Source organism: Spermophilus citellus, assembly GCF_964194105.1.
Source record: "Spermophilus citellus genome assembly, chromosome: 2".
Taxonomy (NCBI): Eukaryota; Metazoa; Chordata; class Mammalia; order Rodentia; family Sciuridae; genus Spermophilus; species Spermophilus citellus.
In genome coordinates this window covers 32,244,766-32,388,944 of record NC_138183.1, presented here as the reverse complement: position 1 = coordinate 32,388,944, position 144,179 = coordinate 32,244,766, and the positions used below count along the sequence as shown (strand labels likewise).

At 38.2% G+C, this 144,179-nt stretch overlaps 3 protein-coding genes across 3 annotated transcripts in view; all 3 read left to right on the top strand.

Moving 5' to 3' along the window:
• The window catches only part of MSANTD3 (Myb/SANT DNA binding domain containing 3), a 25,115-nt gene extending 12,064 nt beyond the window's left edge, over nucleotides 1–13,051 (top strand). Inside the window, exons 2-3 of the mRNA XM_081278464.1 lie at nucleotides 696–1,146; nucleotides 8,011–13,051. Of these exons, the coding sequence (XP_081134590.1) occupies nucleotides 729–1,146; nucleotides 8,011–8,420 (828 nt within the window). The 5' untranslated portion in view covers nucleotides 696–728 and the 3' untranslated portion in view covers nucleotides 8,421–13,051. The remainder of the gene's footprint in view (nucleotides 1–695; nucleotides 1,147–8,010) is intronic.
• Nucleotides 13,052–29,715: 16,664 nt separating this feature from the next.
• Nucleotides 29,716–124,057, top strand: LOC308640264 (tomoregulin-1). Its single transcript, XM_081278462.1, has 10 exons — nucleotides 29,716–30,356; nucleotides 52,808–52,917; nucleotides 62,881–63,010; nucleotides 74,967–74,993; nucleotides 78,245–78,341; nucleotides 97,820–97,968; nucleotides 99,741–99,806; nucleotides 110,240–110,363; nucleotides 118,874–119,032; nucleotides 122,929–124,057. Exons 1-10 carry the CDS (start codon nucleotides 30,161–30,163, stop codon nucleotides 123,011–123,013), a joined length of 1,143 nt encoding a protein of 380 aa, XP_081134588.1. The 5' UTR covers nucleotides 29,716–30,160; the 3' UTR covers nucleotides 123,014–124,057.
• Nucleotides 124,058–124,443: 386 nt separating this feature from the next.
• On the top strand, nucleotides 124,444–133,453 carry CAVIN4 (caveolae associated protein 4). The gene is made up of 2 exons (XM_081278463.1): nucleotides 124,444–124,967; nucleotides 131,005–133,453. The coding sequence occupies exons 1-2, from the start codon at nucleotides 124,560–124,562 to the stop codon at nucleotides 131,665–131,667; spliced, it is 1,071 nt and encodes a 356-aa protein (XP_081134589.1). The 5' UTR covers nucleotides 124,444–124,559; the 3' UTR covers nucleotides 131,668–133,453.
• Nucleotides 133,454–144,179: the final 10,726 nt, after the last annotated feature.

The following is a 144,179-nucleotide window of genomic DNA, read 5'->3' as shown; positions in this document are numbered from 1 at the left end:
GTTGATACAGGATCTTGCTAAGTTGCTTAGGGCCTTGCTAAATTGCTGAGGCTGGCTTTGAACTTGGAATCCTCCTGTCTCAGCCTCCCAAGTTGCTGGGATTACAGGTGTGCACCACTGCCCAGCTCCACCCCCTTATTTAAAAGATGAATCTCAGGTTGCTCTGGGAGCATGACCTAAGGTCACAGATATAGTGATGGAAATATCAGATCTTTGGAGTAATTTCTTTACGATTCTGAAATCTTCATAGTGTTTACATCTTCCCTTCTGTTTGATTGCACAGTGACTTCTCTTATATTCATCTGTGACAAAAACTTGAAAAAGCTATTTAGTACCAAAGCTGTCTGACATTAAAATTTGAGGGGAATAATCAATTCCCTCACATTAAGCAGAAATAAATTAAGAAATCAAAGTGCCACATAGTTGTTCAACTTTACTCTTCTTTTTTTCTGTTACAAAATATTCATAGTATGACTAAGACAAAGCACCTACTAGAAAATCTTGGAACATCTAAAATCCAGTTCCTAGTAAATTTCTGAATATTCTCCTGTGAATCTCGTTATTCAGCATTAATGGAAAAGAAAGTACTGATCCTCTTCCAAACAAGAGAATCAAGTCAGGAATTAAGCTTAAGTGATTTGCCAGCACTTTTATTGCCGGAGTTGGTAATTTTTGCTTCAAACTTCCCTTTACAGGATAGCTAACGGCCCAGAGAAACAGAGTGGAAAATGCAAAACAACGAAATTATAAAACCTGCCAAATACTTCTCAGAGTTGGAAAAGAGCATCTTGCTTGCTTTGGTAGAAAAGTACAAATATGTGCTGGAGTGCAAGAAAAGCGATGCCCGAACTATCGCCCTCAAGCAGCGGACCTGGCAAGCGCTTGCCCACGAATACAACTCTCAGCCGAGCGTGTCGCTGCGGGATTTCAAACAGCTCAAGAAGTGCTGGGAGAACATCAAGGCTCGGACCAAAAAAATTATGGCCCACGAAAGGAGAGAGAAAGTGAAGCGAAGCGTCAGCCCACTGCTGAGCACCCACGTCCTGGGGAAGGAGAAGATCGCCAGCATGCTGCCCGAGCAGCTGTACTTTCTGCAGAGCCCGCCCGAGGAGGAGCCCGAGTACCATCCTGATGCCGCAGCCCCAGGTACTGCTTGTAATTGAAAACTGGAGGAATGTGTTGACATGCAAGTCATATAGTGCATAAAACAAAAGTACTTGTTTAAATCCTTCTGCCATCTGTCTTAGAGATTTTATTATCACTTAAACATAAGGAAAAATTAGGGACTACATTAATAGAGCTGTTATTAATGAGAAATATCAGTTGCTTATGTCAACCCATTTCCAATATATTAAAGAGAATTTGATGAGGATTTATTCATTCACTCACTATTATCTCAAACAGTATATTTTGAGGACCTGTTATGAACAAACCAGTGTGGTAAGCCTCTCAATTCTGACTTAAAAGACAAAGTACAGAGATTAATATAATATAGCAAACATCCATTTGGCATTCATCCAAATTAAAATCCCATGTTTCTATCCACTATAATATTGTGATCTAAAGTTCTAATTTGTAGCACTTTAGGGATTTTGAAAAAACATTTTTATTTTAATATGCTTCTGTTGACAAAAGCAAATATGTCATACATAATTCCAGTAAAGGAAAATAATACAATTGAAGATTATATATGAATTGACCCGTTCACTGCAATTTGCAAAAGTCACTATGAAGCAGAGGAATGTTTCTGGGTGTTACTCATAAGGTATTCCAAGGACCCAGCAAGTACTTGCCCCAGAAAATCTGGTTCTTGGCTTGCAGGATCAGAAATTCACTTGTCAGTGTCCCCAGAGTAGATTGAGCTCTGAGGGACTGACTTCTGTTAATTAAAAGTTACCAGAAACTATCTGAAACCAAGAATGTTATCTGTGTAGAGTGAAAAAAGTAATTACCAAGTGAACCAAATACATGCTTTTGATTAGCACTTCTTTTTTTTTTTTTTTTCCCTCTCCTGTAGGCAGATCACACTGGGAAGCTAAACTATGATCAAAAGTTTGCTTGTGAACATTTGGCTGAGGTTAAGTTCAGGGAGCCAGTTAGGTAACCACAGTGGTTAATGTAATGGCCCTCTTGCATCATTTTCCACTGCAGGCGCCTAGTGCCTCGGTTTTGATTCTTGGGTTCCCAAGCCAGGCTGGCTCCTTAGCAGACAGTGTTTTCATAGACTCTACTAACTCTCTTTTCCCTCCCTGCTGTTTCTTTGGGCCTGCTGAACGACAGGGTTCTTGCTTTGTAGACGCTTCTGTCTTCAGCTGATCTCTCTCCCTCTTGCTGGCCTCAAAGCTGTTTAGCCTCTGCAAGGCAGCATAGGAAGTAGTGCTGAGGTGGTGGAGAAAGCGAATCAGCTTAAGTGATTTTCTGGCTTTCCACATTGCTTGTGTCCCCTGGGCTCTGTTGCTGAGGAAGATGCTGGGGTGAACTGCCTTCAGTTTATTTTGCAAATCTGTATTCTAGATTCTGGTGTATTGATTTTATAGGGTCATCCTTAGGGGACAGTCTTAGGTCCACATTTTCAGAATCTGGGATAGGATCTAGAAAGTTCATCCACAATTTTTTTTCCTTTTTAAAAAAAAAAAAAACATTTATTTATTTATGTATCTTTATTTTAGGCAGACACATTATTTTGTTTTTATGTGGTGCTGAGGCTCGAACCCAGTGCTTCTCGCATGCTAGGTGAGCACCCTACCACTGAGCCCCAGCCCCAGCCCCTCCTTTTTTTTTTTTAGAAGAAATTATGTAATTCATTTACTCATAATGCACTCTATAAATTTTCAGCAAGAAGAAAATGAATATTGGTTCTTAATGTCCTTCCTGTCGTGATGTTTGCTAGAGATCACTTGTAAAATAAAATTATTTTAAATTAGATGCTTATACCTATATAACAATGGAGACTTTTCTTTGCTCCTGCTTTTTTTCCACCCAGTACTGGGGATTGAATCCAGGAGGGCTCCATTACTGAGCTACATCTCCAGCCCTTTTTAATTTTAAGACAGGGTCTCACAAAATTGTGCAGGGTGGACTTCAATTTGTGATCCCTCTGACTCAGCCTCCTGAGTTGCGGGGATTACAGGTCTGTACCACGGCACCTGGGTCACTGGTTCCATGGCGCCCAGCCAAATCCTGTCTACTCCTGTTTCCACAGTGGAGAACCTTAGTGGTTAGTCCGTTGGGAAGTGTCCCCAAAGTCATCTCTTAGTACTATTAATTAAGGTGTTAGAATTCTTTCTACACATTAAAACAGCTGTGAGGTTATTCCACCCATTTGTGTTTCTATTTATTTTCAAGAAAGAAAGAACAAAAAATAAAAGATTAGAATTGTCAATCATCCCTTCTGGGACTTGGTGGAGAAAAGGTTGAAAATCTGCTATATATGGTTATGGCCCTCCTGGCCTCCTGTGTGTTTTGACACATGGACTATGTGTGTGTGTTTGTTTTACCTGTGTTATCTCTAACACTGCACTGTCCAGTACAGTAGCCACAAGCTGCATGAGGCTCATAAGCACCTGATGAGTTGGTAGACCAAACTCAGATGTGCCATAATAGTACACACATTTTTAAAACAGTACTACAAAAAGAATGTTGAATATCTCATTAAATTTTAGATTGGTGACATATTTAAATGATAATATTTTAGATACATTGAATTAATATTACAGAAATTAGAATTGAAAATTAATTTAAAATCAATTATGTAACATATTCTATTTCTATTGACACTTCTATTATAACATCTTACAGAGTGCCTCTTAATAGAATTAGGGGCTCAGAGACTTGCTGGAATTTATTATAAAAATGTGAGGCAGGATGGAGCGTAGCAGTATTCCACTAGGGGCCTCCCTCCAACTGTGTTTCAATATGAGACAGTATGAACTGTGTCATCTTGATCACTGTCCCCTGGATATTCTTAGCTCTGCCAAGGACTTTCTTAAAATGTACAAATTATACAAAATGTCCAAATTGTACAAAATGTCCAACTGCAGTTTGAACACAGTAACTTTAAATTTAAGAAAAATAGGAATTTAAAAAAAGAAAAAGAAAAAGAAAAAGTATTTTTTTCCATAACATATTAAACAGTTAACACCCTGCACATTTTGTGATCTGTGATAGTATGGCCTTGAAACGTATTTTCCATTATCTTTGGGGATCAGATGTGGAGAACAAACGTAAGGGAGCCATCAAAATTTGCTAGGAGTGACTGGGAAGTAAGATGATAGTCCAATACATTTAAGGAAACTAAGCCTCTGAGGTATCTTGGCATAATTTATATTTAATTACATATGTATTTATTTTCTCTATTATAATTAAATAAAGAGAATATTTTTAAATAAATTCAATTATCATCATCACTGTTTAATCCAATCCCATTTTTTTGGGGTGGGAACTCAGGTACAGAGGGCTGAGTTTCATTTCCAATTGTGGCACAACTACATTATTGGTCTGTGAAAACCCCCTCTTTTGTATTAGTTATGTGTTCATCCCCTTTTCATCCCTATTCCCTACTTTCATTCTCTTCTCCTATACCCAAATTAGTCTAGTCTGCTTGAGTATTATTTCACATGTGTTTTGTGTGCATATATTTTTAACCTACATAGATGAAAAATTGTAGATATCTCTGCTTTTGCATTTTCCACTTAGGATAATGTTTTTACGAGCTATTCTCATTGTATATGAATTGAATCATTTCTTTTAGTTATGGCATTATCTCTCATAATATGCATCCATCCTATCTCATTTATCCATTTCTCCATAATCTGGTTTCCTTTGTTCTGTTGAGAATTGCAGATTGGCCCGTACACAGTTTCCTCATAGCCTTTCACTGCTGTGTAGGCTTTTCCAGCTAATGCTAAATTTACTCAAAGCCCAAGTGAAAGAACACCCTCTTGGCTGTGTTCTCAGTCCCAGAAAAGCTTTTCTAACCTTTTTGCATAAAATTGAGTTGTTTTCTACTTTGGTTGGTTTGGTTTTACTTGGGAAAGAGATTATTATGTGGTGTGTGTTTGTAGCAGGTTGCTATTCCCAGGCTAGCCTTTTTCCAATTAGGGGAATATTCTTCCTATCTGAACATAGCTTTTATTAATTGGAGCCAACATGTTTGAAAGTTGGGTTTCCTACTTTAATTCCTATCTATGCTAGCCTTCTCAAGAGGCCTATCTTTCTTGAAAATATGTTTGTTAGTGCTCATTTTAAAGAATAGTCTTAAAGTAGTTATTTGTTTGCCTCCAGATATGAATATACTGTTTGAATGTTCAGAAAGAACTTTTGGAGATCAAAATTTGGAATACATACTGATATTCTTAGTAATAGATGGCTTTGTAATGGATACAACTTTGGGGCTGTATTTTACAGTATGTAAGTGATCAACTGAGCAAGCAGAGTCGTGGGAGGCTGAGTTGAAGAGGTTGAGCTTAGATTTTGGAGTCATGTAGCTTTGCATTAGGATCCTGGCTCTTTCAATTAGCCAAATGACCTTGGAAATTGTATTTGATTTTCTATAATAATACCTCCCTGCTAGTGGTGTTGTAAGGATTAGATAAGGAAATGTTGTAAAACACTACTCCATATTTGTTTCACCATTCAGAAAATGGTAGTTGTCCTCCCCCTCCTCTTCCTTCTCCCCTTCCTCCTCATGTCCCCAAAGCCTAGAATTCCTGAGATGAAAGTGAGCATTTAGAAATTGGTAGCAACAGCAGCATTGTGAGAGGATGAACTTTAAGGACTCAAAGGAATATCTAGAACTGTCCTCTGGAATGAAATTTAGAAGCCACAAGGGTAGAGATATCAGAAAATGCCTAATGTGTCCAGTCTTCAAAAAAATATTTTCAGATTGAAGACTAGAAGGGAAATGGGTGAGGTAAGACTTTGTGGTTAATGCTTGTACCCCAGGTCCTCTGTCCTCCCTGTCAGCCCTCTCCCATTCCTTTGTCCTGTGCTTCAGTCACCCGCTCTGGAGTACTGTTCTTTCTCCATAGTTGTGTTGCGGGGAGGGACATGATCTGCTGCAGCCAGTTCACCCCACATGCATTTCTTACATGTCCAGCACTGTCCCAGACTCTGTGCTGGGTTCTCCCTGAGTAATAGGCTCAGAGTATTCAGAAACCTGAAGGACAGGTTGCTAAACCACCTCTGGGTCAGAGGAGGGCCCAGAAGGCAGTGGAAACATAAAGGAAGGGGATTGAATTGAGGCCAGAGCTGTTGGAGTTGGAAAAGAGTCCTAGGGAGACCTTTCATTATCTCTGGCACAGAAGTTCTCTCTCTCATTTTTAAAACTAATCTTCCAAAAGTAAGATTTTTAACCTGTTTTTAATCTTAATTAGGAACTAGTTATAGTTGTTACCTTACCCCTTGGAGTGAAATAATCTAAACAGTATCCATTTTACTTTTATTAACAGAGTATCACGAATTAGGTTTCCCCCAGTAGCCATTAACATTCCCAGCATCCTGTCTTCCAGAATAATGGAGTGGATGTAATAATGTAATCAACTCTTAATAAATTGGTATTACTTTTCTCTAAGGAGAAGATTCTCATTATTGGAAATGTAAAGCTTCTCAAGAAAGCCTTGGCGTCACAGCTAGACAACTCCATGGGTTAGTGGAATTAGTGGTTTCCCCTATTGAAATTCTCTAATTGACACTAATGTCATTATCCTATAAAAATATCAGTGCAAACATGGCACCTACCAAAAGTGGCATCCTTTGCATCCATGTGCTCTTTTCCTTTTGTATTCAAGGGTTCATCACAATAAACATTACTAGGCATCTACTGTGTACTGGAAAGTAATTTATGCCCAATGATAAAAGAGATGACTAAAGCCTGGTGCATGTTGAGTGCTATAGGAGGAGTACCTATAAAGAAAGGAAAGAGCTGAGGTTTCACAGAGCAAGCAGCATTGGTCCTGAATGAGTAGGAATTAGCAGGAGTTGAAAAAGGAATGGGGCAGGGGGTGGGCAGTGAGCCCAACGGAGGGAATAGTGAGACAGAATTATGAAAAGCAGCATGACTTTTTCAAGAATGTGAGTTTTTGGTAGGGTTAAAGGGTGCACAAAGTATTTTGAAGAGTAAAGCAAGAACGATAAAAGGAGGTTGGAACCAGATTTTGAGATGGAGAAGAAAATCAGAGATGGGAACCTTAGGGGAATATGAAATGGTAACAGATGGGTGGAGAGGAGTCTCAGTACATCCAGGAGACTTGAGAGCAGCAATTGGAGAGGAAGGAGACTATAAAGATGCCAGGGAGAGAGCGGTGCTCCAGAAGCCAGTTTCAAGGATTGTCGAGTACCAAGGAAGAGGCTAAGTAAGGGGGACATTGACAAGTGTCCTTGGGATCTGAATATTGGCCCCATATAGCAGTGCAGTGGTAACAGTCAGGTGCAGGAGATGGAAGAGAAATGGTGTGGGAGGGAGCTAAGCCAGGGAATACAGACTCTTCTTTCTAGGAAGAGCATTCGTAAGATGTCCATGAGGGCTAATGCCTGTGAACAGGAAGTAGCAACCAGCAACCATGCTTTTGAGGAGATGTAGCAGAAGTGTTGTAGCTGAATGAGAAACTGGCAAAAGGTGATCAGACTGATAGAGAACTTCATCTGAAGACCCACATGGTTGGCCCTGTACTGTGGTCTCCTCCTCAGAGTTGTGCACATTTCAGTTTAGGATTTGTATCATCATCACAAGCTCTCTGATTCTTGATAAGTACATTGTCGACCACTGTGCCCACAGTTTGCAGTTCTAGGAATAACATAACAAAACCCTTTATCATTATTAAGGGGAAATTGCTTTTGATTCCTGGGGTTTTTAAAAAGTCAGGTGTGGCCAGGTTGCCTATAGACATGAAAGCCAAAGTAGGCACTATTTTAGACCCATCCTGTAATGAGGCACCCTATCATTTGAGCTAGGATTGACTTTTTTCTCTGCCTGTAAAATCTTTGAACATGTTTTCTGCTACTGTTTTTCAGAATCATTTGCTGTTTCAAATAGAGAACTGTGCGATGATGAGAAAGAGTTCATACATTTTCCAGTATGTGAGGGGACCTCTCAACCTGAACCCTCGTGTTCAGCTGTCAGAATAACAGCCAATAAAAACTACAGGAGCAAAACCTCTCAGGAAGGTGCTTTAAAAAAGATGCATGAGGAAGAACACCATCAACAAATGTCCATCTTACAACTGCAGCTGATACAAATGAATGAGGTGCATGTGGCCAAAATCCAGCAGATAGAGCGAGAGTGTGAGATGGCAGAGGAGGAACACAGGATAAAAATGGAAGTTCTCAATAAAAAGAAGATGTATTGGGAAAGAAAACTACAAACTTTTACCAAGGAATGGCCTGTTTCTTCATTTAACCGGCCCTTTCCCAATTCACCCTAAGACTTTGGGGGTGGCTCCCTTGTAATTAATCTGTGTTGGCAAAGGAAATCTGGAACATGAACTTGCGGTCAGTAACCTGTAACAGAGCTACAACTAGGAAAATTAGAGTGGTAGTAGTCACTTATTTAAGAATACATTCAGGTAAACAGCTGCACCCTATGTACCCCTTAAGTGGCAACGAAGCTGTTATAGTTTCTGAAAATTATCTCTGAGTGCTATAATTCTGAATGTATTGTCTCTTAATTAGAATTCATATAAGAACCATGTGTGAGTGTTGTATCTTTTTTTAATCAAATGCAAGTGTGACTATAAAGGAGTGTGGCTGATTTTTTTCTTTTTTTAAGCAGACAACAGAATTTTTCTATCAAATGAATGCTCTCCCCATTGAAAGTGGCTGTCCAGGGTGCCCACACATTTCTCCAGTGGCTGTGTTATTACTCAGAACTTGCTCGAGGTCTTTAAGGAATTTCTGCAAGAGCTGCAGCACCTCTTTCATTTTTTCCAGTGTCATCCTCTGAGTATGGATTTTCTGTTTCCAAAAAGCCCAGCATTTGAAAGGATAGTTTCTAATGTGGTTCATAAACTGCCTTTTAAGGCTCTTCCCAAAAGAGGAATTCCAAATACTGTCTCCAATAGTAGAGAGTTTTGTTGGGAACTAAGGATGTAACAACTTTGAGGGAGAAATGTTTATTTAGGTTTCTACACTGTTATGTTTGTTTTATTAAAAAAAGACTTGGAATTTTATAGTCACACTGTGTATGTTTTTTAAAGGTGCTACCTTCTCAACTGAGCCCCTGTTTTTTGTCCTGTCTCTCTCCTTCCTCCCAACTTTGTGCTACTGAGTTCCTGGTCACCTTGCTTTCAGTCTCCCAAGAAAAAGCTCTTCCCTCCCCATGCTCATGGTGCTAGAGAATAGTAATGCTGTGGAGTTGCCATTACATGGTTAACCTTGCCTTTCTAAGATTCCATTATCAACATATGTAGAAGTAGGAATTGATAAATGGATATTTTGATTGAGTTGTGTGCAGCTGCTCCTGTAACCTAGTAGTAAAAACAGTCCTAAGAGGAGTAGGGGGAGCAGTCCTAAAGGCACAAAGTGACACTTCAGTGCGGAGCAGATCAGTTATCTCTGATAATGAAATTTCAAGGCCTTGTGGTGGGGAAGGAGGAGTAGATGCAGCAGGGGCTTTATAAGGTAGGGTAGGGCTAGGAGTAGGGGGTCTAAGTTCCAAGCATGGCTCCGCCTTAAGCTGCTACTTGACCTTAAGTTCCTGGTGTGGCGTTTCCTGTCCACAGAACAAGGGAGCTGAGCTAGACAGTGTTTGGAGTCTGCTTCAACTCCTTGGCCATGATTTGGTTTGTGTAATTTGGATGAGTATCAGCCTACATCACGATTGCCTGGAAAGCTTGGTTCAGTGGGGAACAGTCGTCTCCTACAATGGCTAAGCTGCTGTCCTTGATAATTTTTTAAAATTTGAGTCCTGGGGACTATAAGTTCTGTAAGGTACATCTGGACTGTGATTTGTGCTCTGGATGGAAGGTAAATGGGTATCAATTTACTTTATACAATGCATCATATTTTAAATATCTTAGAAGAATTGGTTAATTATTTTAGATCCTATAATGAAAGATTAGAAGATTAAAAGAGGAAGGATACTTTTATAAGGATTTCTGTCCTTAATTAATCAAATGGACCCTTTAGAGAATGAAGTATCCTAAAGTCTCAAGCTTAAGTGGTCTGTGAAAGACCTTCTCCACATCCTCCTCCACATCCATGCCTTCAGGATTAGGATAGGGAACAGCAGGTCCTAAACACAGATAGGAACTGAGAAAAGATTGCCTTTGTTTCACCTATTAATTCATCTTGTTAGTATGCACATTCTGGAGTGAGGACTGAGATTCTGCATTTTTAACAGGCTCCCAGGTTATACCAGTTCTGCTTGACTGGTTAACACACTTCTGAGTAGCAAGGGTGTAGAAGACCCTATGAAGTTTTAATTTATCAACCTTAAAAAAAAAGGAGGTGGGGGGCAGTACAGTGGTGGGCTGGTTATTGTGCTTGCTGTCAGAACTTATGACTTAGGCACACAAACAACAATGTAGAACAACACACAAAATGTTGGCATACAGTAGTATATTTTAATTGAACTATAAAAGCACTGAGCTAATTTCTAACTGAACAAATAAAGGATAATTAAGCCAGCAGCCTAAAGCACCTTGCTCTACTGTTAATGGTATTTATGACTTTATAACAGTAGTTTGCAATGTTGACTATGCATTAGAAGCAGTATTTTATAAATAATTAATCCCACTGGGTCCCACTTCCAGAGGATTCTTATTCAGTTCACCTGGGTTGGGGCCTGGTACTCTGTAGTTTTGGGGAGCCTTATAGGTGTTTATGGTGCATAATTGGGATTGAGAACCACTTGTGTAGAGTTCACAAATGTGTCTCATTTGATTCTTAATCCTGTGAAATCCTGCAAAAGAAAATGATGCCCTGAGAACAACCTGGCACCAAGCCTACAGCTAGTAAGTGCAAAGCAGAGCCTCAGCCCCAGGTCTCTCAAATCCCACCTGCCTGCCCTCAGCCCTTCCCTTGGAGCTACATCATGGATTTGTTTTATCCCGAGTCAGATCACATTAGGATACTTCTTATAGCATTCATTTATGAACAAGTACAGAACATCCCAACTCATTTCATTTTTGAGCTGTTCATTACCTGATATGGAAATGCAATAACCATTTCTTTGCAGGCATTGTAGGGAATAGACAGATAAATGTTAAGACACAGTTCACTATCCCCTACTAGGGCAAATCATGGGCACAGCCCAGTTAGGAGGTAAGGCTTATAGAGAGCTCTCATGTAGTTGGTCAGTGTATGTCTTCAAGCACACTTGTAAGTGAGAGCAGGGATCTAAGAAGCTTGAAGGAAGACCTCGTGAAGGAGGTGGCATTTGCAATAAGTCTTTAGGGTTGTCATTTTGGCAGGTGGAAAAGCATAGGAATTTCACTAGATGCAAGATCCAGTTGAAGATTCAAGATGAGACACATAAATAGGAGGCAATGAAGGCATAGGAATTTCCAAGTTGGGCAGTACCGTGATCAGAACTGAACTCCAGGAGGAAGATTAGAAGATGAAACTGTGAGAGAAGACTGGAGTCGGGGATATCAGGTAGGAGGGTTTGGTCCTGGTTAGGATGAGATGAGAGGAGGACCCAGAAAAGGGTGTAATAAAACCTAGAGAGACCAATGTGAAGGGTATTGCTGAAGTGGAATCAGTAAGCCTTGGTGGTTGTAATTGCTTTTTGGGGTAATGAAGGGCAAGGTGTTAAAGCTAGATGCCTGAAAAAATGATGCTGTGATTGAAATACAGGGAGGAATGGTATTTGGGCTCTGACCTAGGAAAGGCCTAGACAAACTAATGCTACTGCTGGCCTCTCAGCCAGGACCTCCTCCCATATTTTCTTGGGCTATCCAATCTTTGCTCTGATGTTTGCCTCTCCACCTGCGTGTGTTGTGTTGCCACTTTCCACCTGTTCATATGACACTAGCCCCTCCCTGCTGGGTCCTGGGTCACCCCTCTCATTTAACACTGCCTCTGCCATCAATACTTCCATTGCAGCTGGTGGTATACCATTCACCATCTCTTAGACTGGCTCCATGCTAGAACAATCAGAAAAGGTACCAAGGAGCATTGGCTGGGAGGGGTTGGTATTCCTGTGTATGCTTCTCACAGCCTCTTTACAAAAATCTAACATGGAATCCTACACTATGATGCATCAAAGATTTAGGAAATATCTTAGGATTTTGCATGGAGAATCTTAAGATGTGTTTTCATTTTGTTTCAGAAGAGACTAGCAGAGCAGAGGAAGAGAGGTGGCATGGTGGGAGAGTGCATTTGAGTTGTCAACAGTTTCTGCAGTGTCAGGTCAATTATATCAGCACTTGGTCTGGACCAGAGGAAAGGAATGATTTTGCCTCCTGGGAATGTCAGAACGACCTGATAATTATATTTGGTAAAGCCACGAGGAATGGCTCTGTAATGTCATTGCTAAGAATGACCCTTTTAATAGCATTTCTGGATGCCTGAGCTTTTCAGACGAATGACACTTCATTTCTACTGTGGCTTTCCTTTCTGTTGGACTGGTTCCCAGTTGGTCCTATTGTTCTTCTCCCTTGCTTTGACATCAGTCTGGGTTTTCTCGTCTGTCTTACTTCCCCACCCTGTTTCTTTAGCCCCTTCTGTACTTAGAGCATCTCCCCCTCTCCCATTTGGAGGTGGAAGCATGTGAGAATGTGTGGGGAATGCTTGCCAAAGGACAGCATGGTCAGCATCCAGTATCAACAAGGTAACTTTCAGCCTTAGCTAGCCAAATCATGGATGACTCATTTCCATGCTCCACCTGATACTTTTGTGTTAGTGGGACTCAGAACGTGGGAAAGGTCATCAGTGACCTGTGACTGCAACAGATTCTTTCTCCAGTTGTGCCATATGTTATGCCTTTCAATACAATCTACTAATCTCTGTCTCAGTTTCTCCATCTGTGAAAGTGTTGTAATACTTATCTACCTCCCTTGAATGTTGTGAAGATTAGTATATGTTGGTAAAGAACTTTTAAAATAAAAAATGATGCCAAGCATTTTAACATTATTGTTGTCATTGGGATAGGGTTGCCCCCTGCAGGGGAAGTACTCCAGATGTTCCATGGTTTAGGAATACCCAGTGTGTAAAACTTCCATAACAAATACGAGAGTGCAGTGATTTTCTTTATGAAAGATTTTCAACATTCCTTAATGTTGGCATTTCTTTAAATAGTACATTGGTGCATTTACAATGAGATTCAATTTATAGAAGTGTGATTTATGCAAAATTTTAAAAGAACACATCTCGTGAACCTCTATTATTCAATATAATTGTTGGGCTTACAAGCTGATTATTAACCTAATGGTGCACTTTATCATCATTAGGTGGAAAACTTTTGTATCTTCATTATCCAGATGCCCTGAAAGTGCGTGAAGTTTCCCTCACTGTTGACACTGATTGAGATGGACAAAAGGGTGATCCTGCTACTTGTGAATGAGAGGATCCAAGACTCTAGTCTTGTAGAATGTCCTTATATCACTGCTGGTATAGGGAGAAAGGACTAATCATGTATATTCTCTAGAGGGCTGAGAGAGTAAGGAGGTCTCTAGCTGGTATCATGGTCCTACTTTCTAAATTCCTGGTGACTAAGAGATTTTATTAAGTTCTGTTCTTAGTTTTCTCTTCTGTGTGTTTGCTGGGGTAAAAATTCTAAATCCTGTTACTTAACAGTTTGGTTCTTTTAAATTAAAAGAATACTTGTTGCAGTGAAAATACTGTGAGTAGCAGTAGAAGGTTACAGTTCCTTTTCTGTTTAATCATCTGGTTCATTTTGCAGCAGCTTAGGTCAGAGCAGGTGCTCTGCTGGTAAGGTACACATGGATCTAGACTCTTTTTGTGTGTGTGTGTGCTGGGATGGAACTCAGGGCTTTATATATGTTTGGTACACACTCTACTACTGAGCTACTTTCCCATTCTCCTATCCACAGTCTACAAAAATTTCTTGGAATGGGCTAGTATTACACTTTCTGTAGGACTGGAGGCACTCAGCCATTGGAACATTTGGTGGCTGGAGCAGATCTGTAGTCACTCTGAATCCCAGGCTAAAGGAGCTGTAGCTCTCCTGAGGAAGCTCTTCTTAGGGAAGAAGAAAAAGAGAGAAAATCCAATTGTAGGACATTTCAAGTTTGTTTATCTGCTAAACCTCCTTGACCAAAGCAATTCACATGGCTGAACCTGACGTCCAGGGAGGGGAAGTAGACTCCTCCTACGAGGGAGAGAAGAGAAAGTGAATGTTTTTGAAAAATAATTTAATCTAAGACAATATTACAGGGAGTAAGTGAGCTAGTGGGATACCAAGGAGTTGAGATTACCTTATAAATTAAGGAACAGGGAATCTAGGGGAGAAACACCTTTCTCATTTTCTCCTTAGACACATCTTCCTTCTTTCCTTCCTTTAAATTTTCAGCAGGTAGAAGGGATTTAAAATGGTGATAATAATAGAATATGCTTCTTTGGGTTGTTGAAATAAATGAATAGTATAGATTTGCCAATATGTACAATGGGGTCTCATCCTGATAAACTTATAGTAAGTTGGAAATATCATCAAAAATGCATTTAATACACTATAGAACATGATAGCAACACTGCATTGTAGAGTAGAGGTTACTTGACAAGATGACTGCCAAGGTGGCTGCCAGGGGACTGCCTGGGAGCTGCAGCTGTCTGTCCTGCCCATCATCACAAGAGAGTATCCTACTGTTCCTTGTTAGACTGGGAAAATATCAAAAGTCAAAGTACAGTTTCTACTGGATGCTTATAATGTTTGCATCATCACAGAGTCAAAAATTATTAGTCAAACCATTGTAAGTCAGGGATGGCCTGCATGTGTATTTAGAACAGTGCCTGGCACATAATAAACACTGCAAATTTTAGTCCCTTTATTTTCTCAAAGTCATACGGGCTCTATACGGAAATGGAAAGGTTTGAATCTAAGGGATCTGGCTCCAGAGTTCATGTTTTTAAGAATCATAACACAGACTTTCTATGTGTATGTGGGGGGTCTCTCTTAAATCTTGGCTTTGCAAAGAACGTTGACTTCCTGTGTATTAGATTATCATCTGCAAAATATCAACTTTTCATGATTGCTATAGTGATCACATGAGAATATAAATATGGAAGAGCCTTGTAAATTGTGAAATCAAAAACAAGAATTTCCTAGATCTTTTGGCCTTTTGTGTTACAAGAGAGTTTGAGAAGATCTCTCCTTTCATCACAAAGCCTCGTCTTAATTTCTCTTCCTAGTCTCCCCTCTTTATGATTCTCCCTGGACACAATCACTGAGTCGCTCAGTTGAATAGCCAGGCTCTGTGAAATCACTTCTGTTGAGCCCTTACCTGGCAGGCTCTCCACCCTCTATGGTCCCTTCATGTAACCTATGCTGCTGCAGTGTTGCCCATCTCTCAAGGTCCAGTGAATACCAGGACACCCTCCTGGAACCTGGGCTTTGGTCCCAGCTTTGCTGGTAACTCATCATGTGATTGTGGGCAACTTATTAGATCTTTCCGGATATTCATCTCCTTGTATATAAAATAAGTGTGTTAGAAAAGAAGATCTCTAAATTCCCTTCCTGTATTCTAATTAGTCTCATTCTGAAGTTAAACTAATCTTTTCAGTTTACTACATGTAACCCAAGTTTGCAATTTAGCATTCTCCTTAAAAGATAATGTGTACATTAATGGAATTCAAATACTATATCCAAGTGGATAAGCCCCAAGGTTGAAAGCAATATTTGTGAATGTTATTGATATTAGGATAATGATTGTACTTAAACTGTTAATAACATAATCTAAATATAGACCATACAAGAATTTCTATATAGTGGGAACACAAGGGTTGGTGCTTCCCAAAATGTAATTTTCCCAGCAAAATGTAATTGGCTGCTGTTTAAGTGTTTCAAATTGTCCAATTCTATAGCTTATAGGATACTTCTATTTTACAGATTTCAGTGTTCTAAGGCAATAATGTGCCCAGAACATGTAGATTTTGTATACTTTTAAAAATTCTTTTCAGTGGACTTCTAAAGGCAATATCTCTTGTAAAAGAGAGCTGTCTGAAAACCTACTTTAAATGGAAGGAAGGTTTTCATTATTTATTGAATATCTATGGGCTCTAGACATATTCATATATTATTTCATTTAATGCTTCAAATATTTTGCAGGTATAGATAAAATTACCCATAGATAAGGAAATGTAGCTTTAAGAGGTTGATTTTTCAAAATCATGTGCTAAAAGTTCTGGAGATGGATAGTGGTGATGATGACACAATTGTGTGAATGTACTTTGTACCACTGAACCATATGCTTAAAAATGGTTAAAATGGAAAATTTTATATTTCACTCCAATTAAAAAAAAAAAAAGAAAAAACACATACTTAAGAAGTAAGTTAATTAGATTTAGATGCCAAGTCAGTATGCTTTGGTCAGTGTGTTCATGGCACAGGAGCATGGCATTCGATGGGCTGGTTTTATTTATCAAAGATCTGCCAGGACAATGAAGAGCCAGAAACAAAGAAAAGCAGAGAGAAGAGCTAAATGAGGTTAAAGGTGTCAGCAACAGCCAGGGTGACAGGCCCCAATTCTGTCTTAAAGCAAGCTGAGAATCAGTGATCGAGCCAAAAAAGAGAGGTTTCTAATCAGTGCTGCCATTTTTATTGTGTTTCTTAGACATGAATACACACAGGAAACACCTGACAGCTTGTTAAAATGCATGTTTTGACTCAGGAAGACTGGTGTGGGGTCAGATTTTGTATTCCTGATAAGCTCCTAAGTGATGGGGATTGTTTCTGGTCCATGGACCAAACCTATTAAGTAGCAAGGACTTAGATCACAATAACCTCCTCCAAGGTGGCTCACCAGGTGTGGGTTTCAGACCACGTATGGGCCTTATCCCAGACCTACTGAGTCATGATCTCTGAGGATGGAATTGAAATCCCACACATTTAACAGGCTTCCCAGTAGCTTGTTATGTATAACATTTGAGAACCACAGCTAATAAGATATCATCATGTGGCACTAAATAAAAATCATTTGCTTTTCCATTTCCAGTTTAGAAAGGGCTTTCGTGTATTCTTTCGTACCTATACATCAGGTTGACAGAGATGATTGTTAGCCCCACTTGGCAGATGAGGAAACTGATATCTGCATCATTATGTTCTGGACCAAAGGTTTTCTGGCCCCAAAGAAAGCATTCTTTTTATTATTTTGTGGCTTGCTCTCCCACTTTACCATATCTTTACTTATAGTCCTACACAAATTAGAAGTTCTTTTATGTCTAAAAAGCTTTGCAGAGCAGTTTTCTTGCTGTGATGCCTTTAAAGATTTCAATCTAATTTAGCACATTAAGCAGCACAGTTTATGCTTATGAGCATAAAGCTATCCAAGGTCATGACAAAAAGAAAATGTTTGGTGAAGTAATTAAGAAATAGACTGCCTTGAGATTTTTTAATCTTTGTTTTTTCACCTTTCACCTAGACTTACCGATTGATTTTCATTGTCTTTCTTTCAATCATTTGCCAGAAAGTTTCAGACATCATGAAACTTCATCCCTAAGTACTTCAGCATGCATGTTATAAGCATAAGAATATTCTCCAATGTTACCACAATCACATTACCACACCTAAGAAAATCAACATTAATTTGGTAATATCTAATATGAAGTCTGTGATTTAAATTTCTCCAGTAATCCTAATGTCTTTTATTGCTGTCTTCTCAAATCCAGTCAAGGTTTACTGCATTTGGTTGTTCTGTCTCTATATAATCTAGAACAAAGCTTTCTTCTTCTTCTTCTTTTTTTTTTTTCATGACATTAATTTCTTTTAAAATCCAGGCCTTGTAAAGTGCCCCACATTCTGGATCGATGTGATTCCATCCTTGTGATTAGATTTAGGTTAAATATTTTCCGTATGACTATCACATAGATAAATGTCGCATATCTCTCATTGCCATCCTCACAGGAGGCACATCTTGGTGAATTGTCTCATCACTGATGATACTAAATTTGATCACCTGTTGAAGGTTGATATTATTTGCAAAATCTCACCATTATAAATTATTTTGCTCATATTAAGTTATCTGTGGGGTGATCCTTTAAGACTCTGTGAATATCCCCTCATAATCTTTCACCCAGTGGTTTTTAGCATCCACTGATGACTCTTACCAGAATCTGTTATTTCACTGAGGATTGCAAAATGGTGATTACATTAGCCTTGCAATTTGTCAGCATTCATGTGGATAAAGGTGTGCTGGGTTTGACAAAACTCTACTTTAGGTCACCTCAAGTCACACCGGCTACTCACTTTTCTTCATCTTTTTTTAAGAGGGCGTCTCCCTTAGAATTCCTTTGCTGGATGTAGGGAATACTAGGGATAGATCTCCCCCCAATGCCAGCAAATGCCCACCTAAGAGAAAAGGCTCCCAACTTCCTTCTTTTGAGCAGGATATCCTGGCTCCAGATTGCCTCCCTGGTGTCTGCCTGGCATGATCCATCTCTCCTGCACTCTGCTGGAGAAAATCATATGCTTTCTCTCCCATTATCTTCAATGGCCACTTCAATTTTTTCCCCACCCTTTCCAAATCTGACCCAGAATATCTGTGTGGCATGGACTGGGGCAGCTATCTGATTGGAAGGGAGAGACCAGGGTGCTTGTCTTGGAGTGGTGTCTATTATATAGACTGTATATCATAGATCAGGTTTTTTAAAAAGTAAGATTTTACATAAGATTGAGAAAATGCAATTGCTCACATCAAAGATGGTGATGAAGACTGGGGTGCAGAGGCTGAGAGAGAGCTGTTGGAGAGCTTGGTGGAACTATAGCTGCCTTCCACTACCTTTTTTTTTAAATTTTTTAATTTATTTTTTAGTTTTTTCCATCTTTGTTTGTATGTGGTGCTGAGGATCGAACCCGGGCCGCACGCATGCCAGGCGAGCGCGCTACCACTTGAGCCACATCTCCAGCCCCTTCCACTACCTTTTGATGCAGCCACTCCCCTCAACCCTTATCCCCATTCTGCCCTGCCCCCTCTTCCCCTTCAGAGAGCACAGAAGCCATGCTCCAGGCATTTCCTCAGAGTCTCAATACCTTGTCTACAAGCCCAGTTGCCTCAGCCTCCATTCTCTCCTTCCTCCTCATTACAAAGAAAATATCTGCTCTCAAAAGCCATTCCTTCCCGCTGTGCTTTGAATTTCATTCTTCTGTCTTCTCAAGAACCTTACACAACTGAATATCCTTTTCTCTGTCTTGTCTATTCAGGTCTCCCTTTCTCCCTTTACTGGACCTTTATCACCATCATTTAGATGTTCTATGGTCTCATCTTAAAAAGTCCTTCTTTGGGCTGGGGATGTGGCTCAAACGGTAGCGCGCTCGCCTGGCATGTGTGAGGTCCGGGTCTGATCCTCAGCACCACATACAAACAAAGATGTTGTGTCCCCCGAGAACTAAAAAATAAATATTAAAAATTTTTTTCTCTCTCTCGCTCTCTCTCTTAAAAAAAAAAAAAAAAAGTCCTTCCCCTACCTGTAGGCACATCCTGCCTGTTTCTCTTCTTCCCTTCACAGCCCAGCTGTCTAAATGTTCTGTCTCCTCTTCCTATTTCTTACTCATGTCTCATTAAACTCTAATCTGGATTTTTCCCCTACCAATTTACCAAGTAGCCCTTGCTAAGATTACTGGTGGCTTCAAGTGGCTGTACCCATTGGACACTATTCAATACTAATCTTGATTGACCTCTCAGCAGCATTTGACCAGTTGGCCACATCCTGCTCTGGAAACACATTTGTTACTTGGTCATTGTTCTTTCCTGGTTTTCCTCTTAATTTTCTAACAGTTCCTACTCAGTTCCCTCCATTGGAGTTCCTTAGCTCCAGTGTGGGCCCCTCTTCTCTTGTACTTTTATCTCATTAAGTCCTCAGACTCACTTCTATGACTTTTTAAATCCTCTGATGCCCAGTGTAAACCTCTCTTATGAGCACCAGACTTATAAATCCAACTACTACTGGAGGCTTCCATGCTGATACCTCACTGCACCTCAAACTCAGTGTACCTACCACTGAATTCAATTTTCCTCTCTTCAAACCTGCTTTTCCTCAAGAGTGGGTCATTTTATAAATGCTACTGAACTGGGGATAACTGTCACTTGACATTTTCTCTCTCTTACCTCCCACATCTATTCATGATTTTATCTGCTAAATCTGTCCAGTCTATATACTTGTCCCCATCTTAATTTTTTTTAGTTGTAAAGGGACACAATACCTTTATTTTACTTATTTATATTTATGTGGTGCCGAGGATTGAACCCAGTGCCTCACATGTACTAGGCAAGTGCTCTATACTGAGCCACAACCCCAGCCCTACTTTTGTCCCCATCTTACCTGGTCCAAGTCACCATCATCACTTACTTGGACCATCATAAAGAATACACTATATCATTAAGTACAGTGACCATCGTGTTTAATAGATGGTTTTCTTTGCGTACATTTTGTCATTTCACTCCATGCTGCACTCTGCAGCCCACATGATTTCTGGTTTAACAGATTCATTGAATTTTTTCTTTTCTTTTGTGAAGTGCTGGGTGTTGAATCCAGGGCCTCATGCATGCCAGGCAAGCATTTTCTGCCACTGAATTGTATCCCCAGCTGAACTGAGATGTTAGCAGAACTGAGATGTTAGTACAGTTCACCCTTTAACCAAGTGATCTTTTTCAAACACAAATCTAAGCAGGTTATTCCCTGCTTATAAACTTAAATTCAAATCTGAATCCTTATTCCGGCTTAATAGGTCTACATGATTTGCTGCCCCCTTGCTCCCTGACATCTCCAACTTTATTCTATGTCATTCACTCTCCAGACTGTTTCTTAAAAAAACAAAAACAAAAACAGAAAAACAACAAACCAGGCAGATAAAGTTATATGTATTTATGGTGCACAACATGATGTTTTAAATTATATATACAGAATGATTACAACTAGCTAAATAACAAATGGATCTCCTCACACATAGTTATCATCTTTATGGTGAAAATATTTTACATCCACTTGTTTTGCATTTTTTTCAAGAAAACAGTATATGGTAGCACATGTGCTTAGCATGTGCAGAGCCCTGAGTTCAATGCACAGCACACATGCAAAGAAATATATCCATGAAACAGTGACCATACTGTTTAACAGATCTCTTGATCTATTGTATCATATAATAGATCATATATATTCCCTATATTTTTTACCTTTATTTTATTTTTTATGTGGTGCCAGGGATCGAACCCAGTGCCCCACGCATGCTAGGCAAGCGCTATACCACTGAGCCACAACCCTGGCCCTCTTCTATTTTTTTTTTTTTTTTTTTGAGAGGGGGCAGTACTGAGGGTTGAATTCAGTGTTTAACCACGTTGCCATTCCCAGCCCTTTTTATTATTTTTATTTTGAGACAGAATCTTGCTAAGTTGTTGAGGCTGGCTTTGAACCTGTGGTTCTCTTGCTTCAGATTCCCATGTTGCTGGGATTACAAGGGTGCCACTATGCTTGGCTTATTCCTTTTATCTAACTGTAATTATGTATCCTTTGACCAAATTCCCCACTTCTAAATTCCTGAGTCTTGGAACCACTATTCTACTCTCTATTTATCTGAGATCAACTTTTTTTGGATTCTGCATAAGAGATCATGTGGTATTTGCTTTTGTTTCTTGAATTTGCCATATCTTTTATTTCGTTTTTAATGATGTGGTTTCTTTATAGAATACTCTTCCCTCTTACTTTCTTCTAATTCTTCTTTGTCATCCAGCTTCAGCCTGAATGGCACTTCTGGAAAGCTTTCCTTGATACCTCCAGCTCCTGGTACATCAGGGGCTGGATGCTTTCTCGAGCCTTTGCAAACCCTTCATAGTTGTGGTTGTTTAAAGTCTGACATCCCTACCACACTACAGGAGAGGGACTGTGCCTGTCTTGTTCATCTCAGTGTCCTCACTGCCTTACACAGTTGCCTGGCACATAATAGCAATCTCTAAATACTGCTGAATGAATGGGGCTATTGTCACTGTGCTCCCTGACCTGCCCTACCCCCTGCTCTCATCGTTGTTGAGGTCACCACTGCCAAAGTTGCCTTATGTCTTAGCACTATTGTTCTGTGCTGAGAGAAACAGCCTCAGAATGTGATCTTGCTGTTTTACCTTGGCAACTCAGCTGGGAATCCAGACTAAGTGCTGAGTCCAACTATATTGACCCCAATGCAAAGCTGCCAAGCCATTAGATTTTAAGGAATAATTTTCAACTCTGAAAAAAGGAAGAAGAATTAAAAAATTATGGACTCAATTCAAGTTCACATGTACATATACAGTTGAGTTGATACATACAGTAATATATGCTTGAGTATACACATGTAAATGTACATGTATAAACACAGGGCCTGGCTGTCACTCTCAAGTATACATGCATGCACACTCTCACAGAGGTAACCTGATATATATTCATTCCTTACATATGTACACAGGGAGTAAAATGGCATATGCTTGGCACTTATGCATATGTACAGAGGCAAGCTGATATACTCATTACATATGTATACACACAGGCAAATGACATATGCTCAGTACATATGTATACATACAGAGACAAGCTGACATACTTAAACACATTCAGTGATAAGATATAATTATTTAGTTCCTTTGAATCTCTCTAATTCCTCCATGTGCCTAGCTCCTTGCTTTGTCTCTCATGATTCTAGCTCAGCGGATGCCATTCTCAAGTTCCTGGGCTCTTGGCTGTAACCTCTTGTCTTTCCCTTTGACCCACCTGGCTATTTGTCCAACTTTTCCCCGCAGCAGTTGGCTGCCCCTCCAGTCACCAGGTTTCCCTTCTGCAGGTTTCTTCAATAGGCAGCCAGCCCAAAGGACCTTTTTTGATTGTTGAATTTAACCCTTTGGGTTTTGATCTGGAGTACTAATTGTGACATTACATAGACCTGGTCTCAGCCTTGTTGCCCACTGACTATGTAACCTTGGGAAAAATGACTTAACCTTGTTAAACCTGTTTTCTAATCTAGAGAATGAAGATAATATTAACATCTTTTATGTTTTTAGTAGTATATATTGGGTAATACATATGGAACTTTCATCCTAGTGTATAAGTGTACTCGACAACTGTCACTGAAAATAAGTAACATTTGCTGATGATGTGGCACATGCCTGTAGTCCCAGTTTGATGAGATGCTGAGGCAGGAGAATTGCAAGCTCAAGGCCTGTCTGAACAACTTAGAGACACCTTGTCTCAAAATTTTAAAAAAAGGGGTGGGGATTGTTGGATATATAGCTCAGTAGCAGACCCCCTGAATCTAATCCAGTACTGCAAAAACAAACAAGTCCCACAAAAACCAAAGATAATAACATTTATCACATGCTTACTAAGCCACTACTACCTTTAGCTAATTATTTATTGAATACTTGTGATGTACTAAATTTGGTTCTGAGTACTTTAAATATATGTCCCCTCCCCTTTTCTTTGCAACCCAGGGTCTCTTGCATGCTAGTGTGCATGCTACCACTAAGTTATACCCCCAACCCTCTAAGGACCTATTAATCCTTACAACAAACGCTATGAAGTAGATAAAAATGGAACTGAGTAGATCATGGAACTGAAGCATAGAGAAATAACTTGCCTAGGGTCATAGAACCAGCAAGTGACAGAGCTAAGACACAAACCCAGATGGTTTGGTTCCAGAGCTTACACTCTTGATTATTCTGTTCTACCTCCTACTTCCATTTATGTGTGATTGTCTTTGTCAGGAAAGCTATTTCTTTGGTACAATCCTTTATGAGTTAAAACCCTTGGAGAAATTTTTGAATTGCAGCTGAAATTTTCCATTTGCTGAAAGATCAAGAAAAATCTTAATTCTGTATTCAGAGCAGTGCTAAACAATTGTATGATAAAAAGACCTGCAGGAAAAACCCAGAGATGCCTCCTCACTTTCTCTGCCCACTCACAGGGACTGTTTGGGTGAGAAGACTTTCAAACTGACAAAATTATAGTGGGGAGGCTGTTCTCTGGGTTTCCATTGCATGTTTTGTTCAGATATCTATAAATGCCTCCTTGCCTTCTGCCCACCATGCACATTATGGGAATGTGGGTAGGAATAATAGTACCTTCAACCAGAGTCCTTGACAATGTACTCACAAGAATCCCTGCATCATTATCATAAGAAGCCCCAACAAAATCTTCTGACACTCTTGCAGGTGCTCAGGATGCCTTGTGCATACTCTCAGCAGCTGCAGATTTTTTTTTTTTTGGTGCTGGAGATTGAACAGGGCCTCCACTATACTAAGTATGTGCTCTACTACTGAACTACATCCCCCAGCCCTTGACTGTGGTCAGTTTTTCAGTTAATATTAATTGTACATATGGGGTGCAGTGTGGTATTTTTATACTTGCAAACAGTATGCATCGATCATATCTAACCATCCCTCTCTACCCTCTCCTTGCCCCTACTCCAGCTCCTTCCAAATTCCTAGTAATTAGTTTTCTACTTTTCAGGTTGACTTTTTTTGGCATCCACATGCACTACTAATCTTTCTGTTTGACTTATGTTACTTGGTATAATGTCCTCTAATTCCATCCATTTTTGCTGCAAATGATGGGATCCATTCTTCTTTATGGTTGAATAATGCCCCATTGTATATATAGATCACATTTTCTTTATCCATTCACCTGTTGGTGGGCACCTAGGTTGATTCTGTATCTTGGTTATTGTAAGTAGTCTGGCTGCAGTCATGACAGTTCCAATCTTTGCTCAATCTTGTATCTGATGTTCCTCCATCTTCTCAAATGCTTGTGATGCAGAGGGCTTTTGGATCAGAGTGAACCAGATGACTCCAACTTCCCAGCATTTGTAGGCTTAGTACTTAATTTCATTAGGCCTTTGTTTCCTAATTCATAAAATGGAAACAATACCTTCCAACAAGGGGGGGGGTAGGAAGATTACTGATAACAAATATAGTGTCTGACATTACCTTGGAGTCCTCAGTGAATTAACCCAGCATGTCCTCAGAGAATTTTAAGTTATTATTAATTCATGTGATCCAACAAGTATTCTCTCCCATCAACAACATCTCCTTTACTAGAGTTTAAGCTCTATGAAAAACAGGGACTTGCTTTGTTCATTGCTGTTTCTGTGTATCTACAACAGTGCCTAGATCATAGTGGATGTCCATTAAATCAGTGAAGTTGTTGAATCAGTGAAGTTCTAAACAATTGGACCTTGCTGTCTTGGGTCCTTCCTATTCTGGCTGGCATTCAGACTCTTACCTTGGCTTGCTTGGAGTGCTCCCCTGTCTCCTGGTTAAGTCCCATTTATCCTCTAATCTTAGCACAAGCATCACATCTTCAGAGAAACCTCTGAAGTTCATCTTTGTAACATTTAAAAATGTTGCAATTTTATTTTTATTTGTATAACTTTGATTAGTATTTGACCTTAAACTTTGTAAGAACAGACATCAGGTCTGTTGGACACACCACTGAATTCTCATGGACTAGGAATAGACCCTCATTATCAATGTGCTGAATGAATGACTTTATCCACTCTCCTATTTTTTTTTTAAAGATCCCTCTCTCGGTGGGGCTGGGGTTGTGGCTCAGTGGTAGAGTGATTGCCTAGCAAGTGTGAAGTACTGGGTTCGATCCCCGGCACCCCATAAAAATAAGCAAATAAAGATATTGTGTCCATCTGCAATATATATATATATATATATATATATATATATATATATATATATGGATATATATATATACATATATATATATATATATATATATATATATATATATATATATATGTATATATATATATATATATAAATCCCTCTTTCTAGGAAGTGGGGTCAGTCCCAGGCTTGTGCCAGTGCTACACCATAAATCAACCCTTTCTCCTGTTTCTGGATGGAGCATTCTGACTCTCCCCCAGGCGGGGTAATTTGTCAGCCCCCAGGTGTCTTATTACTGCTTCTCAGGACTTCATTATGCAGCTAGTCCATCCAGCAGGAGTTCCAGAAAAGCCAGGATTTTGGCAGGGCTGGGAGTATGGGATGGGATCTGCCATTTACTCCTACCCTACCCTCGGTCTATTTATATTTAGTATTTATCACACTGTGTTGTAACTGTTAATTTTCAGATGTCTCACCATCCCCACACAGCTAGGGCAGGATTACTCTTGCCACCAGAGGCTACTGTAATGCCTAGCATGCAACAAATGCTCATAAAAAGTTTCTTGAAGGAATGCAATGTTTTTCATGAGTGAAGCTTTAATGAGGACAAGAACCAATTCATAGGAAAGGGCGCAGTGTCTCTGGCATTTTTCTTTTTAAGCCAAGAAATACCTTTATATTTAGGTTAATTCTAATTTCAGTTTTTTGTTCTCAGAACTGAAAACATTCTTGAAAACAGCAATAACTAATAGTATCCAAGTATAGGATCTCTGATAAGATTTTTGTACAAAAATATTCACTCCTCTCACTTACCTCCTTAAGAATAGACTTCTAATCTCTTGTCTTTGGGCTCAACCCCAGGAGTAGTTTTAGCCTGCGGGATGTTAGCAGACATGTATAAATGGCAGTGTAGAAAGTGCTTGCATGGTTGGGCCTGTCCCTGTGCAACACTGCCACATCCCTAATAGTTCCTTCTGGTAGTTGCTGCCACTTCAGCCAGGGTCTCAGAATGAATACTGGTGGAATAAACCAGAACTCAGTCTGCGCACTGGACCCAAGCCCAGTTGGATCTGAGAACTATACAGCCAGGCCTCGCCTTGACCAGTCAAGTCCCAGACAACCCCTATGAGACCCAAGAGAAATGATTATTATTTCATGCTGCTGATAATTTATGGTTGTTATGGAGCAATAGCTGACTGATCAAGATGAGGTCAGAGGTTTCCAAATATGACAGGACATTGAGTTATCTAGAGAACTTTAAAAGCAATGAGATACTTGAGCTTCACCCAGCCTGGAATGATGTTCAGAATTTACATTTCTTTTAAACTCTCAGAGTGGATTTTATGAACCAAGTCCCATATCATTTTGTTATCTGGTATTTTGGAGACACATAATATTAGAGTGTGATGGGGGTTTTATTAGATAACTTAGATCCTCTTTTTCTGAGATTGTATGGTGAAAGTCAGAGAAATCATCTTTCTGAATTAGAGTCCTTTTCAATTTGAAAACTTTTTTTTTTTTTTTTTTTGTACCAGGGATATTGAACTCAGGATACTTAACTACTAAGCCACATCCCCAACCCTTTATTGTATTTAGAGACAGGGTCTCACTGAGTTGCTGAGGGCCTTGCTAAATTGCTGAGGCTAGCTTTGAACTTATGTTCCTCCTGCCTCAGCCTCCTGGGCTGCTGGGATTACAGGTGTGCACCCTGCACCCGGCTCACTCTGAAAACTTTTCAGAAATGTGTGTTGAATTTTTCTTACCTAATTTGGAGAAAGACACAGATGTAAATTAAATTATGATTTAGGAACCCAGGGTTGTTTCCTTTTTATTTAAGTATTATCTACTCTTACTATTTCTGCCTGGGCTATGGATATCAGTCAATGAATAAAAATTTAAGGCAGAATACTGGGGTTGGGAGTGCCAGGGAAGTAGCACAGGTAAAGTCAAGATTCAAAGAGCTGCTGAAGGAGTGCTCTGAGAATGAGCATTCCTCTGTGGCTTAGCAGTCAGGTACCTGGGATCACACCTAATTCAGGAAAGTCTGAAGTTCAGTTGTAGTTGTAACAACTGCCATGACACTGCTGACAGTTTAGAGGTTTGAGGCAAATCTTAATGTTAAAAACTGCAAATTTATTTATGTGAATAGCAGAGTGAAGACATAATTTAAAAGGAAATAATTTTTAAAAATTTTAACAATAAGAAATTTTCACTGAAAAAATTCAGATCATAGCCAGGTGCAATGGCCCACACCTGTAATCCCAGCAGCTCAGGAGGCTGAGGCAGGAGGACTGCAAGTTTGAGGACAGCCTCAGCGATTTGGCCAAGCTCTAAGCAACTAAGTGAGACCCTGTCTCAAAATATCAAAGGGCTGAAGAGGTTGCTCAGTGGTAGAGTACCCTGAGTTTAAAACCCTGCTTCCAAAAAAAAGTTCAGATCATACAGAAAAACATAAAGGACAAGGAACTATTTCTCATAAGCTATTTCTCAGAGATAACCATTGCTGTATAGTCATCTTGACTTTTTTTCCTATGGATGTGTACACATGTACATTTTAGAAAAATAGGATTTTCTTATACACCCTCATTACTGCTTTTTTCCAGGTCAGTAAATATTAACCTAATTGTCATTGCTGTTAAAGCTGTATTATAGGCCAACATACTGAGATGTATCATACTTTATATTTAACTAGTCCCCACTGGTGGACAGTTAGGTTATATTTTACTATTGTAAAAAGGCTCTGGTAAACATCCTTATTTATATATTTTTCTGATTTCTGTACGATAAATTCCAATAAGTGGGACTGCTAGATTAAAGGGTAAATGCATTTTAAAGGTTTTTCATTCATGGTCAGATTGCCCTCCCAAAGAGTATAAATTAAAAGTTGGAGGATTTGTCACTTCTTGTTAATCATCCTGGGGTGGGGACAGAATTTTATCTTATCTTCTATTACTAATGGCTTTAATTCTCTTTTCACATATTTATTGTCTACACTTTTTTTTTGTGAATAAGCCAGTCAGCTTTTTATTATCTGTTTATGTAAGTATTTTGTCTCATTTTTACATTGAGGGCATTTTTCCTGATGTGGCTTTCTTTGTGGTTTTCCCACACATTTCTTAATTTTACGAGTTAAACTGGTGAGTTTTTCAAAGAGACTTAAAAATTCCTTCTGAGATAGGAGACAGTATAATGGAATGAAGAGGGCAGAGACTTTCCAAGAATTCAGTCCAGGATCTTATGTCTGGGTTATCACCTAGCAAGATGTGGCCTGAAGAACAGTGGTCTGAGAGGCAGATCATGAAGTCTCTGGGTCCCAACTTCCTCATCTGTAGATGAGAATGAAAACTCCCGTGTAAGGCTGTAAAGAAGAACTGGAGAGAAACGCTTGCAGAGAGCTTCCTCCAGGCCTCGGACCCAGCAAGTCCTCTCTAAATCTTGGCTGTTATTAGGGGGAGAGAGCAATACAGACTTTCCAAAGTATTTTAAATTCAGTCGGTGTGGCGCATCTGGGAACCCGGTGGGGGTGAGGTCCTAGAGATTCAGCCATTCACGTAGCATCTCATCTCTGTGAAACTGCGCGGCTGGAGTCGGAACTTGGGTTCCAATCCCGATCCTGCCCATTTTTTGGTGTGTGACCTTGGACAAGTCACCTTTTCCTCTCCGCGGTCGTTTCTTCACCTGGAGAACAGAGGGTAGCCCATCTGCCCCTCTTTTCCAGCGTTTCAAAACGTTTGACGGAAACGCTTCAAAAACGCTCACAAAGGGCGGCGACGATGTCTGTTAGGGAAACCCGGCCGGCTGGGTCACCTCTGCACCGCGAAGCCCACCCGGCGGCGGAGAGGTGCGCGCCCCCCGCCCGGCCCCCGCCCCGCCGCAGGAACAATAGCAGCCCCGGAGGCGTTGCCGGCCGCGGGCGGGGGCGGAGCTGTCGGCGCGGGCGCTGGGGGTGTGCGCGGGGCGGGGTCGCAGCCACCCCTCCCGCCGGCGGCTCCGTCACGCGCCCCTCACCGGGCGGGCCGGGGTCTTTGTGACGCGGTGGCGACGGCCGCGGACACAAAGGGAAGGGAGCCGATGAGCGAGGGGCTGGGCCTGCCCCCGCCCCGCGACCCCCGCCCACCGCGCGCGCGCCCGCTCGCGCCCCTGGTCTCGATCTCCCCCACGCGGGCTCGCACCCTCGCGCGCTCCCTCGCGCGCCCGCGACCCTCGCACGCGCTGGGACCCACCGACTTCGTCTGGAGCGCTGCGGGCCGGGGCCTGGCGGGCGCTGCGTGTGGGGCGGGGATGCCGAGGGGCTGCTCCCGGGTGCAGCGGCGCGGCTGCTAGGAGGCAGAGAGAGGCGGCGGCGGGGCTCTGGGCGCGCGGCTGGATGCCCCCGGCCTGCAGCTCCCTGCACTTCCCGCCGTCCAGGGGCGCCAGCCATGGGCGCCGCGGCCGCTGAGGGGCCGCTCCGGCTGGCTGCCGCGCCCCCGCTCGCCTTCTGCTGCTACACGTCGGTGCTTCTGCTCTTCGCCTTCTCCCTGCCCGGCAGCCGCGCGTCCAACCAGCCCCCGGGTGGCGGCAGCGGCGGCGGCGGGGACTGTCCCGGTGGCAAAGGCAAGAGCATCAACTGCTCAGGTAGGACCGGCCGGAGCCCGCCCCGGGGCCCCTCCCTCCGCCGTCGCCCCGTTCCGGGTTCTCGCGGCGGGGCTGGGAAAGACCCTGGCGCGAGGGCGGAGGGCAGGGCGCGAGCGTGCGGTGCTGGCTTGGGGACCGGCGTGGGGACCGGCGTTGGGGACCGGCGTTGGGGACCGGCGTTGGGGACCGGCGTTGGGGACCGGGAGTGGCCTGCGTGCGTCCGTGGATGTCGGGTGGCTGGGCGAGGGCGGCCCCGCTCCTGGCGAGCCGGCGGGGCTGGACCCCGCGGGGCGGGCGGCCGGGGCTCCCGGCGTGGTCGTGGGTGTGCTCGCGGGAGCGCGTGTTTGTGTTGTGAAGGCTCCCGGGAGGGCGGCCGGCCCCAGGCTGGCGTCTGTGGGAGAGCGCTGTGGTGGAGATGGTGAGGGGCTGGGGGCGAGGCGCAGGGGCAGAGGAGTGCCCCGAGGTCTCCGGCTCATTGTAGGAAATGGAACGGGTGGCCCTAGGGCGCGGGTGGCGGTAGAGAGAGGATGTGAGAGACCCTCGGGTTCAGAGGTGGGATGGGGTCTTGAAGTGTCCCCAGGTCTTTGGATGTGGGGAAAGACCCAGGGCTCAGAAAGTGACCCGTGTTTTTGTGTGTTGTGTGTGGATGAAGCCTGGGGCTCAGGTAGTCTCCGTGGCGTTTGCATTGAGGAGGAGGGATAGGAGTCCTGGAGTGAACCCTGTTTACAGAGGGAGGGGGCCAGGGAGTCATCTTGTGTGGGGTTGGGGTATAGAAACAGGTAATTTAGGCCTCAGAGAGTGCCCCCTGTGAAGCAAAGCGTAACCCTGGGTTATTAAGATGGTTGTGCAAAGAGGAGAGGGTGATGTGCCTGTGTCTCTGTGTTTTGCCAGAGGGAGAGTCCAGAGATTGGCAGCCAGGGGAGCTAGGGAATGACCTCTCCCCTCTCTCCAAGGCCGACTGCCCTCCCACAGCTGTTGGAAACAAAGAGCTTGCTGGGGCTTTAATGGGGAGAAGGGTACCAGGCATTTAAGTTTCCTCTTCCTTTCTAAAGGAGTCCCAGAGGAACCCAAGGATTCAGGCCTGGGGCAAGGAAAGGCATCCAGGTCTCTTCCGGGGTGGGGGTGGGTGGGTTGGTCCTGAGGCTGGCCTAGTAGATGCTACTAATTATAAGATAATCCTTACTAACTTGTCCTTTTATCAGTTCTCAATCCACCACTAGTCTTTAAACCCAGGGAAAGGGGGAAGAGGGATGGACTGGAGGCCACCAGGAATCTGCTGGCCGGCCTGCCAGACAACCTTTGTACCTTCTGGCTCTGAAGAGGCATTGTTTTGGGGTAGAGGGGAGGGCTGATGAAGGAGCAAGAGAGGGGTCTCAGCCCAGGGCTAAGATTTTGGCCTGCTGTTTGTTTGAAGGCCTAAAACCTTTTAATAATTTCACATGGTATGTTTTATGGGGTGGGGGGAGGGGGTTTGACAACAGTTAACAATGGCATGTCCATTAAAAGCCTTTCCATCCATGAAATAACTTTTTCTAATGGTAAGTGGGATATGAGATAGGGCTTCAATAAGTAAGCATACTTTATTTAAGAATAAAAGCAATTTGTATATTAGAGTGCCTTTTTAGAAAAAACAAATATTGGTTATCAAACTTGCAAGTGATCACACATGTCAAAATATTTTACAGACTAATATGCTATGGTTATTTGTTTTTGCTAAGCAAAGTTGTCTTTAACAAAATATGGTGTGTATTGGTTGGTTTTCTTTTTTTTTTCTGTATGCCTTCTAACTCTTTAATGCAGAGGTTGTTTTTAAAAAGGAAATAGAGAACTGGAAACCCACATGATGTGGGGAAAGGGCATGGGATCTAGGAGTCATGGCCATTGGTAAAAAGCAGTTGGGTAACTTGGGGCAGGTTATTTAATTTTTTTGTTTTTGGTTTCTTCTTTTATTATAAGAGAGACTTCGATTTAATAATATCAGAGCCTTCTTTCAAGGAATATTTGTGACTGATAAAAATGTCAATAAATTAGACTGATCAAATAAAACGTTTTCTAGTCCTAAGAGACACTTGAATGACTCTAGGTCTGAAGCTAACGTATTAACTAAATGACATTTATAGATTCTTTTTGTAACTGTTAAAGGATGAAGACTGGGGAAAATTCATATGGAAATACGTGTGTTTTTTAATTGATGCACTTGAGAACTATTTGAGACAGCCTGGATATAAGCATCTGTTAATGCAATTGAAGATTGTGTGTAGGTCTTTTAATGATGTTATATACTTATTCATGTATTTGAGTTTTAAAATCTAAATGCTGGTCCTGACTTCTATGGACTTTCATTTTTGCTTTTGGATCACTACTTCAGCCCACCATGACTCTTCTGGAGCCTTATTCTGTCTGTGTATGTTGGGCCACTAAGCTTTGAGGCATGTACAAAGTGAAGAGCAGGTCTATGACTTTATTAATTTTTTAATTAAATTAACAGAAGTTATGTAGATTGTGGAAAAGGGTGGAACCCTGTGATATTTACTGGAGATTTCCTATAAAGTTGGTTGATGTTGATACATGAGTCACTGAGATGTTCAACCAGCTATAAATCCTCTTGGTTGAGTTTAACAGATTTTCCAGCTACCACTGTTCAACATTATCCATTTTGTTTATCATACATTCATTAAAAGATTTGGTCAGATTGTTTGTTAGAATCAGTTGTGTAAATGTCTGTATCATCTTTTTTTTTTTCCATTTTAGTAATCCCATCAAAAAGCAAAGGTGTGGAGCTTGCCTTAGTAAAGGTCCCCGTGGTGGCTTTCTATAAACTGTATCCAAAGACTTGTTATTTACTCATTCTAGAATTTTTCAGCTAATATGTGGCAAGAAAACCCAGAGATGCTTTTCTGGATTTTCATGTCCCCTTTTTTGAAGATTGAGGATGCATTCTTTTCATTTCTGACTCCTGCTGCCTTGTCAAGGTAGCTTAAATAACTACTGGTTAGAGTAATTTTTTTTTTTGTCAGATGTGAAAGTTTTTTAAGTATTGTGCAGTGTTATATTTGATCAGAAAGTAGATACTTTTGAACTAGTTTTATATTCCGTTTCTGTCCACTATCCAAGCTACTCATCTTAGATGTTGTCTCCCTTTTGTTAAAATTCTAACCTTCCCAGTTTGAAGATCAGGCTCCTTCATGAAGACAAGCAAAGAAGCTGAATGGGTCTGCATTGTCCTTTCATCTTTTGATATTACAACATCTTCCCTAAGCAGTGGGTCCTTTGTTTATGTCTTCTTGCTCTAAATAGCCCTTTTTTGTTGTTTTCTTGCCTCAGTGTGCCACTCATTCTGGACAGGGTTATTGGTTATTACCTTTGATTTTTTTAATCTTTTTATTTTCCTTTCAAATTCTAACATATGAGAAAGTACTTTATTCATTCAAAGAAAAAAAGTTTGGCACCACATGACATTTATGAAGAAAGGTGGACTTTGAGCTCAGGAGACCAGGTAACCCAAAATGTGTGATTTTTTTTTTTTCCACTTCTAACATGAATAAGTGATTTTTTAATTTAGAATTTTTTTTTCTTTAGGGTGTTTGAGATGAACAAATGGGGCGAAACATATGAGGCATTTCTATCTTAGGGAATATGCTAAAGCGGCAGAAGAACACATGAAGAGCCCAATAAGTAGCATTTGGTGATAGATATAAGGTAGAGAATTTGAACTAGGTTTTAAAAAATGTCACAGAAGTGGAGCTGGGGTTGTGGCTCAGTGGTAGAGTGCTTGCCTAGCACGAGTGAGGCACTGGGTTTGATCCTCAGCACCGCATAAAAAAGTTTTTGTATTCATCTACAAATAAAAAATATTTCAAAAAAAATGTTACAGCAGTTAAACATGGGCCCTCTGGATTGTTATATGATGGTAAGAATGGCTTGTGGTATATGGATAGAATAAATGTCAGATTAAGAGAAGTGCCATTTTAGTGGGAATTTAGAATTTTGGGGGATAAAAAAGTGAGTTTTTCTAATTATTATGGAATGTAGATCAGGACACTTTTCTTCTAGATTCCTGGATATTAATTAATTTAGTGAACTTTGATTTACTATGATATACTAGATGTTAAGGTAAATATATGTGAGGCATCTCTGTCCTCCAGGGCCAGAGTCTGACAGAGGTAGTTGGCTTCTAACAAATGTGTTCTAGTGGAAATGTCTGCTTAGTAGTGTACATCTGGGCCTGCCTTCTCTCCACTAACAATCATTTATTGAACACTAGTAGCATTTAAATTTCTTTAAAGGTGTACAGTTTAGTGGTTTTTAGTATATTCACAAAGTTAGACACTAATTCCATAACATTTTCTTCACCCCCAAAAGAATCCCAATGCCTGTCAACAGTCACTCTACATTTCTACTTTTCTCTGTCCTCTGGCTGCTACTAATTTACCTTGTGTTTCTATGGATTTTCCTATTCTGGATAAAGACAATGTGTTGTCTTTTGTGTCTATTTCTTTCACTTACCATAATGTTTTTAGTGTTCATCCATATGGTAGCGTGTATTAGAACTTCATTTCTTTTTATAATAATAATATTCTGCTGTATGGCTGTACCATATTTTGTGTATCCATTGCTCCATTAATGGATATTTGAGTTGTTTTTACTTTTTAATTATGAATAATGCTGCTGTAACATTTATATACAAGTTTTGTGTAGACTTATGTTTTCAGTTCTCTTAGGTGTACAAGAGTAGAATTGATGGGTCACATGGTAACTCTGTTTAACATTTTTGAGTAATTGCCAAAGCATTTTATGCTTCCCATTATTAATGTCTGAGGGTTCCGTTTCTTCACATTCTATGCTTGCTTGCTTTTTTTTTTTTTTGGTATAGCCATTCTAGTGGGTATGAAGTTGTGTACTACTGTGATTTTGATTTGCATTTCCTTAGTGACTAATGATGTTAAGCAAATATTCATGTGCTTATTGGCCTTTGTATATCTTGTTTGAAGAAGTATCTATTCAAATCCTTTGTTGGGTTTGATTTGACATCTTGGTTTAATCATTTCCTTGGTAAATCATATTAGGCAATACCCACAACTATTATACAGACGCTCAAATTGGTAGGTTTGCTGTAGTTGGCATGTGTATCATTTGATTTTTCTGTTCTCTAAGAGTTAGTTGTATATATTCAAACTTATGTATGCTACTGGTACTTGTGAGTATAATTTAATAAATATTACACAAATCAAGAAATATGGATACAAAGTTATTTTTATGAAATGCTTTGGAAAGACTTGATGAAGGCATGGTGCTGAAAGAACTGCCTTTGAGTGAATTGCATTTGTGATCAAGAAAACTTAAACTGTGAGAGAGCTCTGTCAGTTTTTAAATGAATTAACCAGAAAACATTTCAATTATTTCTAAGTCCCTGTTTTACTTAAAGGCAAGGGACAACATAGACAATGGATTATCAGAGTAGTTTATCTACATACTCATGCTCAAAGAAAAGGTATATATTTGAAGTAAAAATGGTTAAAATATGTATTGTTTGTGAATAATTTTCTGCTTTAACTGATTTTTTGATTGATCAGTGATCATTCTTTATGTACAAGGTGCCCGAAGGAAGGAACAGATACAGTGTTGGGGAAATGAATAATTCTGATTCTAGAAATTAAAAGTAGTTTCCCAGAGTAAGTGGCACTTGAATTGGGTTTTAAGACAGAGTTGAATGATAGCTTGAAACACTTTTGCCTCTGAGGCCTTTGTTGTTGATATTCCTTTTGCCTGGGACTTTCTTGTTCCAGTTATTTATCCCTTCATCTTCAGTCTTTGCACCTTCAAAATGATGCCTTAAAATTGCAATTTTTGGGGGACTGAGGTTGTGGCTCAGTGGTAGAGCACTTGCCCAGCACATGCAGGGCCCTGGGTTTTGATCCTTAGTACCATATAAAAATAAATAAAAGGATTGTGTCCAACTATAACTAAAAAATAAAAAAAGCAATAAAAAATGCAACTTTTTGCACCTCTCATCCCGTCTTCTCCTCTCCCATCTTAATCTTCCTTCATGCTTTTTTCTTAACATCAAAGTACCTTTTCCTGTGTGACTTACTACACATTTTACTTATTATCTGTTTCCTTTATATAGCTCCTTGAAGGTGGGGATTTTTGCCTCTTTGGTGTAGTGTTGTATAGACAGTGTGTGGCATAGTGTCTGGCACAGTTAATTGCCCATTGGATATTTATTTGTGGGATGGATTAAAGACAGAATGAACATAGCAACTGAGAAGAGTTGGGAAGGGTATTCTAGGCCGAGGAAATGGCTAGTCTTGAAGGTGGGAAAGTGAAGACAGTGTTTTGGGAATATTGCCCTGGGGCGAGGGGGCAGGAATGAAGGCAGGAGATGCTGTACAAGTTGCTACCATTAGTGGAAGGGCTTTTAAGGCTAATGAAAGTTTGGCATTTGTTCTCAAGAGCAAGGTAGGCTTTTAAAGGGTTGGACATTGTGATTTTAGAAATAGTCTGTAATTGGGGAAGATGGAATTGTGAAGGAACTGGAAGCATGGTGAAAAATAATAACGGACGTGGGGAAAATTAAGAGAACTGTTGGCCTAGGCAGTGTTTGAAAAAGTTGCATTGGTTGTTAACCATTAAAAATCTACAGAACTGGGGCTCCTGTAATCCCAGCGATTAAGGAGGTTAAGACAGGAGGGTTGCAAGTTCTGGGACAGCCTCAGCAATTTAGTGAGGTCCTAAGCAACTTAGGGAAACCCTGTCTCAAAAAATAAAAAGGGCCTGGGGATATGGCTCAGTGGTAAAGTACCTCTGGGTTCAATCCCCAGTACCAAAAAGAAAAGAAAAAGAAAAAAAAAATAGAGGTTTCACTTTAAAGACTGGATTTCTGCTTTCTCTTGTAAACTTGGACTTTCCAGAAACTTTAGGTGCTCTTTCCACATAGCCAGAATGAACTAGAGTCACCACTTCTTTACTCTGATGGCCCTCATCCAACTGATCTGTTTCCTTCACTTTTTTTCTGCCTTAGCCTCTGCTGCTGTATAGGTTGGGTGAACTGTGATGCTCTTAATTTGGAATGGAGAGCCTGTTTGGAGTAAATGAACATTCCTTCTCTCATTCCTGTTATTCATAGTTGCCAAGTTCATACAAATCCTTATTTCTGTAGTGCCTTGTCCTACCTGTCTGAACTCCTTTCCTGCCTATGTTTGTAACTTCCATTGTACTCTGTTCTTTTTCTGAATAATAATCCATTGTGTGGATAATATCGCATTTTATTTCATTTGCATTGTTGCACTTTTTGGCTATTATAGATGGTGCTGCTCTGAACAGTTATATGCAAATTTTTGTATGGACATATGTTTTCAGTTCTCTTGGGTATGTATATACCTGAAACCAAGAAAAAGTCCAATTTGGCTGCTGCTTGATAAGGCCAGTGACTCCAGAGAGTGACAAGTGAGAGGAGAAGAAAGAGCTTTATTCAGTAGTAGTCAAAGAATGGAGAAGCAATAGTGCTTGCAAAACAGCTTCTCAACTCTAGGGAGTTAAGGAGTTACAGATATGGGGTAATTAGAGAGAGAAGAGGGGAGGGGAGGGGAGGGGGGTTAGTAGAGGATAGGAAAGGCAGCAGAATACAACAGACACTAGTATGGCAATATGTAAATCAATGGAAGTATAACTGATGTGATTCTGCAATCTGTATACGGGGTAAAAATGGGAGTTCATAACCCACTTGAATCAAAGTGTGAAATATGATATGTCAAGAACTATGTAATGTTTTGAACAACCAACAACAACAACAAAAAAAGATATGGGGTAAGAATAACCAGGATGGAGATAGGCTAATAAAGGGGAGGATTATTTATGCCTGTTTTAGGAATAGTTATCCTCTAGGAACTCAGGTGCCACCTGTTTTCACTTCTTTTATGGTCTTCTGTTTCTGGTCATGGTGGCTGTAGGCGTCTAAAACCTGGGCCACAAAGGAGACAGACACAGTATGAAGACAGAAATGCCATGCCTGTTTCTCTTGTCTAGTCATCCTGTTAGATGTCTGCAGGCCCAAATGAAGAGGTAGCGTCTTCAGCAAAAGCAGCCTTGATGTCCCTGGGAAGTAGCCTAGGCAACCATTGTCATCATAACCTACATGCAGAGGTGTTATCTAAAGCAAAGCTCATGGGAGAGTAATAATATATTGCTCAGCTGTGTGACCTCCAAAAATGATTTTTAAGTCAACTAAGAGCAAATAAAGCTAGAAGGTTTGTTTATTTTATTTTTTCTTGGGTAATACACCTTGGAGTAGAATTTCTGGGTCACATGGTAACTTGAGCATTTTGCAGAACTGCCTGATTGTTTTTCAGGATGGTGGCACCATATATTTTCACCAGTCATGTATGTGTGGTCTCTCTTCTATAGCCTCACCAACATTTGCTAGTGTCTTCCAAAATTATAACCAACCACTTTTATTTAAATTCATATTTGCTATTAATTTTCCTTATTTTTTGGGGGTACTGCATTTTTGGGGGGTTTGAGGTACTGGAGATTTAACCAGTTTGCTGCTTAACCACTGAGCTACATCCCCAGCCCTTGTATTTTTACTTTTGGTACCAGGGATTGAACCCAGGGGTGCTTAAACACTGAACCACATCTCCAACCCTTTTAATATTTTGTTTAGAGACTGTCTCGCTAAGTTGCTAAGGCTGGTTTTGAACTTGCAATCGTCCTGCCTCAGCCTCCCAAGCCACTGAGATTACAGGTGTGCTCTACTGCCAGGCTCCTTTTTATTTTTAATTTTGAGACAGGGCCTCACTAAGTTGCTGAGGCTGGCCCTGAACTTGTGGTTCTTCTGCCTCAGCCTCCTGAGTTGTTGGGATTGCAGGCAAACACCACCATAGCTGGCTCTTCTGTGGTTCTTTAATGGAATTTAAATCTCGATTTCTTTTAAACTGGGTTAGGTCACTTCAAGCATTTATTCTTCCTCCCTCCTTTTTCACATCGTTAGAAACATTGTTTTAACAGAACTATTTTCATTATTCCTTTATTAATTCTATTATTAGCTTCTCTCATGGGAGAAATGAGGTATGAGGAACTTGGCATACTTTTCATGTATTTTAAAATTCTGTTTAAATCTTAAAATCCTCCTAGTGTATACTTTTATTAGGTGACTTCATTTATTGTAAATCCTTTGTTACTATTCAAGTCCATTTATTTTTAAAAAGTGTCATATATTTTCCATGGCTCAGTTGCCCCATCATTTTTTCAAAAGTCAGTTAAGGTTGTCAAGCTCTTAACATTCTATTCTGCCTTCAGAAACTTTGGGAAGGTATTATATTTTCAACCACAACTCCATTTCTCTCACTTTTTATGCAAATATTCATTCTTCTCTGTGGTTGAAAAAAAGTGTGTGTGGGGGAACATACACTTTCTTCTTCTTCTTCTTCTTTTTTTTATTAAAAGACCAGTATATAATCTATGTAGAAAAATTGAGGAATATGGAAAAATATAAAACAATCTATAATTGCCATTTTCTTCTGTAATGTGTCTCTTTCTCTTTCTTTTGTGGTACTAGGGATTGAATCCTTTGGTATGCTACCACTGAGCTGCATCCTGAGCTCTTTTTATTTTTTATTTTGAGACAGAGTTGCTAAAGGATCTAGCCAGGGTGGCCTTGAACTTGTGATCCTTCAGCCCTCAGTTTCCCAAGTGGCTCAGATTATTATTCTGTAATCTCTTAATGTTTATGCTGAAATTCATTTGATAACAGAAAAATTTTGCTTTCTTAAAAAAACATTAGTTGTTTGCTTTGATTTTTTTTTTTTTCTACTTGTACTGGACCTACTGTTAGAGGTTACATCATCTTTTGAGATTTTGAAGTTCAGTTTATTTTGCTGTATCAGTTTTCATCTAATATTGTTTGCAAGTGAAACTAAACTGCTGATGTTCCTGTTAATAATTTTGTTGTTCACAGCCTAATTGATATCTTTAGATTCTCTTTTGTTCACAAGTCAGCTCAGTCTTACATCTGTCCATTTATTTATTTATTTTTAGTGTCTGTTCATTTTTCATAGCTTCTCTACTGCCTACCTCTTTAAAGTGGTTTGAGAGAATTTTTGGATAGTACTGATGATGGTATTACCTTTTATTATTTGCTTCTTAAGTTTAAGCATAAGCACTTCCTAAATTACGATTTAATTAAATCTAGGCATTTTTTCTTTCTTTTTTAACTCTACTACTACAGTTTGCTGGGGCTTAAGGTTGTACTAATGTCTTTTTAAGTTTGATTTTTGGTAGTTTCAGCCAAGGAGGAAGAAATATCTTTTACGGTTTCTCAATGCTATTTTGTATGAGCGTCATTTAATTTATGTGGTCTGATGAGAGATTATTACACCAATTTTTACTCTAGGAAAAGGTTCTCCAGTGCCAATTTGCCAGTTGTTTTATGGTCTTTTGTTTCTGTGGGTGAGTTCCTTGAGTTCTGGCCCTGTTCTATTAGTCTTGCAGACACTAAGGAAAAGTGGTTAGAAATAGAAGGCATTCTTTTTTTTTTTTTTTTAAATAGCTGTAGATGGATAGCATGCTTTGCTTTATTTATTTTTATGTTGTGGTAAGGGTTGAACCCAGTGCCTTACATGTGCTTAGGCAAGTGCTCTGCCACTGAGCTACAGCCCCAGCCCTTTTTTTCTTTTTAAAAAAATTAAAAAAAAATGTTTAGTGCATTATAGTTACATATAATAGAGTAGTTTATTTTGACATATTCATAAAATGCATACAGCATAGTTTTCTCTATTCCAATTCCCAGTACAATCCCATTCCTTCTCTTCTTTCCTCCCTAAAAGGCATTCGTCTTTTGTTTAGGTACATTTATTAATTTTTAAAAGTGGTTAATTAAGGAAGCCTGTTGAATGTACTTGCAAAATCCTAAAATATATATGTAAACATGTATGTATAGTTTAATAACCTTTTGTTCACTTTCACAGTGGGTCTTAGTCTTCTCTCCATTTCATATCCCTACATGTATTTCTACACTTTAATATCTGTGTAGTATTTTATCAATAATTTGTTTAATTACTTCCTAACACATGGACACTTAGGTTGGTTTCCTGTTTTTCCTTTGCTGTTATGAAAAGTGTTCATGTTAACAGTCTTGTGTATATTTTTTGGTATTTTTTCCTTTTATCTTCATCATCATTTCTTAGAAATAGAACAGTTGGGTAAAAGGATAAAGATAACTAAAATTGCAATACATATGGTCACATGAGAGGTTTGCCAATATGTATACTCACAGTGGGTTCAAGTGCTCGTTTTTCCACACCTTTTCCCTACATTGATGCTTAAAAAAAAAAAAAAACAGTAGCCAACACTTATTTTAGCACTTATTATGTGTCACACGCTGCTCTAAATACCTTTATATTTTCATTTGATCCTCTATTAGCATTATGAGAGAAGTATTGTTACTATGGGCCCAGAAGTGGCAATTATTAAGGTTACACAGATGGTAAATGAGAGAACCAGGGTAGCCTCTTCAACACAAAATTATAAAGCTTCTTTATTTGTTGTTAAATTTTACCTAAATATAAATAGTGTGATTGTTTTGTCTGATTTTTTTAAAAAAATTATTTTTAGTTGAGATAATTCACATAGGTAAAATTCATCATTTTAAAGTATAATTCATTGATTTTGGTACATTCATTCTCTTGCACAACCGTCATCACTATGTGCTATCTAATTACAGAACATTTCCATCACTCCAGAAAGAATCTCTTGTCACTACTAACCATCAGTCCTACCCCTCTTCCCTATCCCCTGGAAATCATGTAGAGACTGCTGTCTAAAGCTTTACCTCTTCTGGGTGTTTTATATAAATAGAATCAGAAAATGTGTGGACTTTTTGTGCCTGACTTCTTTCCTTAGCATAGTACTTTGAAGCTTCTTACATGCTACAGCATGTAATTGTTTATCTAATTTTAAAAGTACTACAAGATCATCATAAAAATGAATTCAGAAAAATAAGAATAATGAAGAAAAGTTCAAATTATTATTATCATTTGCAGTACTGGGGAAAAGTACTGCAAATGATAATAATGAAACGAAACCAGGGCCTTAACCATGCTTGGCAAAGGCTCTACCACTGAGCTACATTCCCTGTGAGATATCTATCCATCTATTTATCTTTCAGATTTTTTATGGGCATTAAAAAGTTTGTGTTGTATATTATAAAAAATACTGCCTTTTAAAAATCTCAATGTATCATATCAGAAAATGGATTTTTTGTGATTATTTTTAATAACATAAGAGATTCAGTATTGATCTACTGAGAAGGAAACATGTTACAGGTTTGCTAAGCTAGTGTTAGAACCTGAGATTCCGAACCAGAGGGAGGGAAGGAGAGATGATCACTGTTTCCTGGGGCTTTCCCTAGGATTGGTCTGAGACGTCTGGAACCATCCTGGCACTTTAATACTCCATCTGGGATCCAGGTCTGTTCTTGCATCTGATCCTGCAGTAGCTGTCCTCTCTGTCACCTTGCCTGAAGCATCCTGACAAGGCATTTAGAATTGAAGTGTAGGCAGCAGGGAAAGCAGGTGTGGGGGTGGAGGATTGACAGGATCAAAGTGTTGTTTAACAAAGGGTAGTTTGGCAGTAGCAGGTAGAATGGAATAAAAAATATTGGAGTCACATAATTGTGTGGTGTATGTAAAATTTCTTTCCTTAAATATAGCTGAGAATTTTTACTTACCACTGCTGTTGATGCTTTTAATATTAATGTAAACTGCTTTTGATTTTGTATCATGAAATATTAAATAAAGTTTATTTTCTCCCTCACATCTTTATAGAAGGTAAATACTATAATATGGTTAATTTAATCAACAAGTTAAAGAAAATTTAATTTGTGTGTGCTGGGAATTGAACCCAGAGCCTCATGCATCTGAGTTATACTCCAGCTCAAGAAAATTTAATTTTTAATTCTTTGATTTGCTGGAACTTGAAGCCAATATTTATAACATCTATTGCTTAATTTTACCCCAAATTATATTTTCAGTGATTCTTGTCCTTAAAGCTTCTCTTCAGATTGGTTGGGAGTTGTAGTCATAAATGAGGAAAAGAAAGTGATTCTTTGTTATGCATCATACATATTCTAAGTACATTATATCCTTAAAACATCATAATACTAAGGGAAAGTGATTACCTAAAAGGTGAAGACCTAGCATGTGTTACATAACAGACTGTCTCAGCAGTAATTTGAAATCACACCCCCTCCATTAAAAATAATAACCAACATATAAACTTGAAAAGAGGAAAAAAATCACCTGCTGTTCAACTGGTATTAATACAGTTGCTGTTTCCATTTTTGTTTTTTCGGGGCTGGATTTTCTTACATGTGTTTTTTATGTCTAATTACAGGTATGTATATAGTTTTATGTTTTTGTCTTTATTTTTAACATTGATATCTTCATAATATTATATGTCATGATACATATCTTTAACTTGCTGTATAATATTCCATGGCTATACCACACCATTTCCTGGTGAGGGATATTGTAAATGTTTAAATATTTAAAATATTTCTGCTGTTTTTAGTATAGAGATCATAGAATTGGTTTGTCTGATTGGATACAAGTTCAGGAATGAGCTGGGCTTGTTTTGGGTGTGGAATCATTCAGCATTGGTCCTGTTGGATTAGATTGGTGTCCTTTTCTGAAAAGGGGATGGTTCCCCAGAAATTTTTAATATCTAGACAGTGAGTATAAACTCATTGAAATTTTGTATTTAAGAACAAAGTAAAGTGTGTCTTATGTGGAGACAGTAAGAAGTCAACTAGAGGTGATTTCCACATTAGAGAGTATTAATTTATAGGACTTTCCCTAGCAGTGCCCTGAAGACTAGAAACAGCACTGGCAAAAGCAGATGACATGGCTTTAATAAGAGTGGGGAAGCCAGGTTAAACACTTGAAGTAGTGAGTGAATGAGAATATGGTGAGAGCACCAAGATGGGTTGATGGCATGATGGGCAGCTGAGGGCAGAACATTTTATGTACAGTAGGAGCACTCTTGTCATGGTTCCATAAGATTATTTTTTTTCTGTGGGGAGGTGGTTATTGGGGATTGAACTCAGGGGCACTCGCCCTCTGAGCCACATCCCCAGCCCTATTTTGTATTTTATTTTGAATCAGGGTCTTGACAAGTTGCTCAGGACCTCACTAAGTTGCTGAGGGTGACTTTGAACTCGCAATCCTCCTGCCTCGGCCTCCCAAGCCTCTGGGATTATAGGTGTGTGCCACCATGCCTGGCCCTTAAGATTCTTGATAGTTGGTTGAGAAAGTTAAGTGGGGAGTCACAAAAATGATTTATAAATGCATGTGGCATTTTATTTTGATTTAAAAATAAACTTTTTTTTTTTTTTTTTGGGTACCTGGAATTGAACCCAGAGGCGCTTAACTACACTGGCCACATCTCTAGCCCTTTTTCACACTTTATTTAGAGATAGGCTTAGGGCCTTGATAAATTGCTGAGATTGGCTTTGAACTCTTAATCCTTCTGCAACAGCCTCCAGAGCAGCTGGGATTATAGGTGTGCACCACTGTGCCAGGCATAAGTAGTTATCTAATAAATTATATTTTGAAAGAGGGCGCAGAATTATTTCTTGAATTGTTTCCTCTTTTTTGAACAAAATGTACATATACATATATTTTCCTCCTAGTAATGAGGATCAAACCCAGGGCCTTATGCATGCTAGCAAGCACTCTTCCACTGAGCCATATTCACAGCCCTTAAAACACATTTTTAAAAAAAAAAAAATTTTTTTAGTTGTAGTAGATGGACACAATACCTTTATTTTATTTATTTATTTTTATGTGGTGTTGAGGATCAAACCCAATGCTTCACACGTGCTAGGCAAGTGCTCTACCACTGAGCTAAAACACATTTGGCATTGATTTACAAATTCCAGTTTTGATCTTTTAAAAAAATGAACTTGAAGACTTCTAAATGAAGATTTCTAAATGTAACTGCAGTTTTCTTTAAAGCAGCTCACCTTTTCCAAGTCTTCAGTTTTAGTTTTCATAGAAACAATTTATTTTCACTCTTTATGAAATGTTGACATCATGTAATTATGGCAACAGATACAGTGTGTATAACTAGGCTGTATGACTTAGATTGAAGCTCAAGAACAGTTACCCTGGTTGGAGTTAAAGTGCTCATGGTAGTTCTAGAGAGTGAGGATTCCTTGTGCTGGAAACATTTGTCTGTGGGTAGCACACTTTGGTTAATCTCAAGATTTGCTTAAACAGGGCTGGGGATGTGGCTCAAGTGGAAGCTCGCTTGCCTAGCATGCATGAGGCACTGGGTTCGATTCTCAGCACCACATAAAAATAAAATAAGATATTGTGTCCACCTAAAACTAAAAAAAAAAAAAAAAGTTGCTTAAACTGGAGACAACCTCTAAACCTCTAAGAGTTTTTTAGCCAGGGACTGGACCAGTAGGAGAGGAAAAAGGAATGAGCCAACAAGAAGTCAGAGTGTGTGTGTGTGTTGGGGGGGCGTATTATTGAATGTCTTATACTATAGAAAGAGCAAGAAGAAAGTTGGAAAATGTATAAAAGGAAAAGTTTGAAGACTTAAAAAAGTGTTGGACCTTTAGAATAGGAGGTCCTTGGACCATGAGGTCTTGATAGGAAGAGAGAGAGGAAGCCAGGCTTATTTGCAGTTAAGGCATCATTATAGCTGGGGCCTCTACTTTGAACCTTGGCTTGACATAAACTTGAAGTCAGTATATTTAGATTCCACCACTGAAATGGAAAATAGCTGTAGAAATATGCTGAGATTTTGCAAATTGCTTCTTATTTGACTCTTTCCTTGTAATGATTGTCTTAGGGCATCAATTGTCTTTGGTTTCAGTTTTTGCAATGGTTCTCAACTGGAGGTGATCCAGTTGGTAATGTAATGTCTGGAGACATTTTTGTTTGTCACAGCTGGTGTGGTCCTACTGTGTTAGCTAGTGGGTAGAGGCCAGGGTATAGGCCAGGGATGTTCAGAATTCTCTAGTGCACAAAGAGAATACCTGCGACAAAGAATTATCTGACCCCAAATGTCTGTGGTGCTCAGATTGAGAAGCCCTGCATTCTCTTGTAACATCTTATGTCTTTTCTCTTTTGGCTCTGAGTTAGTGTCAGCTAAACAGAACCACCTTCTGTGTACTGGAAAGGTGGTAGAAAGTCATACCATGATGGAGGGCTGCTGGGTGTTAGTTTGAACGGCATCCTGAACCCAGTGAGTGGTGCCAAACCTTGGGAATTTTGGCAGCTCAGGTTCAGTCAGCAGGGTTCCTTCCCCTAGTGTGCATTGTTTCCCAGCTTTAAAATGTTAATTAAATTTGAGACAAATTTTGCATTTTGAGAATTGCTTGATGGACAGATTTTGCAACCAGAGCAAAATATTTTTGTTTTGAGCCACTCTTCTGGGTGCTTCTTTGTGTAAAATATTTCTATTTGGAGAATTGACTTTTGAGGGTCTTAGAAATGGCTTGTCCATTTTGCTGGATTTCTGTTTTTGGCTGTAGAAGACAGGTATGTAATCGTCATCATGGACAGATAGCAGAGTGCCCTCTGGATGCCTGGTATTGTACAGAATACTTGAAACATTCAGAAGACAATCCCTGAATAGATTAGATTTCTTCTGTAGTGAGTTTGAGCTAAGGTATTGGTTCTCACAGTTGTTGGGAGGCAGAGTACCAGGAAGTCTCTTGATGAATTCATAAATGTGGATTTCAATGTAGCATAAATTCTGTCAACTCTTGCTTAGAAATGTTTGTCTTAATTAAATCTCTGTGTGATTATTATAAGTGGATTGTGTTTCACTGCATCAGGGCAGCCTGACCAACAGTGGCTTATACGATGATGGCTTTATTGTTTTATGTTATCATTCATTTATTTCCTACAACAATAATTTTGGAGGATTGAGTCCACAGTAGGTATGGTGATTCCATGATTCTTCTCCTACCCTCTTGCTCCTGTCTTTCTGAACTGTCATCTTGATCTCTAGCTTCCATCTATTCCAATCTTAGCATTGTAGGTATGTTCTGTCAGGAAAAAAAATGAAGAATGAAAGAGGATGGGACACTGCTTATATATGAGCTGTGGCACAGAGTTAGTGAGGCTGAGAAGTACAGATTAGTTAGCTGGGTTTCCTTACTCAGAAAGATGGGGAGGATAGATTCAAGGGAGGTGAATAGTGGGGTGTGGTGGTGCATGCCTGTAATCCTGGCTCACAATAGGAGGATCACAAGTTGAAGTTTATCCTCAGCAATTTATCGAAGCCCTAAGCAACTTGATGAGACCTTGTGTCAAATTAAAAAACAAAAAGTGCTGGGGATATAGCTCAGTGGTGAAGTGCTCCTGGGTTAAATCTCCAGAACCAAAAAAAAAAAAAAAGAGGAAGGTAATTAGTGGTGGCCACAAGTATAAAACAACTTAAGAATTTAAGATGTATATTCATGACCTTGTTCTTATAAAACTGTTGGAATTTTTCTGAAATATTCTTTATTTGTTGAACATTTTATTGATAGCTGGTAAAGAGGTATTATCAGCTATTGAAGGTTTAAGAAATAAAAGTGAAATAAAAATGCCGCAGTCTGGCTGGGCACAAAATCACCAGCCACTCACACCTTGTAGATTCAAACAGCAACTTTTTATTCCCGAACTCACACTGGCACTCTACACACGTTGGGGAAATCCACATTCTGAATCCCAAATACTCTCTGAATCCCGTGAGAACTCAATAGGAACTCAAGGAGCGGGCGTGCCTGAGGCAGCAGGATATGTCCTATTCCCAGCAGGGTACACCTTAAACCTGGAACCACCCTAAACCCAAGGAGCAGGATACTCCCTAAAACCTGATCCGCCCTAAACCCAGATCCACCCTGGTCCTTGAGCAAGGTCACCTTACTCAAGCATACATGCAATGTCACTGCAAATGACCTGGGTCCAAGGCAAGCCCATTTCCACAATGGAGAGTCCTTCCTCTAAGCAACATGGAGTAGGCTGACAAAGAAATTGCCATGCGTCATTCCTACTTGGCAATCGCTCTCAGCATAAAAACTTCCTTGAAATGAGACCATTTTTTTCCAATGCTTTAAAAAAATCAATTTATTTGTTCTTTTTAGTTATACATGACAGCAGAGTGTATTTTGATATATTATACATACATGGAGCATAACTTCCCATTCTTGTGGTTGTACATTACGTGGAGCTATACTGGATGTGTATTCATATATAATCCATTGCTTTTTTCTTATTGCAAATGAGCAAATAAAACTCTTGATTTTAATGAAGTTTATATCCTAGTCTAGGACAACAGTTTTCCCAAGGAACATGGTTTGAGAACCACAGCATTAATACTATTTTTTGCATACTATTAAATTACTTTGTCTCTACTTTCACTTACATAATTTTTGTACATTAAAAAATTCTCTTTTCTATCTTAATATTACATGTTGTGGGCAATTAAGATGATTTTCTTTTTAAACATCTTTTCTAAGTTCTTTATAATTATCTATGTTTTATTATCAGAAAAAAAAAACCTTATTAAAATTTCAAGGTCAATGCAAGTTCTCGCCTTTTCTGTCTCTGCACCCTATGCTTCAAATCCCTTTTTATCCTCAACTTCTTGAAACTCCTAGAGCAATTATAGACAGTACTACCCATTTATCCCCTTAATTATTCACTATATTGAAATCATCACTAATTGTTCCATATGGTAGCAGGATCATAAGCCTCCTGTTATGTATTTTCCTGTGTATTCCAAATTCTTAGCATAGTAATTAGGTACATCGTAGATGCTTAATAAATTCTTTCTGATCAATTAATCATATTTAACACATGAACACATGAAAATAACAGTATTTGATTGCAAGATAGACATAAAATAAGATATAACTAGTAGCCAGAGTAATCAGAATTTCATAACTTTTACCCTTATTGATTATAGTATCTTGTCTTAGTCCATTTCTGTTGCTATATCAGAATACCTGAGATTGTGTATATTTATAAAGAAAATGTTTATTTTGGCTCATGGTTCTAAAGGCTGAGAAATCTGGCTGTTTCATTTGGTGAGGGCCTTGTACTACCTCATGGTAGAAAGCAGACAGGCATGTGAGCATGTGCAGAAAAAAGAAAAGGGATTTAATTTCTGACATAGCTAGTCCATTTATTTCAGAAAGGCATTATTCATTCATGTGGCTCCCTCCCCATGAGTCAGACACCTCCCACTAGACTGACTGCCCTGAGGAATTAGGTTCCAACGCATGTGCTGTTGGGGGACACATTCAAACCATAGCAGATCTCTAGCTCCCTCATAAATGTCTCCCTTCTTTAGTGTCACCGAAGGGTGTTTCCGTGGGCCTCTGTCACATTGCAACTGTCCTTTCCTTCCTGTGATGTTTGCTGCTCCTACATTGGCATGTCCTTCCAGCTATCAGCACTGGAACTCTTGGCCTGACACTACTTTTCTTCTTGGCCTTGTGTTTTGCCACCTATGCTGTAGATACTCAGGCTCGGTTGTGGGTCCCAGCCCCTTGTGTCTCACTTCTGTTATAACTTGTCATGTAAGCATCAAAGCAGAGGTCTTTATGTCTTGTCACTTCAGACAAGACATTCTTTAATTTGTTATTGTAGCCCATCTGTCTATGTCATGATGAGCTCTTGGGTCTGATCTGGGCGAGCAGTCTAAGTGATAGATGCCACATTGTGCTTCAGGTCCCTGCCTCTGTTCAAGACTTTGTTTACTGGACCAAGCTTTTCTGCTTCACTTTGGTGAGGAAGATCATTCTCCTAAAATATTCCTTAGTCCTTCAGGCAAACATTTGCCTGGCCATCTTGAGAGGTCACTAAATGTGTGAATCTTAGTGGCAGGGATGGTTTGGGTCCTCTCTAGCATGCAATCCACTATACTATGAAATAAAAGCATGAAGAACATATTATAACTCAAAAGAATCTTAAGCTAAGGTAGCAACGTATGATTCAGCTCAATCTTGACTCAGAGACAATATTAAAAATTTCAGTTATTCTTGTTTTTTCTTTTATATCTAATTGTGTTATAGATTGTAATTGAACCCAGTGTGAATTTTAGGCCTCTAAAGGAAGGAAAGAAGAGTTAATACACTAAGTTTTATTTGTTAAATTGTGCAATTGTTATTTCTGTGGCCTCTGAACTTGGTTAAATCTGTAGTTGAGCAAAGATATTATGCACTTTTATGCTCTTTTCTAGGGTAGATCTTTAATTAATATTTAGTTACTTTCCTTGAGTCTGAAGCTGTTTATTTGATAGTGTTTGGAACTGGATCTTGTATAAATTCCTAGCAGGAGTGTGAGTAGATAGGAAAAAACCCCTATGCTTAGGATGGAGCCTCAGGAGCCTCAATAGCTAAAGCATATGGTCAAGAGGGAAACAGGACAATGAGCAAGTATTGGGAGAGGAGGACCAAGGGCCTAACACTTTCATAGCCAGAACCAGAAGAAATTAAGAGAGCATCTCCTGTACCTAGAATGGTTTGTGAAACAGAATAACAAAATAGCTGTATAAGCTAGCTCTTGTTTTAAGTGCAGATGCTTGAATTTAGAGTAATCCAATTCTGTGCACTTGAGATCCATTTAAGAAAAAGAAAGAAAACAAAACAAAAAAACCCTCGCAACCCACAGTTAGGTAAATTGTGCTTACTCTAGTGTAGTGCTTGGTTCAGGGTGGTTGGTTCACACATGACTATGGTTGCCGGTCAATTCCTTGTGTATTTAGGTACTTGACTGTCAGTTCCTAGGAGTGGCAGACCCAAGACGCCATTGCAGAGCAGTGAGAACCAATGAATCAGTGAGGTCAATGAAATGTCACTAGGGTAGATGTCCCTAGACACTGGACTCTACTTGACCCATTCCTTGAGTCCTACTTTGAAATATAGAAATAGAAAATAACCATGGATGGGGGATATCTTGGGGGTACTCTGAAATGTTTGCCAGACCTTCATGAAGACCTAGTGCTGAGGGCCATTACCAAGTAGGAAATTTCCTTGCCAGCGTACCCCATGTTAATTTCGCTGTTGACATTGCATGTTAGGTGACCCTGCCCAAGGACGAGGGTGGATCCAGGATTAGGGTGTATCCTGCAGTTTGAGGAAGTATCCCAATCCTTGGGTTTAGGGCGTTCCCGGTTTAAGACAAGTTTAAGGCGTTCCCAGTTTAAGACCTTGGATTTTAGGGAAGTTCGATGTTGAGGATTATTGCTGCTGGAATTAGGGCGTTCCTGCTGCCTAAGCTCCTGTTGAGTTCTCGTGAGATTCAGAGAGCATTTTGGGAAAGAAGCCTCGTGGAGTAGGTGATTTGGGTGGCAGGAGAACTGGGATTGCCCCAGAACGTGTGTGGAGGCCGGTGTGAGTTCGGGAATAAAGAATTGCTGTTTGAATCTACAAAGCTGTGTGGTGGCTCGTGATTCTGTGCCCAGCCAAGACTGCGGCAACCTAGAATGCAGGAGACCTTGTACTTTTCTGAGTTACTCAGCTGCTGACCAGTAGTCTCAGGTGAACTTGGGCTTCCCTGCTCCCAGATCCATGTTATCACAACTGTGTGGGATTTAGAACAACAACAGCAACAACAAAATCATTTGTTTTTTCTTTGCATAAGTGCATTTGTTGTTGTGGCTCAAATTCCTAATAGGAAGATATGAAAATGGCATTGTAGAGATTTTCACCCCATTCCATGTGATTGGCAGCTTAGCACTAACCCTGAAGCAATTTATTTGCTTTCAGAGAAAGCTTAATATGATGCTTTCAGTGCAGGACTGACAGTATTGGAGCAGGAATAAAATCATCATAGAGTGATGTATGATTTTGATTTGACTTGCTTCCTGTGGTAAAGCAAATTTAAATCAGGCATTTAAGTTTTAAGTATATGAAGATTTTTAATCTCTTCTGTGTACATAAATGTTCTCTATATATACATATTACAAAATCCAAGTTCACTTCATAATTCATAGTTAAAATTGTTAATTTGTCTGGAATGATCATTTAAATTTATTTTCACTACCAAGAGAAGATTGTTTCTAATTGTTTTTATTTGTTATCCTTTAAAATAAGTTACTCACTAGAAAAATAATCTAAAATATTAAAACAATAGTAAGAAGATTATTGTAAGGAGTTGGCAGCCAAAATAGAAATATTCCATAGATTTACCTTTGGGGATTATGTTAAATCCTGAAATTTCAAGTTTGGGGTGGGTGTCTTTTTGACATGTCATTAAGCTTCTCTGGGGTGTACTGAACATTTTGCATTCTATAGAACTTGCTTTTTGTATATTGTCTAATTGTTATACTTGTGAATGGGATGCCCAACACATTTTAAGGCTTTGCTCTTTTGTTTATGAACATCTGGATTTAAAAAAAAAGCCAAATATATACATATAAAACAATTTTTTTCTTTCTTGCAGAATTAAATGTGAGGGAGTCTGATGTAAGAGTTTGTGATGAATCATCGTGTAAATATGGAGGAGTCTGTAAAGAAGATGGAGATGGTTTGAAATGTGCATGCCAATTTCAGGTAAGGAAATCAAACTTAAAAATTTTTTATGTTTGTCATATTTTATAATTATACATTTTACAAATTAGAAAGCTTATAACATGTTGACCCCCTGAGAAGATTGAGTTCTTAGCCTACCAGTACTTCATTGTCAAACGAAGCCCTGTTATTTGTACCTTTCATGCTTCTTTTTTGGAATGAAAGAGGACAGACTGGCAATAATAGATATGAAAATGCTTTGAAAAACTTTTAAAGTCCTATTCAAATTTAAGATATAATTGTCACTGAAGGGAAATAAGGTGCAGGTTGCAATAGAACCTCTTTCTAACATGTAGGCATCTTTTTTTTCTTTTCTTCTGTTAGTATATCTCTTTCCCTTCCCATTCTCATTTTTTGCTGTCTCATTATTTTAGGCCAAAGAATTTGATTGACTTGGAACCTCAGGGTAAGTCAGGGATAGAGAGGGACTAGGAAGTGGAACCTCAAATTAAGTGTTGTGATTCTAGTGTCTGAAAAAGTAAAAGAAAGGAAATGAAGTGTGCTGCTTTCAAGCCTTTCTTTTTGTATCTATTCTGTAATTAAATTGCAGGGTTTCTGAATGTTTTTCATAAGATGGTTTCTGATTCAGGATTTGAGATGAGACAAAGAAGGAACTAGTATTTTCTTTTCACTTATAGTCTAATTCTAAATGTACTTAACCATTTTGGATTTTGAGGGGGAGGTAAAGATTTGGAAATTAGGAATAGAAGCATAGGAGTATTAGTATTTCCAGTAACCTCATGACCTCAGATAAATTTGCCTGATCTTAGGTAATTTCCTTCACATCAATTGAAAATTCCACTTGAAAAGAGAAGGCACATTTCCTGTCTTTCTTACGATATTGTAATAAGAATCTTTAAATTGGTAAGAATTGTGTATGACCTCTCTTCAGAAAGTAAACTATCATGTTTATTTTCTTTTTGGTACCAGGATTGAACTCAGGGGCACCCAACCACTGAGCCACATTCCCAGCATTATTTTGTATTTTATTTAGAGACAGGGTCTCACTGAGTTTGCTTAGTGCCTTGCTTTTGCTGAATCTGGCTTTGAAGTTGTGATCCTCCTGCCTCAGTCTCCAGAGCTGCTGGAATTACAGGTCATGTTTGTTTTCATTAAAGGACTTAGAGAGTTTAAGGAAAGGGGAAGAAGGATAGGTGGGTGTACTGTCCAACAGGTTCTTCATGGTCAAAATAGACTTCACATTCAGTTTTGCAGAGTGTTAAGAGGGTATTTTTGCAATAGACACCTTCTTCCAAGCTTATGGTAGCTGTGTCTGGCTTCAGATCCTTGTTTGCCTGCCTGTTGGCCAGAGATGCTGGTTCTTTGTCCTGGGCTCCTCAACGTGGAAGCTGGCTTTTTCTAGAACCAGGCAAGATATCAATGGTAAATCAAACCATTCTCTCCCTATAGGTAATATTTTACCTTCAACATTTTATCTCTAGGTTTTTTATCCGTTTGAGTATGAAGTGCTTAGGTTTGTTTTCCTTTTAATTTATCTTGCTTGGAGTTGGCTGAGTTTCTGAAATGTTTAAATTTATGTTATTCATTAACTTTGGGAAGTATTTGGTCATTACTCTTAAAATACTTTTTTTCTGTCCATTCTGTCTTCTAATCTGGGATTTTATTGATTTACGTTAGACTTTTTGGTTCTGTCTCAAGGCCCCAGAGGCACTCTGTTTATCTTATTTCCCAGTTTTTTGCTTTCTGTTTTTCACGCTGGATAATTTTTATGAATCTGTCTTCAGGTTCCATAACGCTTGATTTTGTTATCTCTACTCTTGCTGTATGGTGAATTTTTAATTCCAGACTTTTAAATTCTAGAATGTATAGTTTTTCTTTATCTGCTGGGATTTCCGATCTTTTCATTCATTACAGACATTTTACTTGAGTCTAGATGTTACAGGCTGCTTTAAATTTTTTTTCCTGCTAAAATCAATATCAAGGACATCTTATGTATTATCTCTCTAGATTTTTTCCTTCTTTTTCATTTAACAATGGATAGTGTTTTGCTGTGTCTTCGTGTTAGACTACTTTAAAATTTATTCTACACATTACAAATGATATAATTTAGATGTCTCAATTCTGTTTTGTTTTTTTTTTTGAGAATTTTTTAATATATTTACTTATTTATTTTTTGCCTTACTGGGGATTGAACCTAGGGCCTTATATATGCTGCGTGAGCTGTACTCTACCAGTGAGTTACATCCCAGTCTTAGTATTGTTATTTTTGAAGTAGTTGACTTGGTTGACCTCCAACTGCAGATTCCGTCCTTCCTGTGGTAGGTAGCAATACAAACTATCATTTCTTTTAGCATTAGTGGAACTACATAGCAGTTTGTCTGTTTATGGTTCAGTGTTGGCCAAGCTCTGAGTTGGTAAACTCTGAGTTTATGCAGAGAATCTGAGACTTCCTGGGATCTCCCTTTTATTTTCTAGTAGCTTTGGCTACCCCAAACTCTATTCTCTGGTTTGTGAAACCAAAAAAATTTCAGGTATTTTTGTTGCAGTTTTAGCTATTTTACATTGCTAAAGACTGGGGCTATTCCTCTTACTTGTCTTTTTTTTTTTTTTTTTTTGTAATATTTTATTTTTTAGTTGGGCACAACACCTTTATTTTATTTATTTATTATTACGTGGTGCTGAGGATCAAACCCAGGGCCTCTCATGTGCTAGGTGAGTGCTCTACCGCTGAGCCACAACCCCAGCCCCCCTCTTACTTGTCTTAAGTATTTACTTGGGTTAAATTTGGTATGGATCTAATGGACCAGTGGGATGTTCATGAGAGGATTAACATTCTCACCAATTAGCAATATATGAGTTCCTGTCTCCCCCTCAGCTGCTGCTGCTTCTTTTTTAAAAAAATTAATTTATTTTACAATAGCATGCATTTGGACATATTGTACACAAATGGAGCACAACTTCTCATTCTTCTAGCTGTCCATGGTGCAAAGTCACTCCAGTAGTGTAATCATGCATGTGAATAGGGTAATAACGTCTGTCTCTTTCTTCTGTCCTTCCCACCTCCATAGCCCCCTCCCCTCTCCTCACTCCCCTCCACAGAAACCAAAGTTCCTTCATTCTCCCCTCAGCTTCTTGATTTTTGTCAATCCTTTTAAATTTTGTAAATCTGAAAGCCCCTCCTGAGCCTCCTGCCAATTTTTTATTTGCATTTGTCTATGAGAGAAGTTGAAAACGTGCCACTTATTTATTGACCATTTTTTCTGTGAATTAATGTTTCATATTCTTTGCTTATTTTTTATTTTTATTTTTTGGGACCGGGGATTGAACTCAGGGGCACCCAACCACTGAGCCACATTCCCAGCATTATTTTGTATTTTATTTAGAGACAGGATCTCACTGAGTTACTGAGCGCCTCGCCATTGCTGAGGCTGGCTTTGAACTCTTGATCCTCTTGCCTCAGCCTCCCGAGCTGCTGGGATTACAGGTATGCATCACTGTACCCGGCTTTCTTTGCTTATTTTTTGTAATATTTTCTTTTTCCCTTGTGTAATTGTAAAAACATAATGTATATATGTGTGAATGTACGTGTACATGCTATACAAAATACAGTATTTAAATACTTCTATATTGCTTACTGTGCTTGAGCATTTTATATCCATTAATTCAGAAACCCTCATGAGAACCAACCAACTGTTTTGATGTGTTTTTAAAAAGAGTTATATTACCCATAGTAAACAACGTGAACAATATAAGAAGATAGATAATGGAAAAAAAAGTCTCCATTCTAGAGTATCAGTTTCTCTTCTTAGAGGTAACATTGGCTGCTATCTTTTTGTGTTTATACAAACATGTGATTTTAGTTCCCCTTTTAAGTATGTAAGTTACTGAATAGTATTTACCTTAGAGACTGTTCCAGTACAGTTTATTTAGGTTGTTAAAAAAAAAAAGATTCCATATTTTAAAGAAGTTATCCTAGTTTTATTTTCTGCTTTTTTCTTTTTAAAAATGATTTACTTTTAGCTGACAAATAATAATTGTTTTATTTTTATCTTGTTTACTTTTTTGACATAAAGAAGTATAAATTTTTCTGTGAAAATTATATTTATCTATGTGTTTTTGTCTTTATGGTTCTGATTTTCTTCATTCTTTGAAAGTCTTTCTCTGAAACTTCTTTTTTTTTTTTTTTTCTTTTCTTTTTTGTACTGGGGATTGAACCCAAGGTGCTCTACCACCAAGCTCCATCCCTAACCCTTTTTATATTTTTTGAGACAAGGTCTTGCTAAGTTGCAGAGGCTGGCTCAAACTTTAGGTCCTCCTGCCTTAGCCTTCTGAGTACTGGGATTATAGGCTTGCACCATTGTGCCTGGCTGAAAGTTTTAAGATTAATAAAGAAATAGCCTTTTTTTTAAAAAAACAAATTTGAATAGAGAAAATCCTCCCAGAAACTGTTCGAATCATTTTTTTTTAAAAAGAGAGAGAGAGAGAGAGAGAGGGAGGGAGGGAGGGAGGGAATTTTTTAATATTTATTTTTTAGTTTTCGGTGGACATAACATCTTTATTTGTATGTGGTGCTGAGGATTGAACCCAGTGCCGCGTCATGCCAGGCGAGCGCGCTACCGCTTAAGCCACATCCCCAGCCCATGTTTGAATCATTTGCATTCTTGTGGCAGAGCAGGAAAGGGAAATATAAGTTAGGAGCTGGGATCAGTGGGTGTTTATTGAATATTTACTTTATTCTGGGTCCTAGACTAGATGTAAAGATGTTTAAAGGCAGGTTCTTGGTTGTAGGAGCACACTGCCTCAGGGCTTACATATCCATAGTTTGATCTTGCTGAGAAAGCCTTCTTTTGGCCACAGTGCCTTCCCATAGTTTATAAATCTGTTCAAGCTAGACTTTAGGTATTGCCAGCTTCAAAACAATGACTTAGTGTGCACATTAAACATTTCTCTTTGCTGAGTACTTTCAACTCATGACTTAGCATGCTTTTGGTGCTGATAAAAACTTTCTGGGACAGGATTGAAATACATTTTAACAGGTAATGACAAAATTGTATGTAAAAGTCTAAAATTGTTTTCAGTCTGCTAATAACAGCTGTTATCTTACCACATACCTAAACAAAGCCATGTTTAGTCACTTTTATACAAAGAAAAATGATCAATACTGCATCTTTTCCTGAAAACTTATCACCTATGACTTTCTTCTTTGTTCTTCTATACACAGTTCTCTGGACTATGTGTCTTTCTTCCTGAATTTATCAGTGTCTGTTCTTGCTGAGAGCCATGTCCTCTTTTTAGACCTTTGTATTAGCTGGAGTTTATGTGCATGCGCACACACACGAGAAATGTGAGAGACAGTGAGAAAAAGAGACTACAAGGATCTGTTTTATTTGATCATGGAGGTTGAAGTTATACAATTTGTCATCTGCACATTGCAGACCCAGAAAATCCAATGATATAAATCCCTGTCTGAGACTGAAGGCCTGACTGAGAACCAGAAGACCAATGTTCTTAGCTTAAGCAGCCAGGCAGAGAGAATTCTCCCTTTCTCTGCCACTTTGTTCTCTTTGGGTCCTCAACAGATTGGATAATACTTACCCATAATGCAGTCTGCTTTATTTGGTGCACTGATTCAAATGGTAATAATATCTGAAAGTACCTTCACAGTTGCATCAGAAATAATTTTGAATCTGGGCACCCTGAGTCCCAGTCAAGTTGACGTATGAAAGTACCTGTCACCATCTATGATTTTATTTATTCATTTTTTTGTGGTCCTTGTGGAGAATCAAACCAGGGGCCTCACACATGCTAGGCAAGCACTCTACCACTGAACTATATCTGCAACCCATTTTTTTTTTTTTTTTGGTGATGCTATGGATCAAACCCAGGGCATGGTGTATGTGAGGCAAGCACTCTATCAACTGAGCTATATCCCTAGCCCCACCAACCCACTTTTAAATTTTAATTTGAGACAGGGTCTCTTAAAGTTGTCAATGCTGGCCTTGAACTTACAGTACTCCGAATAACTAAGATTACAGGCATGAGCCACTGTGCCCAGATAATCTAGTTATTATGTTTTGATTACTTGCAGCATAATTCCATCCCATAGTAGGTACACAATAAATGCTTGAATGACTTGATTCTGTAGACTTGGGTACTGCTGCATCTTTCTAAACTACTTTACATAGCTGGAAGTATCATCATGCTCTTCTGGCTAAAGAGAAGTGATGGAGGAGGGTTCTTTCCCCCAACAAGGAGGAACCTAGAGATAGGTTCCAACACCTGTGCAGAAATCAGAAGTTCCCAGATATCTTCTCATTTGTTTACAAGTATACTGAGAGATCACCAAGAATGACTCCTAGAAACTAGAATGACCCAGGAATAGCAGGTCTGCTTCTGCCATCTCGGGCTCACCCTAAGGATATGCTTGTGAAGTTATATTTCAGGGACATTAAGTCCCTTGCTCATTATCTCCAAGAGCTCTGTGGTGAGATCTCGCTGGCTAACTTGAGTATGTAATGGTTAAAGTATATGAGTTATGAGGAATTGTGGCTCTTTCACTTATTAGCTGTGACCCTGGGCAAATACTTAAAGACTCTGAAATAATAATAATAAATAACTTTTAATAAAAGTTGATGTAGGATTCTGCTGATATTGAATGTGTACAAAATCAACTTGGTTTTAAAATATTTTATTAGTTAGAAATTGTTTTTACCAGTGCTTGACCTGTGATATAGTTAATGTTTATTGGGAATTTACTGTGGCCAGATATAAATCCTACTGGTAGATTTCTCTTATTTAATCCTCAAAACCACCTTATTTAGGTAGGGACTATTATAATTACCCTTGTACAGATGGGAAGTGGTTCTGGTACTAGCTCATAGTCACATGGATGGTGGGCAGGATTTGGACACAGGTACTTTTGACTACAGAGCCCTAGCTCTATGTGTTAAGCTATGTGTTTCACATGGTTATTGGGATACTTAAGTTAGATAGTACGTTTAAAGTTGTAGTTCAGTGCTTGTTCTAGATAAGTACTATTTAATAATTGTGAAGATTGTCAGCCCTATCAGATTTAATGCTCTTTTTTAGTAATCAAAATTTTGTTTTGGGGCTGAGGTTTTGGTTCAGTGGTAGAGTGCTTGCCTTGCACATGTGAGACGCTGGATTCCATCTTCAGCACCACAAAAAAAAAAAAAAAAAAAAGAATAAAAATAAAGGTATTGTGTCCAACTCCAATTAAAAAATTTGTTTAATTTCTTTATTACCCTTAAATATAATGTAACCTTCATAAACATGATTAAAGAATTGAATATGATACCTAATTCCAATATAAGAGAAAAATGAAAATAATTTGTAATAATATAAATATTTTACAGTGTAAATGCTTGCAGATGATTATACCAGATGACAGCACAGCAGTCAGATACTTCTATCTGCTTTGATAAATGTTTGGATTAAAAGAATCTGAAGCAGTTTCCTACCAGGTGTACATGAAAGTAAAGATGTAGAAGTATGGTTGGATGCTAGAATAAAAATCATTATTGGGATAAAGTATGACAGACCAGACTTATTTGTATATGATATTACTGTATTTTCTACACGAAATTTCCTGAAGTAAAAATTTAATTTTAATAAAAGTTTTTTTTTTTTTTTAAAGAGAGAGAGAGGAGAGAGAGAGAGAGAGAGAGAGAGAGAGAGAGAGAGAGAGAGAATTTTTTTTAATATTTATTTTTTAGTTCTCGGCGGACACAACATCTTTGTTGGTATGTGGTGCTGAGGATCGAACCCGGGCCGCATGCATGCCAGGCGAGCGCGCTACCGCTTGAGCCACATCCCCAGCCCTAATAAAAGTTGATGTAGGATTCTGCTGATATTGAATGTGTACAAAATCAACTTAATTTTATTAGTTAGAAATTATTTTTACCAGTGCTTGACCTGTGATATTATGCTGTATTTATGTTTCATAAATAAATCTCTGATAAATTAAAAAAATAGTAAATCTTAATTGCAGAAAAATTGAGAAATAAAACATAAAGACATAATGTGAAAAAATTGTTGTTGATATTTTCTTTCAGAATTTATTTTAAACATTCATCTTTTCTAAATTGAAAGATATGTGATTTAGTTTCTTGCTATATTCTATTTTATATTAGTATATTATTTTTAGAATTTTGCACTTAGTTTCACAGATAGATAATACTTTTAAAAATGGCACAGAATTCCCAGAAGTTATATATATGTTTTTCACCTAGCCTGATATTAGCTTTTTCTATCACACAGTATTTTTTAAAAGTTAAATCTTCATAACTGCAGTATTCTTGAACAAATACAATGTTTTAATTAAACATTGCTCTATTCGACACTTAGGTTGGATAGTACAAATTTCTGTTTGAAAAAACTGTAATAAATATTTGTCTACAAGTTTCGTTCAGATAGATTCTTTTTTTTTTTTTTAAACACAATGCCTTTATTTTTATGTGGTGCTGAGGATCGAACCCAGGTCCCGCCCGTGCTAGGCGAGCGCTCTACCGCTGAGCCACAATCCCAGCCCCTAGATAGATTCTTTTTTTTTAAATTTATTTTTTGGTTTTAGGTGGACACAATATCTTTATTTTATTTTTATGTGGTGTTGAGGATCGAACCCAGTGCCCTGCGCATGCCAAGCAAGCGCGCTACTGCTTGAACCACATCCCCAACCCTAGATAGATTCTTAAATGTGTAATTCTGGAACAAAAACTGCATTCCCATTTTAGAACTTTTGAAACATATTGTTAAATGTTGTTCCCCCAAAGTTGAACCAATTTAGATGACTATAATTGGTGTATTGGAATGCTCACATAGTTGAAAAATTTTTAAATAGTATTAAAGACATTAAGTTAAAAATAATGTTTCACTTTTAGTATATACCTCTGATTGCAAGTGAATGTTAGTGCTTTTTTTGTACATTAACTGGCTATTTTGTATTTTTTTCTATAAATTTTACTTCATTTCTCTGGTCTGTTGCTTTATTAATTTGTATTTTCTCTCTTTTTTTAAGTAATTAAAACTTGCATCATATTTTTCCCTCAGATTTTCAAACCCTTCATTTAGACTTTATTTTTGTGTGTGTGTGTGTGTGTGTGTGTGTGTTTAGTTTTTATGCGTTGCTGAGGACTGAACCCAGTGTCTCACACGTGCAAGGCAGGCGCTCTACTACTGAGCTACAACCCCAGCCCGTCCTTTTTCTTTTAATCTTTCTTATTTCTACCCATCCTTCAAGGCCCAGTTCACATTTCACTTTCTCTGAGGAGGTTTTTTTTTTTTGAGTACTCTAGCTTACAACACTAGGCAAACATGTAAATGAATGCAGATGATTATACTAGAAGAAAGCACAGCAGTCAGATACTTCTATTTGCTTATAATAAATGTTTGGATTAAAAGAATCTGAAGTAGTTTCCTACTAGGTATACATGAGAATAAAGATGTATATTCTATTTGTATATCCTATTAATTTGGATTATGATTTAGCTATGCAGCATTTTCTCTCATATTTTTATGACTCTATTGAGTATAAGGTCTCTGGGAACAGAAATCATGTTATAGTTCTTTGTGTCTTCTGTAGCATTTAGTTTGGAACTTCCCTACTATAGAAGTATTAAAGAAATGAATTTTGGTAATACTAAAATGACATTACCTAACCTATCGCTCTTTACAAACATTGTCAAGAATTTCCTCTTATTATCTCAGTGGCTTTTCATGGCAAGTTAATGAAGTAGATAGCATAAGGATTTTCAGTCTCATTTTTACAGATAGTTGGTATTTTCATTATGAATGTGAAAAAGGAATGAAGAAGTAGCATAATTTTTCTTTTTTAAAAAACCCAAGTAAAAGAACAAACTATTCAGTAGTAGACTGTCATAATACTATGGTATTGCATTCATGAATGTGAAATAAACTATTAATATTCATGCCTATTCTGAGTGTTTATTTTTGTTTCATTTGCAGTGCCATACAAATTATATTCCTGTCTGTGGATCAAATGGGGACACTTACCAAAATGAATGCTTTCTCAGAAGGGCTGCTTGTAAGCACCAGAAAGAGATAACAGTAGTAGCAAGAGGACCATGTTATTCTGGTATGTATGACATTCTTCTGAGTAAATGTTAGAACTGGTTCCATTATATTTGCCAAAAGGAAAATTCCTTCCAGAGAGAGATTCCTAAAATTGCGGGGAGCTCTTTTTCACCCCCATTCACATCATTGCTTTTAACCTTAGTGTGTTTATGTCTTAGTGTTTTTATGTCTTGAGGTTTTTTTTTTTTTTTTTTTTTGTGAAGACTTTGCACATCTTTTGCCCTAGGGTTTGAACCTTAGACAGACGACAGACATGAAATGTATGTTGTTGATGGGCTTTTTAAAATTTTCATTTTTGTGGGGGTGAGGAGTAACTGTAAAAAACCATGAGAAACATTTTAGGTTTAGGTTGTATGTCTTTTCAAGCTCTTCCTTTTGTCTTTGCCACCCATTGCTGCTAAGCTGTGTATATTTACTTCCTCTTTCTGGAATTGGTGTAGTTGATTTTGGGAAGTATTAATGTTAGCTTCTCTCTGCTGTTTTTATTGAGGGTAGGGATGCAGGGGAGGTATTGTTATTAAAATTATAATGTGAAATGACTGGGAAGGGTGGAGACTAATGTTATCCCCATTTACTTTCTTTTCCTAGTATGTTAAAGTTCTCCCTTTTACTAAAGGTAAAGATTTTTAGGGCCAACTAAGACCCAGACCCCAATCCTACTCTCACTTTCGACACCAAATTCAAGAGGTTTCCCAGACTACCCTCAGGCTCAGTTATTTGCTAGAACTTACCAAGAGTCATTATACTCATGGTTATGATTTATTGAAGGCAAGAAGGCATATGAAAATCAGTCAAAGGAAGAGATGCACAGGGCAGACTCGGGAGTGTTCCAAACATGGGGCTTGTGGCTGTACTCTCTCCATGGAGTCTTGAACTGTTTTAACTATTGGCCTCACTGTGTGATACTATGTGTGGAATATGTCAACCAGGAAAGCTTGCCAAGCCTCAGTGTTTGGTTTTTATTGAGGCTCCATTAAGCAAGTGTCATTGATTGTTCATGTGTTTTATCTGAGACTAAGTTTGCTAATACCATGTGACCCAAATCCCCTACACTAAATTGTATGGCTGGTCTTTCTAGTGTAGACAGCCACACTCAAGACTACTAGATGTGTCTGGCCCCACACTGAGTCCTGATGTGCCACCTTCCCCTAGAAGAGAGATAGATTGGAAGGCAAAGGTAAAGGCCAGACCTCTCTTTGGACAAGGCCATAGTTTTTCACTAATTAGTTACTTAAAGAAATTATTATGATCTTAGGCTAGGAGACTACCATTTGGTGTAGTTTTTATATACTTCACTTAACTATGTTTTTTTTTTAATAGATTTAGTCTAGAAACTAAGGAGGATTATGGAGTTCTTTCTAATCCCAAATTAGTTGTGCATCATTTATGAGGAGCATGTGCATAAGACACCAAGTGCTTTGAATGGGTAGTGAATGTTAAATATTAGGAGCCACAGTGATAGATTGGATAGAGCACTGAACTAAGTTAAAAGACCTGACTTTAAAGTTACCCCAACTCTTATTTTTCATATAACCTTACCTTTTCTAAGCCCCAATTTCTTAAATTGTTAAATAGATATCATCTCCTGGGATTGTTAAGTAATGATTGAACGAACTAACTATGAGGTGCTATATTGATTTTGTTATTTGCTGAGTGAGCCAGTGTTTTATCATTTGGTTTTTAACAGGTCCTATTTCAGGAGTGTGAATTATCATTCTCCTTTCCTTACTTGAAAAATCTTTTTCTTATGCTCTAAGATTGGACTTAAGCCTTTTCTTTTTTTAAAAAAAATTTATTTTATTATGTATTACAACAGAATGCATTACAATTCATATTACCCATATATAGCACACTTTTTTATATCTCTGGTTGTACACAAGTAGAGTCACATCCTTTGTGTCTTCATAAATGTACTTGCAGTAATGATGACCATCTCATTCCACTGTCTTTCCTACCCCAAGCCCCCTCCATTCCCTTCTTCCCCTTTTCCCCTTTGCCCTATAGAGTTCATTTAATTCTCCCATCCCGCCTGCCCCCCTACAGCATATTATGGATCAGCATCCTTAAATCAGAGAAATCATTTGGCATTTGGTTTTTGGGGATTGGCTAATTTTACTTAGCATTATATTCTCCTGCTCCATCCATTTACCTGCAAATGCCATGATTTTATTCTCTTTTAATGCTGAATAATAATCCATTGTGTGTGTGTGTGTGTGTGTGTGTGTGTGTGTATATATATATATATATATATATATATATATATATATATAAAATCACATTTTCTTTATCCATTCATCTACTGAAGGGCATCTAGGTTGGTTCCACAGTTTAGCTATTGTGAATTATGCTGCTATAAACATTGATATGGCTGTGTCCCTTTAGTATGCTGCTTTTTTAAAAAAAATCTATTTTTTAGGTGTAGATGGACACAGCACAATGCCTTTATTTTTATGTGGTGCTGAGGATCGAACCCAGGTCCCGCCTGTGCTAAGCGAGCGCTCTACTGCTGAGCCATAATCCCAGCCCCTAGTATGCTGTTTTTAAGTCCTTTGGGTATAGATCAAGGAGTGGGATAGTTGGGTTAAATGGTTGTTCCATTCCCAGTTTTCCAAGGATTCTCCATACTGCTTTCCATATTGGCTGTACCAATTTGCTGTCCCACCAGCAGGTGTATGAGTGTGCCTTTTCCCCCACATCCTCGCCAACACTTATTGTTGTTTGTATTCTTAATAGCTGCCATTCTGACTGGAATGAGATGAAATTTTGAGTAGTTTTGATTCGGATTTCTCTAATTGCTAGAGATGTTGAACATTTTTTCGTATATTTGTTGATTGATTATATATCCTCTGAGAAGTGTGTGTTCAGTTCCTTGGCCCATTTATTGATTGGGTTATTTGTTTTTTTGGTGTTAATATTTTTGAGTTCTTTTTTTGCCATACGATTTATTTTTATTTTTATTTATTTATTTATTTTAGTCATACATGACAGCAGAATGTATTTTGACATATAATACATACATGGAAGATTTTTGAGTTCTTTATATATTAGAGATTAATGCTCTATCTGACATGCGTGTGGTAAGAATTTGTTCCCAATTAGTAGGTTCTCTATTCACCTCACTGATTGTTTCTATGCTGAGAAGAAGCTTTTTAGTTTGAATCCATCCCATTTATTGATTCTTGATATTAATTCTTATGCTATAGGAGTCTTATTAAGGAAGTTGACGTGATGGAGATTTGGGCTTACTTTATTCTTCTAACAGATGTAGTGTTTCTGGTTTAATTCCTAGGTCCTTGATCCACTTTGAATTGAGTTTTGTGCAGGTGAGAGATAGGGGCTTAATTTCATTTTGTTGCATATGGATTTCCAGTTTTCCTAGCACCATTTGTTGAAGAGACTGTCTTTCTCCAATGGTATGGTTTTGGCGCCTTTGTCAAATATACGATAACTGTAATTATGCGGGATAGTCTCTGTCGTATTCTGTACCATTGGTCTACAAGTCTGTTTTGGTGCCAATACCATGCTGTTTTTGTTACTGTTGCTCTGTAGTATAGTTTAAGGTCTGGTGTGGTGATGCTACCTGCTTCGCTTTTCTTACTAAGGTTTGCTTTAGCTATTCTGGATCTCTCTTTTTTCCAGATGAATTTCATGACTGCTTTTTCTATTTCTATGGAATGTCATTGGGATTTTGATTGGAATTGCATTAAATCTGTAGAGTGCTTTTGGTAGTATGGTCATTTTGACAATATTAATTCTGTCTATCCAAGAACCAGGTAGAGCTTTCCATCTTCTAAGGTCTTCTTTAATTTCTTTCTTTAGCATTCTGTAGTTTTCATTGTAGAGGTCTTTTACGGCTTTTGTTGATTCCCAAGTATTTTATCTATTTATTTATTTTAAAATAATAAATAAATAAATAAATTTAATAATAAATAAATATTATTTATTATATGTGGTTTTAAGGATCGAACCCAGGGCCTCACACATGCTAGGTGAGTGCTCTACTGCTGAGTCACAGTCACAGCCCCTATTTTTTGATGCTATTATAAATGAGGTAGTTTTCCTCATTTCCCTTTCAGAGCATTTGTCACAGATATACAGAAATGCCTTTGTTTTATGGGTATTGATTTTGTATCCTGCTACTTGCTGAATTCATTTATTAGTTCTAGAAGTTTTCTGGTGGGATTTTTTGGGTCTTCTAGGTAGAGAATCATATTGTCAGGAAATAGTGCCAATTTGAGTTCTTCTTTAATATCTTTAATATTAATCCCTTTAATATCTTTCATTTGTATAATTGCTTTGGCCAGTGTTTCAAGAACTGTGTTAAATAGTAGTGGTGAAAGAGGGTAATCCCTGTCTTGTTCCAGTTTTTAGAGGGAATGTTTTCAATTTTTCTCTATTTTAGAGTGATGTTGGTCTGGGGCTTAGCATAAATAACTTTTATGATGTTGAAATATGTTCCTGTTATCCCTAGTTTTTCTAGTGTTTTGAATATGAAAGGTTATTATATTTTGTCAAGTGCTTTTTATGTATCTGTTAAAGATGATCATATGGTTCTTTAAGTCTATTGATATGAATTATATCTTTTGATTTCCGTATGTTGAACCAACCTTGCATCCCTGGATGAATGAACCCCACTTGATCGTGGTGTACTATGTTTTTGATACGTTTTTGTATATGATTTGCCAGAATCTTATTGAGAATTTTTGCATCAATGTTCATTAAAGATATTGGTCTGAAGTTTTCTTTTTTTGATGTGTCTTTGCCTGATTTTGGAATCAGGGTGGTATTGGCTTCATAGAATGAATTTGGAAGTCTTTTTTCTATTTTCTTTTTTTTTTAAATTTAATTTAATTTTAATTTTTTTTTATTGTTGGTCGTTCAAAACATTACATAGTTCTTAATATATCATATTTCACAGTTTGATTCAAGTGGGTTATGAACTCCCATTTTTACCCCGTATACAGATTGCTGTATCACATCAGTTACACTTCCATTGATTTACATATTGCCATTCTAGTGTCTGATGTATTCTGCTGTCTATCCTATTCTCTACTATCCCCCTTCCCCTCCCCTCCCCTCCCCTCCCCTTTTCTCTCTCTACCCCCTCTACTGTAAATCATTTCTTCCACTTGTATTATTCCTCTCTTACCCCTCCTTTCCTCTTATATGTAATTTTGTATAACCCTGAGGATCACCTTCCATTTCCATGCGATTTCCCTTCTCACTCCCTTTCCCTCCCACCTTTCATCCCTGTTTAATGTTAATCTTCTTCTCAAGCTCTTCCGTCCCTACCCTGTCCTTGGTTACTCCCCTTATATCAAAGAAGTCATTTGGCATTTGTTTTTTAAGGATTGGCTAGCTTCACTTAGCATAATCTGCTCTAATGCCATCCATTTCCCTCCGAATTCTATGATTTTGTCATTTTTTTAATGCAGAGTAATACTCCATTGTGTATAAATGCCACATTTTTTTTTATCCATTCATCTATTGAAGGGCATCTAGGTTGGTTCCACAATCTTGCTATCGTGAATTGTGCTGCTATGAACATCGATGTAGCAGTGTCCCTGTAGCATGCTCTTATTAGGTCTTTAGGGAATAGACCGAGAAGGGGAATAGCTGGGTCAAATGGTGGTTCCATTCCCAGCTTTCCAAGAAATCTCCATACTGCTTTCCAAATTGGCTGCACCAATTTGCAGTCCCACCAACAATGAACAAGTGTACCCTTTTCCCCACATCCTCTCCAGCACTTGTTGTTGTTTGACTTCATAATGGCTGCCAATCTTACTGGAGTGAGATGGTATCTTAGGGTGGTTTTGATTTGCATTTCTCTGACTGCTAGCGATGGTGAAAGACTTATACAATGAAAACTACAGAACCCTAAAGAGAGATATAGAAGAAGACCTCAGAAGATGGAAAAATATACCCTGTTCATGGATAGGCAGAACTAACATCATCAAAATGGCGATATTACCAAAAGTTCTCTATAAGTTCAATGCAATGCCAATCAAAATCCCAACAGCATTTCTTGTAGAAATAGATAAAACAATCATGAAATTCATATGGAATAATAAAAGACCCAGAATAGCAAAAACAATGCTAAGCAGGAAGTGTGAATCAGGCGGTATAGCAATACCAGACTTCAAACTATACTACAGAGCAATAGTAACAAAAACAGCATGGTACTGGTACCAAAACAGGCGGGTGGACCAATTGTACAGAATAGAGGACACAGTAACCAATCCACAAAACTACAACTATCTTATATTTGATAAAGGGGCTAAAAGCATGCAATGGAGGAAGGATAGCATCTTCAACAAATGGTGCTGGGAAAACTGGAAATCCATTTGCATCAAAATGAAACGGAATCCCTTTCTCTCGCCATGCACAAAAGTTAACTCAAAATGGATCAAGGAGCTTGATATCAAATCAGAGACACGGCGTCTGATAGAAGAAAAAGTTGGCTATGATCTACATACTGTGGGGTCGGGCTCCAAGTTCCTCAATAGGACACCCATAGCGCAAGAGTTAACAACTAGAATCAACAAATGGGACTTACTCAAACTAAAAAGTTTTTTCTCAGCAAAAGAAACAATAAGAGAGATAAACAGGGAGCCTACATCCTGGGAACAAATCTTTACTCCACACATTTCAGATAGAGCCCTAATATCCAGAGTATACAAAGAACTCAAAAAATTAGACAATAAGATAATGAATAACCCAATCAACAAATGGGCCAAGGACCTGAACAGACACTTCTCAGAGGAGGACATACAATCAATCAATAAGTCTATTTTCTGAAATAAATTGAAGAGTATTGGCATTAGTTCTTCTTTAAAGGTTTTGTAGAACTTGGCTATGTATCCATCTGGTCTGGGCTTTTCTTGATTGGTAGGCTTCTGATGGTGTCTTCTATTTCATCACTTGAAGTTGATCTGTTTAAATTTGTGTATCTCATCCTGATTCAGTTTGGGCAAAATATGACTCTAGAAATTTGTCGATGCCTTCAGTGTTTTCTTTTATATTGGAGTACAAGTTTTCAAAATAATTTCTGATTATCTTCTTTATTTTTGTAGAGTCTGTTTTGATATTTCCTTTTTCATCATGTATGTTAATGATTTGTTTTCTCTCTTTCTCTTTGTTAACATAGCTAAGGGTCTGTAAATTTTATGTATTTTTTTCAATGAACCAACTTTTTGTTTCGTCAAATTTTTCAATTTTTTTGTTTCAATTTCATTGATTTTAAGTTTGATTTTAATTATTTTCTATCTTCTGCTTTTGATGTTGATTTGTTTTTCTTTTTCTAGGGCTTTGAGATGTAATGTTAAGTCATTTATTTGTTGACTTTTTCTCCTTTTAAGGAATGAACTCCATGCAATGAACTTTCCTTTTAGAACTGCCTTCATAGTGTCCCAGAGATTTAGATATGTTTTATCTGTGTTCTCATTCACCTCTAAAAATTTTTTGGTCTCCTCCTTGATGCCTTCTTGCAACCCACTGTTCATTCAGTAGCATATTATTTAGTCTCCAGGTGTTGGAGTAGCTTTTATTTCTTATTTTATCATTGATTTCTAATTTCAATCCATTATGATCTGATAAAACCCAGGGTAGTATCTCTACTTTTTTATATTTGCTAAGAGTTGCTTTGTGGCATAATATATGGTCTATTTTAGAGAAGGATCCATGTGCTGCTTAGAAGAAAGTGTATTTGCTTGTTGAAGGATTAAATAGTCTATATATGTCAGTTAAGTCTAAGTTATTGATGTATTAGTGAGTTCTGTAGTTACTTTGTTCAGCTTTTGTTTGGAAGATCTCTCCAGTGGTGAAAGAAGTGTGTTAAAGTCACCCAGAATTATTGTGTTGTGGTCTGTTTGACTCTTGAATTTGAAAAGTGTTTGTTGAATGTAGATGCTCCATTGTTTGGGGCATATATATTCATAATTGTTAAGTCTTGTTGGGGTATGGCTCCCTTGAGCAGTATGTAGTATCCTTCTTTATTCCTTTAGATTAACTTTAGCTACTTTATTTGAAGTCTACTTTATTTGATATGATGATGGAAACCCCTGCTTACTTTCGCATTCCATGTGAGTGGTATGATTTTTCCCAACCTTTCATCTTCAGTCTGTTGATGTGTTTTCTTATGAGATGAGTCTCTTGGAGGCAGCATATTTTGGGTCTTTTTAAAAATCCAATCTGCTAATCTGTGTCTTTTGATTGGTGAATTTAGGTTATTAACATTCAGGGTTATTATTGAGACATGATTTGTACTCCCAGCCATTTTTATTTATTTTTGATATTTAAGGTGACTTGGTTTCTCCTCTGATTAGATTTTCCTTTAGTGTAATCCCTTCCTCTGCTGATTTTTATCATTGTTTTTTATTTCCTCTTCTTGGAATATTTTGCTGAGGATGTTCTGTAGTGCAGGCTTTCTAGTTGTAAATTCTTTTAACTTTTGTTTATCATGGAAAGTTTTTATTTCATCATCAAATCTAAAGCTTAATTTTGCTGGATATAAGATTCTTGGTTGGCATCCATTTTCTTTCAGAGCTTGGTATATGTTGTCCATGATTTCCTGGTTTTGAGTGTCTTGGTTGAAAAATCTGTTGATAAGAATTGTTCTTCCTCTATGTATAATCTGATTCCTCTCTCCTGCAGCTTGTAAGATTCTATCCTTATTCTGAATATTCCGAACTAGGCATTTTCATTATAATGTGCCTTGGTATAGATCTGTTGTAATTTTGTACATTTGGTGTCCTGTAACCCTCTTGTATTTGGTTTTCCAATTCATTCTTCATGTTTTGGAAATTTTCTGATATTATTTCATTGATGAGATTATGCATTCCTTTGGTTTGAAACTCTGCGCCTTCCTGTATCCCAATAACTCTTAGATTTGGTCTTTTGATGCTGTCCCATAATTCTTGGATGTTCTGTTCATGTTTCCTTACCATCTTTCCTTACCATCTTGTGTGGTCAACTTTATTTTCCAGATTGTATACTTTGTCTTTATTATCTGATGTTCTGTCTTCCAGGTGATCTAATCTGTTGTTTATGCTTTCTATTGAGTTTTTTTAAATTTGGTTTATTGTCTACTTCATTTCAAGGATTGCTGATTTTTCTTTTTCTTTTTCTTTTTTTTTTTTTTTAGAATCCCATCCCTTTCTTGAAGAGTAATCTTTTGCTACCTATATTTGCTCCCTTATCTCTTTGTTGGTGTGCTCAATGGATGCCTGTATTTGCTCCCTTATCTGTTTATTGGTGTTATCAATGATTGCCTGTATTTGCTGTCTTATCTCTTTGTTGGAGTGATCAATTTTTGCCTGTATTTGCTCATTTAGGTCATTCTTTAATTCAGAGATCATTTTAATTATGAATATTCTGAACTCCTTTTCTGGCATTTTATCAACTTCTCTGTGCTTGGGTTCTGTTATTGTAGTATCCTGGTTTGTTTGGGGGCACTTTCCTCCCCTTTTTTTTTTTAATGTAGTCTACATGTTTTCCTTTTTTGCAATGAGGATCTGAGATATTTCAGTTTCTACTCTATATTCTTTAGTGTCTGTGCAGATTGTCTACACCTCACCTTAATTTTAGGCTTCCACACCCTGCTGGTGTCCATCAGTGTGTGCTACTGCAACTAAAGGTGGCGGTGGCAGTAGCCAAGGTTACTTGAGATAATAGTGGAGGTGCCCCAAGATGGATGCAATGTTTTACACAGATGGGGCTGAAAGGGTGGGCCTTACACTGTCTTTGGGATGCCTGCTCTGAGATGCAGCTGCTTCTATCTAGGCCCTCTCTGTTGTAAAAAAGTAGAGGCTACTGCATGGGGATGGCTATGGTGATGTGTGCAGTGTCCCAAGATGGAAGTGGGTTAGGCTTGGGCTCCCAGGTAGAGGTGGGGGTGGCAGACTTGGACCCACTGTGGGCCTGGGTCTATGTTCTTGTGGGCGGATCTGGGCTGAGTCTGAGCTCTCACAGTGGTTTGCTGGTTGGAAGAGGTGGTCCTGTGCTGCAGGTCCATTGGGTGTCTGCAGGTGGCGGGATGGACCTGGGCCTACTCTAAGACTGGGTCCAGCGCAGATTAGTGTGGCCAGCTTAAGCCTTTTCTCTGAAATCTTTCTTCTGTGACATCTCTAGTCTGTTTGTTCACACTTTATATATATATCTACACATATAACATACTGTATTTTATTGATCTTACATGTCTGCTTCCAGCCAGAACAGTGATTTCTCAACCTCAGGATACTATTGTCCTGCCTAGGGAGTTATAACATAATCTCAGGGTTAGGATGGAGTGATGTGGGCTGGAGAAGGTGTGTGTATTGACTACAGATATAATCTAGAATTATTCTACTTCATTATGAGTAGTCATAGTGTTTATTTAGAAATTTGAAGTGACCAAGGAAGGCATGATATTTTTATATTTATTAAAATTAGACATGGGTTGAAAAAGAGGTTGGGAGTAAGTATCTCATGCACTGGGAACATGTCTTATTTATCATTTTATTCCTAGCATGTGTCATGGTGTCTGGGACTGAATATGCACCAGTTGGTGGATATGGAATAGAAGGAATAAGGAAGTGTTTTCCTAAGAAAATTTTGTCTAAGAACAATGTTCAATTAATTCCCTTCCTTTTTTTTTTTTCCTATTGCTTTACTCTTTCTTTTCCTCATCACTTAGGGAAGATGTCATTTTATGGCTAATTAATCAAAATTGAACTCAACTGAAGACATGTCCACAAAAGCCCATGAAAATTTTGCAATCAGTACTGCATACAATCTATGTTTTTCTCATTTTTCCTGTTTTTACCATATCTGGGAATTTGTTGTCTAAAGGAGATTGAAAGGAAGGGAGCTGGGTGTTGTCTTTCACTCCAGAGAACTATTTGAAGTATGGATTCTCTAGAATAAGGGTATTCTCTCTCTTATAAAGTGCTGTGCGATATTCTTCACTTACATTCTCTCCTGTGTGTGTGTGTGTGTGTATGTGTGTGTGTTTTTAACAACTCCATGCTGATTATGCCATAGTGGTACCTACTTTTCTTTCTTTTTTTTTTTTATTGGTTGTTCACAACTTTACAAAGCTCTTGACATATCATATTTCATACATTAGATTGAAGTGGGTTATGAACCCCCAATTTTACCCCAAATGCAGATTGCAGAATCATGTCGGTTACACATCCACAATTTTACATAATGCCCTATTAGTAATTGTTGTATTCTGCTACCTTTCCTATCCCCTACTATCCACCCTCCCCTCCCCTCCCTTCTTCTCTCTCTACCCCATCTACTGTAATTCATTTTGGTACTTACTTTTCAATGTGATTTTGTTGTATGTTGGTTCGTTTAGCATTATAAAATACATATTTTACACTAATTTCATTTTAGATTGGCTATTTTCTGAGATTCCTCCTGATAAGATTTTCTAGAAGTAATAGTTAATTTCATCAGAAATATGAAACACTCAGCCCTGAGCTGCTTTGCTTCCAAACCTCTGGGCTTTCCTCTCCTCTCGCTACCTGTTGGCTTTTGTTCGTTACCCACAGATTTCATTAAGAAGATTTATGGAGCAAGACTCAAAACTCTTTTCCTGCCTTTTTGATGAAGCAGCTTTTTCATTATTCTTCTCAAGGTTTAACAAAATTAAATATTCTTTCACCTTTTAAACGAGTGAATTAAAATTAGTTATTTATATTTAACTATTTATAATATTTATTGGTCTTCACTCTGTTATACCTGGACATCTTCTGAATGGGTTAAAAAAATTTGAGCTGTAGATAATTATGTATCCAAGTCACATGTGAGAGAGGCATAAAATATGTTAGATAGCAAAAAACTGATAGCAAAATATAAGAAAGGGACTGTTATGATAATGAATATTAGTTTTATTTTTTGAAAGAAATTTTACTATTTGAAAGCATTAAATTTCCAGTAAAAGTGTTTATATTTATTGTTTCTCTTTTCAGATAATGGTTCTGGATCTGGAGAAGGAGGTAAGCTTTAAGTACTTCTTAAAGGGTATTTGTTTTGTTGTACTTTTCTTTTTAACTGCTTTGAGATGTAATCAGATACCACTTGATTCACCTGTTTAAAGTGTACAACTTGGTGACTTTTAGTATACTCACAGAGTTGTACATTTCACTACAATTAACTTTAGAACATTTCATATCTAGAACGAAACCATTTGCCCCTTAGCCATTATCCCTCACCACTGTATGGCCCTTGGCCCCAGCCATTCCCTAGTTCATGCATTTTTCGCTGAAGGTGTGTTGTCAGACTAAGAGGAAAATGCTGTAGCCCCTGTTAAATTGAGGCTGCACAAAACAACTTCCTCTTGAGATCATCCACACAAAGGAGTTTAGCTTGGGTCAGAGTATTTGTGACTCTCTCCTACTCCTTGCTTCCAAAATTTTGATTATAAGGAATTTTTTTGGGGGTGTGTGTACCAGGGATTGAACCCATGGGTGCTTCATGCTGAGCCATATCCTCAGCCCTTTTATATATTTTGTTTAGAGACGGGGTATTGCCAAGTGGCTTAGGGCCTCTCTGAGTTGCTAAGGCTGGCTCTGAACTCACAGTGCTCTTGCCTCAGCCTCCTGAACCACTGGGATTACAGGCATGTGTCACTGCGCCCAGCTCTATCATTAGGAATTTTTAAGGTACAGGGTCATAATACTCAGAGTGAGTTTTGTATAGAAAAGAGAGAACTAATAGAATAGTTCCAGTGAAATTTAGAGTTTAAACCCTTAAAATTTTCTAACGTTTTAATTTTTATTTTACAAATATATGAGCAAATTAATATTTGGCAGTAGCAACTAATAGAATTTAAATGGTCAGAATTAAGAATGACTAAACCTAGGGGCTGGAGTTGTAGCTCAGTGGTAGAGCACTTGCTTAGTGTATGTGAGGCACAAGGTTCAATTCTCAGCACCACATATAAATAAATAAAGGTCAGCAACAAAGAAAATTAAAAAAGAATGACTAAACTATTTCACAGTCTAGTGAGGTTTTAATTCTATCTCTTGTATGAAAAATAATGTTTGAAGTACTATGAGGATACAGTAAAAGAACACTCATGCTGGGAAAATTTGCATGAGTTAGTTAACAAAATTAAATATTCTTTCAAGTTATGATCATTCAACACGACATGAAACCCTATTCCAAACTACAACTTACTCTGTATTTCATAGATTTCTAAAATTCATGAAGAAGTTCAAGAATAGCAGCTTCAGCCAAAAAGAAAGTGATTAAAGCTGTTGAACTATGAATTTGATTTATTTTTATTTTTACTTTTTTGGGATTGAACTCAGGGACACTCAACCACTGAGCCAAACCCCTAGCCCTTTTTTGTAGTTTTAGAGACAGGGTCTCTCCAAGTTGCTTAGTGCCTTGCTAAGTTGTTGGGGCTGGCTTTGAACTCCCAAACCTCCTGTCTCAGCCTCCTGAGCTGCTGGGGTAGGTTACAGGTGTGTGCCCCTGCGCACAGCTAGATAAATGGACATATTCAAGCAGAAGCTTTATAATGTGTGAAGGATCAGCCCATGACTTCTAGATCTTAGAGCTAGAAAGGATTTTAAGAGATCAGGTCTAGATCCTATGGTCAGATATTCAGTCAAAAAGTTGTTCTTGTTCCTGTGATAAAAGAAGTGCGAATAGTTTTCAGGAATTGCTAATATGAAATGGTATTGGATATCTTACTCTAAGGAGGTAAGTTGGTCCTTTTTAGGAGTATGAATTAGAAAGATTAGTAGTTTACTCAAATTAATATATAAATCTTAGTGAGCTATTGGTGGCACTAGTATTTCGTAATGTTTTGAATCCTCAGAATTACTTAGGATTATGATCTCTGAAATCTTCCTGGAAATATTTCTACTTAGAGTGCAGGCAAACACACCAAATTGGAAGACTGCAAGTATTTATACTTAGCATGGTATTTCCTTTAAAAATTTCTCCCTTCCTCCTTTCTGTTCTTTCTATTCTTCCTTTCTTTTTTTCCTCTCTCCCAGGGCCTTGTGCCTGCTCAGCAAGCACTCTGCCACTGAGTCACACCCCCAGACCTTTTTAAGTTTTATTTTGAGTTGCCCAGGCTGGACTTTGAACTTGCCATCCTCCTGCCTCAACCTCTCAAGCAGGTGGGATCACAGGCATGCACCACAATTCCTGGCTTCCTTTTAAACCTTATTTACTGATATCATTTGAATTGTATTCTTTCCTGAACAAAATTGAGAAACCTCTTGAGTGAACTGAAATTGTTAAATTGGCCTCAGTGCTGATTCCCTGCCTAGTCTGAGATTATCATGATATGGATCCACTGAGGTTGAGACCCATGCATGTAGGATCTCCTCAAGTATGGGACGTGAGCTGAGTGCTAGTATTTCTGCTATTTTTTGTGCTGGGTCATAGGTGCCAGGGGACCAAGTAGGCAAAGGGAAAAGGTCCTTTATAAAAAGACCCCTTTCCTTTTCAAAATTTGGAGACAGATATTTGTTTTAATTCTGGAATTGGTTTTTAATGAAGTTAGAAAGGCAGGTATGAAACAATGTGAGGAAAAGGGTGGAAATTAAATTCTGTGGTCTTCAAGCATTGTTCTGCTAACCAGCATTATACAGATTTATTTCAATAGAAGGGTAATTACAGAACTGAATTTATTGCCTTTTGGGGGGTTGTATGTTAGGAATGAAACCCAGAATTACTTTTTAATCCTCTCTCTTACTCAGTGTTACACGGTAATTTTTAAAAAAAATTTTTTTAGTTGTACATGGACACCATGCCTTTGTTTTGTTTATTTGTATGTGGTGCTAAGGATTGAACTCAGTGCCTCACACATGCTAGGCAAGCCCTCTGCCACTGAGCTACAGCCCCAGCCCACATGGTAATTTTTTTTAAAATATTTTTTTAGTTGTCAGTGGACTTTATTTTATTTATTTATATGTGGTGCTGAAAATCGAGCCCAGCGCCTCACTCATGCTAGGCAAGCACTGTACCACTGAGCCACAATTCCAGCCCACAAGGTAATTCTTTTAAAAGCAATTCATTACCAAATCTATTTTGCTAGCAACAATACTTGTGTTACAGGTTATATTGTATTAATTATTAACAGCATTGATAGATTTTGGAAGTGACTCTTTGCAAGAGCTGGGGCTATTTTTTCCCCAGAAACAGGATAATGGGTAATGAAAACATGAAATGTATCTGGAAAGGATCCCAACTTTTGGTTGAAAGTTTAATTTCTCTTTTTAAGCAGAAGAGGAAGGGTCAGGGGCAGAAGCTCACAGAAAACACTCCAAGTGTGGACCTTGCAAATATAAAGCTGAGTGTGATGAAGATGCAGAAAATGTTGGGTGAGTTGACTGAGGGAAAGGGATAAACTTAGAGGTTGGTCCTTAGCATGGCTATATTTACAGAAAGGTATCATTTGCCTGGTTCTGTGTATTTTGTGCTTTATGTATTTGTTAAGTTTAATGCTAGTCTTAATGACTTTTCTCTTTAAGTTGATATGATATGTAAATAAGTTTGTTATATTTTAGACAGAAAATCCATTTATAGTTTTTGGATATTACCTGTGGTTTTTTTTCATTGATAATTTTATACTAGCTGCTAATTTTATACTAGCTGCTAATTTTATACCCAACCTGCAATTTTGAATTATCTTATTACACTTTTAATTAGTATCTATAACAAAAACAACTTCTCTTTTTCTTCTCTTTCAGTTTTATACAGAAATCTTTTCATATTTTCAGTGTGTTAAGTAAAAAATTGTTTCTACAAATCCCCGCTGACATTTTTGTTTTTCTCATGATCAGCCTTCACTATGGCTGAACAAAATGACTAGAAGCATTGTCCAGTTTCCCGCTTACTCCCTGGAAGATAGGGGTTCTCTGGTAGAATAGTGATAATGTAGACATTTATCAACAGTCATGTTTGGTTTCCCTTTCATCAGTATTCTGTTCACTTGTTTCCAGTTTCATCCTTCTTTCATTTTCCTACAGTGCCTGCTTTATGCTTGTTTGATTTTAAAAGTTTGCTGACTTTAAGACCTGATTGCACAAATGGATCTTGTTCACTTCCTCCATTTCCCCTTAGTGCATATTTCAAAATTTATTTTACAGAGATTTGCACTTTCTTTTCCTTACTTTTACATATTTTTGGTGTGTATTTTCCAGTCCCATCTTTTATTTAGCCCTTGAGTGCCTTTCACAAAATAGTAGTAATTAGATCTAATTAGCATTAATGTCCAAAGGGAGTATTAAAAATCAAGATCATTCCATTTTCAGTATTTATGGTACAACATCAACTATTTGGATGGCATTTGGTAAAATTAAATGCCTGATAGTTCAGTGTAGGTGAAACTTGGCAAAAGATAAGCAAGTTCATTGAGAAGTGAATTCAGTAAGACCTGAATTTACTCTATTTCTGTCCTTGGGTCATTTGGACTGGCCTGTGTCTGCTCGGTTCAACCAGAGTGATTTGATTTGGGAGAAAATTTTCCAAGCAGATACTAGCCAGTAGAGCAAGAGAGATGATGGGCAATATGGACTTTTAGAATGAAAAGAAAGAAAAGATGAAAGATATCTTCCTCTTGATTTATACTCATGGCATGATGAAACACCCATGTGTTGTGTGTATGTGTGTGTGTATGCAGTCTACAGTATAGCTATCAATGATTGATTGGCTGGCTCTGTTGGTCTGTTTTTATTCCTTTGACAGTACCTCTATTCAGCCTTATTTTATGTATTTCTCTGCTGTCATTTTTCATTCCTAAATAGAAGGAGCTAGAGGTCTTTTACTTAGAAGTAAAACAGATTCCAGCTCGTTGCAAAGGTAGCCCCAAATATGATATCTGTATGACAAAATACACATCTTTATGTGAATAAATGCCTCATAAAATGTATCATATTCTCAATCAGAGCAACTCTGTTTTAGGTACTAATAATATATGTGTTTTGGCTTAAAATAACACATACATTAAGTTCTGCGTATCTTAGAACTGTAGCTCTCATTCTTGTACATGCAGGCCCTAAGTACAAGGGAGTGGGCATAGACCAGGAAAGGCTTACTGATAGTAAGGAACATATAGGTCTTACCATCAGGGAAGGAGCACAGAGACTGGGATCGCAGTCAAGACCACACAATAGTCAAAAAAGCTTGAGGAAGTCATTGATACCTTCAACTAGAAAATAAAGGATGAAACTAAATTCTACTATAGAATTTCCTTTTGTATCTTAAAAGGAAATTTTAAGAATATTGAACCTTTTAGTCTATAAAACATTTTGATTGCAGTTAATTTAACAATGTAAATATATCTCAACAATCATTTTTAAAAATTTAACTTTTAAATGAACCGTAGCAACAAGAAAGATATATGGAGGTTATATAACTCCTTCAAGGTACTTTCATTGTGCTATCCATGATTGGCACCAAGTGAAAAGTAACATCATCACCTAAGGATAATTTTTAACTAGCTAGCTAGACTTTTTAGGTGTGCAGAAATATGACATTAGCCATTAAGACTCAAATATTCATATGTAAACCTATTACTTAAGATGTTATTTATTGTCATATAAAAAGGCAAACTTTTTGTTTAAAAATTTTTTTATTATTATAAACTAAGCACTCTTGTCATGAATTATTATAAATGCCATCAGAGTCATTATTAAGGTTGGGTAGGATCTTTTAGTTTGATCTTATTTTACAGATGAGGAAATAGGACCAAAACCAGGGTTTTGATGGAGTGGATTCTCCTATCTTTTACAAACTTAGGACAATGTTTTTTTTGGACCTCATTTGCATAAGTTGTCTTTTTTTTTTAATTACTGAAAAGAATGCTTCTTTCTTTCTTCAAGGTAGCTTCCTGATAATTTTTTTTTTTTTTTTTGGCAGGGGGTTGCTTTGTGTGTTTTGGCTTGAAATAACTGCATTATTGCTTTACAGTTCTGTAGAGTAGAAATCTGACACAGGTTGGTCTCTGAGCTGGGATCAAAGTGTCAGCAGCACTACATTCTTTTCTTAAGGCTCTCAGGGAGAATCTGTGCCTTTAATCTTTCTAGCTTCTAGAAGCAGCCCTTATGTTTTGGTTTGTGGTCCCTTCCATCTTCAAAGCCAGCAATGGTAGATTGAAACCTCCTCACACTGCATCACTCTTGACTTTTGTCTCCCTCTTCTACTCCCCCAGTAGTGAGTAGCCAGTTAGTGATCTCGCTCTCTTTTTAAAAAAATTGCTCAACTTTAAATTAATGCGTAATATTTGTACATATTTATGGGGTGTAGTATAATACTTCAGTAAATGGACGTAGTGTGTATTGATCAAATCAGGGTAATTAGCATTCTTGTCTCCTTAGCACTTTTTATGTTTGGAGCCTTGAGCTCCCCTCTTCTAATTCTTTGTGACATATATAATAGATTATTAAGCACTTAGTCACTCTGCTGTGCTGTAGAACACAAGCATAGGGAATGGGGGCTGGAATGAGGATGAATAACAAGTACCAGAATGCCTGAAAAAATTTTAAAAATAACATTGCCCTCCTCTCCATCCAGCTGACCTGGTCCTAGCTGTGAGGTTTTTAACTTCCTATCTCCTGGTCATTCTAAGAACTAGTGCTTTTCATAGTCCTCAGCTGCCATCTAGAATCCAAATGACTTTCAGACTTTTTGACTATGCCTCATGTAAGAAAGGCATTGACCTTATTACCCAGCACTTTTGTACATATACACATAGTGCTAATATGTGTTAAGAACAACAATGTTCTGTGGATTGATACCTTTATTAAATACGGTGCACTTGAATATTTCCTTTCCTATTTTCTTAAAAAATGTTTGTAGAAGCCGGTCTCCCTGGTACACACCTGTAATCCCAACTACTTAGGAGGCTGAGGTAGGAGAATTGAGGTTTTAGGTCAGCCTGGACAACTTATTAAGACCCTGTCTCAAAATAAAATAAAAAGAGCTGAGGATGTAGCTTAGTAGTAGAGTATTTGGCTGGTATGCTCAAGGTCTTGGGTTTGATTCCTAGTACCATGCAAGATAAAAAAGGTCATAGTGATCCACTAAATTGACTTCATAATCCACTAGTGATTATCACCAATGGTTTATAAAATAGTGCTCTAGAGGGCTGGGGATGTGGCTCAAGCAGTAGCGCGCTCGCCTAGCATGCGTGCGGCCCGGGTTCGATCCTCAGCACCACATATAAACTAAGATGTTGTGTCTGCCGAGAATTAAAAAATAAATATTAAAAATTCTCTCTCTCTCTCCTCTCTCACTCTCTCTTTAAAAAAAAAAATAGTGCTCTAGAATGTAACTACATTAGGGGGTGTGTGTGTGTGTGTTTTGTTGCACATCATGTTAGATTTTTGCATATGATTTTTTTTTTTTTTTTTTTTTTTGGTACTGGGGATTGAACCCAGGGGAACTTAACCACTGAGCCACATTCTCAGCCCCTTTTATTTTTTATTTTGAGATGCCAAGTTGCTGAGGCTGGCTTTGAACTTGTGATCTTCCTGCCTCAGCCACCCAAGCTGTTGGAATTACAGGTGTGCACCATCGTGCCCGACTAGATTTTTGTATATGGGTACATCCACTAAAAATATTTTGTATTTTCTCATTTTGAAAAAGAAATATTCTTCCTATCAGAAGAAAAGCTATATAACCCATCTAGTTTCCAAAGAGAAACTTATATTTTTCTCTTGATTTAAAGTTTTTGTCCTTAATAATTAAGTTTTAAAAAACTTCAGCATTTTGGGTGCCATGTAAATTAATTTTTTGTTATTAAGAGTAGTGCCGCTCATCATGTACAACCATAAGAATGGGGTCCTAATTAGAATAAGTTATATTCCATGTATGTAAAATATTTCAAAATACACTCTACCATCATGTGTACCAAAAAAGACTAATAACCATGTTTTTCATTTAGCTATTTTAATGAAATTTGATTTAAATATATTATGTGCTTTCTTGCCTTATTAAATATATCATATTCTAATATACATATATATGAATATGTACAATTTTTGGCAGGGGTGTTATGGATTGAACCCAGGGATGCATTACCACTGAGCTACATCCTCAGTCCTTTTTGCTTTTTATTTTTAGAACAAGGTCTCACTGAGATGGGCCTTGAACCTTGTGATCCTCCTGCCTCAGCCTTCTGAGTCACTGGGATTATGGGTGTACACCACCACACTTGGTTAAATTTTAACATATTCTTTTCTTTTGTACTTGGGGTTAAGCCTAGGAACATTTACCACTGAGCTAATTCCCCACCCCTTTTTATTTTTTGAGACAGTTTCTCACTAAGTTGCTGAGGCTGATCTTGAACTTGCTTAATGTTAAAATTTGTAAAGTGTATTATAGTTCTCAGAGCATTTTTTTCATGGTCCCCTCCCACTCTTGCTGTCAGGTCTGTCTGGTAGGCAGGTAGAGAAGTATTATCTTGATTTTATAGGTTAAGGTAAGCTCAGGAGAGCCTGAATGCCTTCCTATTAAACAGGAGGACCAGAGCACCCATTGTGTCAAGTACATATGTGTGATATGGTGATGTTCTCAGAGGCTCCTGGTGTGGTTGTTTCATTACTGTACTGAAGCAATTCTGCTTTGTGTTTTGAATTCTCACATTTGTTTTTTAAAAATAATTTAGTGTTGCTACTGTGTCAGACTCATAGTTGCTGTTTCTGGGTGTTGACAGTGTGTGTTGTTAGTGAACCTGACTCTAGATGCCCCCAACTTTTTATTTGCTTTTCTGCCTTTGAATAGGAAACTGTAGACTTGTAATAACTACATCTAATGTAGAAATAAGTTATAAATGTAAAATGAGACTATATGGTTTCTTAGGAGCCAAGTGCATGAACTTTTTTTGGGAGGGGGAGGGGTACTGGAATTGAACCTAGAGGCACTCAACCACAGAGCCACATCCCTAGCCTTTTTAATTTTTTATTTGGAGACAGGGTCTTGATAAGTTACTCAGGGCCCCATTAAGTTCCTGAGGCTGGCTTTGAACTCAGGATCCTTCTGCCTCAGCCTCCTAAGCTGCTGGGATTACAGGTGTGTGTCACTGCAACCAGCTAAGTGCATGAACTTTGTTGCACATAATTTATCACTTTTGTCCACTTGGTGATTATTTTCATTCACTTATAATTTATTTTATTTTTGTTTCTATGAGGTTTCTCCCTGTTTCTTCCTGAAACATACTGTTTCTCCAGTGGTATTGTAGGCTTAGAACAGCTGTATCCATAACTACTTACCTTTCATATTTATATTTAGAAGTAGGTAGGTAGTGTTCCAAGAAATATGACTCTTGCGAAGAAGGGTTTCAGTATTCCACTGTGTCCATGGTGAAGTATAGTGAATAGACTTTCTGCCAAGTCTTGAAACTTGAAAAGAGCTCCTCCCGTCCAGCACTTTATATTTCTTAAACCATATGTTCTTAGTACCATACCCCACTTTTTCTAAACAGTATTTCTAATCTGTCCAAGGCGGAAGTTATTGCTGCAAGATAGCCACCAGCTGTTTCTCTGGACAGTGGGGCCACATAATCATAGGACTCCTTCACATCAGTATCTTTTATATACCTGACCTAAATCCCTGCCCAGGAATGGTTTGAGGAATCTGTAGAACCATCAGGCATAATGCCAGTACAGGTGAGTTATAAAAACCCTCCAATTATTCCTTTTGAACTTTGTGGTGTGCTTTATGGAAATGGGCTCTGCTGTTCTGCCTCTTTGATGTAATCTCCTCTTTGGAGCTGCTGTTCCCCCCCCCCCCCCCAGCGATATAAATATCTGAGAATCATATAGGTATGCAGTGTGACAGACAACATTGATAAGCAGCTTAATTCACCTGCTGGGCATTTTTGTCATTTGTGGTGCCATTTTCTGTTTTGGACAGATTCCTGGACAGTATTACAGTCTGATGAATCTCTGCCTAAAAGTTCCAACAAAATTCTTTCCCTTTTAAAACAAGACTAATGCAACACATTTGTATCCTACAAAATATCCTTCTTTTTGGAAGCTTTATATGCTTAAAAAAAAAAAAAGAACCAAAGCAGTACCTTCTCTATCATTTTCTATTCTTTCTGCTGTATTTTTTCTAATCAGAAGTGACAGTAATTGTTATTTAGTATTGCATTATTCTAGATACATATAATAATAGGCTTTTAAAATTATTTAGGTTTAATGATTTCCTTCTGTGGCCCCTTAGATTATAATGGAAACATAATTTTGTATTTTTCTGAGAACAGAAAATAAACATTATTAAATATTATTTTGTCCAAAGTATAATCTGGATGTTTGTTAGTAATGACAGGTTCTTTTGTCCAGAAATAAGTTCTGTAGTTCATGACAGATGCCAGTAAAGATTTCTTTTTTCTTCTTCTGCTTCTTCTCCTTTTTGTACTGGGGATTGATTGACCCAGGGCACTTTACCACTGAGCTATATCCCCAGTCCACTTTTTAATTTTTTTTTTTTTTTTTTATTTGAGATAGGGTCTCACTGAGTTGCACAGGCTGGCCTTGAACTTGAGATTCTCTGCTGTCTCAGCCTCCTGAGTCTCTGAGATTACTGGTGTGGGCCATGCCCTGCTCAGTAAAGATTTCTTTTGAGATTTGTCTTTAAAACGTAAAATTCCACATCCCCACAACCTCCTGCAGTTTTCTTAATGCACTGTAACCTATTTGGCCACTTTGCCATGATATTTTCTTTGCCTGGAGTTTCATCCCTCTTTATTTGCTTGTTCAACTCCTTTTCCTTCTAGACTTAGATGCAGTATGACTTACATCCCAGAGGGGGAAGCCTATCTTGCTTTCTTCTGTGGTCATCAGGACCACATTCTTTGTTCTTCCTTGGTTTTGGTAAATAACTTTCGGTGTGGCATTTTTTATATACTGTTGGCCTCACTAAACAGACCAGGCTCCCTGAGGGCAGGCACTTTGTCTTGCTGATTTCTGTATTGGGTGAACTTACTATAAGGTTTGTAGCTTAGGGGTAGGCTCCCTTATATGTCTTTGTTAAATTAGTGACAATTAAAAATTGGGTTTTACTCATTTAGAGCTGCTCAGTACAATTCGATATTATTGAAAAAGAGATAGTTAGTATTATATGGAACTTTTTGCAGGCTTCATTAGAAGTTTGTTAAATCTAAATAGTTCGGCATGAATTAGCTTAGGCTAATGTTTTCCTAACTGCTAAATAAACTGAGGGAAAAAAATGGTGCTTTCTATGTAGAATAAGAAGAAAGGAAGGGAGGGAAAGGAAGGGAGGAGAATGTATGGATGTTTTTCAGTAATCACAATACCTTCCAGTTGTGCACAGTATTTGAATATATTTCAAATGGCATTTTAGAAGTCTTGATTCTGTTAGTAGTGTTATAAGGTATTTTCCTTATTTTAAAAACTTGGAGCTATGATTTGCCAAAATCATAAAGCTCAATAATAGAAGCAATTTCATTTATTCATTTATTTACTTATGTATGTATGCATTTATGCTATTGAAATTCACAGTTAGATATTGAAAAGCTTTATTCATTTCGCTTTGTTCCTTTAGTACAGTGAAAGGTCTCTCTCCCACCCTGTTCCCAGGCACTCACTCGTCTTCACTGAGGCAGTCATTGTGATCTTTCTTGTTTAATCTCCTTAGGAGGATTTTATGCATTTGCAAGCATATATGTACATATATTCTTTGTCTTTTCTTTTTAAAAAGTAACCATAGCACAATTCATCTTCAGTTTTGTATTTTATTTAAATTTTTAATTATAAAATGTACATTGCTACAGAATTGTTTAAAACATACATGCAATTTAAGGGATACCTGTATACCTAATATACCTGTATACCAGAGACCCTGGGTCCAGCACTTAGAAGAATCTTGAAGTCAGATTCTTCTATCACTCAGGTAATTCCAAGGGTTTTCAGAGCTCTATGCCAGGAACTAGGAAAACAGACTCTATTGTAACACAAGTATCATCCCAGAAATTCCTTTACTTCTCTCTTAGGGTGGTAGGATTCTGTGTTTTTTTTTTTTTACCCTCCCATTTTATTACCTCTTCTAGTAGCTTCTTGAGAAAAGTTACAGAATTTAAAAACTTTAGAGACCAAATGTTTGAAAGCGTTTTTGTATATGTGAACATGTTTATGTTCTACTAATGCTTGATTATAACTTGGCAAGAGCATGATTCTGGATGAGATGATTTTTTTCAGCATTGAGAAAGCATTTCTATTTTCCTTCTGTGTTGCTGTTGAAGTCTGAAGCCATTATGATTTCTGATTCTTTGTGTATAATTTGGTTTTTCCCTATCTGTTTTCCTGAAGTATAGAAAATCTTTTGGTCCTCAGTGTAATGAAATGTCATAGTAGTATACCCTTCTCTAGGTCCTTAATTGACTTCTGTTTTTAGGAATTTTCTTTCATTAGTTTTTTCTTTTCCTCTCCTCCTTTTCTTTCTTCTTCTTTTTTTTTCTGGTTGTTCTTCAGTACGGGATTGAACTCAGGGCTGTGCACTTGCTAGGCAAGTGCTCCATGACTGAGTTACATCCCTGTAGCCATTAGTTCTTTGATGATTTTTCTTTCCTTTCTGTTCCTGGTTCTCCTCTTCTTGGGATGTTGGACATCCTAGAGTAGTCTTCTAACTTGCCTATCTTTTTTCTCCTAATTTCTATTTTACAAAATTTTTGTTGTACTATTTGAAAGATATTTCTCAGCTTTATTTTCCATTTCTTTTTGAGTTTTTAATTTCTGTTGTAATTTTTAATTTCTAAAAGCTCATTTCTGTTCGGAGTTCTCATTTTTTATAGCATCCTATTTTTCTGTGTTATTTATTCTATAGTAATGACTCTTTTTGTTTTCCTACTTTTGGACTCATGGGTGTCTTTTAGTTGCTTTTATTCAGTGTTATAATTTGTAATTTTAATTTTTTAATATTATGTGATCTTTTAAAAAGAATCAGGGAATATTTCTTTCTAGTCTCTGGTTGATTTTTGTAAGGATAGAATAAATTTTATCTACATATTGAATGATTGGAATGAATGTGTTCATGAATTGTTTTTTAAAAACTGCCTGGGCCTGATGCTATCTATCTTTATGGGGTTACGGAGCTGTGGCCTTCCAAGAAACTGAGGCACCACGAAGACCCCCTCTTCAAACCCCAATTCTTGTGATCATGTCAGAAAGACTTCTGACTGGTAATAGGAATGAGTTTATTGAAGGGCTAGGGAAAAGGAAAAGGGGACACTTTCATGGGAGGAGAGAGTGGGTTCTCTCATAGAGGAGAGGGACAACATGCCTCTCTGGCACTCCAATTTTATTGGGGATCCAAGAGGAGTTTCCAGAGAGTCCTTCTCAGCTCCACCTCTTGACTTTTGACTGACAGGAGAGTGACATCAGATTTTTAAGTCCCCACTGTCATGGCAAGGCCAGGTCACCTTGGTCCAGGCTGACTGGTTCTAACTGGATTTTTTATGGTTAGGAGGAACTATTCTTACCTCCCAGAGTTTCAGGATGGGGTCACAAAAGTCTTCTCCTTCAGAGTAACTTGGGTTCCTCCTATCAACATTATCTTGGGCCTGCATTTCTCCTGCAGTGAACAGGTAGTTTCCTTAGGAATGTGACATACCCTGTCCACCTCGGTGGGGCAGGGATGCAGGTAAATTGCTTCTTAGAAAAGGAAGCATGTGGGAATCAGCACAGTGGGCCCATTTTATTAAATTATTGGCTTAACCTCATATTCCCACTATCCACATCTGCCTATTGCCTAACAAAGGGATCTTTTTTAAACAACTAATTTAATTTCTTTAAGGACTGTAGTACCATTCAATTTCATTTCTTCTTCTTCTCCTTCGTTTTTTTTTTTTTTTTTTTTTTTTGGTACTGAGGATTGAACCCAGAGGTGCTTAACTGCTGAGCCACCTCCCCTGCCCCTTTTATTTTTTGAGACAAAGTCTCACTAACTTACTTAGGATCCTGCTAAGTTGCTGAGGCTGTCTTTGAACTTGTGATCTCCTTTCTCAGCCTCCTGAGCTGTTGGGGTTATAGGTGTGCGCCAGTGCTCTGTTTCTTCTTTTGGTCAAATATATTTGGTCAAATAATAATATATTTGTAAAGTTACTCATTTCACATAGTTTGGTTTTCAAGCTTGGTAGAATAAAGTTGATTTTTTTTAATAAATGTTTTTTTTTAGAGAGAGAGAGAGAATTTTTAATATTTATTGTTTAGTTTTTTTTTTTTCGGCGGACACAACATCTTTGTTTGTGGTGCTGAGGATCTAACGAGGGCCGCACGCATCCCAGGCGAGCGCGCTACCACTTGAGCCACATCCCCAGCCCATAAAGTTGATTTTTGATAATATTTTATTATCTTTTAAATTGGAATCTTCATTGAATTTTTAATTCCTTTCCGGTGTTTTTTTCTCTTCCCTTTTCTTTTTTCTTTTCATCCTGCTTTGTTGATTTAAATCTTTGTTCAATAGACGTTATTGATCTTTTCTGTTGTAACCATTTTTATTTCTGCTGATATATATTTTTCCTTCTGTTTTCATTGGATTTTATTCCCATTGTTGTTCTTCTAACAGTGATTTACTTTTCAACCATTCTTGTAAAATTTGAGAGAAGACACAGGTGAGGGATTGAATCAGATAGACATCTGGGGAAACTGTGGGAAGAAGGGAAAAATCCCTAAGGTGAGTGTACCTGGTGATTGGAGAGAAAAGATAAGGCAGATTAGGGGAAGGATTTTTCTTAATATAACTATTTGGCGATTCTCATGTTCAGGTGTTTGGTCACAATTGTAATGCATAGAGAAAATACAGTCCCAGCCAATCATTGGCTTTTGATCTTGGGCTTTTAAACTTTTTCATGTTCAATTTCCCTACTGATAATTTGTAGTCGTCGTATTAAATGAGGCCAATGTGACTATACCCACACTGTAGGTGCAGGGTAAATGGTTGTTAAATGTTTTGGATCTGGCATATTTATACTAGAGTGATTTCTTTTCACTTGAGTGCACCTTTCTGTGTTGTGAGCATCCTGCTCTTTGCCAATGTTGCTAGCCTGCAGACACCTGTAATCACCGTAATCAGTAATATCTGTGGTCTCTGCAGACTAGTATTTTCCTCCATGCTGATTGTGTCCCTGAGCTGGACTTAAGATGCCAATTTAATTACCTTTCCTCAGATGCCATAGGAAGCAGTGGTGATGGTTGGTTCACACAGTTCTTAGAACGAGACGAGACGTAAGGGTGCCATCCCACCCAGGAGCAGTCTTTCTCACACTTTTATTCAAGGCTTTTTCTCGATGAGCTCAGTGCCCACTACAAACAGTGCCGTTTTTTAAAACAAGTGCGTATTGTTTCTTCTTACCAGAGTGACAGTGTCTTCTCTTTGTTATAGAGCCCTTTCTTGGTCCTGAAATCATTCTGCGATTCTTTCACTAGCCATCATTTCTATTGGATTGCCATCGCCAGTTTTGCCTACAAATGTTTTGTAAAGGGTCAGATGGCACAACCTTTGGGCTTTGCATCCCATATGTAGTCTCTGTTAAACCTGCCCCCTTTAAAAAACATAAACTCATTTTTAGCTTAGAGGTGTACGAAACTAGGCCTTGGTCTGTAGTTTGCCAGCCCCCACCTTAAACCACTCATCAATATTTTTAAATACTGATGCCTTTATTTTGGTTTGAGCTTTATTCTTTCTCCCCTGTTACATCTTTGAAACTCCTTTTTCTTTTGTTGTTTCTCCATATTCTTCACCTTTTGGTTTTCTGTGCAGGGTTTCCCTTGATTTTGGTTTTCTATCTCTGTTCTCCATTGATTTTCTACAAACAAGAAGTTTGTTTTACTTCATAAAGCCTTTGGTTTTATCCCCTTCCCTCAATTACTTGATTGTATCATTAAAAGTTTCCCATTCCTTGAGGCATGTTGAAAGTAAAGAAGAACTTTCCTTTTCTGCATCATTCCTTTGGTTACCTTTCTCTGAAGAATTTACCAGAAAAATCTGTTAACTTTACTAGATTGCTTTTTGTAGTTAATTTTGTCTGTTTCTTTGCTTAATCTCCTCTCTTCTGCTAGTCTCATTTTACAAGTTCACAGCAGCCTGCTCACAGGCCACTAGAATAACCATCATTGGTATTAGTCTTGGTTTGGATACCTGAGATTGAACTCAGGGGCACTGACCACTGAGCCACATCCCCAGTCCTATTTTGTATTTTATTTAGAGACCGGGTCTCACTGAGTTGGCAGTTTTGCTGAGGCTTGCCTTGAACTCATGAGCCTCCTCCTGCCTCAGCCTCCTGAGCTGCTGCTGGGTTTACAGATATATGCCACTGCGCCCAGCAATATTAATCCTTAATGCACAAACATTTTTAGACTTGATGTTCAATAAAGTAATTTTGGAGATTTGGGAGGTAATTAGAAACCTTGTATTATTTTGATATATTAATTCACTATTTTCTAAATGAAAATGAGCATGGGCTCTGTAAAATATAACAGTCGGTATACAGATCAGGTTATGTTTATTTGTGCTACAAATGTGGCATTTCAGAAATGAAACCTTAATATGTGTATATTAAGACCCCATATAGACACTCTGAAATACTGTCCCTTAGTGCAAAAAGTAGATTGAATCTTAGGAAGCCCATTTTTTAGTAGCAGTATCATTTTTAAAAAATTATTGATCTTGGATTGTATTATAGGACTCAGGAAAATTTGTAAATGCAAGTCATTGTCATGTGGACACCCCCACCCCACTTACACTAATCCTTGAAGAGAAGAAACTGGAAAAGTAGAAAAACAACAAAAAAAGAGAAGTGGGACCTTTCCTTGGTAAATTGTAAGCCAGGAGGTTTCATAATTGAATTAGTATTTCAAGCTTTGTTCAAGTAATGGGAAAGACCTTTGGACATTTAATACAAAAAGCATTATTATTAAATTTGGTGCTCCACAAGTCGTGATCTTTGAACCTCAATGACCTTTCATCATTACATTTCTTTCAAGTCTTCTGTTTTATTGGCTCTGTTTCTGAGCACATACTGAAGTTTCTGGTAACAGCATGGGGTTACCAAGAACAAATCGCGCTTTGTTTTTCTTTTTCTTTTTCCTGCAATGCTCGGGATTGAACCCAGGACCTCACATATGCTAGGCAAACACTACCACTGAGCTATACCCTGAGCCCTCATTTTCTTTTTTGATGGTGAAATAAGATTTACTGTATCAGAGCTGAGCTTTAATTATAGTATCTATGAATCTAAGCAAGATATTCACTAAATTGGTTTGGTGTACATCAGGTCAAATAATAGGTAACATTTCTAGCTGGGTAATAGCATTTTGTTCATTTGTATGTATGTCTACTTGAATGTATGTATGTATTTATTTTTACTGTGGTGCTGGGGCTTGAACCCAGGGTCTCATACATGCTAGGCAAGCCCTCTACTATGGAACCACACTCTCAGCCCCAGTTTTTCTTAAAACATGTTCAGTAATGGCTTAATTTTTCTAGAAATGTTGACGTTAGGTTTCTAATGACATGATATATGGCCCTGTCTTTATCCTCTTCTGTTCAGTGCTTTTATTGATGACTTAGATAAAACTATGAGGTAGTCTTGTCAAAATTACAAATATATCAATCTAGGAGAGATGTTAAATGACAGAACTGGAGCTCAAAAGATTGAATATACTGAAACAATCTAAAGTTTGACAGAGGTACATGTATCTCTGAGTTCCCAAGTAGAGTGGTTATGTTTTGCAGACCATATTTACAAATTTGAGTATGTTTGAAAAACCTCAAAATGAGCCTAAATTTGTGTGGTTACCAGGAAAGCTAGCATATCCAGAACAATTAAGGGAATAGTTTTCCTGTACTGTGGTAGTATTTTGTCCTTGCCTCATGTATTATGAGATACTGAAGGTGGAGGGTAAACAGAATGGTGGGAATTGGACACTACAACAATGAATCACTGAATAATCTGGGAAATCTGGTCCTGAGAAGCGAAAATCTATGTGCAAAATGATGATCATCTCTGAATATTTAAAGGGCAGTCCTGGAAGATACTTTTTACATGTAGATTCAGAGGCCAGAATCAGAGTCAATGGATGAAAGTCATTAGGATGCAGATTTGAGGCTTAGCCCCAAGGAACAGCTTAAGTCAACCATGAAATATGTCCTGCCTTGATGAGATATCCAGCTGCCCATCACTACATGCTTTGGCAGGGGTTATTAGACAGTGTAGTTATAGAGATTGCTCAGGGGAGCCCTGCATGGGATGCAAGATTGGAATAAATGACTTTCTAAACTCCTTTTCTAAACTCCTAAATATTTGTACGTATGTTTTCACCCACTCATAGTTGGTTATTTTTTCAATTTGCCTTTGCCCCTTTCTCTTATCTCGAACTCACCAGATTAGCTGGTTAGCTGACTTCGAACTATGATCTCTGGCTCCTCTTTTTCCTCTTGTTTTCTAGAAATTAAACTTTTGGTACATTGTTATAATGTTATTCTTATAAACTAAATTTTTTTCAGGTGCTTGAAAATTTTAATTGTAAAACATAGCAGATGTTCAAAACTGTATGAAAATTTATGTTTGGTTTAATATGCAAAACAGACTTAGATGTAAATCCTGCCTTCTAAGCCAAGAAATAAAATTTTATCAATACATTAGGGTCTTCCTTGTTCTTTTCTCTCACCCACCAATATTCTGTAAATAATTTCCTTGTTATCTTTATAGTTTTACCCTATAGTTTTAATATGTTTATATTAAGATAGATCCCTTAATAAAATAGTGTTTGGCTTTGATTGACTTTAAATTTTGGATAAAAAGAAGCATATTAATGCATTCTTTTTTACCTTTTTAGCATGGTGTTAGGTTTTTTGAGATTTGTTTATGTTGAAGTACATAGCTGTGACCCATTCACTTTTACTGCTTGTTGAATTTAGTTGTTTGTACCATATACTTTTACAGTCCATTTACTATAGATGGATTTTTAGATTGTTTCCAGTCTTTTGTTCTCATGAATAATCTTATTGTATAAGAGAATTTCAAGGGCCTTGTCTGACTCTGCAGTTGTTGAGCAAGTATGGTTTACCTTACTTCATGGTAATGCCTGTTTTCCAATGTGGTTGTACCAGTAGAGAGTAGGAATCTACCTCTGCTCCTTATCCTTGTCAACACTTATTGTCCTTGTTCTCAATTTTTGCCAATTTGGTGAGTCTGTATACATTTCTTTGTGGTTTTTAATTTTCATTTTCTTAATTATTAATGAGTAGATCTTTTCATATACATTCTTCTTAAATGCTTCTTTTATTCCTGGTTATTTCTTATCCTCCCCCATTCCCTTTTGATTACATCTTCTTTTAAAAACTGATTTATATTTATGTATTATGGATAATTTTTTTGGTTATATGGGCTATAATTATTTTTTGTTTGTAGCTTGTGTTTATATTCTGTATGAGACATTCTTTATTTCAAAGTCAGTCAGTCTCTTGTTTGCTCTCCTAAATCTTTATACTTTTTGCCTTTTACACCTTTATTTTATGAAAAGTTAAAGAAGTCTTCAAAGACATAGAAAAGGAAAATAAGATGAAGGTGGACCCTTCCCCATATATCTATCACTCATCTTCAAAAAGTCCAATTTTGTTTCATCGTTTTTTCCCCCTCTTCACTTCTTTTTTTGGGGGGAAGTATTTAAGCAGATCTCAGCATCAAATTATTTCATCTGCAGAGATTTCAGTTTTACTGATATTTTATCTATTTGATGAGTTAGAGAGGTATTTCATTGTTATTTTGTCAATGTTCATTGTTTAACTCTAAAATGTTTATAATTATTTTTCTGGTGAATATAATGTTTCACTTTATGAAGGAACTGTCTTTATTTCTCCTAATTCTTTTTGCCTTGAAGTCTCTTATGTCTGATATTTAATATAACCGTACTAGCTGTGGTATTTCTAATTATGCTTTTATTTTCAATTTTTTTTATATTATTACATCTTAACATGTGTCTTATAAGCATCATATAGCTGGCTTCTGACTCTTTACCTAGCCTATATTTGTAATTTTAACTATAAAAATTAGTTCTTTAAATATATCATGAATAACGAATGATGCATTTTGATTTTTTCCTAATATTTTGTGCTTTTGTCTTATCTTTTTCTCCTTTTTTGCCTAAAAAAAAATCATTTTCCCTATTAGTTTCAAAATGATAGTGAAAGGGTAAAGTTTCTAAGCTGCAAAGCCTGAGTTAAAATGTAAAGGACTAGGTATTGTAAAGTTTCTGAACTGCACACAGAACCTGAAATTCCTGAGGCAGTTAAGACAATGCCCGGTACTGACCATTTAGTTGTTAAATAACCTGGGCCCTGTGCAGTTTGGCACATAGGCATTCAGGGCCCAAACCAATCAGTTTGAATGTACCCCCTTTCTTAGGACTGACCTATCACTCCTGCCCGACCTGTTCCCGCCAATGAATGTACTAATCATGTTTGGGAATTGTTGTTTGATTTTCCCGCGGTATATGATGATTTGTTAAAGGGGACCATGACGCATGTAAAGTTCCTGCCCTCCCTAAAAAAGTGTACTTAAGCACTGCTCAACCCCTGCTCGGGGCTCTTGGCCGCTCTCCCTTCTTGAGTGAGCCTGGAGCCCCAGCACGCTGGATTGGATCCTCAATAAATCCCCTTTTGCTGTTGCATGAGCCGGTCTCTTGGTGGTCTCTTCCTCCGAAGTTCACCGGACCCTTACAATAGATTCTGCTTTTCAAGATAATCTCAGTAATTTATCATGTATGTTCAAATTAGCACAGTGTTAAGTTCATTAATGTCTGTTTTATTTAAACATTTTAATTTCAACCTCTCTTGTATACTATCATTGTAATGCATTTAATTTCCTGTTTTAAAAGAGCTAATTACTCAGAGTGCTATCATTGTCTTTGTGAGTGTTTTGTTAACATTACCCACATATTCATGCCTTTTCCCACTTTTTTGTGTCACCACAGATTGACATTTCTCTTCATATAAAAATCTGTTTTATCTAGCACATTGCAGGTATTATTTCACTATCTTTTGACTGTAAATAATTTGGTCTCAGTATTGCTTTTAAAATTCAGTTGTAGCTTTCCTTCTTACTTTTTTGAAGGTTATCTCTCTCTCTGGTCACTTTTAAAATATTCTCTTATTTTGGTATAAAATTCCACTATGATAATTCAGTGTGTAGATTCTTTTTTTTTTTTTTTAATTCTGTTTTAGATTTGTTGGGCTTTTTAGAAACTTAGATTACAATTTTTTTTTAAGTTTTATAGTTTGAAGAGAAATTGCCAAAAATATTTTGCTTCTTATTTCTCTTAATGCCTATACAACTGTGGATTTTTATGAGCTCTTTATACTGTTTTCTATGCCTCTTAACCTTTTGTTCGTATGTCCAATGTCCTTGACTACTTTGGTCTGAGCAATTTCCTCTGTCTTTCAGTTCACCAATTCTCTTTTAATTTGTCTAATCTGCTGTTAAATCTGCCATTCACATTTTTTGTTTTTAGTAATACATTGTTTATTCATGGGAGTTCTGTTTGGTTCTTTTGAAAATTAGTTTGTTCTGCTATATGGTGTTTATTTTTTTATTTATTTTGTTTGTGTGGATGTGAGCGATTAATGCTTATTTTTCTCAGAAAATTTATTTTTCTCCGTAACTGTGGAGAGTCATTGAAAGTTGGGTTTCTCCAGAGAAGAATAGAGCATTATTTTGTTATTTGCCTAGGACTCCTTCCAGTTCTTGACCTCTTAAAATAAATTCTGAGCTTGAGGTTTTTCAGAATAACCAAATGGAATTTTAAATTGTAATTACCCTTGTGAGGTCTGGTTTGTGGTTGTGAATTCCCAGGAGAAATGTTTTCTTGCCTCTCTTCAATGCCATGGCCCAGGGCAGTGCTTTTTCTTTTCTTCTTAGTTTTTCAAAAGTCCCATTGGAACATGCAACTCACTTGGAGTAAGGCAACCTCATGCTGAGGATTGTAGCTTTTTGAGTCCCAGACCCACCCCGCCCCCCACTTTAGGTGGGTCAAAACAAAAAAGTTGTAATTGAGTTTACCCACTTTGGCAAATCCTTCTGGGTGAAAATCAGCTATAGAGAGCTCAGTTGACCTTTTCTGTTCTTCATTTAACTTTTGCCCTGAATATTCCTGGCTTTCTTACTAACTAATGAGTGCATTTAAAATGGTTTACCCAATATTTTCTATTATTTTCAGCAAGAGGGTCAGTAAAGGTTCTTGGTACGACATGTTGCTAGAAATGGAATCTGGCCTTTTTCCCCGATTCCCATGTAGACTTTACTGTTTGTGAATATCCAGTCACACAAGTAGTAGTGTAGCTAGGAAGCACTTTGGGGGTTTGTATTCTACGTATTACATATCTTTTCTATTTAAAAATCTCAGTTGTTTGGTGAAGGGGGTATATTTTTATTGTCTGTGTTTTACAAATTGGTAAAGTAAGACTTTGAGGAAGAATCTGAATATATATCTGGTGACTATGAGTAGGACTAGGATTTAGATTCTTGACTTTGTATTTATAACATAATTTTGTTTTCTTTTCACTATGTCATCTTGCCAAAAATTTCAATGTTAACATTTGATGTCTCCTGATTATTTTTGATCTAAATATGAAAATTCAAGAGAAACTATTGAAATAATAATATCTGTATAAAATTATAGCCCTGCATTCAAATTGCTTAAGGTTTCTGCAGTGACATAAAACAATATTGACTTATGTTTTAGAAAGCAGTGAAAAAGTTGAGAGATGTTCTTTTTTGCTGTTGTAGGATTTTGAGGTACTTTCATTGTAAAACATAGGTAATTATTGTCTTTTCCAACAGGTGTGTATGTAATATAGATTGCAGTGGATACAGTTTTAATCCTGTGTGTGCCTCTGATGGGAGTTCATATAACAATCCTTGTTTTGTTCGAGAAGCATCTTGTATAAAGCAAGAACAAATTGATATAAGGCACCTTGGCCATTGCACAGGTAAGATCACATGGAGACCTGTCTTTAGTATTACATGCCTATAATCTTACTTGGTATTATTTTATATTTGTAAAATGAGAAATTCCTTGAAAGTTTTTTATCTTTTTTTACATCTTTCAGAATTTCCTGTTACTTAGATATTTTTTTCACTTATTTTTGTCTTCTGAAGACATAAATCACGATGCTTGATGGTTTATTTAGTACCGAGCTGATCCTGGCATAGAGATTAAGATTTATATTTATATTTATAGTTCTAAGGTGATTTCAAATATATTATCTCTATGTAGTTTTTGCCCCATATGTGTTATATGTACAGTTAAAGATTTTGGCGTGAAGTTACAGAATAGAAAGAAATGATACCCTTTGGTTTAAAATTGTTTGCCATTCTCACTTTTGTTATAAGATACCGTATAAGAATGATTTTGTTTGTTTGGTTTGTTTTGTTTTCCACCCCTGTGAGAAATAGTGACAGTCATTGAAGCCAGAGGTTCTCAAATCATTTTTCCTCACTAGTACTCATATGAGCTGGGGTGTTGGAGCACTTCCTCAGTAGCATATATGGAAGAAGCACATTCTTACGGATGAGGACTGTACATCTTTTCTGCTTACTAGTTCGACTTCCTACCCATACCCCTTCCTTTTTTGGGCTTACTTAAGGGATACTTTAGGAGTGTGCTATTAACTGAGCTAAAAGAAAAAGATTGTATGCCAAAGTTTGCTGCCTTATCTTGAATAAATCTTTGTGACATACTTCCCAACTGATTGCAGTACCAAAAAGTACTCAAGAAGCTCATCAGAGGATTTCCAGATGTATGATTTTGGGTATGATAGAAAGAGGCGTTTCCTGACAAAGATCTCCTGCAGATAGATATTCTTCTTGACTTTAATCTTGAAGTATGACTTCTTTTATTCATTGGGTAGTATTGAGAGCTTAGGTAGATAGAATAGCTCAGAGAAAGAGTATCTTCGCTGAGGAACCTGGTATCTGATTGGTAGTTCCTGGGATAGCACGTTCAGAGCATTTGGCCAAACTTGAGAATTTAAATTGAAATTCATGCAGATTTTAGATTGCTTTGGAATGATTGGGCCTTAAGTTTTATTTTAGCCCCTTCAGTAATTTTCCAGTCAAGCCTAACTGTGCCTTTTTATTATCTCCCCGGCTGTGTATTGAGATCCAAAGCTCTTATGTGCTAGCAGGTATTTATGATTCTTATTCAGTCTCCTAGTTCAGATGCAGCTCATAAATCAAGTGTTTTTTTTCCCCTAGAAAATGTTTGATAACACACTTGAGATTCCAAAATAGTTTTATTCTGAGTTTTCCAGGAAAACTGGTAGAAGATAAATCTTTAGATCATTGTTCCTTGGAGAGAGTGTGAATTCTTTCTCCTTATGGTATGTGTTGTTTTAGTTTGTACAAGAAGGATTTTTTAAAAAGTAGATGATATTTGAGCTAAAGTCCAAATGAAATTATAGTTCATGAAGTAAAGAGCATATATACTTGTGCTCCCTTGAAGCCTGAGGCAGAAAAGGGACAGTTGACAAAGAGGAAGGTAAAAGCCATTCCACAATGTTATATGTTTCAAAGCATCATTTTGTATACAATAAATATACATAGTGTTATCTGTCAGAGAGAGAGAGAGTGGGAATGGTGGGAAATATAAGCAGGATAATTGTACAAAGTTAAAAGGACCTGGAGCATTAGGAATAATTGAGTGTTCCATGGTATGACTTCAATATCATATGTTAATTTGAAAAACTGTATTCTCTTATAGACACAGATGATACTAGTCTACTGGGAAAGAAAGATGATGGATTACAATATCGACCAGATGTGAAAGGTACCAAATCATGATTATCCTTGGCCATAAGTCCAATGCTCTGTATGCTCACATGCATTATTTTATTTGATTCTTACTGCTACTCTAGTGAGAAGAGCCTTATACCCACAGGAACACTGAGACTCAGTGCTGTTAGATCCAGTTAACTGAAGACCACCTGGATTTTGGACTCCTTGATTAGGACTTCCATATAATAGTCCTATTATCAGTGCATCTTCTACTAATTTGTTTGGTTATTCTAATGGACAGTTAGGATATGTATGTAAGCTACCTCATATACCTAATTTTTTAAAAAAAGTAAAATAGCAACTATCTTAAAAAAAAGTAAAACAGTACCTATCTTAAAATTAAATGAGATTATACACATCAAATGCTTAGAATAGTGTCTGGCCTGCTTACTGAGTACTCAATAAATGGTAAGTATTATTGTATTGAATAATTTATTACTTCCTTTACTTGAATTTTTAAGCCTGAACCTGTTATAATCCATGAGCCCCTGAAATACCAGTTTCCCATGATGATACAAAGTACTATATTTGAAATAGAAAATCTTTTCTATTCCCAGAGGCGACATAATAGATTATTCCAGTTTTATTCTCTATACTGATAAAACATGACCAGAACAGGAAGGCCATTTTTCAATATTTAGAAGCTCATACTTAAGGCAGTCTGGGGAACTGTATATGCCTCAAACACTTGGTGGTTGTTGATAAAATCACTTAACTGTCTGTTGATAATTTAGTATTTTTTTATACATCAGTATTGATCTATAACGTTAGCTGGGTGCTGTGATGTATATCTCTAATTTCAGCTACATGGAAGGCTTGAGACAGGAGGATTGCAAGTTGGAGGCCAGCCTGGGCAAATTAGTGAGACCCTGTCTCAAAATAAATAAATAAAAATGGCTGGGGATGTAGCCAAAAGTGATAGAGTGCTTGTCTAGCATGCACTAGACCCTGGGTTTGATCCCAGCACATTGATCTAGAACTAAGTTTATTATATACCTAATTTGTACTGTTCATCTTACTAGACATTACCTGTGGGTGGAAAGATATCTAGTACATAATCTCTACATCTTTATAGAGTTTGTGCTATAGTAAAAAACAATGCATATAACTAATTTGTAACAAAGTAGAAATTGATTATAGTCATAAAATGTAGTAAAGAAGTGAATTGGGAATTCAGAAAAGATAAGATTACTCTTTGGTGGGGGAAAATGAAAGTCTGAGAAATATGAAGGAGGTAGAATTTGAGTGAATGTTGAAAGGAGTATTCGAATTTGAACGGGAGTCAAAGGGTATTTAAGGAGGACGAGCAGGAGGATGAGCAGGAGCAGAGTTGTGGACATAAACATTATGGTAGAATGTGTTGGAGAATGGTAAGGAATCCTTTTTGGCTGGATTACAGGACTTTGGAGAGAGAAAGAGGCCAGACTAGAAAGAGCTAGGGGTGAGATCTGCTACCCTGGGAAATTTAGACTTTATTTATGGGCAGTAGGGAATCATTAATATATTTGAAAACAAACCTACAAAGTTAACCACTTGAATGAATGATACCTGGCAGGAACATTTTGCTTATTATATATATTGAAATGAAAACCTTTGGGTGGACTCAGAATAGGCATCTGCTTACACTCAAGACAAAGAGCTAAAAGTCACCAAGACTTAAGCTCAGGTGACTGAGTTCGTGGATTCTTCTTTTAGGACTAAGGATGCTGGGAAGGGAAAGGTGTTTGGGGTAAGGTAAGAGAAAAGTCGATGGTGTAGGTGATTAATTGCATTTTGGAGTTTCAGGTGTTTGTGGAATTCATCCAGGTGACTGTTTAGCATAAATCTGAGAGGCAGTCCTTGGATATAGAGATGATAATGGAAGCCATGAGAATGAATGAGAGAGTTTCTAGCACTACACTGTCTAGTACAGTAGCCACTGTCCACATGTGGCTCTTGAATTAAAATGAAATTCTAGTCCTGTTTCAGGTATTCAGTAGCCACTTGTGACATGTGGCTGCCACAGTGTTTAGCACAGGTATGGAATATTTCTGGAGTTGTAGAAAGTTTTATTGGATAGTACTTACTTAGAAAGGAAAGAAGACCCAGCTTGGGAAGAAGCAGACAGAATTAAGAGGAAGGCAACCAAGAAAGGGTACTGTGGTACAGAAGCCATGGGGAAAAGATGGCTAATGATGTGCAATAGACAGTGTTGTCCTCCGCCTTGAATTTGAAGGCAAATGGAATCGTTAAAGTCTTGGGCCAGAGAGTTTCTATAGTTAGAAAGATAAAATCCAAACAGTGAAAGACTTAAGAAGTGTTCCAACAGTAAGGAGATAGAGGTCAAAAGATTTATTTGGTTGTATTTTTAAAAACTTCATTTGCTTTTTTTTTTTTTTTTACCTGCCTCTCATAACAGTTATAGGAGCCTTCAGTAAATATTTGCATCTGCAGTACACAGCCAAGACAGTGTAGATACACAGGACCTAGGATGGGTCCCCAAAGTGACAAGCAGGAACTTTGCACCAGCAAGAAGGCAGACAGACTGAGAAGGAGTACTCAGTGAGAGAAGCTTTGAGAGTGGAATTCTTAGAAAAGAGTGTTGTTAAACTGGGCACTCAAATGTCTGAAATAGTGGCTGGTTTAGATTCATCTTGGGCTGTTGGGATCCTGTGGTAAATATTGAAGTAGGAGTGTTACTGGTTCTGTTGTAGATGTTGAAGTCATTAAGGATGTGATGATTGAGTGTCAGGTATATGGGAAATGGGTGCTTGACATTAAAAAAAACTTTATTATAGAAAATTTCAGAGATAATGTAAACAGAATAATGAACGAACCCTCATGTACCCAGAACTCACCTTCAGTATTTATCAACATTGTTGTTCTTGTTTTGTCTGTTTACCTTCACCCATATTATTTTCATTTGCAGATTTTTTTTTTCTTTTGAGGCATAATTTGCAATATAGAAATGCACAAATCTTACATATGTCAGTTTTTTTAAAAAAATTTTGTTTTTGGTACTGGGGATACCAGGGGCACTTAACCACTGAGCCACATCCCCAGCCCTTTATATTTTATTTAGAGACAAGGTCTCACTGAGTTGCTTTAGGACCTCACTAAGTTGCTGAGGCTGGCTTTGAACTCATGATCTTCCTGCCTCTGCTTCCCAAGTTGCTGGGATTACAGGTGTGCACCATTGCACCCAGCTATAAGTGCCAGTTTTGACAAAAGGATGTACTCTATGTGCATCACAACTTACCAACGTTGATAACATGTCCATCTACCTGGGAAGTTTCTTTGTGGTATAGACATTTTAATCCAAAGATATTTTCATATGGGCTAGGGATGTGGCTCAAGCGGTATCGCGCTTGCCTGGCATGCGTGGGGCGCTGGGTTCGATTCTCAGCACCACATAAAAATAAAATAAAGATGTTGTATCCACCGAAAACTGAAAAAATAAATATTAAAAAAATTCTCTCTCTCTCTCTCTCTCTCTCTCTCTCTCTCTCTCTCTCTCTCAAAAAGATATTTTCATGCAGCCTAAGATCTAAATGCCCTTTTCCTACAAAGACATTCTCATTTCATTCCAAGGATCACATCATCCCAACCCTCATGTCATGATTGACCTCATTCTTGAGCCTGCTCAAGAATGCTACTGCTGGCCAAGGATACCATAATTAGCAAGATGTTAGTATCATGGGTCCCATTTCTTGGTGACTGTTGCTTATATATTTCAATGCAGCTTTTTGATATACCTTTTAAAAATGATGAGACTGTGGTCCAGGTGTTGAACTCATTGAAGGAGGCCTGACTGTGTGTGATGGAGCATCGTGATGAGGGTGGTTTCAGGTCTCCTGAGAGGCTGGGCATGTGAGTGAAGGACTGGCCTGGAAGTAACCTTGGTAAGCACATTACGGGGAGGTGTGGAAGGAAAAGAGATCGAGGAAGCAGTTTGGTCTTAGAACTTCAGGGAGATGAAAGGAGTATTTTCTAAGGGAATAGTTGAGAAGATAGATGAATTTATTCACTTCTTAGAAAAGGTGTTTCACTGGCAGAGTGGGAAAAAGAACAGTCAGGGCTGGGGTGAAGAATAGCCAAGTTTAGAAATGAGAGGCTGGGAGGTGTTGGAGAGTAGGTAGGAATGATGACCCCTTAATGGGGTCCTAGGAGACTGGGATTGGAAAAGGAAGCATGTGTGGAGAGAGATGTTAGTGGTGAAAGTAGGTATGCACAGTAGTTTAGGGGAAGCCAGACAGTGTTTTGAGTTTTTTTCACTGGAGGGATTTGTAGAAATACTGAGCTTTAGAGTTTCTGATGCAGTGTTGCTGTAGTTTCTCCTCAGCACTTTATCTTCCAGGTGCATGTCTCAGCTGCTGGCAGCAACTCTTCATGCTTTGTGTGGATTGTTCCCTGATGGGACAGATAGCCAGGACAGCACACCTTGGCAGATTAGCCCCCTGGTCCTAGGTTTTCTCATAACATCATCACTTAGGACCATGTGAGCCTTTGTGTTTGGAAACACTGCTGATGGTGACAGATTTGTCTGTGAAAACATCTGTGGATAGAAGGACCCACTGGGTGACCAAATGCACTTTGTATATTGCACACATGGAAGCATTGTTCAGGCTCTAGCAGTTGCAGCTGTTTGTGGAGCCTGTCACCACTTGCCCCAGGGCATTGTTTAGACAGGATTGTTCTGTGGTGAGTTCTTCCTGTGTGAAGGGCACATTTCTGTGTTGGTTTCTGAAACTATGCATTATTGCATTTTTTTTGAGGGGGTGGTTGCTGGTGATCAAAGCCAGGACCTCACATAGTCTTCTTTGCATCTCTAAAAGCTTTCTATCTCTCCATTTTGAAGTTGTCTAATTTATCTGGTCTAGAAAGCAGGTGCTCAGACATTCCTAACACATCTCCACAGTAGCTTGATGAGATGATAGTAGAATGGCCACACTCTTGCCCTTTGGAGTCAGACTTGGTCCACACTTAAAAGCTGTGTGGCCTGATTTCTTTAAGCTTTGATGATCCCATCCACAAAATGGGGGCAGTAATATTTATGGCCCAGGGTCACTCTGAATAACAAACACCAGATTACTGAATTCATTATTGATGTTATTATGGCTATTGGTGATACTTTTTGTCTCCTAGTTTTACTGTTGTCGACCTGGCTATCTCACTGTTTGCCTATCTTGCTATTTCGTTTTATGGCTGATGAGTGACATCAGTTGGACATTCATCCATTTTTTAATAAGTATCAATCAGGTACCCTACTGTATTCCAGGTGCTTTCATATATTGGTGTTATTATTTAATCCTCATAACAACCATGCTATCCTCACTTTACAGGTGAAGAAAGTGAAACTATGAGTGTCTGTTGCTCATGTACAATGGCAGATCAAGAACTGGAGTTTAGACTTGCTGATCCTAAGCCCTTTTCTTTAAATCACAGCTATTCCAGAATTCTGTTCTGTCCATTTGCTTTCTTTCTGAATCTTCTTCAGAATATTTAATCTAGTTGGCACTGTTACTTTGGTGAGCTTTCATGTTTGTTCCCTAGCCTCATCTTTCTCTGAGCACTAGTTTGACATTTTAGTTCCCTAGTGAGTCTCTGTACTTAACTCTCTGCTCTTCTGTAGCCTCAACTCCAGGAGCTATTATAGTGCTTAGAATGTAATAGTTGTTTAACAAATACTTAGTGGATGATGAGATGTAAATTTGAACCCAGCTTAGTACATTCTATATCCTGGACCACCTATCATTAGGCTCATGTTTACAGTCATTTTTACATCATTCTCTTTTAAGAGCATTCCCATTTTTACATCATTCCCTTTTAATAAAGACAGCGGTTCTGTTCTTACTAAATGTACTGGGTTGCACACTAAGCTTAGTCAAGCAAGGATGGAAATGGGAAGTTTGGCTATCGGAATAAAAGATTGGTGGGTAGGGGGAAGAGTGTGAACAGACTGTAGAAAATCTATACAAAGATAGAAATTACATTCAACATTATGAAATCTGTTGATGGTATTGGAATTTATTGTATTTTGATGAGTTTGTTGTTTCTGGAATTGTTCAAGTAGAAACAGACCCTCAGGGTTAATTTAAAGGGATTCCTTCATCAGACCAGATGGCTTCCATGGAGCCTTCCAAGTCCAAGTTTCTCAGCTCATTCACTTTCCGGAGTACCTTCAGGCTGTATTTATTTATTTTCTGTGTCCTAGTATTTATTCCTCCTGCTGAGCACTAGCTTAGCTTTCCACTGCCATGAGTTTGGAGTATGCTCTGTTTACTTTCTACTTGGCTACTTGTCTTCCTAGTCCCTTTGCCACTTTATCTGGTTTGTTGGTATCCAACTATTTTAGCACCTTTATTGGGATATAATTTACATACCATGAAGTTCACATGGTTTTTAGTATACCTACAGAGTTCACCAAACTTTATCATAATCTGATTTTAGAACATTTTCATCATCCCCAAAAGAAACTTCATATCCATTAGCAGCCAGTCACTGTCTAATCCTCCTAACCAACAACCCCAGGCAACCACTGTCAATTAAATTTTACATAAAACAGAGTTTACCTTATGTTGTTCTTAGAAGACCTTCAGTATTTTCCTTATCTATGATTAAGAAAACATGTCTTACCCAGAATTCAGTGCTTTCAGCTTGCATTTCCGACTTTATTTACATACTTCCCATCGCATTAACTCTTCTAGGTAGGTTGATCTGTTCCTTGCAGTGTGTGTTATATCTTCCCTTTGGCTTCCATTTCTCTATCTAAACCTATTTAGGATTTGGGGCCTAACTTGAGTCCTACCCTATCTATATAAGTCCTTTCTGAGTAATTTGCCTATTGATTTCTTTGAATCTGAACTTCCATAGCACCTAGTGGCATTCAATTGTAAACTGCCATGTGGTGCCCTCTTTCTTTGTGTGTGTGTGTGTGTGTGTGTGTGTTGTGGTGATTGTCTACAGTGATTATAAGTTTCTTGAGGGCAAGGTCCATGTATGTTTTTTCTTCATGTCCTCTGTAGCTTAGCTAAACACGATCTCACTCTCTGCAGTCCCCTGATTACATACTTTTATGGTGTCCCACTGAGAAAGAAACAAGTTCTGAGATGTGCCATGATGTAGCACGGTGATTGCTTCCTCCAATCCCTCATGACTTGACTAGGAATGGAAGATGGCATTTTTAGTTTGAAGCCGTTGTAAGAAAAGTAAATTTTTGTTGTTGTTGTTGATTTTTATTAAACTATTTCTTGTCAGTGAATGCTAATTGCATGAGGAAAGTCTGCTTTGATCACAAGTATTTATTAATAAAATATCTGTTAAAATTAAGTTTTAATTTGTTGTGAAACATGGAGCCAGGACTGCTAAAAGCAGTTCAGTTTAAGGAAATACTCAAGGTGGACTCTATGTGGATAATAATTTTGTCAATTTATAATTTATTTTTCCTCCAATGAAAGATTAAAGTGCAAAACTGAAGATTTTTTTTCTCTTTGTGCTACTAGGGAATGAACCCAGGGCCTCATACATGCTAGTCAAGCATTCTATCATTGAGCTATCCTATTAGTCCATAAAATAGAAGAATATTTTTATAGTACAGCTTGTCAACAAGTATAAATTAGAATCCATTCATGTAACATTTATTGAGCATGGAATAATACTTGGTAATATTTATTAAGGGCTTATGGTTTGCTAGGCACAATTCTGAGTTCTATAAGGTCTTATATACATTAATACACTAAATGTGTCTCATTAGTTTTTAAAACAGTACTGTGAGAAGTGGACACTATTTTTATCTCCATTTCTCAAATGAGGAAACTTGAAGGCCACGAACAGCTAAATAAATGTCTTTAGGTCATATAGCCACTAGGTGTTGTAGCTAGGCAAACCCAGGTTGTATTCAGACCTAGGCAGGCTGACTCTAGAGCTGTCTAAGTTCTAAGTTATGTTCTAAGTGTAAGGAGTTATATAGACAGGGATGACATGAATGTCAACACTCTTTAAGGAGCTCACATTCTCATGGCAGAGAATGATTTCAAAACCCACACAGCTGAACCACAGTTTCATGAGTGTCCACAGAGGGGTGGATGCTCAGGGTCACAGCCGGGCAAAGAATGCTTGGTTTCTTTTGCCATGGGACTTAACTCTGGCTGCTAGAGGAGACCGTGAAGCCCTTTATATCCCCAGTACCTAGCAAAGTACTTGGCATGTGGAAGGTGATTGATAGAAGATCAACAAATTGGTCATCTATTCTGTGCAGCTTACTGTGGTGATTATGAGTCACAGATGGCCACAGAGCCCTTGAAAATGTATCTAGTGAGAATTCAGATGTGTTGTGAGTTTAAAGTATCAGACTTTGAGTCTTATTTAAAAAAGGATGTAAAATACTTTTTTATAATATAAAAATAAATAAATAAATAATAATTAATAAATAAATAATATCAATAAATGATATTATTTACTGGATATGTCGGGTTAAAGTATATGATTAAAATTAACTTGCCTGTTTCTTTTTACTTTTTAAAATTTGGACTCTAGAAGATATAAAAGTACATCTGCAGGATGTGACCACTATAAGCTACTGTTGTGTAAGAAGAAGTTTCATGTGTCCATTGGACAGCGCTGATCTCATTCACCTCTCTTCAGGAGAAGACCTGACTTGACCAAGCAAGGACATTTTTAAAATTAAGAATTTAGCTGGGCATGATGGTGCATGCCTATAATCCCAGTAGCTTGGGAGGCTGAGGCAGGAGAATCACAAGTTCAAAGCTATAGACTTAGCAACTTAGCGAGGCTGTCTCAAAATAAAAAAAAATGGGCTGGGGTTGTGGCTCAGTGGTTAAGTACCCCTGGGTTCAATCCCTGGCATTATAAACAAATATATGAATAGGTAGATAGACAGACAGACAGAAAGAATTAAGAATTTATATCTTGGATTCCCTGGCTTCTAGTTCAGTTCTCTTTCTAGGCTTAAATTAAATTAGAACAATATGAATATATAAATCAAGGTAATATGACATGTCTTTGGTCTTGGCAGTGGTGACATGATCTCTCCACATTAGTTACTGTATCATTGAGCTTAATCCTCACTGAAGTTTTTCTTCTTGTTTATATATAAATTCTGAGCACCAGAACGTCTGCATTTTGAGTTCTCAGTTTTTAGAACTTGGCACCTCTCTTCCCACCTTTCCCTGGGTCTTCCTCTTCCCCATCCATTCGTATGTACAGAAGCCTCTATTTCTCTCTCTTAAATTTGTTTCCATTAATATTCTTCAGATTTCTTTAACGCCTTTATTTGTATTTGAGAGATGAACCCTTTGCCATTATATTGTATGCTGTATATATAACTGGTTATGTTACTCATATGGTAAATGCATTATTTATCTCACGTGATCCTCTCAAAAACTGTATGAAGTATAGGTCCTGTTATTTTGATTTTATGATTATGGAATCTTAGGGTAGTATGCTCAATGTCACACAGCCAATGGGCACAAAATTTGTAAGCTGGAACCCTAAGAGAGACAGCAGGAGGCCTGGTGATTTTTCCTGCACATGGACAAGCCATTGTGGAACTCTGGGTCCATGTAACTGAGGATAGATATATTGGTGTATATGCTAAAAAAGAGATTGCTTTGTTTGTCTCCCTCTGACTCTGTCCCCTTTCTGACAGTAGCATTACTCACCTTGCTTCATTTTCTTCACTTAAACTCTGCTCAGCTCAGCTCAGTTCATATCATTCTACCTAAATATGAACAGATGTTCAAAATGTTTGCAGAGTGGTTCTCTTTTGATAGAGGTCTGTCAGGTGATTTTAAATTCATCTTAATTTGTTCTCTATGTTATTTGACTTGTTTTTACAATGAACATCTGCTAAGAAAAATTTTATGAAGACACAGCAAAATTATTTTCATTTTAAAAAAAAGCAGTATGATCTTTCATTCCAAAAATAAACTTTTTACCTTAAAATTTTAGAATGCCGTAACTTGCTCTCTGCCATTCCATGTTCTTAGATGGTCTCCGTTTCATAGGCCCCAAGTAAATAAATAACTTCACTCCCCTAGGGCAAGTAGTGTATGCCATCTTTCTTGCACAGAAGTGAACTTACTTTTAGACCTAGCATTATTATTTCTTTAGATGAAAAGAAAACTAATGATGTTTAGTTTTCTTTGGCACATTGTTCTTATACAACAGTAGCACAGAGTAGTCACATCCTGTAGATATTTTTAAATACATTGAATCTAAACAGTCTACCTGCTGTGTTTGTGGCATAATGGGAATAGGAAGGGACCTTGGATCTCATCCAACCCCCATTTGATAAATCTCCTTTCCAAATTGCCTAGCAGGTGGCTGACAAGGGGTGAATTTATTTGCTTTTTCAGAATCTTTGAAAAGTCCATATTTTTCAGTTTGTTTTTCACTCCTCAGTGACCTGGTTTGTGTTCTTTTAAGATGCTAGTGATCAAAGAGAAGATGTTTATATTGGAAACCACATGCCTTGCCCCGAAAACCTCAATGGTTACTGCATCCATGGGAAATGTGAATTCATCTATTCTACTCGGAAGGCTTCTTGTAGGTAAGTCAGTGCCTCCAGAGCAGCCATGGGAAATTTTCTCCATCTGTGGTCACTGTTTTGTAGAAGGTGATGAAATGTGAACTAAATATTACCAAAAAGTAGTGTTTATCTGTAATAGAGCAGTAACAATAACAACAAACCACAGCAGAATAGTAAAAAATACCCTGGAAAGAAATATGCAAAAACAAAAAAACATGGTTTATTTAGGTTCTGAGATTATGGGCTTATCATTTTTAAGATAATGTTACATATTTTTTAATACAAGAAATAAATATGTCATATTCCAGTTCTATTTTTGTCTTTAGGCAATCTGTCATGGAGTGGTTGAGGGACTGTAGAATATATTAAGAATAGAGAATATGTAACTCAAATAAAATATATGCTAAAATAGATTTCTAAAAATAAGGGAGTGGGAATGAAGAATCAGGTGTGAGTTGAGAGATGGAAATGGAAAGGGAGTAAATCCAACTCCCTAATTCCAGAGAAGTTACGTAACTTGTTCAAGGTCAACAGCAGGTTAGAGCAGGTTAGAAATAGAACTGGGAAAAAGCTAGAGCTCAGATTTCCCGATACTCAGCCTAATGATCTTAGTGCCTTTTGCTGCTCTGGCCTGGCGACTGATGGCATTTCCTGCTGCTGCTGCCAGGAGCTCACCCTCTGTCTCAATGTGGCCTGCGTAGCCAGGCCAGGTTTCTGTAGACATGGGGAGATGGCTCTTATTCTGCTCACCCCTGCCTCTGGGAGCTGCGCCAGGATCTTTTTTCCTCACTTAGTCAAAACATCAAAAAACGTGGAGAGAGATTATACTTTGCTTTTGTTCTCTCATCCCAGAAGGCAGCGAGTCTTCCCAAGAAGTAAAAGGAAACTGCTGGACATCACATCTCCTGTGTTCCTTTACTTCTTTAGCTCTCTGCTCCCGATTGTTATTTTCCTCTCTTGCTTAAAAACAACAAAACAAAACAAAGCACTATAAACTGTTAATGGTTGAATAGTTCTTTGTTAAGCCTTTGGTTCTTTCCTGATTGAAAGTTCTCCTTTGAAGAAGCTAGCCTTCCCCTCCTCTTTTTCTAAACATTAAAAAAGTATAGCCATATAAAACAGAACAAGCCAGGTTTTAAACCAGTTCTACAGTGGATTCCTCATACTTGTCCCACGGTGGCATAGATACTTCATGAAGTTGTTATCCTGATGTCCTTGAGGCATCTTTCTAGATGTCTACATGAAGGAGGAGAGAAAATTACATTCTGATAATGACATGATACCAGGCCACTCTCTAGTATTTTAATGATTGATTGTAAGAGGATTGAATGGTAGGCTGATTTAAGACTTTGGAATCAGATCTACTGACTTGGCCAGTTATTGGCTTTATGTTCTTTGGGAGATACTTAAGATGTCTGTCTTATTTCCTCATTTCTAAAGTCATAATAGTAATAGCATATTGTCTCATAGTGTTGTTAAAATTAAACAAGATCATATATATAAAGTGCTTAACACACAGTATTGGTATATAGGATGTATTTCATAAATAACAAATTGATATTATGAGACTATAAGCCCATTACCTCAAGGGCTGTAGGTTTGGCTATGGTAGATAGTCAGTAAATATTTTTTGAATGACATGTGATGGTTATCAACTTTGTTTCTTCTCTATAGGAATTTCTTAAATGCTAGAGAATCTCTTTCCTAAACACTTATTACTAAAAAGCAGCTGATAATTTTGTTTTGTCTGAGTATTTACAGTGTATTGATTACTTGGTATTGAATTTTTTCTGGCACTAGGGTGTTAAATTTGAATATAACAAGGTTTTCAGGATTTTTTTTAATTAAATTTTTTTTTTAGTTGTAGATGGACACAATACCTTTTATTTTATTTATTTTCATATGGTGCTGAGGATTGAATCCAGTACTTCACATGTGCTAGGCAAGTGCTCTACCACTGAGCCATAACCCCAGCCTGGATCTCAGGATCTTACCTTCTAAGACCATGTAATCCAGTGGCAGACACTGACAAATAATAAATAACTAAAATATAATTTGGTAAATGCTATCATATATATGAGGTGTTTTGGGACCTCAAAAAGACACTTCAGTCTGAAAGGGGGTAGAGTACATTTTTAAAGGAGGGATCAGGTTTCACAGGAATATTTGTGTCGTCCCAGGAATGTGGCTTCTATTTATTTGTTTATTTTGATACAAAGGATCAAACCCAGGGGTACTTAACCACTGAACCACATTCCCAGTCCTTTTTATATTTCATTTAGAGACAGGGTCTTGCTGAGTTGCTTAGGGCCTTGCTAAATTGCTGAGGCTGGCTTTGAACTCGCAGTCTTCCTGCCTCAGCCTCCTGAGCTGCTGGGATTACAGGCATGGCTTTTATTTTAAAGACAGTGAGAAACTATTACTTTACGTATCTTTGTTTTGATCATATAGGAAAGGCACTCTAGTATTATCTTGGAAAATGGATTAGAAGCCTGAAAGTTAGCCTGGTGTGGTGGTGCATGCCTATAATCTCAGTTACTCTGGAGACTGAGGCAGGAGGATCATGAGTTTGAGGACAGCTGGGCAACTTAATAAGACCCAGTTTCAAAACTCAAAATTAAATAAAATAAAAGGCTGGGGATATAGCTCAGTGATAGAGTGCTTTCCTATTATGCACAAGACTCTGAGTTTAATCCCTAGTAGAAAGAAGGAAAGAAGGAGGAATGGAAGGAAGGAAGGAAAACTGAAAGAAGCAGCAGCCTGAATTAAGTCATGGGGTTGTCTTGGGCCTGAGATTAGTAGATAGGTTGGAGACAGAAAAATGAAGTAGTTGAATCTGCAGATACTGATTAGATATGAGGATGAAAACATGGGGGGGGTGGTTGGTGGAGGGTAGGAGGATAAAGAGGTCAGTCTCCTGGGTTTCTGTCTAGAGAAAAACTGAGCAGGACATAGACTGGGAAGAGTGAAGAGGTTTGGGAGAAGAATGTGTTCAGTTTAACATATTTGGCTTAAAGTGCCTGTGGGATGTCTACTTGTGGATGTCTGGTAGGCTTCTGGGTGTATTTTGTTTTAAGAACCCATGATAGATGTGGGTTGAAGATGTATATTTGAGCATGATTTCATCTCTAGCATGTACCCTTTTGTTTCTGCCTGGCAGTATTCCATCCTGATGGCCTCCAGTTTATTGATCCTGTCACCTGTTCTATGTCCTTCACCCATTGGATGGTCCTCATGATCATTCCTTGAGTTGATCCCCTGTGTGTGCCTTATCCCTCTTTTGTTCATCGTATTCACTTGACAAAGCTAGTTCTCATTCATTCTGGCTTCCCACCCACTGCATGCTGATACCTGTGCTACTGAAAATTGCTGCTGTTGAAAGGCACACCACCAGGTTAACTTACTCACTGATGCATGTGCCGTAAGTCTCCAAGTGGGCCCTTCATGCTTCCAGGCAGTCATTTTGTGACTGCAATCCATTTATTCTGCTCTCCTGGATGGCTGCTTTATACCTTCACATCTCTCCTCAAACTGTACCTCCTTTCTCATCCTTACTTTCAACAAATGATCTTGTCTCCAAGTTCACTCAGGAACCTGAAGCAGTATGAAGAGAGCTTCCACAGGCTATTACTGTCACCTGCCAGCAATTTGTTACCTTTTCTTCCATATCATATATCTTGCTATAAATATTTACAAATATTTGTGTTTCTTCCATCTTGAAAATAACCATCTCATTTCCATTAGCTACATTCCTTTCTCTTGTAGAAGAACTTGAGAGTTGTCTATAATCTGTCTTCAGTTCCTCATTTCCCATCTCTTCTTGAACTCACCCCAGTAAGCTTTTGTTCCTAGCACTGCCTGGAGACCATTCTCACTGCTAAAATCAGTCACTGATTCTTCATCTTAAATTACTTTTGAAGGGTCAGTAGCATTTGGCACAGCTGATTGATTGCTCCCTCCTGTGTGATGCACGCTTTATTTGGCTTCTAGGGTTATATTCTCTCTTGATTTCTGTAGTTTGCTGGACATTTCAGTCTTCTTGGCTGTTTCCTCCTTTGCTTCCTGACTTCCGGCAGGTTGTAGTGCTCCAGGGTTCAGTCCTGGTTCTTCCTTAGAGAATCCATCCTGCCACAGGGCTTTAGATGACATATGCTGATGGCTTTCGATTTACATAAATCCCAAAGCTCTCTTCTGAGAATTTGAGACTTGGATCCATCTGCCTCCTTTACATTTTCACATGAACGTCTGACACCTCAATCTCAGCAGGACTAAAGCTGATCTCCTGATCTGCTTCCCCTCCTCTAAACCTATTCTACCTGCAGTCATTGCAGGCAGTCATTCCAGGCAACCTTTTCCATCTCAGTTGATGCCAACTCCATCTCTTCAGTTGCTCAGATAGAACATCTCTGTTACATCTTTGACTTCTCTTTCTCATGTTACCCATATCTGGTGAGCTGGGAAATCCTGTTTGCTTTTCTTTTTCTTTTTCTTTTTTTTTTTGAGAGAGAGAGAGAGAGAGAGAGAGAGAGAGAGAGAGAGAGAGAGAATTTTTTAATATTTATTTTTTAGTTCTCGGCGGACACAACATCTTTGTTTGTATGTGGTGTTGAGGATCGAACCCGGGCCACACGCATGCCAGGCAAGTGCGCTACCACTTGAGCCACATCCCCAGCCCCGTCCTGTTTGCTTTTCTGTTTCAGAATATATCCAGAACTTGATTACCTCTCACCATTGTCTACTGCTATTCCCAGTCCAGGCCAAACATTTTCTCCCTCTGGGATTATTTTAGCAGCCTCCTTGAGGTATCCTATAGGCCATATTGAACACAGCAGTCAGAGTGAGCCTTTTAAAATAAGTCAGTCGATGCCATTCCTCTGCTAAGACCCTTCCAGTGCCTCTCCCACCTCATTCAGTGCAGAAGACCCTACACAGTTTGGCTCCTTCACCTCTCAGTCTTGCTCCTATCTCTCCTGCCACTTTACTCCAGCCACACTTACTGTTCTTGGACACAACATGCATGGATGGTCCCATTTTAGGGAGCTCCCTCTGGTTCTTCCTTTGCCTGGTTGCTCTCCTTCCAATTGTCGGTAAAGTCCCTCACTTCCCCCTCACTGTCTTTAATCACATCTCACCTTCTTAATGAATAAAGACTAACCCCTTATTTAAAATAGCAGTCCTCCCTTTCTGGCCCAAACACAGCACTCAGTTTCTCTTTGTGTGTGTCTCTCTCTCTCTCTCTCTCACACACACACACACACACACACACACACACACACACCACCTTTTTAACATAACCTGTTAGTTTACTTATTATGTTGATTGATCCACTTCCTCCCACCACAGAGTAAGCAGGACAGCTGTCTTTCTCTCCTTCACTGCTATATCCCATGTACTCACTATAGTAGTGCCCAGCACCTAACAGGTACTCAATAAATGTGTCAGATGGGTGTGTGAGTGAGTCAGCATGTGGGGCCACTGAATGAGAGTACCTGTGGAGGTTATGTGGAATGGAAGAAGTAGAGGGTAGAGGACTGAACCCCCGATCTGCCCTTAATGACAGAAGAAGAAATAATTACTTAGAACTTAATACTCTAGATATTAGAGAGTGTGGCTGAAAGTCAGTTATGGAAAATAATATCCAGGGAGGATTACTTGAATGATATCCGGCCTAACGATTCTTTTTGATACTGATTTTAATCTTTGGACTGAACTAATCCATCTGAGAGCTGCATATCTAGGACATGGTTATAGCTCTCTGTGGAACTATTTTGATTTTACTGAGCTTTGACTCTTGGCCATTAGCCTACCATGAAGGGCATTATTTTTAAAATCCCAAGACTTCATTATGTTATTGAATTTACTGTAGCTATGTCATTGAGGTTACTGTTCTCTATATTAGAAGGTGCTGTCTTTAAATGAGGACCAAATGAGAGGAAATTCCCTTGAGTTTAATAACGGTTGTAAATGTTGCTTATTTGAAATGACTTGTTTGTTTTTATTTTATGGAAATTACTTTTTGTGTCAGTGGCCAACCTCTCTGCCTCCTCCTTCCCTTGATTTTTGAACATTTTCATCACCTCAGAAAAGAAATCCCATTTCCTTTAGCTGTTGCTCTCAACTCTTCCTATTTATGCCAGTCCTAGACAGCCCCTGATCTGTTTAATGGATTACTTATTCTGAACATTTCTGTATCATTTCTTTTACTTAATTGATGGTTTTAAGCTTTATTCATATTGTACTATGTCTGAGCACTTTGTTCCTTTTTATGGCTGAATAATCTGTGGGGAATACCACATTTAAAAAAATCCACTCCCCAGTTGAATGTTTGGGTTGTTTACACATTTTGGCTCTTAGGAATAATGCTGTTGTGAGCAATTGTTTGCAAGTTTTTGTGTGGACATATGTTTTAATTTCACTTGGGTAGATGCCTAGGAGTAGAATTGTCAGGCCAAATAGTAAACTCTGCATTTAACTTCCTAAGTAAGGAAAGCCAGACTCTTTTTTTCCATAATAACTGCACCATTTTATATTCCTTACAGTGTTCTTCCTTACTAACATTTGTGATCATCTGACTTTTAGATTCAGGCCCCATACTATGAGTACAAAAAGATATCTTATTGTGGGTTTGATTTGCATTTCCACAATGACTAATGATGGTGAATATCTTGTGCTTATTGGTTATTTGTATGTCTTCTCTGGAGAAATGTCTGTATAGATCTTTTGCCTATTTCTTTCTGTTTTTTTTTAATATTTTTTAGTCGTCAGTGGATCTTGTATTTTATTTATTTATATGAGGTACTGAGGATCGAACCCAGGGCCTCACACATGCCAGGCAAGTGCTCTACCCCTGAGCAACAACCCCAGTCCATTTGCCCATTTCTTAATTAAGTTTTTTGTTTGTTTTTGTTTTTTGGTCGTCTTATTATTCTAATATGTTCTGGGTATAAGTCCGTTATCAGATATATAATTTGCAATTTTTTCTGACTTTTTGGGTTATCATTACATTTTCTTGATAGTTTCCTTAAGCACAGAAGATCTTAATTTTAATTTAGTCCAATTTATCTTTGTTATTGTAGTTATTGTTGCTGTTGCTTTTGGTGTCACATATGAGAAATTACTGTCTGATCTGAGGTCACAAAGATTTACCCCTATATTTTCTTCTAGAAATTTTATAGTTTTAACTCTTAGATTTAGATTTATGATCCATTTTGAGTCAGTTTTTGTGTATATTGGGAGGAGGAGGCTTTGTTCTTTTCCATGTGAGTATCCAATTGTCCCAGCATCCTTCTTTCCCCATTGCATTGTCTTAGTATTCTTGTCAAAAATCAGTTGGCTATAGATTTGTGGCTTTATTTCTGGGTACTCAGTTCTACTGTCTGAGCTGTGTGTCTGCCTCACTACTGTTGTCTGTCTGTCTGCTTGGAAGCTTAGAGCCCAATGTGAAACTTCCTGACAGGTGTCCAGGAACCTCAGGGACTGGGCTGGTAAACTCATATCACCCTGGCTTTCCTTGTTTCCTTTTGTTTCTGGTATTGTAATGTGGGCTTTAGGCTAAGCTGCCTCAAATCCTTTTCTAACAAGGTCTGGGACATCAATAAATACACACACTGTCCTTACACATCACATATTTTATTAATCAATTCAAACAGAAGCTTGGCTAATTTATACGCTTCACTTCTGTCAACTTACCAATGTGAATTTTCTGTTCAATATCTTAAATATTCCCCCCTTTTAAAGTATCAGCCAATGATGTTGCCTTTGTATTTACTTTTTAAAAAGTTTTTTTAGTTGTCAATGAACCTTTAGATTTATTTATTTATTTATATGTGGTGCTGTGAATCGAACTCAGTGTTCACACATGTTAGGCAAGTACTAAACCACTGAGCCACAACCCCAGCTCCTATATTTACTTTTAATTAGAGTTCAGATGATTTCTAAGCTTACTGCCTACTTGACTGCTTTGCTCTGTTTGTCATTAATAACTTATTTTCATCTCCTTCCTGCATCTTAAATGTTTGTGCTTCGTATACTGAAAAGTCTTGAGTATAATTTGGTATTGTGTTCACAGAACCATAAATGTTTATGACTATTTATTGAGTAACCCAGCTATATAACTAAGCCTGTGGAATACCTACATAGAAAGTCACTTTCACAAGGTGCTTTCCATACTTATTTTATAATTGCAAAAAGTCCAAAGCTACTGATAAGTCTTAGAATGAGGAGCAGATCAGTTAACTGCATTGTAATCACTGAAGGGAGTATTGTAATTTTATTTTGAAATGATGGTAACAAAGACTATATAATATAGCAACTTCAAATTAATCTGATTTAAAATAAATAAAAAAGGCACTATGTAAAATAGGCATGTCAAAAAGACTATAGGAAAATATACAGATGGCTTTTTTTTTTTTTTCAGGTGATAGGAAAGTGACTTTCTATTCCTGTTTAAATTTTATTGTGTCTTTTAATTTAGAAACTTGACAACATAAGAATTTGCAATTCTCATTGGAATTCCTTTTGTTCCCTTTCAGATGTGAATCTGGTTACACTGGACAGCACTGTGAAAAGACAGACTTTAGTATTCTCTATGTAGTGCCAAGTAGGCAGAAGCTCACTCATGTTCTTATTGCAGCCATTATTGGAGCTGTGCAGATTGCCATCATAGTAGCGATTGTCATGTGCATAACAAGGTAGGTAATGATGTAAGAAATGTCAGCTCTCATCTGCAGGGTGGGCTGTAGGCTGGGGCTGAACCTCAGTGGTAGGCTCTGTTTGGCATGCACAAGGCCCTGGGCTCAGTCTCCAGCACCCAAACAACATCAGACTCCCTAAAATTGGAGGTTGGTGGCTGTTAAGATACAGAGAAACTTTGAAGCAAACCTTCATGATAGTTGTTTTAAGTTTGCTTCAGTATATTAGGGAAAAGCCTAGGGGTCCATTCCTTGATATTTCCATGTGGGTTTGGCCTCTGTCTTGCTTCTTTAATACATGGGTCAGAACTCATTATCAGGGTTACAGGCAGAGAGACTATAAGAACAGTCTGTGAAATAAAGGAATTTAGGGATCTTGGAACTGTGTACTTGAGCAGTGTATTCAGGGACAATAATAATAGTAGTAGAATTTCTAAAATGTTCTGTAGATGTACAGAAGAGCCATGCAGAAATGTTTTAAGCCCTATGGGCCACAATGTGTTTTATGCCCTGAGAATATGCTTTATCTGTAGTACTATAATAACAAAAGAAGAAATCAGAGGTTAAACATAACTACTTTTCTTATTACATCATTGTCTTAACATTGTTTCATACTCTAGATTACAGTGATAAGTAATAGGCTTTAAATTCTGCATCATAAATTAAACCATTTATCATAAATTAAAGGACTTATTTGGAGCACAGTTGGCATGAATGAGTGTTTTCCAAACTGAGTATGTCAAACTGAACTAGACCTGAGAAATGTCAGAGAAAATGTCCTCGTACTTCCCAGTCTCCTTTCTTTTTAAATTTTTTTAGTTGTCAGTGAACTTTATTTATTTATATGCAGTGCTCAGAATCGAACCCAGTGCCTCACACATGCTAGGCAAAAACTCTACCACTGAGCTACAACTCCAGCCCCTGTCTGTCTTCTTGCTCACCTCTTTCTGTCTCCTTTAAGGCTTGGCACAGATAAACCTCATTTTTATACTTTCCTCCATTTTTTGGAAAGGGGATTGGTGCACATCAAGTACAGATATTGGCAGTCCGTATTGGATTTATGGCCCTTCTAACTAAAATCTGAATAGAAGCCAGCCCTTCAGTAGTCTCAGCCATCTGGAGCTAAAATGATAAATCTAGAAATGATTAAAAAATGTTCTCTGAGTAACAGATATTTTTCATAAAATCAGGTACTAAAGTCAGTGTATTTCATTCCATAGAACAGATGATCTTCCCTTAGGCAAGACTACTGAGTATAAAATTGGGCAGTAGATCAAAGCGGGGACACAAAGACATACTAATAGTGACAATAGGAAGAAAAGATAGGAAAAAATCACACAAAAGCAGGCTGGCTGTGGCCATTTAATATAGGTTAAGAGATTAACTAGTTTGCCTGTGGTCATCCAGTAACTAGTAAATAGAAGTGTCTTGGTTTGGATTTAGTGCTGTCGATTCCCAAATCGTTCATCTTCTGCTGAACCATCAAGAGGAAGGTCCATGGCAGTCATGCTGGGAAATAGATTTGTTAGGCATGCCTATTGCATGAGAGCTGGGTTCAAACTTGATTTTATAATAGTCTAGGGTTTTTGAGCAGGGAAGGATTTAGTATAAACCATTTTCCAAAGCATTAGTCAAAGGGTCATGTGCAAAATTCATTGGAATAGAGAAGATATCTGATATTGGGGGGGGGGATTATGCCTTAGGGTATTAACATTGGAGTAAAAGCAGGAGTGGGGTAGTATGTGATTTGGAAGATGAAAGAAGGAATAAAGGGAAGGAAAGATTTTTGAGGCCAGGTGATAGGGCAACTTAAGAGGATCAACGGATGTTGGAGACACCGAGAAATGGCTTAGAGATAACCTCTTCCTTTGGAAAAGTGAGGAAACTAAACTCTGAGTTGAGAAGTACCATTTTCAAGGTCATAGAATTAGTTTAGCCCTTTTGTAACCCCTAATTCACCTTTGCCCTACTCTGTGATTCTGCTCTCAGTGTGCTGTAATCTTCAACTCCTAAATTAAAATTACCTAGTGGGTACTTGTTAAGTTTATGACCACGTCCATTTGCTGCCTTCCTGCCCACTTGAACACCACAGTCTTCACTGCCCACTGTCTCTGCAACCAAAGAATCATCTCTTTGGCTTTTTTAAAAAATATATTTTTAGTTTTAGATGGACACAATACCTTTATTTTATTTATTTCTCTAAGTGGTGCTGAGGATCAAATCCAGTGCCCCATACCAGGCAAGGGGTCTACCACTGAGCCACAACCCCAGCCCTCATTGGCTTTTATCACATATTTTTCCTTGTTTTTTCAGTTGTGACATCTCCCCTAGAATGTCTTGCAGTCTTGGATTTGGAATGTTATAATTATGCTTGAACTTATCTCCATTGAATTTTTAAGGAGTGCCTCTTCCACACAGTCCACTGTGGGACAGCTGTCCACATATCACATGGTGTTGCTTGTGATGAATCTTCCTTTAAAAGAATGTTCCCACTGACCAACTTAACCAAGACTGCATGAGCCATCCTTTCTTTCATGCTTGGAATTATCTTTTATGTTTTTAGACTCACAGAATAACAGATTGGCAGGGACCTTCAGTGTCATCCTAGCCAAACTCCCTTATTTTGTAGAAGAAAAACCATGGCCCCAGGAAGTTGGAACTTTTCCAGCACAAGGTCCTAGTGAATTAGTGCTGGTTGAAGAGGTCTACCAGTTTCCTAATTTATGAAATGGAGATGATTCCAGCTCTGTTTACCTCAAAGTAATTTTGAGGATTAGCAAGATGAAACTTTTGAAAACTATACATAAAATGGAAGTATTATCATCAAGGCTTTCAAGTCAAGGCAAAGCAACTCTTTGAAATTGAGTAAAAGTATGGAATGTGACAGTAGGAACACTGGTTGTTATAGGACTTTCCATCAGATTATGAATTCCTTTATAACCAAAGATTATAGAGGTTAGTCTAACTCCTAATTTAATATTTTACATAGAGGAAAATTGAGATTGCAATAGCAAGTTAGTAGCAAAGTCTAAACCCCAAATTACTGGAATTCATCCCAGCCCCTCTATTCTATTCTACATAATATAGCACCTATGCATAGCAGGAGCTGTTTCCAATCTAGCAGGCAGGCACAAGAGCAGTTACAGTGCCATAGAGAAAAATCACAGTAAAATGAGAGCAGAATCTAGGAATATCCCTTATCCTCGGGGTCCCAGTTCCCAAGGGGTTCTGTGATGTGCCCAGCACAGTGTGAAACATCTCCTTTTGAGTCTTTTTCTAAAATCAGTAGGCATTCAGGCTGGGGATGTAGCTCAATGGTATAAGTGATTTCCCAGCATGTGTAAAGAGCGGGGTTCAATCCGTAGTACTATTAAAAAAAAAAAAAAAATAAAGTAACATGTAGAGTAATTCATATCTGAGGCTAATAAGCTTACTTTTCCTGATAACTTCCTTCATTTAAGCTTGTTTTAAAAATCATTTTGAAGGTGCCATAATGCTCCGGGAAGTACACAGCCAAGGCCCTTTTTGCTGTTACTGATTTCATGTTATCAATCTATGTGGCTGGGGAGTTGCCAGGCCAGAGGAGGGAAAGGCATTCCCTCAGGGGTACAGATGTAGTAGGATGGACACTGGGAATGAGTTCTGTTTGTGTCTGGCCCTAACCATATGTCTGATCCTTCCAGTGTCCTGCTTTTGGGGGAAGGTAGCAACCTGATATTGTGTTTGCCCTCATCTTATCTTGGCACCAAATAGCTTCTTGTTTGCTTGTCATGTGATTGCATGCAATGGGGCTTTATGTGTGAAGTGTGTGTTACTTTGAAAACATTTGAAATATCCTTAACAAAATGCTCAAAATTGTCTTTTTCTTCCTTTTTTTTTTTTCCTTGATGCAACAGAAAATGTCCCAAAAACAATAGAGGACGTCGACAGAAGCAAAACCTAGGTCATTTTACTTCAGATACTTCATCCAGAATGGTTTAAATTTATGACTTTTATATGTACACTGACCATGTGATGTACACTTATTATGTCTTTTTTTAAAGAATGGGAATATTTATTTCAGAGGCCTTATTTTTGGACATTTTTAGTGTAGTACTGTTGGCCTGTATTTAGAATATTCAGCTACAACAGTTTTGGACTGTTTAGAAGTCTTTGTTTTATGTTTTTAAATGCAGAAATTGATTTAACGAATTTGTACCACATGGTAATTCCAAGACTAGTTCTTTACCCATGGAATGTAATATTTTTGCAAAAATGGACTCACTTCACAAATGGTTATAAAGTCATACTCACTTCTTCTACAATAACCACAGCAAATGACCAAGCATGAACTAAAATTAAAGATGTTTACAGATTACTTTTCTTACAAAAAAAATTCTAGAAGACACTGTGTTTAAATAGATATTTAAATGTTTTTGAGATTTAGTACCTGATTTTTTTAGACACTGCCTACCGCATGAACTGTAAAACTGTGTGTGTTAGATGTGAAATATTTATAAGATGTATGGACTGGAATTTGCTTATTCCTCTCTTTGAAAAAATAATTCTCATAATTTGAAAAAGTACCTGGTAGTAATGATGCGACAGATCACTGAAAAGTAGATTTAGGTGTTGTTAAAATAGGCTTTTAACAAACAGATTGGAATAAAGCCTACACTGTCAGTGAAACTACTTTAATACACATTCATTTTTAAACAAAATATTTGTTTTAACATGCATAAACAAATTGTACCAGTGTTTGTAAATACAATACAAAAATGATTGTTACTGATTGGTGCTCTTAAAGTGAGCTTAAAAATGACCTAAGACCTCTATCCAAATTTGTCCTGTAGTCATAGCTATATTAGTAGATTGTTGGTGTTTAAAGGTCTGAAGTGTGAGTAGACTGTATTGAGCTGTTTAATGTGTAGTTTAGATACTCAAAAATATGCATGTAGAATTTAAAGAATAATGATTGAAATTAAATATTAATTTTAATATTTGGTTTGGAAAAGCATGTTATAATATAATGTTTTCACTATATGGCCTCTTTCAGTGTGTTTATTTACAGTATTCTTTGATACTGATATATCAAGTGTATAAAATAGGTAAAGTTAGTAGGAAAAGCAGATTTCAGTTCATTCATAAAACCCCTTTGGTTTTACAAATACTGCTTGAAATTATCCAAAGACAAAAGCTTCAGCCAGTATTTGGAATTTGCTTTATTACTTGGCTTCAAGGCTTAATATTAGTAACATGGTGGCTTTAGTGAACTTTTTAAAAAAGCCTTCCTCTTCTACCCACACTGTCCTATTTGAGTCCCTTAGTCAGTCAGCAAGCATGTTTGGAACAGTCCCGGGTCCTTTGCAAGGGCTCATATTGCAGAACAGTCACGTATGGGTATTTGTCGTTATAAATACTTGACCGTTCTCCAGGGGTGGGGTTTCCAGCCCTTTCAGCAATTCCGTTGCCTGTTATTGAGCTGGCTTTGTGCTCTAGGTGTCTGAATTGATTGCAGTAGGACATCTTTCACTAAGAAATAAATAAAATGGAACAGAATGGGTCTGCTTCAAATGCTGATAAAATCCCCCAGAATCGCCTGTCGAGTATTACTGAGGATGAAGACCAAGATGCTGCTCTTACCATTGTCACTGTGCTGGACAAGGTAGCCACCATTGTGGACACTGTGCAGGCAAGCCAGAAGAGAATAGAAGAGAGACACAGGGAGATGGAAAATGCCATAAAATCTGTTCAGATTGACCTGTTGAAGCTTTCACAGTCACATAGCAATACAGGCTATGTCATTAACAAGCTGTTTGAGAAAACACGAAAAGTCAGTGCTCACATTAAAGATGTGAAGGCCCGGGTGGAGAAGCAGCAAGTTCATGTGACAAAAGTTGAAACCAAGCAAGAGGAAATAATGAAGAAAAATAAATTCCGTGTGGTGATATTCCAGGTAAGCTTGCACTTGTGTTCAGTTTGATTTCTGTTATCTCTTATATTCTTTAATTGTCAACAGGTCATATCAGAGGTTTCCAGTGTCACATCTTAGCCATTGTATATATTAATGTGGTAGAATTCTGTATTAGAAGGGACCTCAGAACAAAACCATTTCTATGTTAACTAGTGCACTATCTATCATATCAGTATTTTGAGTTCTCAACCATTTCATGTAATGTGAACTGTGTGGCTCATAGCTTAGGCTATTTCTTCCCTTTGAAATTTAATATTGCTGAAGCTCTTTTAGTGTATTAGCCTAATTAGCATGATGCCCTCTTGTAGTCTTTGAGAATGTTAGAATTAGAGACCACCTAAGAGATCTCTAGTTTAAAACACCTCCTTGTTGCAAAAAAGAAGAAACTGGAAGGGATGCTTGTCTAGCATGTCCAAGGCTCTGGGTTTGATCAGCTGCACAACAAAAAATGAAGAAGAAACTGGAGTTCAGTACCCCAACAATAATCTTTTTTCTCATCATGGAGAGTCTGCAAAGCCCAAAATACAAACTTTTCAGAATATATACTTGTCTATGGGAATTTTTACATTTGTCATAATAAGAAACTATCTATTTCCTAACAATCAAGTAATCATTTTTTACATTGTTATTATAATACCAAAGATACAGAAGTCACATAAACTACTATTTATCTGATTGCAAAGTCTCTTTACTTAGCTTATATAATATAATAATATATTGAGCTAAGTTCCTAGAATCCTGCTCAGCACTCAAAATTTTTGAAATAGGAGCATATTCATGGCAAATGCATAATGTGTACAATATATTTTTAAAACTCTTACAAATGAAAAGGAAAAGTTGGAACTCTCTTCCCACAGTTTAAAACAAAAACCAGGAAAGTCATTATCTGGCAGCTCACAAAGGATGAAATAAGTAAGAACAGAATTCATCTTTCACATATTTAAACACTGGCAGTTACTAAAACATATGCTCAGTTTAAGTGTAGGAGAAAACAACCAGTTTCATGTTCTGCTGGCAGGAGTATTAATTGATGCAACATTTTTTGAGAGCAATTCTGTGATGTATATTAAAAACTTTAAAAGTACCCAAACCTTTAACTCCAAAATTTCATGTCAAAGAATTTTTTCTAAGCATGACATCAGAAATATGTGCAGGAATGTTCACCGGTACATATTAAAACTATATTTTTAAGATGGATGCCTGTGTGCATAGGGGAAAAACCATAGAAGAATAAAAACAAAATGATATAGGAAGACAGTTGGATTATATTTGCAAACTATTAGGGATGTGGCCTATAACTCTGCACAGTATTCTGTATGCGTTGGTCAATTCTCCATAGCCCTCTGTTGACTGATGAGAGTTACACTAGCGTTAGGTATTTTAGATCTGTTTTTAAAAGCTTGTGCTTGTAGGTTAGTTAGGGAAAAGAATAGGAAGGAAAGAGAAGGATGCTGATTTCAAAGGTGGACAGAGTGTGGACTATTCCATTAGCAGTCTTTACCATTTCGCTTTCCTTCCAGGTCCCTAGAAGCCCTTCTTCAGGCTGAAACATTTCACATCACTTTCAGAGGCCAGGTCCAGGGTTAGGTATGTGTAGTGAGGATCTAGATTTGATATTGAACAATGTGATATCAGTTCTTTGATTCTCCTTCTGGGGGTATTTGCAGTAATGGGTATATTTCATCCTCTGCTTGCGCATGGCCTGCCAGGAAACACACTTGGCATCTGACATTTTTCTTGAGGATTTTAGTACAAAGCAGTGGATCAGGTGCTAGCCCCGATTTACACAACTTACAGTGAAGAGGTGTCCTAAAAGTTCTGACTGTTTGTCCATCAACATATTTCCTTTTTTTTAAGTTGCTATGTTTCTGTATTCACCTGTTCATTCCCTATAACTTACTAGCAACATACTCTTTTTTTTTTTTTTGAGCCCCTAGAGTTACTTAAAGGAACTGAAAGATACTAGTTTAAGGCAAATCTCATTTCTTCTTCTTCTTTTTTTTTTAAAGAGAGAGAGAGAGAGAGAGAGAGAGAATTTTTATTTTATTTTTTAAAACTTTTCGGTGGACACAACATCTTTGTTCGTATGTGGTGCTGAGGATCGAACCTGGGCCGCACGCATGCCAGGAGAGCGCGCTACCGCTTGAGCCACGTCCCCAGCCCCCAAATCTCATTTCATGTAAGGTATAATATCATGAAGATTTTGTGAATTAAGTTGTTCAGAGTAAACAGTAGTTTGTCAAAAAAAAAAAAAATTGCTGGGGCTAGGGCTATAGCTCAGTGGCAGAGCGCTTGACTAGCAAATATGAGCACTGGGTTTCATCCTTAGCATCACATAAACACACATGCACACACACACACACACACACACACACACACACACACATCACAAATAAAATAAAGACATGGTACCATGTCCATCTACAACTACCAGAAAAAGTTTAAAAAAAAGCAACTGCCATTCTTCTATAAGCAAATAGAGAAAAGATATTGTCATCTAACAATGGACATAGAACTTGAATTCATAAATTTATTTTATGTTAGAACAGTGTATATGACATGCACATAGTTGGTTGTTATTAGTTAAAATTTTCATAATGTGTATAAATGATTATGTGGAGACACTCCCTCTACTAATATTTTCTTGGCTGTAATCTTTTGATCTCATATCTCCTAAAGTTGTGTATGGCTAAGTTTCCGCCCAATCCTGAATATTGGCATTTTAAAAAGTACCTGGCATTTCTTAAACAGTTACGATGTGAACACATTTTCATCATGACCTCTCTCATCCTGCAAGCTAGGACTTGTACTATATCTTCTTGTACTTGTGGTATCAGAAACATAAATGGCCAAGGGAGATATTTGACTATTCCCTTAGATTCTTATATGTTCCTAAGATCCCCTGGATATATGGATGTTCAGTCAAATTTAGCTTACTCTGACCCTTGAGTCAAAAACGTTACAAAAAAAATTTTTTTAACCTAGACTTTTATAAACAAATATAATTGAAGATCAACTACAATCTTTGATTCTTCCCATTAACTCATGGTATTGCTAACTCAGAAGAGTTGTAACAGAGTTTCCATAGCAACTACTTTTTCTGACTCTGCATCTGTTTTACTTTTATTTGGGGGGTGGAGGTGGGGGTACCAGGGATTGAACCCAGAGATGCTTAACCACCAAGCTATATCCCCAGCCCTTTTTACTTTTTACTTTTTTTTTTTTTAAAGAGAGAGAGAGAGAGAGAGAGAGAGAAAAGAAAGAATTTCAATATTTATCCTCCAGTCCAGTTTTCGGTGGACACAACATCTTTGTTTGCATGTGGTGCTGAGGATCGAACCCGGGCCGCACGCATGCCAGGCGAGCGGGCCACCATGTAGTTGAGGAGAGGAGTGTGTGATTTCAGAGGCAAGCTATATCTGAAGTTTTCATAGCAAGATTGTGAGGGTTTTTTCCCTACCAAGCAGTAATTACTTTTCCGCTCCTTCCTTTTCTAATTATACCTTTTTTAGGCCAGACCAACCCACACTGTGTTGCTGAAGCTACTCCCTGCAGCAGGTGTCAGGAAGGGGGTGGGGGGGGACTACTTTTGCTGCCTCTGATTCATCAGAGAGTTATGATACGCCCACCTCTGCTTTTTTTTTTTTTTTTTAAGCTCATAGACACTGCAATCCGGTAGCCAAAGAATTTAATTTGAAGTAAGTATTCAAAGAAATAAGGTTCCAGGGATTCCTTCCTGACTGTAAGGCTAAGTTTTAGACTATGTAGTGTATTTATTATATATTTTTTAAAAATTTATATTTTAGTTGTAGTTGGACACAACACCTTTCACTTGTTTGTTTATTTTTTATGTGGTGCTGAGGATCGAACTCAGGGTCTCGCACGTGTGAGGCGAGTGCTCTACCGCTGAGCCATAACCCCAGTCCCTCTAGTGTACTTATTATATCTTAAAATTTTTTTTGTTATTGTAGATGGACACAAAATACCTTTATTTTATTTATCCATCTTTATGTGGTGCTGAGTATAAAACTCAGTGTCTCACATGGGCCAGACAAGCACTGTACCACTGAGCCACAACCCAGCCCTCTCTTTTTTTTTTAATTGAATAGAATTAATCTCAAGTAGGAACAGTTTCTTTAGAAAACTGTCATTCATGGTGTAGTTAAAAACCTCATGGTCTTTAAGTTTTGCCTGTTTATTTTTAGAAGTGATCCGTAAGTATTGAGTTGGGTTTCTTTACATCTGTGGGCTGGTCTAACTCTCAAGGCCATCCATGTGTGTTACGTTTTCCAGTTCAATTCTCATTCTTTTGACATATCTGGCATTGTTGGTGCTGGAGGAATTGAGAGTATTGTGTGTTGCTGGTCTGGAGAAGTGGAAAAGTAGGGTCAGCTCAAACTGAAGAGGTAGAAGTAAGGAATTAGTGCACAGGTTCAGGCCTCAGATGACAAGGACCTGAATTAAGACATTGGTAGAAAAGTGTGAAGGGAGAGGGGACTAGGTGACAATACTTTGCAAACTGTTGAATGTGAGGCAAGAAGAGGAAACTTTGGTGTGACGATTCTGAGGTTTCTGTCTTCTGTAGCACGTGGATGGTTATTGGTGCTGGGAGGTACAGGAAAAGTGCAAGTGGAGAGGATGGTGGGTGGGTGTTGATTTTTGGACTTGCTCAGTTTGAGGTGTATGTGTTATATCCGGGTGGAGCAGTCTGATCATTGTTTAGATGGGTCTTTATCTTAAGAGAAGGGGGAAGGTGAAGATAAAGTGTGAGAAAAGGGACAACAAATGAGAAACCTGAGAAAGGTCAATTAAAAATAATTTTTTATTCCAATTTGTTATATGACAGTGGAATTCATTACAATTCATATTACACATATAGAGCACAGTTTTTCGTATCTCTGGTTGTATACAAAGTATATTCGTACCATTCATGTCTTTGTACATGTGTTTTGGATAATGATGTCCATCTCATCCCACCATCATTTCTAACCTCATGCCTCCCCCCCACCCCCTGCCCTATCTATAGTTCATCTATTCCTCCCATGCACACCCCCTCCCTACCCCACTATGAATCCACCTCCTTATATCAGAGAAAACATTTGGCATTTGTTTTTTTGGGATTGGCTAATTTCACTTAGCATTATATTCTCCAACTCCATCCATTTACCTGCAAATGCTGTGATTTTATTCTCTTTTATTGCTGAGTAATATTCCATTGTGTATATATGCCACATTTTTTTAATCCATTCACCTACTGAAGGGCATCTAGGTTGATTCCACAGTTTAGCTATTGTGAATTGTGCTGCTGTAAACATTGATGTGGCTGTGTCCCTGGTATGCTGTTTTTAAGTCCTTTGGGTATAGACTGAGGGGAAGGATAGCTGGGTCAAATGGTGGTTCCATTCCCAGTTTTCCAAGGAATCTCCATACTGCTTTCCATATTGGCTGCACCAGTTTGCAGGTAACCAGCAATGTATGAGTGTGCCTTTTCTCTCACATCCTCGCCAACACTTATTGTTGTTTGTATTCTTAATAGCTGCCATTCTGACAGGAGTGAGATGAAATCTTAGAGTAGTTTTGATTTGCATTTCTCTAATTGCTACAGATATTGAACATTTTTCACATATTTGTTGATTGATTTATCATCTTCTGAGAATTGTCTGTTCAGGTCCTTGGCCATTTATTAATTGGGCTATTTGTGTTTTTGGTGTTTAGCTTTTTGAGTTCTTTGTATACCCTAGAGATTAGTGCTCTATCTGATGTGTGCAGGGTAAAAATTTGCTCCCAAGATGTAGGCTCTTTATTCACCTCACTGATTGTTTCTTTTGCTGAGAAAAAAACTTTTTAGTTTGAATCCATCCCATTTATTGATTCTTGATTTTAATTCTTGCACTATAGGAGTCTATTTTAAGGAGCAGCAGAGAAAGGATTATGGAGGAGGTCTGCAGGTTGACCATAGGTAAGAGTTTTTCTACTACAAAAGAAGCACTAATATGCTTTGTTTTTTTCTGTCCTTCAGGAAGAGATTCGGTGTCCAACATCTCTGTCTATTGTTAAAGACAGAAACCTAACTGAGAATCAGGAGGAGGAAGATGAAGCCTTTGATCCCCCAATAGATCTCTCTTCGGATGAAGAATATTATGTTGAAGAAAGCAGATCTGCCAGGCTTAGAAAGTCAGGCAAGGAGCGCATTGATAACATCAAAAAGGCATTTTCCAAAGAAAACATGCAGAAGACACGGCAGAATTTTGACAAGAAAGTGAACAGAATTAGAACTAGAATAGTGACTCCAGAGAGGCGAGAAAGGTTGAGGCAGTCAGGGGAGAGGCTGAAACAGTCAGGGGAGAGATTTAAGAAGTCTATTTCTAATGCTGCTCCCTCAAAGGAAGCTTTTAAGATGCGTAGCCTGAGGAAAGCAAAGGACCCCACAGTGACCCAAGGTCTGGATGGGGACAGGGAGATGGGTGTGGATATCATTGCAGGGAGCCCATCTCTGGGCCCTGTCCATGAGCTGCACTCTGATGAGCCCAGTGACACAGAACAGGAGGCCACCAGGGTGGGGTATGCTCCCCGAGAAGGGGGGCACGTCCCAACCCCAGAGCCTTTAAAGGTTACTTTTAAACCTCAAGTGAGAGTGGAGGATGATGAGTCTCTTTTGTTAGATTTAAAGCAGTCTTCATAAAGAGGAATTCAGAGTCAGTCTACATCTCCTTAATCATGCATTTTTAGTTTGAATAGTCATTTATTTTTATGCTGTGTAGGAAAAAAAATGGTAGGGCTATTTCATTTCTTATGTTTAAAATCTTGAAGATCATATAAATGTTGCATACTTTTGTTTGTAACTTCCTTGGGAATTCTGTTTCCCCTGAGCCTGTATGATTCCAGCAGCTTTTTCTCTTACATCATTCTTTCTTGTGGCAGCTGTGGCTTTTAAAGTTTAACCTTTCTCTTGGACATCAGGAAAGTGGTTGCCTAACTCAGGCCAGGTAGATGTTTGGGCATCCAAAATAAATGAAGGACAAATTTGTGCCCATCATTTCCTAGTGAATTCTAAATTTTGGTCTAGATTAATGTTGTAGCCAATCTCAAAGGGGAGACTATAACTAATCCAGATGTTTGAATCAACAGGTTATTTTGTAAGTAAAGACTCTCACCCCTTTTTGAAGCTTTTGCGTTAAAAAAAAATTGAAGTTCTGAACTTGAACGTTTGGTTTTAGTGTCATAGCTTTATTAATGGTGAGACACCTGGTGAGTCATCTGCTGCATCTCATAGATAGACATGGAAAGGGTTTGTCCTACTCTTCTCAGAGGGCTATTGTGAGGTCAGGGGAAATGTTACACAATCTAGGGGAACAAGAAGCACATCCAGAGAAACAGAAACCACACTCTTCCCTCAAAACCAGAATCAAATACTTAGACCTTCTGAAGAAGCCCTGAGCACCAGGCACTGCAGGCCTCGGTTGGACAGAAAGTAAAGTTGGTCTTCAGGAGTCTTCACAGAATCAAGAGTGAAAAATAAATGACCATTTTTTTTTTTTCACCAAAGACTAAAACCAAACTTTGGGTTTTAGGTGGTTATTATAATGTTCCCTGGAAAATCCTTTTCTAATATTTTTTTGGATTTAGATCTGTGGTGGACTATAGCAGCACCTCACCCCCCCTGTTCTGGGGATCCAACCCAGAGCACTCACGTACACCAGGCAAGTGCTGTACCATGGAACCACATCCCCAGCTCATACAGCAAGTTTGGTATGAAGAGCATGAGATGTAAGAATGTGGCTCTGTTGTCAAGTGGCCTTTCTAAAGTCAGCTGTGATGCAGTGGATTTGGAAATGACCTCCAAGATTTCTGTTTCCCAGAGTGAGCCCTTCAGGGCCTAGCTGTCTAAAACGTGTTTACAGGCGTTCATCATAGCTGCTTTGGGGAAACCAGATTCCACTTAGCTGTTAGCTTTAGATCTGTGTAGTCAGGAAGTTAGCTGTTTTTTGCTAAAGAAAGAAAGGGTCATCTGGTTCTGTACTTACAGCATTTTAAAACTTCTGCTTTTTTTTTTTTGTTATGAAAGAAATGATGAAATTGTTAGAATTTGAAGAGTTTGACAATAATTGGCTATACTAATTTCCCTCACTCAGATCAGTTTTGGATAATCATGTAGAGTTAAAAATAATAAACATAGACATGTACACACAGGCACACACAAATCAGCTTTAAAATATTTGACTCAGTTACCCAGATGTTTGAGTTTGGGAGTTTGATTCAGCATGATTTCTCTTCATTCTGCCTGAATACATAAAATCATAAATTGTTCATCTCATTATCTTTTTATATTGAAAACTAAAGTGTATACAACATTGAATAAAACTTTGAAAGAATAAATCTGAAAACATTTTTATTACAGCTTAAAAGGAGCTTGGATGCCTTAATCATACATTTTCTTAAGAGCCATAATAAATTTGAATTTAAAAAGACATACTGCAAAGTTTGTTGTCAGTGTCGTAGTTATAAATATTTTTACTAATCATCAAACAACAACATGCAAACAAAGTCTGATGTAGAAACCTTTTTGTAGCATGTACGTTTCTAAGGAAGAATGTAAAGAAGTTATTGTAAAGAAGTGGCAAATTTTTTTCTATCACTAGGTAGAATATTTATCAGTTGGGTTAAAACAATTTTTTGTAAATGTTACTGTCAGGGAATTTTGCTTACTGACCATTATATAAGTAGACTTGACATTTTATGGAACATTTCTCATATAGGTGCATTTGAATTTTGATGAGGAAGTAGTTATAAACTGGTCAGCTCTTCTTCATGCTAGATTTAGTGCAACCCTGGAAACCACTAAAACAATTTCATGTTGCTGGCGACAATTTCATGTTGTTGGCGGTTCATAGTAATCCTGTACTGCTTTCTTGCTGCTCAGGTTTTCCATGTTTCTTCTGTCTCCTGACACTTCTTCTTATATTTAGGGCATTCCTAAATTCCACATTGATAATTTCTTCTACTCTCACCCTGTTTTCTTGGTATAAAGACGATAATTTGCAAAATCATGCATCTTATTTAATGTAAGGGATATTCCAGGCAATATCTTGTTTTAAAAGCTTAAAACAACACAGAACAGATTACTGATGTACTTATCTCTTTTAGAAATTATATATACCAGACTTTAAACAATTTATTTGGATGAAATCATTAGCAACATTTGTCCTCTTTCTTGGTATGGGTACGAGACAGAGCAGTACAACACTTACACAGGAAGGAACATGGAGCCCAGTCTGACCCATCTCCATGGAGTGGACAGAGGAGGGAAGGGAAGTGCAAGTCTGTCTGCTGTATGTGATAATCCAGGTGCTTTCCTTGTCAATGGATAGTGGCCCAGTTCTGCATTATAGGTTAGAGAAATAGGGGAGAAGTGAAATAAAGTACATGAAAGTTGAGCATTCTGAGAGTGTATTATGTGGGGATTCCTGTGAGCTCCCCCAAAATGGAAAATAAAACCAGAATGAAAGTGCAAACCATTCTAACTTCATTCTTTGCCCTCCATGCACATTAAAGGGTTTGGTTTAGAACAAGGCCCGAAGTTCATTGTAATTCTTATCAACTAAAAAAGTATTTATGTAAAGTTATGTAAAGTATTTCTCAGGGCCATTGTTAACTGTGCAATTCCATTAGATAAAATCATGGGTCTGTTTTTTTTTTCTTCTGCTGAGACATGTTTTCTATAGCTGCTTTTATTGAACCCTGCAAAGAAAATTTATAGATTCCAATCCCCAAGTAAAGGGAATGAAACTGTTAGGTTTTTATCTTAGATCTGTTTGAATTTGAGGTGTGATAGTATCTGATCTGTAGTGAATGAACAATGAAAAAGCTTCATGTAAAATTTCGTGTCATTCTATGGATCATCTCTGAGTTATGTCATGGCTGAGGGGGATTTATAGCATTCCTTTCCAAGTCAGAATCTATCAGTGTGCTTCTTGAGTGGTGGATAGGAGGTCTAGGATAACAGCTGCTCCACTGTGAGTCTATTAGGACTGAGTATAGAATAGAGTAGCAGAATATCTTTGGGCTTTGTATTTACTTTGTATGTTTTCCTAAAATCAGCTGTGCTCATCACCCATTCCTACCCCTCTGTTCATTGCTGTGCTACTTGACACTTAGGCTGTATGTCTTGCCTGGAGGGTGACTTTTCCCTTTGATTCTGGGATATGACTTTCAAGTTCAGCAGTAATGTCAGTGTCCTTGTTTTAGCTCTGTGGTCATCCCCTAGGGAAGGCATGTTTAATTACTCCATGTATTGAGTATATTTAGCATCTATGTGTCAGATTCTGTGTGAGGAACTAAGGATTCAAAGACAATAGGAATCTCATCATCTCCTTCCCAATCCTTAGTTTTGGAGCTTGCAGTGTTCTGGCAGACAATCCAGCAATAATTGAGCAATGTGACTAGAGCTACGTATAAGACGGTGGAACTGTAGAGATGGGGGGTATTTATAGAGCATTTTGATCATCTGCTCTAGCACGTGCAGTGCACTGTGGTTTATTTGTGTAACTGTCTTCTAAAGTAGACTGCTTCTCAAGGATAGGAACTGTGTCTGCTCATCTTTGGGTTGCCAGCACTCGGAGAGCCTCCTATGTGTTGGTGAACTATATCCTGAATCTACAGATGAAAGATATGGTCGCTGTGCCTAAGGAAGTTTTCTCCTGGTGGGGGAGATGGATGTGTCATGCTCAGATTCAAGAGAGGATGATGGGGAGCTGAGGGAACACCTCACAGCTAGAGAAAGTACTGTTTAAGATGAGACACTTCGAAGACCAGTCTGAAGCCAAGTAACATGGAATTCTAGACAGGAAGCAGCTACCAAGGTTGTATGGTGTTTGGAGTTTTATATCAAGGGCCATAGAGAGCCATGGAGAGATTTTTAAGTCAAGAAGTGATATAGGATATTTCAGAAAGGAGACCCTTAACACACCAGGGGCAGAGACCATTTTTCTAGTTGGGAGAACAGTACTGGAACTGATTGTGGAGCAGGTAAACTTGGGCCTGGGTTATGATGGGAAGCAAGGGATTACTGGCTTTTGACTTGGACACATAGCTGTGCCAATCAGTGACACAGGAAAGGCCATGTTCTGTGACTTTAGGCATGTTCCTGATGCTCCTCTGCTCTGAGCCTTGGTTCCTTGTCCCTCGGTGTAGCTGAGCCTGTGCTCAGATCTCCTATGTTAGAGGTGTGCTCCCTGCAGCCATGGTGGCTCTCCCTACCCTGGCAGCAGCCCTGCATCTAAGAGCTCCCTTCCTAGCTCTAATAAGCACCTTGCCCTCCCCCTCCATCTCCTGGACGTCCAAGTCCTTGAGAAACAGAACTGTCCTTGTAGGCCATTAAGAGCTTCTCCCCCATCTCTTTCTTTACCCAAGGCCAGAGTTCTGCTTGCTCATTGTGTGGTCCAAAAAGAAAACTACTGCTGTTTTTTAGAATGGATTGTGTTTTTTTTTCCTCTAACCATTTATGGGCACCTGAGAACTCCAACCCAAGCTGTTCTTTATTTCAGCTGTCACCACAATACGAGCTTCTGTAACCTGCTACATCAGTGAAGGCCAGTTGCCCAGATACAGGTTGCTACTCAAATCAGCTGCCATGCTTTGCAGCAAGAGCCTCCAGCTCTTCATGGGTTCTTTGTTTTCATATGTGATCCCTTCAAGCGTCTGTCATATTGGTTCTGAGTCACAACATCAAAAATGTTTTAGGCATTCAGGATGGGTTTGGAGCAACCATTCTTCTGCCTCTCCAACATTTTGACTGATGGAGGCTTCATACAGGATTGGGCAAATGTCCAATAAATCCCCCAAATATAGGGCATCAGGCAAATTCTCTATAGAGCCAAGACTGGATAAATCCTTTCTTGTTCCTGGGACCCGAATGCCCTGGTGTGGCAGCAGGGAAGAGCATGGTTCCACGCAAAAGGCACAGTTCCTTTCATCAGCTGGCAGGGATGCCCACAGGCCTGCCTCATATTCAGTCATGGAGGGCAGTGGCATTGGGGGCCTCCCCTCTTAAGTGACTCCCAATTTAATTGGGCACATAGCAAGAGATAGGAGGTGGAGGGGTCAGGGCCCTGGGCCAGAAATATCCATACCACTAGGATATAAGATCCAATTTGAAGGCTGCCTATTTTGTGCTTTGAGGCCTTGTGCAGAGTTAAATGTAGCCCAGTGAACTTGGCTGTTACTTCTGAGACCTGTTTAGACACAGAGGTGAGGTGCCAATTTTCCGTGAGGACCAATGGAAGTGGGAAGGCAAGTTGGTCATTACAGATGACAATCCAGGAGAGAGGGCAGGATATGCAACTTGTTAAAATATAAACATGTGACGTGGGTTTTCGAGAGAAATTACGGCAATTAGAAGGAAGGAGTAAAGATTTTACAGCTGCCTAACTTGCAAATTAAGCTTTTCTTTTGAATAGTTTTTATTGTCTTTTCAAGAAGATTTTCAAGAATGAGCACCATAGTCTGTAGGTTTTGGCTCGGTTTCTTGCTGTGAGTCCATTAAGGTATTATTTCAGTCTTGGCTGAAATTTGCCCACAGCATAATGTGAAGCAGCCAAGTTATCCCAATAATCTCGCATAGGCCAGTATTTATAAATTATCAGGGTCTCATTATATCTATTATCTGAACAAGATTCAAATTCCCAAACCCTGGTTATTTTTTTTTTTAGGGTAAAGTAAAAATCTATTGAAATGAATGTGTCACTTGATTGTGTTAGCACCTTTCAAGTGGCCAATTTATTTAGAACATTCCCATAAGGAGAAGAAATAAATTAAGTGAATTATGCATGGAATGTGCTTGGTTCTAGTTCAAAGCAGTAGAGAAGATTTCAGAAGGAAGCACTGATATGCTTGTCAACTGTCAAAATATAGGACTAAATTTTCTTTTAACAGGAGAGAAATATCCAAATAAATCATAGATTGTAAATTCATGAGGGAAATATACCAAAATATTCTTGCTTGAAATTCATGTATCATTTTTCACAGAGAAATCACAGAAATCTGTGTTAGATAATACATTCACCTAAGATTTACTAGTTATTCTCCCATATTAAGAGAAGTTGTCTTCCAGTAATAATCTGCTTAAGCATCTCTCCCCACCCCTTTTCCTTTTCCTTCTAGGATGATGGCACCTGTGAGGTTAGAGTCTCTGGAGAGAGGCTACAATTGGTTAGGGTCCAAAAGAGCCTGTGGTTCACTCCTGTGGTTTGATGAAAACTAAGCCGTGTGCATTTAGTGGATTTTTTCCCCTGAATTTTTCTCAAAATTTTATGCAGAAAATATGACTATCACATTTTTTTTCTTACCAGTGGCATGAGGTGTAGGAATGGGAGAATGGAATGGATACCATGAAACTTAATCATAAGTCTTATAGGAAAAAAAAAACTCTCAGTGAATTAAGGATCAAAGCCAGGAATATTTTAAATAGCGCACACTGAGGAATCTGGAGAAGAGTAATGGAGTGGTCTCTTGTCACTAGGGACTATCAAAAGAAAATGGGTTTCAAATGCAGGAGAAGGGATTCAAAGGCTCCTACTCTACAGAAACATCTTTCCAGGGAGATTTTAAGAATTGCACAATCTTCTTTTTGGAGGCAGGTAGTAAATGAAGTGTCTAGGGATGAATGCATGCATCATATCTTTTGTTCCATTGTTTTTCATGATGTGCAGCTATGACTCGTACTCATGTGGCTCTTTATGTAAAGCATTTGATACTATTGTGTGTTCTTTCTCTGCAATACTTTGAATTATGTGGAAGGGACTTAAAAGCTGCATTTCTCATCAGCAAGGTGGTATCTCTTGTACCTCCCACAGTTCAATGTCTTTTAATATTAGGAGTTAATTTAATATTAAATATAAGTATTTACTGAATAAAAACAAATGTCTCTGAATTCTAACCTCTGAGTATCTTTGATTGAGGTCATCTGTTTTTTGATGGGTATTTATTGAACACTATGAGTCTGGTACTGTTCTAAGACTAAAGTAGACAGTCCCTGTTTTCTGATAATTCCAGAGTGACTCACAATTGGTAAATGAATATGATAATAGTGAATGATGTTAAGTGTTGTGAAGAGAACTGAGGGCAATGGGTAGAGTGTTGTGGCAGGGCAGAGAAGGCTACTGCTCTTTTAGAAAGGGCGTCTAGAAGGCCCCCCGATAAGGTGGTCACACATATTGAATCTAAGGAGTTAACCATGCGGGTGTTTCAGGAGACAGCATGGCTGAAGTGAAGGAAGAGTGGGAGGATGCCAGTGTTTAGGCTGTTGCAAGGTTTTTCTTCTGAATGAAGGGGACTCACTGGAGTATGTTGAGCAGAGGGACATGCTCAACTTTATGGTATTTTTACTTGTTGAAAAATCAAATCATGCCTTGCATACAAAGAGCTAACTACAGTTCTCCTCTTGGTTCACACTGCAAAGGAAATCACCCAGACTCCACATGTTTGCCATTAAGAGAGTATGGGCTTAAGCCTTAATAGTTTACCTGGCTGTGGTCTAACAAACATCACTGCAGCTCAAGCCTGACACCTAGTGGACATGTCCATAATTGTTTCTACACTTGCAGTTTGGAGTATACCAGCTCTTGGTTAGGAATTGAGGGCACACACTGGCATAGAAAATCATACCTGGGATGATAGAATGATCATAGTTTTATTAGGAGGAGATTGCTGTGGATTTGCCTCATTCCTTTTTGGCCCATATTCAGGTGTTTGTATTTCTTTAGCATTTAGTTGTTTAGAGCTGGTGGGCTCAGCTGCCAGAAGATGGGGACATCAAAATCATGGGCTGGTAGTGTAGGGGATAGCAAATCAGCATTGGGTTGGATCAACCAGGAAGCAGTGCCTTGGTTCTAGGGGTGACCCTCAAAAGGTAGTCTGTCATTTGTAGATGGTGTCTAAGGGTGTGCATGCTCTGAATCTGGGCTTGAGTCAGGTTGCCTCTGATTTATGAAAGGTGGGGGTGGAGTGGGAAGAAATTCAAGACATTGGGAAATAAAGTCACATGAAGTCAGTTGTTTCCCAAAGCATAGATGGAACATTTCAGTGTAGTAATCAAGATCTCTAGCTTTACAATTGAACGTCTGCCTTCATTAACTAACTATGAGAACCTGGGTTAGTTATACTCTTTGTTTCTAATATCCACTTCATAAAGATGTTTACCAAATCAGTTAATTTATGCAAAACACTTGATAATACTAGCATGTGGTATGCAAATAGTAACAGGTTTTACTATTGAGAGGAACCACAAGTAGCCTTTAGAGACAGAAGCAGCAAATTGTAGTAATTAAAAATTTTGCTCTCAGCACTTAGCATTAGTAGAATTTAACTTTAAACCATTTTATGTATCTATGTGGTCAATTTGATCCATGAGAATTAAGGGTAGTTGGATATTCTACTTAAGCAAGGTATATCATTACCAAGGAGATTAAAAATCAGTGGCTTGCGTTACTTTTAGGGGGAAAAAAGTTATACATTTGACTCTATAGAATCTGGCTCCTGCCTGAGTCTTCATCCTCACCTGCAATTATTCTTCCTCTTAGTGTCTGCATTCCAGATATGCTGGCCTTTCAAATCCTCTAAGGCCTGTCCCACCTGTATCAGGACCTTTGCAGAAGCAGTTCCTTTTGCCTGTCCATACCTTTCCCACTTTCACCCTACCCAGCACCCAAGCACACACTTGTTAATTCCTGTTCCTCTTTCAGAATCTAGTCCAAATGATATTTCTTCAGAGAAGCTTCTTTCCCTGCCTCTTTCCCTGCTTGGATTGGGCAAATCTGTTGTACGTTCTCAGAAACACTTATCATAGTTTTAAAGTACCCATGTGGTGGGTTATTCACTCCCCAACTAGACTAAGCATTTGGAGACTGGGGCCGTGCCTATTGCTCTATCCCTGTCACATTGCCTCTGATGGTTTTTTTTTTTTTTTTTTGTATAGTAAACAGGTAGTCTGAAAGGGAGGGCTCTTATTTGAAAATTGAAATATAGAAATAGCCAAAATTGAAATATAGAACTAGAAATGGTGGCTGGGTATGAAGGGCATAATGGTTGCTGTGGCGTGATGCCCTGGTTCTCTTTAAGGTTAAGCACTCATTTCTCCAGATGCTGACAGTTTTGGTGGTTGATGGCTTTCAGCCAACTCCCCCAGGAATATCCCTCAGCAAAGACAGCCACCTTACCCAAGGTCATGGCCCTTCTAAGATCAGCTCACATCCAGTGTCAGATTGATTGGGGGTGTGTGTCTGGCCCATGATCTCAACGTGGAACAGTTCTAAAGGGCCATCCTGGTGCAAAGCTCACCTGGTACAGAGCGGCAGCCACGGTTAAAACTGCATCAAGTCAACTCTTCTCTCCCCATTCAACCCCTTGTCCCTCAACCCTCACAGGTGCTGTTCCTGAGAGCAGCCCTTAATAAACCAAACAAATCTCAAGAGTCTGTTTCTCAGGGAATCCAGTTCACAGCTGCGATGGAGAGGGAGAAATCTAAGGTGGCTCCTAGATTTCTGGCACAAGACATCAGGTCATCTACTGAGATGAGAAAGACAATTAATGTATAGAAGCTGCAACATGGATACTAGAAAAGAGATGTTTGAGAGGGCTAAGTCCAAGGTACCTGTGGGAGGGCCAAGAGTCTGAAACTCAGGGGAAAGACCTGGGCTATAGGTACAGATGTTGAAGTCACTGGCACACCAAATCAATGACATCAAAAAAATGTAGCCCTCCACCACCATGAAGGTGGATAGAAAGAGAATAGGACTTGAAGTGACCTGGAAACCAAAGGAGTGGCAGGGCAAGGAAGACAAATTCGTGGCAAAGAGTGATCAAAAAAGAAAAACAGGGCCTGGGGTTGTGGCTCAGAGGTAAAGCGCTTGTCTAGTATGTGTGAGGCGCTGGGTTTGAGCTTCAGCACCACATTAAAAAATAATAATAAAGGTATTGTGTTCACCTACAACTAAAAAATAAAAATGTTATAAAAAAACAGGCGTGCATACATCAAGAATATGATAAAGCTGCTGAGATTTACAATTATCACAGGCAGATGTGTCAGGCACTGTAGAGAATGTAGCACGGAAAAGTGCTCATTGGATTTAATGAGAAGGTCATTGAAGACTTCAAGGGAGCAGTTTTCATGGAGAGAGTAGAAACAAGCCAGATTCCAGTGAATTGAGAAATTGTTATAATTTTCACGAGATGGAGCAAAGGAACAAGGAAGATATGGATGGCGAGAAGCAGAGGAGACCAGAGTGTATACTTATAGTTGGTGTAGGAGACAGACGGAAAAAGGTCCAGTTAGGAAGGGAGAAAGTAGGTGGCGGATGATGGAGCACCCAAGCCTCATGTTGGGGAGGAAGAGCCGGATTCTGGCACTTGAAGATGAGTAGACCCGGGAGCAGGTAACAACGGGTGCAATTTATTATGCTCTCTGAGGCACCAGGAACTTTAAGACCTTTATTAAATCCTCACAAATCTAAAACGTACCACCCCACGAGTCTCCAGAAAGTGGTGCTAGGGAGCAGAGGCCCCAGCTGATAGGCTCCTCCCTCCCCGAACCCCGCCCACGACTCTGGTAAAGTTTCGGTCGGGGCCGGCTGTGCAGGGACGTGTTCCCCAAGGCTTCCAGAAGCCACCCATCAGTCGCTGCAACCGGTGTTGCAAGGAGTGACGAGAAAGGTCTGCATTTTCCACCGGAGGCGTACCGGCGGTGGAGGTGTGTAAGGCTGAAGCCTTTGGACGCGAAACGGGAGGAAGGCGGTGACGCATGCGCGCTGCGGAACTGTACCAGCCTGCTCCATTGCGCAGGCGCCGAGGCCTCAGGGCTGGGCGTTTCTTTCTGGTTCCTTAACCGAGTGCAGCCAAGTGTGGGTCAGCCGCTTTATTTCCAAGAATTCATGTTAATAAGTTGGTGGCAGTCTAACCTGCCACTGGGAAACTTATTAAAATACATTTACGCACAATGTGATGAACGATGTGGTTTCAATTCTCTTATCTTGTTCTCTTTATAGTTGAAAGATATTCTTTGCCGTGTTATTGATGATTGATGACCAAGCTTTGCAGTTTCCATCCCATCCGTTGAATCAAATTTAGGAATAAGTTGTACTTATGGTGATAGAAGGGCCATGGTGGATGTTTTTGGCGGGGTGGGGTTGGGGTGTGTCAGTGGTAGGAAGCTGGCGTGGCAAAGAACTCTTCGGAGTTCAAGGAACTCTTAGGTCCTCCACTTAGGAGAGATGAGGAGACCTCAGCAGAAGGGGGCTAGGAGCTGTTCTGTTGGATTCAGACGTTGAGGTGTTGTTGTCAGTGCCTGCTGCAGCAAAGGAGGCGCCTCAATCTCTGTAAGAAAAGGAATCAGCCCTGGGAATTTGACACACCTGAAGGGTGTCACTGTCCTCCAGATGTCCCAGGTGGTGGGCAGAGAGCAATCTGTTCACTCCCTGAACTAAAAGCCCTCTGTGTGGTCCCATGAAGGCCCCCTTTTCTAATCTTGAATTTAAAAGTAGACCTCCCACACCAACACCTTTGCTTGGAGGTTCATTTCTCCAGAGAATTCCCCACACACTTGCCTTCCTGTCTTTTACCTTTTATATCTTTTTCATGGGCAGGATGATGGATTCAAGAAATTGTTAGCCAAGGCTTACATTGAAAATTCACCAGGATAGTCAGGTTCACCATTCATTTTGATAAATTGAGTTACACATCCCAAACAGGAAGAGTTTGGTTTGTTGTTGTCGCATGATGGACTAAAACAGCTTGCTCAGCTCCATCCCAGAAACCAAGGCTACCCTTACATCAGACTTGTCTAAATTGAACAGAGCTCAATTCTGAGATATTCTCAGTGTATTTTATATGTCATTGTATTGAGAGAGCTGAATTCAAAGATATTGTAATGGAGGGAAACTTTCTTTTCCCACTGACCTCAGGTATATCCTATAACTCTAGTATTAGATAATAAAAAAAATCATCCAGTTACTTTCAGACCCAGGAGTGATTTTGATTTGTTAAAATTCCAGTTCCCTGTCATAATCATAATACTTTCTCTTACTCAGTTGAGAACATCTCTTCACTTCAATGAGGTTGTTAAAAATAACCATGCAGAGTATTTATTTAAAAAGCAACAGTTGATCCAGGTGAGGTGGCACATGCATGTAATCCCAGCAGCTCAGG

What these genes read in the sequence shown, in the direction of transcription:
- LOC308640264 (XM_081278462.1), top strand. Translation starts at nt 30,161, where the DNA reads ATGGGCGCCGCGGCCGCTGAGGGGCCGCTCCGGCTGGCTGCCGCGCCC. An exon ending in AATGTGCATGCCAATTTCAG is followed by an intron (nt 52,918 to 62,880) that starts GTAAGGAAATCA and finishes TTTCATTTGCAG; the next exon opens with TGCCATACAAATTATATTCC. An exon ending in ATTGTCATGTGCATAACAAG is followed by an intron (nt 119,033 to 122,928) that starts GTAGGTAATGAT and finishes TTGATGCAACAG; the next exon opens with AAAATGTCCCAAAAACAATA.
- CAVIN4 (XM_081278463.1), top strand. Translation starts at nt 124,560, where the DNA reads ATGGAACAGAATGGGTCTGCTTCAAATGCTGATAAAATCCCCCAGAAT. An exon ending in TCCGTGTGGTGATATTCCAG is followed by an intron (nt 124,968 to 131,004) that starts GTAAGCTTGCAC and finishes TCTGTCCTTCAG; the next exon opens with GAAGAGATTCGGTGTCCAAC.